This window comes from Mixophyes fleayi, chromosome 6, assembly GCF_038048845.1.
Source record: "Mixophyes fleayi isolate aMixFle1 chromosome 6, aMixFle1.hap1, whole genome shotgun sequence".
NCBI lineage: Eukaryota > Metazoa > Chordata > Amphibia > Anura > Limnodynastidae > Mixophyes > Mixophyes fleayi.
In genome coordinates this window covers 210047856-210173652 of record NC_134407.1, presented here as the reverse complement: position 1 = coordinate 210173652, position 125797 = coordinate 210047856, and the positions used below count along the sequence as shown (strand labels likewise).

Sequence of the window (125797 nt, the reverse complement as noted above, 5' to 3'; positions counted from 1 at the left end):
CCCACTCTCCTTTCCTCCGCCCCACCTCTACGCTCAGGGTATATATATATATATATATATATATATTGATATGCAGCTGGTACCATGTATGATATTGGATTTACTGAACGCTAGCTCATATCTTTTCTGATGTCATACAACTACTTGAGCCCAGTACTCTGACTGAGGTCAGTCAGGGTATGTGTTCTTCTAGCCTGTCCACGCGATGCCAGGACAAGGGGAGTGGGGTCCATCCCCCTCTCCACCCTGGCACCACTAAGTCTGGCCTAGTTGTTAATTGTTAAGTTTCCCCACAGAAAAAAAAAATTCTAGGTGACCTGCTCCAGGGTCTGGCTCCCCATCCAAGCTGAAATCGGCTCCAGGGGAAAGGATGTCCAGATCCCAGGGCAGCAGACTCTCTCAAGCCTCCAGTGTGGAGCTTTGCCCCCTGAGCCTCCCATTTGTATAGCAGAAGCACCATTACAAGCCCCTCCAGTGCTTCTTTACTGTGGCTGCCAGCTGGTGCTACAGGGGCCCTGCTGCGACCCCTTCACAGAACCACCATGGATGGGGTACAGTGTTTCGGGACCAGTACGCTCTGATCCCCACTAGGCCATCAGGGAGAGTAAAGCTATCCAGTATTTTATTATTAGGTAATTTTTTAAATAAAAACACAAAGTATGTTCATACATTTTATTACTGTAGTTGCACAGTCATACCAGCTAAATAAACCTTCCTGTGTTACAACACCAGACATTCAGTAAAACACGCCTAGCAGCCAGGGCCGCCATCAATGGGGTACTGCTGGTACAGCAGTAAGGGGCCTGGACAGACTAGGGGGTCCGAACAGACCCCTCCGTCCAACCAGGCACCCTAGTCTAACTGCCTGACTTCTATCCCTCCGTGATGCGGCAACAACAACAAGGTAAGTTAATTGGGGCATATACTGGGATACGGGGGGAGGGGAGCGGAACATCTACTGTGATGGGGAGGGGGGAGCTGAGGATTTTCTGTGATCAGGGCCTGATTAAGGGTTCCAGCGGCCCTAGGCTAATACACCAGTTGCCGCCCCACTATATATATTTTAGTATTTTACAGAATGAATTGTGTTTTATGTATTAATTCATATTTTACAATTTTGTATATATAGAAGCAACCAATGTTTTAGCCTAGGGCGGCTGGAACCCTTAATCAGGCCCTGACAGTAGTACTGGTGAAACACAGTTCAAGGCATATACAACCATACAGGGTGAGAGGTGAGAGGAGAGGCCAGTCAGGATTAATCTACATTGTCAATATGCCTGACACCCTGCTCTAGCCACATGTATCAGTACTGTCACTTATTATTATTTTTTTTATAAAGTACCAGTAATAAAATAAGGTAGCTAGTCCGTAGTTAACATTGGAGTGTGCTGGATATGTAAGACAGAAGACTTCCAATAGAACATATGACCTGTGTAATGATTAATAAAATACATATTCCACTTACACCCAGTGGCAGATGCAGCAGCCACTGACATATATTGGATACATGAGTGTATCTGGGTTATCCCGTCCACGGGCTCCTTTGCTCCATGTTTTCCTCTCCCTGCAATCTCTGGCAGCGGAGTGCACAGACCCTGGTAAAACCAGCAGAGATACAACATCTGTGACTGCTGCATTCTCCTCATTCCCATCATATAACCAGCTCTCTTCCAGATGAAGGGACTTCTCCTTACTATACATGGCCGCACAATGCACCAGTGATAACACAGACTACAGTTTAGGAGACTTGATTTATTGTAGGAATGTGCTAATGTTTACTTTACACACGTGCTGGTCTTCACAAACATGTCTGCCGCCATAGTGCAGTCTTATTACATTGTAATATCACTTACAGTTCTACATCTAGTGTTATCCTGGGGTAAGAGGTGAGGAGGAAACCAGAAAACTACATTACCCAGATCCCTCTGCACCTCCTGGTACCTGGTATTATCGTCATAATTCAGTTGTTGTTTAACACCAGGAGAGGTATGTTATGTCCATGTAGTGACTCAGTATATAGCTGTACTAATGTACTGAGGGAGTAGTGGTGACAGTGCTGGGAGACCAGGCAGAGGGGAGTCAGGTGAGGATGCAGGGAAGGAGTAGTGGTGACAGTGCTGGTAGACCAGGCAGAGGGGAGTCAGGTGAGGGTGCAGGGAAGGAGTAGTGGTGACAGTGCTGGGAGACAAGGCAGAGGGGAGTCAGGTGAGAGTGCAGGGAAGGAGTAGTGGTGACAGTGCTGGGAGACCAGTCAGAGGGGAGTCAGGTGAGGGTGCAGGGAAGGAGTAGTGGTGACAGTGCTGGGAGACCAGACAGAGGGGAGTCAGGTGAGAGTGCAGGGAAGGAGTAGTGGTGACAGTGCTGGGAGACCAGTCAGAGGGGAGTCAGGTGAGGGTGCAGGGAAGGAGTAGTGGTGACAGTGCTGGGAGACCAGGCAGAGGGGAGTCAGGTGAGAGTGCTGGGAAGGAGTAGTGGTGACAGTGCTGGGAGACCAGGCAGAGGGGAGTCAGGTGAGAGTGCTGGGAAGGAGTAGTGGTGACAGTGCTGGGAGACCAGGCAGAGGGGAGTCAGGTGAGAGTGCAGAGAAGGAGTAGAGGTGACAGTGCTGGGAGACCAGGCAGAGGGGAGTCAGGTGAGAGTGCAGGGAAGGAGTAGTAGTGACAGTGCTGGGAGACCAGGCAGAGGGGAGTCAGGTGAGAGTGCAGGGAAGGAGTAGTAGTGACAGTGCTGGGAGACCAGGCAGAGGGGAGTCAGGTGAGAGTGCAGGGAAGAGTAGTGGTGACAGTGCTGGGAGACCAGGCAGAGGAGAGTCAGGTGAGAGTGCAGGGAAGGAGTAGTGGTGACAGTGCTGGGAGACCAGGCAGAGGGGAGTCAGGTGAGAGTGCAGGGAAGGAGTAGTGGTGACAGTGCTGGGAGACCAGGCAGAGGGGAGTCAGGTGAGAGTGCAGGGAAGGAGTAGTGGTGACAGTGCTGGGAGACCAGGCAGAGAGGAGTCAGGTGAGAGTGCAGGGAAGGAGTAGTGGTGACAGTGCTGGGAGACCAGGCAGAGGGGAGTCAGATGAGAGTGCAGGGAAGGAGTAGTGGTGACAGTGCTGGGAGACCAGGCAGAGGGGAGTCAGGTGAGAGTGCAGGGAAGAGTAGTGGTGACAGTGCTGGGAGACCAGGCAGAGGGGAGTCAGGTGAGAGTGCAGGGAAGGAGTAGTGGTGACAGTGCTGGGAGACCAGACAGAGGGGAGTCAGGTGAGAGTGCAGGGAAGGAGTAGTGGTGACAGTGCTGGGAGACCAGTCAGAGGGGAGTCAGGTGAGGGTGCAGGGAAGGAGTAGTGGTGACAGTGCTGGGAGACCAGGCAGAGGGGAGTCAGGTGAGAGTGCTGGGAAGGAGTAGTGGTGACAGTGCTGGGAGACCAGGCAGAGGGGAGTCAGGTGAGAGTGCTGGGAAGGAGTAGTGGTGACAGTGCTGGGAGACCAGGCAGAGGGGAGTCAGGTGAGAGTGCAGAGAAGGAGTAGAGGTGACAGTGCTGGGAGACCAGGCAGAGGGGAGTCAGGTGAGAGTGCAGGGAAGGAGTAGTAGTGACAGTGCTGGGAGACCAGGCAGAGGGGAGTCAGGTGAGAGTGCAGGGAAGAGTAGTGGTGACAGTGCTGGGAGACCAGGCAGAGTGGAGTCAGGTGAGAGTGCAGGGAAGGAGTAGTGGAGACAGTGCTGGGAGACCAGTCAGAGGGGAGTCAGGTGAGAGTGCAGGTAAGGAGTAGTGGTGACAGTGCTGGGAGACCAGGCAGAGGGGAGTCAGGTGAGAGTGCTGGGAAGGAGTAGTGGAGACAGTGCTGGGAGACCAGGCAGAGGGGAGTCAGGTGAGAGTGCAGAGAAGGAGTAGAGGTGACAGTGCTGGGAGACCAGGCAGAGGGCAGTCAGGTGAGAGTGCAGGGAAGGAGTAGTAGTGACAGTGCTGGGAGACCAGGCAGAGGGGAGTCAGGTGAGAGTGCAGGGAAGGAGTAGCGGTGACAGTGCTGGGAGACCAGGCAGAGGGGGGAGTCAGGTGAGAGTGCAGGGAAGGAGTAGTAGTGACAGTGCTGGGAGACCAGGCAGAGGGGAGTCAGGTGAGAGTGCAGGGAAGGAGTAGTGGAGACGGTGCTGGGAGACCAGGCAGAGGGGAGTCAGGTGAGAGTGCAGGGAGGAGTAGTGGTGACAGTGCTGGGAGACCAGGCAGAGGGGAGTCAGGTGAGGGTGCAGGGAAGGAGTAGTGGTGACAGTGCTGGGAGACCAGGCAGAGTGGAGTCAGGTGAGAGTGCAGGGAAGGAGTAGTGGAGACAGTGCTGGGAGACCAGGCAGAGGAGAGTCAGGTGAGAGTGCAGAGAAGGAGTAGAGGTGACAGTGCTGGGAGACCAGGCAGAGGGGAGTCAGGTGAGAGTGCAGGGAAGGAGTAGTGTAGACAGTGCTGGGAGACCAGGCAGAGGGGAGTCAGGTGAGAGTGCAGGGAGGAGTAGTGGTGACAGTGCTGGGAGACCAGGCAGAGGGGAGTCAGGTGAGGGTGCAGGGAAGGAGTAGTGGAGACAGTGCTGGGAGACCAGGCAGAGGGGAGTCAGGTGAGAGTGCAGGGAAGGAGTAGTGGAGACAGTGCTGGGAGACCAGGCAGAGGGGGGAGTCAAGTGGATATGTAGGGGAGGACATGTGACTGCTCGGTGGACTGCCAATTGAATAGAATGATAGCAAATTAAACTCTTTGCTTATAAGCCCTCACCCCTGGATTATACAGTATGTTACACACCTTTTGTTAAAATACTTTTTCATGGTTTATACATGGAAAAACAGCTGTTTTGTAGATAATTACCATTGAAAATTGTCAATGAACAGCTGCATGTTTCATAAAAAGAAGTTTATCCAAGATGTCCGAAACCCACAAACGAAAATTTTTGCCTACATACTCCTCTATTTTTATTCCCGACTACACAAATGATGTGATGTAGAATGACATCCCTATGCTATGTAATGACTTTCAGAGCTTTTATTAGGAATGAAAATGCAAAAACATTCAATTCAATTACAAGCAAATTGACCTTGATGTTCTTTCACTGTGTGGAATGATGGGGAGCTCGAGAAAAAGCAATTCAGTTTATAAGACCTGCGGTATTGATCATGTGTTAAAACATGCTTACTTCCCTCCTTAAGGTCAAGGCATAACTACACATTAATGAAAACGAAATATGATTGTGTATAAATATTTGGTTTCTTCCCAACGATTTAATTGAGATCTTCACTTGTCCAGTTACTACAACAGTTACACTGCTCTGCACATGACTTGTTGACAGGAAAAGTTAATGCTAGTTAAATTAGCAAACTGTTTAACATCATCATTGTCCTGTTCCTATTTTTTTAGAGAGAATGTAAGATTCTTAGAGATAAGGGGGTTTTAGGTCGCTCAGTGTTATTGAGCAGTGGTTCAATTTAGCTAAAGTAATTTTTGATTGGATGTAAATACAGTGATGGACCAACTGCTGGGGTAGCCTGGTTTAGTTTGTTTCCTTAGGATCCCCCTATGAAATGCGGGAGCTTTTCATGCTCCACACCAGAATCACACAACATTCCAGACATCAACCTTGGCATACACGCAGACCCGCCACATGTCAAAGTGCTCCCGCTCTGCTCAGGAAATCTCGCTCCAAAGCCAACGTTTTCCACTATAAGTTCTACAAGGTATTTGCTCATTCCAGATTCCCCATACCTATCCACTATCTCCTACACTCCCCAATCCCCCCATAGTTCATTCTCCCCAGTAACCAAAGTCTCTGCAAACATCTCATTCTACAGCTTGCCCCTTTCACCTTATTCCCTCACAAAATCTCTGCTTCTTCTCCCCCACTTTATGCCCATCTCACCTCTTGGTTTTTTTTATTACTATCACATATATTCTATCATTACTTAAGTGTTATGCTTAATTAAATATATATATTATAAAACATTCAGGGTGAAGCTTGGAAAGATGGAAGTTGAGGAGGAAAAAACAATCTATGCGACGATTAAACAGGAGGAAATTCCTAGTGATACCACTACAGGTGAGTAATAATGACTAAATACAGAAAATGTTCATACTCTCCTTGTTGTGTCAGTATAATAGTCTCTTATTCTACACCTTCCTCTGTCAATACTTACTAATATTAAAAAAGTATCTGCCCAATGGGGGAGTCAGGAGACATCAGCCCCTATTAGACTCCTGTTCTCCTCCTCACATCATGTCACTGTGTGTTACCAGACAAGAGATCTGACCAGTCTCCTCCACACACTCTCTGGTGTTTCTCATACATCAGGAGCCATCAGCCCCTATTAGACTCCTGTTCTCCTCCTCACATCATGTCACTGTGTGTTACCAGACAAGAGATCTGACCAGTCTCCTCCACACACTCTCTGGTGTTTCTCATACATCAGGAGACATCAGCCCCTATTAGTCTCCTGTTCTCCTCCTCACATCATATCACTGTGTGTTACCAGACAAGAGATCTGACCAGTCTCCTCCACACACTCTCTGGTGTTTCTCATACATCAGGAGACATCAGCCCCTATTAGACTCCTGTTCTCCTCCACACACTCTCTGGTGTATCTCATACATCAGGAGCCATCAGCCCCTATTAGACTCCTGGTCTACTCCTCACATCATGTCACTGTGTGTTACCAGACAAGAGATCTGACCAGTCTCCTCCACACACTCTCTTCAAAGAGATTTTAAGGTCTTCTACATCCTCCTCTGTCATTATAAACTATTGTGACAAATGCAGAAAAAAAACCTGAACGTTTTTAAAGTTCTATATCTTAAACATGTTATGCAAACTCTTTTTAAATTATAATTTTTACTGAGCCCTGAAATTTGGGTTTCCTATGCCAGGGACTTGCACTCATAAATGTGATAGGCTGCAGAGCTTGTTGCAGTTGACAGCACTGAATCTCTGTCCCCATTGGAAGACTGGGAGAGAACTGTTGTGAAGTATAATATGTTCGCTTGTGGATTATACATTCTTCAACTCATTTTGTGGAATACAATTTCTGTAGTGTACCTTGTGGACTATATATTCATATGAGGATGATAATTTCTCCCAATAATTGCAGTTTCTTATTTGCTTGTTACATAATGTGGGGCTGGGAGAGAGTGTCTCAGTGTTTGGTAACAGTAAAATAGTAATTCTGTTACCTTACTCTGGTGATTGTATCCCTGATGGCTTGAAGTATGCTGGTCAGAGAGGAGTTCCTGATGAGGGTGAACACGGGAAGGCAGTTTTCAAACACAGATACAGACGTGGAGAATTCTGAGAACTAATGTCACAATTTATAAAGGCACTGTCCAGTTCCTGCTGGTTCGGACAATACTAAGGAGACTTGGGGAGAGTATTGCCTTAAGGCAGTGGTTCCCAAACTGTGCGCCTATGCTCCCTGGGGTGCCTCGGCGATCTCACAGGGGTGCCTCGGCCAGGGCCAGTGGTAAGCAAGACGGGGGACTACTTAGTAATTATTTTGACTTAGGGTTGCCTTGAAAAATTCATGGAGACCCTAAGGGTGCCTTGAACTGATAAAGTTTGGGATCCACTTTCTTAAGGTATTAATCCAAAAAGTCCAAATGTCCAGGGCTAAGTTATACAATCTATGTGTATGTATATATAGCTGTGGTCAAGTTAGGAGATTTCCAGGAGAGTAAACTATAGCGTGATCATTATCCAAAGCAAAGCCAGGTAAATACGTGGTGTAAGCAAATCAGCAAACAAGGTTTAAGGTTCCAAAGTGTTAAGACAGAAGCAGGTCTAATTTATCCAAAGCAGGTTCAAAGCAAGAAGCCAGTGTCCGGTACATAGGCTGGCTACTAACGCAATCACCTAGCAAAGCCTGTATGGCAGATGGTCCCTCTTATAGTAACTATAGGCGCTTCTCGATGACCTCAGCAGGAAAATTTCAGAATGAATATAAAGCTCTACACTGAACCGCTGTGAGTTGTTGCTAGGCAATGCAGGAAGCCAGACCAGACTTCTGATGAAGGAGAGCCTGGGCAAAACAGGAGAATGCTGAAGACCTGTAACGGTGGGCAAGTCGTGGAAATTTACTTGCCCTAATAGGTAAGGGGCAACATGTCTGGACCGGGGACGGGCATGCCACTGCTATAATCCCTGTCGGCGGTGACGCTCAGAGAAACCATCATAAATAATGTATTCCATCCCTCATTGTCTTCTACAGATGGATCCAGTAATAGAAGTACACGAGAGAGATGTCCCAGTCCTCTGTATTCACAGGATTCTACAGACGAAGATAATAAATTGCACAAAAACAATGCGGTAATTGTAACACATGCAGAATAGCTCTTTGGTTTTTTTTCGGATGGCATACGTACTAATATTGTAATGTAAATAAATTAAAAGCTAAAGCACAACTACTGGATGGGTGGCCAAGCAAACTCCACACACCCTATATGTGGGAGTATGTGGGAACAGACAATGTCCTTGTTAGATGGTGTTGGCTTTGGATGTTACAATAATTATCTGTCCCCACCCAGTCGCACTAAGTTATGGACTACGGAAGTACTGTTTCATGGATAAGATTTTCACACCGATTTTAAATAGTGAAGAAGAATAAAAAGAGATATTTTATTTATAGTTTCCACCATACTAAACTGTAAGTAGAGAGTATACATACAAAGAGAGAGGCGATGGCTATGGTCACCACAGTCCGTGCAGCCCAGATATCACCCTGCTTTCGGGGGGCACCCAGCAGTACAAAGACCAGCAGAATAACACTGAATGCACCTGCACTTGAATCAGCTCAGCTCACAGACCAGTGGGAATTGTAATCATCATCATCATTTATTTATATAGCGCCAACATATTCCGTAGCGCTTTGCAATTGGGGACAAACACAGTAATAAACAAACTGGGTAAAACAAAGAGGAGGGAGGACCCTGCGCACAAGCTTACAATCTATGGGACTATCCTTAGTCAGTCCCTGACTACAACAATCCCTGCCTCCCCCACCTGACTATTATACCGCCCCATTCTGACCTTCATTGGATATTGTTAGGTTCTCTTCCTCCTCTGGGGAAGGGATGTCATTGACTTATCAGAAGGGAACAGTGAAAGAGAGAAAGGTGCTTCTTTAAATGAATGAAATGTGCACAAGTGAATAAAACCATTTGAGACGGCAGCCAAGGACAATTGAGACCAATGTACATGTGCAAACACAAGAAAAATGTTGTCTGGCGCTCAAAAACAAACAATATATAAATATATTATCAAAATGGCACAGCCTTGAGTGAGCCGTCTCCATCAGTTACATATCCATGCCACGGAGATCATTTAATAATAGGAGAGGAGAAGTGGAGGTCGAATAGGGTGTAATTAGCAGGAATATTAACAAAAGTGGGATATTTTCTTCACACCGCAGAATCGGGAGTCTCATGCGGGCTTAATCTTGATTAGTGCTGCCCAGCTTCTATCCCAGTCTATCTTTGTTTTAGTCACCCACATACATAGACTCAGGGGTATATTTGCTAAACTGTGGGTTTGAAAAAGTGGAGATGTTGCCTATAGCAACCAATCAGATTCTGGATATCATTTTGTAGAATGTACTAAATAAATGACAACTAGAATCTGATTGGTTGCTATAGGCAACATCTCCACTTTTTTTAACCCGCCGTTTAGTAAATATTACTTAGTCTCTAGAACACATACCTTATTCCTATAAGCATTATATGCGAGCAGAAAAAAATAGATTTTATGGGTTCAACTAGTTTTGGGATAATAAATAAGGGAAGAAAAATAGAAAAGTGTACTGTTTTTACCATATGATGTCTTAATCAAAAGAACATTTATACCACTGTGGTGACAGTAGAAATTGCTATCTGCCCCTCAAAAATTTGCCATTTGCCATAGAAAATTAAAAAAATGTATTCCTGGCAAAAGGGTCCCTTTACAAAAATGGCTCTGCAGGTAACGGGATATTTCCGGTACTAATAATTCACCTCACTGCTTTACAATATTAATAGTTGCATGCTGGGCTACTGTTACTTAGTCAGGAGTCCATTGCCTGCATGCAGCAAACCAGGATTTTGTTCAATGACTGCTCAACTCAGTTACAGAGTTACCCGGATAATATAGTGACCTGTTAGCCAGTAGCCATATTGGCTATGGTTATTTTATGTCCTAGGGATACAATGCCTTCCAGTACAGTTGCCATTATGCCTATGTATCACATTTTCCCCCTCACTTAAAGTAATGGATGATTCAGTAAGAAATTTCTCAGACATTATTTGAATGTATTCATTTTATTATTCCTTGTGTTCTTTAGGAGGAAAACCTGAATATTGTGATAGTTGATATTGTTCCAGAAGAGGGAGACGAGATAAGTGTGAAGATTAAGGAGGAGGAATTTGCCACAGGTAAGTAATAATCACTATCATCATCATCATCATCATTTTATTTCTTTATTTAGCGCCACTAATTCCGCAGCTCTGTACAGAGAACTCATTCACATCAGTCCCTGCCCCATTGGAGCTTCCAGTCTAAATTCGCTAACATATATACACACACAGACACAGACAGAGAGAGACTAAGGTCAATTTTAATAGCAGCCAATTAACCTACTAGTATGTTTTTGGAATGTGGGAGGAAACCGGAGCACCCGGAGGAATCCCTAATAATCATAATCACTACATACAGAAAAGATTTACATATTACCTGCGTTCTGTCACTACAACTAATGAGGAAAAAGTATCTGCCCAGTGGGGGAGTCGGCCCCTATTAGACCCCTGGGGGTAAATGTATCAAGCTGAGAGTTTTCCGGCGGGTTTGAAAAGTGGAGATGTTGCCTATAGCAACCAATCAGATTCTAACTGTCATTTTGTAGAATGTACTAAATTAATGATAGCTAGAATCTGATTGGCCGGAAAACTCTCAGCTTGATACATTTACCCCGCTCTCTTCCTCACATCACATCAAATAGCGTAAATGCCGATACGTGCTGTATTTTATGTAAAATCACTCTGCACATGCTCAGAACCGGAGCATATGCCAGAGAACGCAGCAACATCCAATTCATCTTTGAGCAGCCTGCAATTTCATGGGTGGAATGGGGAGGGAATTGGTTGTATGCACGTAGCCAATATACAATAACGCAGAGCAAAGCTCGAGTGCACACAGCAACGTCCGACTAATGCTTTGGCCATCTTTAAGGAAGGTACTAGATTTTCAGTTGTATGACGTGCACCAGCTACAGGTCAGGTGTAAGTGCTGATTACTAGTGATGACGGACGTGTATGTACGCTAGAACATGTGTTTGCAATCAGCAGCAACTGTAAAAATGTTATGTTATGTTCAGTAGACATTAACAGCATCCTAATAAATGTATTTGATTTTGTGGGGATGTTAATGCATTGTATGTACAATATACATTGAGAACATACTAATAAATGTATTTTATTGAAAAACAAAATTTAAAAAAAGCTTTTTTTTTTTTTAATGCTTTGTTATTAATACTATATTATTATTTATTATTTCCTGTGCATTCTTTTGTGACTTTATATTCCACATATGTATTGGACGTATCCTGCAATGTATTGTCGGTTAGAGCAGAGCGGACCTAGACCCGTATTCATCAATAGACGTAACTTTACATCTGCTCTTTGTTGAGTACAGACGTGTACGCCTGATGTACGTGTGGTTTTTGTTTTAAAAAACCCACAAATTACGTTTGTCTTGTACTTGTTAATGAATCGGGCCCATCATGTCATTGTGTGCTACCAGCCATGACATCTGACTGTCTCTCCCCACACATTCTCTGGTGTTATTGTTATTATTTTGGCTTTTATATACTACCAGTGTCACATCTCAGGGGCAGAGTTCTTACCATGCAAACTAGGAGGGACCTGGAATGTATCCCAGGTCGCCCCAGCGCAAGGCCTCCATGATACAGGTCGCGTTGTTCCTCTGTTTGGAATAAGGTCCACAGCTAGGCAGGTATACCAGAAAGCAAAGACTATCTTTATTCAAGGCTTATACAACGAGTCTACTCGTATAACATTTATCACATAATAAGGCAACAACATCTATGAATACAAACCTCACTGCTTGAGCTACCCCAGTATTATAAAAGAAAGGGAACCTTATCATAAAACTAGAGGCCTTGTGCAAGTTTCTGGATTCTAGAAAGGTTAGATGTAATCATTTCCTCCAGCGCTATACTCCCAGTTGCCTTAACACAGCAACGTAGCTAAGAGAAGCAGGTCTCCTCGTTTTCAGTGAGCTCATACAGTATATCAGTTACAGGCGCTGGTCCTCTGTAGCTGGATGGGAGTCCAGTAGAAATGTCAGCAATCCAGATCACACTAGCGCTGTTTCTCCCAACTCCCTCTCTGGCTTCTACCTATGGGTGCTTCTTTCTGGGAACAAAGAATTCCAGCCAAGTAGCCAGGCAGTGCCATCTTGGATCAATCCCAGAGACCCTTGCATCCTATCTTAACCCATTATACGCAGCTGACAAGAACCTCATATTTTTGAGAATTCCTGTTGAAATAAAATCTTATCTTGTTACGCTTACAGTTTGTGCACAAACGGAAAGCTGTTGCCAACCCTCCCACCATTGAAATATGTCAACAATAGGGGGGTGGGTGGTAGTGGATGGCTGCACTAGTGCTGTCAGCATGCCCTTAAACACTACCAATACAGTTATTGTTCACATAACAGAGGATTAAACAGTTAGCATAGTGTTCATCAGTCTCCCACAGATAATTAGAAACATCACAGCTAGTCCAAGACATAAACACAAGGTAACACCTGCGGGGAACAGAGAGACACCTGGGGGTAAATGTATCAAGCTGAGAGTTTACCGGTGGTTTTGTAGAATCTACTAAATAAATGATAGCTAGAATCTGATTTGTTATTCAAACCCGCTGGAAAACTCTCAGCTTGATACATTTACCCCTTGGTGTTTGACAATCTAGGACTGTGACAGGTGGGGTTCCATCAGTTTTGTCCTTGCGTCAAGTGGCTGGGATTCCTCAGCCACTTGACATGGCTGGCAGAATTTTCAGTGGAGGTAGAGTTGAAATTGCTGTAATGTGGAAGTTTTCGGCACTGAATAATGAACTGATCAGAGCAGGTTCGCAGAGCATGGAGTTTGCCTTATTCTGTATTTTCACAGGAAGCTTTCTACACATGTGTCGTGAAAAATATTTTGAACTTCTTTTAAAGGAGTAGAGATTGAGAATTTGTATAACTCCCAGGAAAAGGTTCACATGTTATTTACTGAGTTATGACTGTTTTAAGCAATAGTGATTTCACTTTGTTTTTTTTTTTGTTTTTCTTCTTCAGACTTTGAAAGTCATAGTACCATAACTGGTCAGATAACATATCCAGAGGAAAGCCTCTTTTCATGCTCCGAGTGTGGAAAAGGTTTTGCACGGAAAGCAAATCTTCTTGTCCATCAGAAGAGGCACACAGACAATAAACCATTTTCATGTTCTGAATGTGGGAAAGGTTTTACAGTGAGAAAGGAGTTTATTTTGCATCAGAGAACTCACACAGGAGAGAAACCATATCCATGCCCTGAATGTGGGAAATGTTTTGCACGTAAATCAGATGTTCATGCACACCAGAAAATTCATACTAGAGAGAAGCCTTTTTTTTGTTCTGAATGTGGAAAACGTTTTACTACTAATGTGCAGCTTGTTACACATAAAAGAATTCATACTGGAGAGAGACCATTTTCATGTCCTGAATGTGGGAAATGTTTTAGAGTAAAATCCTACTTTGTTCTTCACTGTAGAACCCATACAGGAGAGAAACCTTTTTCATGTGTTGAATGTGGGAAATGTTTTGCCCACAGGTCAAGTCTTGTTATTCATCAACGAATTCATACAGGAGAGAAGAAATTTGTATGTACTGAATGCGGAAAATGTTTTACAACTAGTGCAAGTCTGGTCACACATAAGAAAATTCACACAGGAGAAAAACCATTTTCATGTTGTGAATGTGGACAACAATTTTTAGCAAAAGCAGAATTTGTTGCACATGTGAGAATTCATACAGGGGAGAAACCATTTTCATGTCCTGATTGTGGGAAATACTTTAGGCGGAAATTACACCTTTCTAGACACCAGAGAGTTCACACAGGAGTAAACCCATTTTCATGCCCTGAATGTGGGAAAGGTTTGAGATCAAAATCAGATCTTGTTGCACATCAGAGAATTCACACAGGGGAGACACCATTTTTATGTCCTGATTGTGGAAAAGGTTTTAGGGTGAAATTAAACCTTGTTCGACATCAGAGAATTCACACAGGAGAGAAACCATACTCATGTTCTAAATGTGCAAAATGTTTTACTTATAAGGGTGGTCTTGTTCGACATCAGAAAATACACACTATATAGAAACCTTTTTTATTGTTCTGAACATGAGAATGTTGTACTCTTCATTATGTACGAGATCTCGCCTTAATAGAATAAAATGTATAATTTTTCATGGTTATGCAAAAGATAATTATAAACCATCTTGTCATCAAGTAACAGTATTTGTCATAAACCCGGGGGTGAACCTTTGCTAATTACCCATGCAGTTTGGTGAAGAGTGCCAACTTTGCCCTGATGCAACATTACGGGGCTGAGCTACAGCATTGTTCCCTTGCCCCCAGTACAGTTACACACAGAGAAAAAAATTACACTTATGCAAGTATCTGAATAAAGAATAGTACTGCAAAAATCACAAAGAGCTATAACATCACTTATAATAAAAACGAATTATTAACCTAAGCTTACTCCTAAAACATGGAGGAGAAACACAACACATAGCAATCTTAGAGATCTTACACTCGGTTAGTTATTTGAAGCCTCAGATCTGTTTTTAGTATACTGCCAATTAAACAACTCATGCATCACACCGCTATGGTTGCAAAGACCAACAAGTTTCCCTTGATTCTGGAATGTCAATACACGGAGAATCCTCCTCCCAATGTTTCATACAGCAACAGATCAACAGGAAGTGTAATCCCCAGTCATCCTGTCTCCAGATCTTCTACTTATGCCCTAAAATTTGGTTCATTTCCCCTCTCTGGTTCCCACTTTCTAGATACAGAATGGAGCCTCCAATCAGTTTGGATGAGGGGGCTGTTTAGGGATTGAGTCTCTAACCGCTACCCTGCACTAACTGCTGATCATGACTCTACTAGGTCTGGAGATAAGAAGCTCACACAATGAGGTAGGACTGCAGGGTATAAAGGCTTGTAAAACTTAGTTTAATATAGTAAATGTTTTATTGCTACCTCAAATTAATCCCTGAAAGCCCTGGGATATTGGGTTATGGGGTCCGGCACTTAGTGCTCCCAAGCCTTGGAAGATTTAGTCAGGGAGATATCCCCAAGTGGTTGTAGCTCTTTTGGACACATTTCAGATTAACTATAATAATAATAATAATAATGCAACATATAATTTTGCATGCATGGGACATTTAAGAACCTGGGAAAGTACCAGGCTGACATAACCTTTATCACATGACCCCGGTACCCTGCTGTCCTTACAGTCATAACTCAATAACATCAAAAAGATGGAAAAATTGGTAATTATTTTTATAAAAAACGGGATATCATTTCTAAATATAACTGTGCTTAAAGAATGGGAATCGGTATAGAAAGCAATCAATCTAGTAATATCTTAAACATATTAATAACTTTGGTCAACAGACGTTAGTTATAATTGCTTGTAGAGTGTAATGATGTAGTATAACATTGATTTGTCCCATTACTTGCATGCTTTGTTTTCTGCTGAGAGGGTGTTACGAACGCCCAGCCTGTCCCAGACACAGCAATCTGAACAGCTGGCCGTCACTGGTGTTACCTTAGTCACTTTGCAATAAATACACCTTTTCTGCCACCAGGAAGGATTTATTATGGTGTTCTTACGTTCACCAAGACCACTTATTTAAGTTTCACACTTAAATCACTCACACATGTAGCATGAGCCTCCCTGGGCTTTGTAAGTTCACGAAGAATCATGGAAAACACACTAGATTATATTTATTTAATCTGAAAAATGTTTCCAAGGCTTATTTACAAAAAATAATCACAAAGACATACAATATGTTGCACGAATGAGTTTCAGAAAATAAAATAGGAAATAAAAAACAGAGTCCCTACTTACAAGTTCAGGAATTGGCGTGTTAGGAGTACATATTGAGAAGAATGACACATTACAGTCGTGATGGAACCTCTCAAAGAAATGAACACTGTACTACTGATACAAGGGATTTTAAACCATTTCTTGTTGCCTCTTCACCCCCCACCTAAGGAATTTCATTTTCACCTAAGTTAGATCGATGCCCAAAATGACACAAGGCTTTCGAAGTAAATTATGGATGTCCTGAGACCCGGCATATTCACAGGACCTGAGCTCTCGCCTCTGCTCGTTCGGCCTGGCTAAGTAACTCCTCTGCATACACAAACTAGATTTTATTAGAGATTTTTTTTTAGAGATTTTATCTGTCTCTGGGCCTGGCTACTTTCACAAGACCATTGACACTTGCCTAGGTTAGACTCAGCTCAGTTAACAAAATACACTTTGAAAGGTTACATAAAATATTCACAGTGTTATACATAAATCCAACAGAAAATAACAAGTCATTACATATACTACATTTCGTCCCTTTTTGTATTAGTTTATAAAAGCAGATAAAAAGTAGGCTTTGGGACATTTGAGGTTGTTACGAGAGTTGCTGTTATTACATAGATGCAGTGAATCTTCAATATGGAATACATTTACTTTTGCTCAATGAGCTAGAAAGTCAGGTGCTAAGATATCTGTATATAATAACACCAGCTGTTACAATACTCTGGGGGTTTCTGGCTATAACTCTGTGCCTGCCAATCAAGAGTGGCCCCCTATTAGGAACACATTTTCACAGCTATAACATCTTGCTTGGACTATATGATCAGCCTCCCTCCAGCCCCTGTCATATGGGTATAGGCCTAGGTAGATATCTGTTGTACAATAACAATATTTTAGTTAAAACGCTGCATGAAGGCTACAACAAACATAATAATCATAAAACAAAAGAATCATACAAAGAGTTCACATACCACAAGAGAAACCTACGAGGGGCATGGGTGCTATGGCTGAAGTCTACCCTGCTTGTGTTCTGAGAAAGGATTCCTCAGTCCTCTTCGGAGGAGTGAGGAATATTGAGAACTCCCATTGATATAGGTATGGTTGTGGCTTAATCTGTGCCTATGTGATAGCTAAGTACTATTTATCAATTGTAGCATATGTCACCAGTAGATCAAGAGCTTGTGGGATATATAGTACATCGGACGCTCAACTCCATCACCTCCACAAGACTCAAGACAGTCCCAAGGCAACACGATGAGGCAACAGTTTAAACAGGAAATCTCTTGAAACTGGGACTGCCAGGTTTAGGACTGACCAGCATTTGTGCCAATTTCTTCATTGTCAGGTAAATTAGCTTTTGGCGAGGGTGCTGCATTGAAGCAGAAATTTGTAATAATATCCCCAATAGTGCCCAAAAAAGCTCTCGATTGGCAATGATTTGATGGCCACTTTGGCTACCTTAATCCATGTATTTCCCCCACCTAGTGAGTAGTCCACATACTGCACCTCCTAACTGATATTTGTCTGGTCAAATCAGTACCGCAGCATGTATTCAGGCCAAGACTCTGTCCGTGACTGTCTACATCCTGCAGGTGATACACCCAGGAGCAACTGAAGATAACAATGTAATCTTAAGTAGACCAGTGTGAGATCCTGACATCCCTCCAGGATATAGTCCACTATCTACTTAAAAAAGCCTGGCCATCATGGTAAAATTTCAACATCCAAAAGGGTTGATGAATAATGGCCACTCATGTGCTTCTCTGGTTAGAGGTATCTGCCGTTACCCCTTGCTTAAACCCAGAGGGGGTATATAGTATACTCCTAGCTGATCAAGTATCCTATGTTTTCTGGGTATTACAACTCTGCCTGTTATTTGTATCTAGCAGCAGTACCTTATACCACCAGAGGTGCTGCTGTTCGGTTCCTGAACTTTTCTACATGCCTGAAGGAGTTAATCACCTTGCGTTATGCCTAATTAGAACTGCACCTGTCGCACTGCTTTAAATACCTGCCTCAAGCTGTGCTCTGTGCAGTTCATCCTTGTATACCTGGCTGCTGCTTGTGTTCCCCCTGTTCCAGTTTGATTCTGCTGATATTTGATCTCCTGTTGTGACCTTGGCCTGTTTACCGTTTATGCTTGTCTGCTCGTGACCCCGAACCTTGCCTGAATACTGGATACTGCTTGACCTCCCATTACCTTAGACCTTGGCCTGATTACCGTACTATGCAGGTTTGCTTGTGACATTTACTTTGCCTGGACTCTGTTTGCTTCCTGGACAAGACTTTTGCATCCTGGAATTGGGTAACTCACCCTTCTTATCCCTGCATTCAAACTATATTAGCATTCTGTGGAATCTGTTATTTCTGTGTACCTACAGCCACACCTGTTCATGTTTATGTTGGGAATAATACTTGTTTATGAAAACCTGCATGTTCCTGGAACTGAATCCTTGCTTATATATTTTGCTGGAATAAAGACATTTGTATTATACTTCCGTGGCTGCTTGCTGAGTTTACTAGGAATCGTAACATGATGAACTGCCATACAATCTAGGCCTGCTGATTACACGCCCTCTGCTTAGTCCCGGGATTCCTAGTATTTTTGTATTGAACTCTGTGTTTGGCTATTGAGACCATGTCACTTAATCCACAACTACAAATACTGCAGATGGACATTATTCAGCTCCGCTATCAAATCATACAGGTATCCACTCTACTCCAAGAACTGCTTAAAACCCTTCCTGCTGCTGTGTTAAATAGTTTCAACACTAATTCTGATTTTTAAGCAACAAACTCCTCTGGTGAAAGCATGCAGACCGCAGAGAATCTTCCCCGAACTTTTTCTGACATTGGTGCTGCATCCATGGTAATGCCAGCGGTCCCTACCATTAGGGATTCTAAACGACCAAGCTACCTGCGTCCCCATCTCACTGAGGAGGAACGATGGCGCAGAAGGATTGGTAAACTATGCCTCTACTGTGCCAGTGGCGAACATTTCTTACAAGGCTGTCCGCTCCGCAGACCACAACATCCTATGGAGCAGCCTTCAGTGTGCTCCTCTCCAGACCCTGGATTGTTCTGCACATCATCTCCTGTTGTTTTACTTCAACCTAATCCATTCCCTGGGATAGGGCCTAATTTGCCAGTTCCAGTTGCCGCCTGTCCTGCGGTGCCAGTTCCAGTTGCCACCTGTCCTGCGGTGCCAGTCCCAGCTACCGCCAGCACTGAGTCTCCTGCAATTGTCTCCAGTTCCGAGGTGCCAGCCTCTGTCTCCAGTTCCGAGGTGCCAGCCTCTGTCTCCTGTTCCGAGGTTCCAGCCTCTGCCTCCTGTTCCGAGGTGCCAGCCTCTGCCCTGAGTCCGCTGCCGCTGTGTCCGGTCCTGAGTCCGCTGCCGCTGTGTCTGGTCCTGAGTCCGCTGCCGCTGTGTCCGGTCCTGTGTCCGCTGCCTCCACTCCCGAGTCTTCAGCCGCTGCCTCCACTCCCGAGTCTTCAGCCGCTGCCTCCACTCCCGAGTCTTCAGCCGCTGCCTCCACTCCCGAGTCTTCAGCCGCTGCCTCCACTCCCGAGTCTTCAGCTGCTGCCTCCACTCCCGAGTCTTCAGCCGCTGCCTCCACTCCCGAGTCTTCAGCTCCAGAGGGGGCGCTGCCCTTACAGTCTTCTCCAGAGGGGGCGCTGCCCTTACAGTCTGCTCCAGAGGGGGCGCTGCCCTTACAGTCTGCTTCAGAGTTGCCTGTCCATGCGGTTCAGCCCGAGTTGCCTGTCCATGCGGTTCAGCCCGAGTTGCCTGTCCATGCGGTTCAGCCCGAGTTGCCTGTCCATGCGGTTCAGCCCGAGTTGCCTGTCCATGCGGTTCAGCCCGAGTTACCACTTGGTGTTGTCTGCTCTGAGGCATCTCACAGTGCTGTCTGCTCTGAGGCATCTCACAGTGCTGTCTGCTCTGAGGCATCTCACAGTGCTGTCTGCATTGAGGCATCTCACAGTGCAATCCAGTCGGTGTGCTGTGCCCAGTCCAGGCTTCCCGTCAAGTGTGCCCAACTTGCCGTCCCAGCCGGGGACTCTCCAGAAACTGCTGTACAAGCTGGGAACTCTTCAGAGTCTGCTATTGAGCCTGAACGCCCAAAAGCTTCTTCTGAATCTTCAGACCCTCCTCCAGCCTTCTTTGACGGAGACCTGAAACAATTTGCTTTGGTCCTTCAAGTTTGTATGAAGCAATTTGAAGAATTTCCAGGATATTTCTCTGATCAATTTAACCAAGTTGGTACGATTATCATGAATTTCAGAGGGGAGCCGCAGACTTGGGCTTTTTCCCTTCTTAAATCTGATGATCCCATTACCCACAACACCATGGACTTTGTAAGTGCAGTCTGTCAGAAATATCTTTCATCTCCAGTCAAGTCACCTGATCGGGGTCTCTCTATGCCACCTCAGTCTCCACAAGCATCAACCTTGGTGACTGGCTTTTTGGGCATATCGCCATCTTCTAATAGAATAAAAGGTCCTATCCCGACCCTTGGCTGGGACTCAGACTCTGAAAGTGAATTCATTGAAGATGCTAGAGACTTAGTGGACGAACTTGCCAATTCTTCTTTTGCTTTTGAGGAATTGGGTCTTCTCTGTACTCCTTTGGAGAAGAGCCCAATTGTGTCTTCAGGAAGATCCCAGAAAAAGAAGAGGAGGAAAACCTGAAGGGAGCTTGTATGGAGCGTCTGGAATCCGCTCCTTAAAGGGGGGGCTATGTTACAACTCTGCCTGTTATTTGTATCTAGCAGCAGTACCTTATACCACCAGAGGTGCTGCTGTTCGGTTCCTGAACTTTTCTACATGCCTGAAGGAGTTAATCACCTTGCATTATGCCTAATTAGAACTGCACCTGTCGCACTGCTTTAAATATCTGCCTCAAGCTGTGCACTGTGCAGTTCATCCTTGTATACCTGGCTGCTGCTTGTGTTCCCCCTGTTCCTGTTTGATTTTGCTGATATTTGATCTCCTGTTGTGACCTTGGCCTGTTTACCATTTATGCTTGTCTGCTCGTGACCCCGAACCTTGCCTGAATACTGCTTGACCTCTCGTTACCTTAGACCTTGGCCTGATTACCGGACTATGCAAGTTTGCTTGTGACATTTACTTTGCCTGGACTCTGTTTGCTTCCTGGACAAGACTTTTGCATCCTGGAATTGGGTAACTCACCCTTCTTATCCCTGCATTCAAACTATATTAGCATTCTGTGGAACCTGTTATTTCTGTGTACCTACAGCCACACCTGTTCATGTTTATGTTGGGAGTAATACTTGTTTATGAAAACCTGCACGTTCCTGGAACTGAATCCTTGCTTATATATTTTGCTGAAATAAAGACATTTGTATTATACTTCCGTGGCTGCTTGCTGAGTTTACTAGGAATCGTAACACTGGGCATGCAATAGGTATCAGTAAATTTAATCACATGTAATTTATGTTAAATTGGGTCATCCAGTTCTTTTGGTAACTAGGACAGGGCTCGCAGCCCCGGGGACTGCAGGGTGGTACAATTACCCCAATCATCTAGTGTGTCTGGATGAGACGGCTACTAAACAATAGTCATGGGGCTCTTCAATTTCCTCAACTATGCCATCAGTCTCCCCATCATCTGCTCTCCTTACTGTACCTGCTGCTGTAGAGCTCCCTTGGCACTGTGAGGTCCTTCTTTGCATGGGTACAAAATAGATTGCGGTGGCAGTTGTGTATTTATGCTTTGAGCCTGTTGACATGAAGTTTGTAACTACCCACTTTCTAAGTCTAACACTATTGTTTAGTCCACTAACCCAGGCACTTGCAGTTCTTACATGTGCATTTACTAGGACTAGTACTCTCTTTCCATATTTACAGTCCTCTAATTCTAGTAAGTCTGTCATACTTCCGCTGCTGGTGGTGGCCCGTGAGGTTTTTCAAGTGATTACAGTGTTCCTCCACAAAGTCTATGATGGGAACTTTGTTGTGTATCTTTCACGGATGAAGTCTAGTTGATCTCGTACACCCCGTCTTTATAGTAACTTACATTCATCCTCTTGAAATACTACCATTGTAGATTGGCTCAGTTTTGCTCCCAGGAAGGAGCCCCATCTCTGTGGACAGACTCTCAGTAGATTATATACTTGCTGGCACCTAAAGCGTCTACTTTGGTCTAGAAAACTTATTATAGTAGAACAATTTCCTGAAGCTGGAATGAAGCTGTACACCTGAGGGATAGCAGGACGGGTCGGTACCACTCACTGTGCTTCTGCTAATGGATTTGGCACCCGACATTAAGGTTATTCGTGTTGGGATGTTGACTCAAGCAGGCCAATTTGCCACATACCCATACACCAAACAGGCCACTTGTTTCGAAATGGCCAGTTTTGACGATGCCACCCATTCTCTTTATTTCCATAGAACCTGTTTTAATATCAACAATCCTCGACTTGCTCTACCCTGCTCATTTCCAACCAGCCACCTTAAAATACATTTATTTTTGGTCTGGTAGTTCTGGCATCACCGCAAAATGGATCAAAAGAGCTATCATCATCATCACCATTTATTTATATAGCGCCACTGATTCTGCAGCGCTGAGCTATCTCCTTTCTGTGTAAATTTCACATGACACAGGACTTAAAGCATTATACACCTCTTGTGCTCTACCCGTTATGCTCGGTTGAGTTCACTGCAATGAACACATTCAAACATCTGCAGATGTGTGCCAATATCATCACTGATTCGTATAACATGGGGATGTTGTGGCAAGAGTACAGTAATGGGCAATACTAATACAAGTTAAGCCTGATTTGGGACCCTGTTTCATCCATCAAGGACTGGTTTCTCCCCTACTACCCAATATACCACAGTGTGGGAACTGCAGGGGGGATAAAAAGGGATACCTGGGAGACCTGAGGGAGACTTGTGTGAGAAGAGCTGGTTGGTGATTACGAATCTCAGAAGACAATATCGAGTGATTCGAGAAATTTCTTCTGTACGTTTGTGGAACTATGCCAGTCTAAGCTACGGCATGTACCTGAAAAAAATTGGGTGACATGAGGCTAGACTCTTGCCTTGTTGGTAGGATGAAACATAAAGACTGGTGATCATCTAACCTTGCCCCAGGGATTGGCCGTATGGATGGTGTATATATTTCAGCTGGTTTTATTCCCTTGTTGCTACTTTTATATGATTGTTGTGTAGTGGTTAATTATGCTTTGCAATAACTCTGCTAGTGAAGTGGTGGCTTAATAAACTTTTGTTGTTTTTATGTTTTGCCGGGGTGTGAAAATACTTTCCCACATCCATGATACTAGTGGTGAGTCTATAGCTTTGCGGGAAATCTTTTTTAGGGCCCCCCGTGTCCCTGAGCCTCCCAAGCTACAGCCCAGAATGCCCTGATGGACAGACAGGCGGAGTACAGTGTTCTCCCGCCACCATAATAGTTGGAAGTTATTTACATAAAAGATTTTCATTTGCTAACAAAGTTGGCGTGGTCTCTTATATTATAGCACATAAAGTTTAAGGTTAAGTTCTAAAAGGTCTAACGTTATGTCATCAACTGTTAAGCATTTTATTACCCATCACAACCTCATTTACTAAGGAATTCCACAGTATAGCCGCCCTTACAATAGACCACCACCCGATGCTCATGGCAAAAACACTCCTTTTTCCATTCATAATTGATCACCCCTTGCCTCCTTTGTTTGTGAGAACAAGTATTTGTATTGACATTGAATAAATATATACTTAGACATGACTGGTCATGATGGATTGTAAGCTTGCAGGCAGGACCCTCAAAACAACTGGGTACTAACAGACAAAGTGTTATTACTGTGAATATCCCGATTGTAAAGTATATTAGGTATAACATCTGTTCTCTTAGATGGTAGCAAGTCCAGCAGCATTCCCCTTCTAGTTGGTCTACCATTTGTTAACCGTAGTTCTTGCACGATAGATAAAACACTTCCATTGCCAGATCCACTAGTTTCATTGTCCAAATTTATATTTGGATAGGTAAAATCACCTATAAGGGCCACATTTTTCTTCGCTGACCTTTAAAATATTTTTTAATCTTAGAGGCATATCCAATTAGGTTTCCCGTTCGCGGGAAGGCGCCGGAACGGGCAGAGAAGTCAATCTATGTTACCACAATAACGTGGATTTTCGTGCACCCATAGGGTTGCGTAGGAAACTCTGCGTTATTGCGGTACTGTATTATCGGCAATACTGCGCAGGTTCCGCAGTAACGCACGTTACGTTACTGCGGACCGGAAACCTAATTGAATATGCCCCTTAAAGTACTAAGTCCCCCTATATGGTAGTGCTTAGACCCTAATAGAGAGCATGAATGCTGGATGACCTAGGGGAGGGGATCCCCACCAAAGTCCTGTTATTAGGAAAGGAGATGAGCTGGTCATTTGAATAACACATACATTACAGCAAGCAATACCTGCCATTATGTGAATACATTAAAATTATTTCCCTCAGGCCAGTAAAAGGTGTCTGCTAGTCAGATTAAGCTCTCAATAAGTTTTTGTATACAATAAACTAATAATATTTACATATTAAATGATTTTAAGCAGCTATTATATATAGGCAGCAGTTATGACTGTAGATATTATATAACTCAACATTATAAGACATCCAATTACACAAATGTGCAATGTCTTCATGGTGAATGAGTTGGATCAAGAGGGATAGAGTTCCAGAGGTAGCAATGACCCAGAGAGAATGGTTTAGGCAGTGGAAGCAAATGACACAAAAAGAAGGCAGCGTTGGGAGGAGTGAATATTGATCCTAAGTAGTCAATGGAAAACTATATGTAGATTTCCACAATACAATTTGAAATATTTAACTGATCTGGATGTTAGTTGAGGTTTTGTGTAGAACAGTTCTGTAGAATATAGTGTTATCTGTGAAAAGGTAAACACATTTTGCTGCTATAAAGAACAATATGTAAACAAACACATGTTAAAAAGGCAAAGAGTTTGTACTTTAATTCTACACATTGCAAGTATAGCATTACATTAATATGACACAATCATGATAAAAAAAAATGCACCAGAATGTGATTTGTACAGAGTAAATGATGTAATAACATAATATTCACTATATATTTACATAGCACTCATAATATGCAATAAAATAAGCAACAATTAACGTGGGGGCATAAGAGTAACATTAATATTTAGAGGCCTAGAAGAACATCTCTCACAGGAGTATTTCTCCTTTACCGTACCATGAAAAGCTGAACCATATTCTTTTCCTTTGGGACATTCAACACGGTCATGCACCGCCAAAATCTCAGCTTGTGAAGGTCACAAGTTCACCTACACGTAGCTCCTATTGAATTATGGGTCTAGAAGGGTTTTACAGTTATAACCAGAAACCCTTCACAGTTTCAAACTTGAGAGGACACAAAGGATGCTCTAGACACCAGATCCAAGTCGGCCTCACTATAAGAGCCAAGCTTAGTATTTTATGTTTAATGTGCCCACAAGCCAATAAACAGACACATTTTCAACTTTGTAAGTTTGGATGAATCTTCTGACAAGATCTTGTTTTAGTGTACATTATTTTCAGAATATGGATTTTCATCAGCATGGATTCTCTGATGTCTAACAAGATTGGATTTATTTGTAAAACATTTCCCACAGTTAAAACATGGAAATGGCTTTTCACCTGTGTGAATTCGCTGATGTCTAACAAGGTTTGGTTTTTGTATAAAACATTTCCCACATTCTGAACATTTAAATGGTTTTTCACCTGTATGAACTTTGAGATGCTTAATGAGATCGGATTTATGTGTAAAGCATTTCCCACATTCAGAACATGGAAATGGTTCTTCACCCGTGTGAATTCTCTGATGATTAATGAGGTCTGATTTCTGTGAAAAACATTTCCCGCAATTTGAACAACAGAGTTGTTTTTTCTCTGTGTGGGTTCTCTGATGTTCGACAAGATTTGATCTATTTGTAAAACATTTTCCACAGTCTGAGCATGCAAACGGCTTTTCACCTGTGTGAATTCTCTGATGTCTAACCAGATTTGATTTCTGCACAAAACATTTCCCACATTCAGAGCATATGAATGGCTTTTCCCCTGTGTGAACTTTTAGATGTTTAATAAGAGCTGATTTATGTGCAAAACATTTCTCACATTCAGAGCATGGAAATGGCTCTTCACCAGTGTGAATTTTCTGATGATTAAAAAGATCTGTTTTTTGTGCAAACCATTTATCACAATAAGAACATGGAAATGGCTTTTCCCCAGTGTGAATTCTCCGATGTCCAACAAGATTATATTTATGTTGAAAAGATTTCCCACAATAAGAACACTGAAATGGTCTTTCACCTGTGTGAATTTTCCGATGTTTAAAAAGATTTGATTTCTGGGTAAAACTTTTCCCACATTCAGAACAGGAGAATGGTTTCTCACTTGTATGAGTGTTCTGATGTGCAATAAGACTTGCCTGCTGGGGAAAACACTTATCACACTCAGAACATGCAAACACTTCATCAGAAATGTCACCCTGTGCAGATAAAATGACATGCTTCTCTGAGATTATCCTGCTTGTGTATCCATCTGTTGGAAATAAAAAAATATATACAAATAGTTACCTGGGCTATGTACTACAATATAGAACTTTTATTTATTTATTTTTACACCAATACAGATGCTTCCATACAGGAGGTTAGTTGCAATACAAAACATAATAAAAGGTGGGCATTGTAAAGGATAGAAAACATGGCGATTGTGACAAGTCAGTAGCATAATTACAGAACATGTTCTAGACTTATAATATAAACATAATCTATGTTGTATCTTATTAATGAGAACTCTAGAATTAGAAAACAGTGGGTGATTTCTACAGTGCAACAGTATGTATACGAGCTCCCATGTACATACTACTGGATGTTTATAATCTAACATCCTAAATTTTAGATGCTTGCTAACCACTTGCATGGAGTCCTAAGCTCTGAAGAGAGAACTCTCAAAATAATTTAAGCATTGTTACTATTTCAGACCAAAATAGAGTAACTTGGTAAGTAAGTTGAAGTATGCTATCCTTTTCTCCCTGTTACGTTCCTGCAAGCATAAGGGAGAGATAGAGCAATGCATATTCTGTAAGTTAAGAAGAATGAGGTATGCTCTAGGAAGGGCTTTAACAGCAGTTTTGAGGGGGGAGGAGAGTAAGAGGTAGATCCAGGACTGAAGGTCTCTGGGAGAACACCAAGATTGGAAAGCAGAGTTTGCCCTTGCTCCACTGAGAATAACGGTGCATTCCATGTAAACACTTCTAATTGAAATGGGAAGCACCATTTGTATTTAAAATTATGCTGGTGGAAAAATTTAGTGACTGCTTTCAGGTCTTGTCATTTCGTGGAGGGGGCGAGATCTTGAAAAAATTGTGCATTTAGGAAAGTGGGAACCCAAGCAGGGCTCTATCTATCATACGTTCAGTGTCAGAGGGGATGGAAAAAATATTTGAAGAGGCTGATGAGATAGGCTGGTAAATTCGAGGGGTCGGAGAATTCTGACACATTGATAGATAGATCTCTGTCAACCACCATATGTGACCTTCGAAGCTCATTAGTTTTATTTTCAAGGAAATCTGTCCTAATTCTCAGGGACACTTTTCCTGCTTTAACATTGTCCATAGTTTTTGTTTTTTTTTAAATTCCCATTAGAAGGTAGTTTTGATCTCATTTAACAGGTTGCGTCAAGAGAGGGTACAGTGCTAGACAATGCTGATTGCTCTTGTGATTGTGGTTGAAAAGAAGCTTTCTTACTGGAGTAGTTTTATTGAGAGATATGTGTGGTTTCCAAAGCTTGGCAGGGAATAGAAAGGGTAGGTAAGTGCAAGGGGGGAGGGAGGGGTATTCAGGCACTGAAATCTATCTAGTCAAGTCATGAACCTTCTGGACACATTGTTGTTTAGGCAATACCCATGTTATGTGTGGATAAAGCCTTACCTGCAGTGATATCTGTAGGAAATTCCTCCTCCTTAATCTTCACACTTATGTCATCTTCGTCTTCTGGAACAATATCAACTATCACAACATTCAGGTTTTCCTCCTAAAGAATACACTGATAAAATTAATAAATTCGAATAACATTTCAGATTTTTTTTTTTTCAAACAAATCATTCCATTGCTTATTGAGTAAGTGAGTGGGGCGGGGGTAACAGAGGGTATTGTTTCCCTTAAGATATGAATGTATACACTCACCATACTGAGCTATAAGAACTGTGCTGTTCTCAACATCATAAACAATACAACTATTGGCTGACAGGTACCAATATGTTCTGTTTAACTCTGTAGCTGAATAGAGCAGAGTCCACTGAACATAAACCTGGTGGTCCACGATACTTCCCCTATTTACAATCCCTAAACTGGTTCAACACCACAAAATAAATTCTTAAGTTTCTTCTGTTGCTTCATTGAATGTTTAAACTAGAGATGTTCACTGACCCCCGTGAATTGGTTTTGGATCTGGATTAGCTTCGTGTTTTGGTTTTGGCAAAACCGCCCTCGTGTGTTTTGGTTATGGTTATGGTTTTTTAGAAAAAAAATCCTAAAATATGCTAAAATCACATATTTTTGCTCTTTTTTTGTTCCTACATTATTATTAACCTCAATAACACTAATTTCAAGTCGTTTGCAATCAATTTTGACCACTTCACAGATCACAATATTATTTTCATACACTTTCGGACAAATACTGCAGCGACCTGGCTGGATGGTGAGCGACAGAGCAATGACACAAACACACGGCAGTTCCTAGCACATCTAGGACACATTGGCACAGAGCAGTGGCAGAAAAGAAAAATGTTGCAAGATGGAATTGTCCTTGGGCCCTCCCTCCCACCCACCGTTATGGTGGAGCTTGAAAAAGGAATTAAAAAATTGCGAGATCGGATGATGTAACAATGACGTTTTGCCTCGTTTTCGATTCCTAGGGTGCGCAAAAGTACAGAGCAGGCTCGGCTCGGTACTCGGATTGCCTAAGTTTGGCTGTGTTCGGTTCTCGAGGAACCGAGCCTGAGCATCTGTAGTTTAAACCAATGTCAATGAAGGAAGAGTGGGGGTTTCCAGTATACCACAGGGAAAGGATGTCACTGGCTTCACTCAAAGGGGAAGTATGTTTAGGGGAAAGGTTCTCAGTACTGCCCCTACGCCCCCCGCTGTTTCTGCCCCCACTAAATCTAGCATTGGATCCTGGAACACAATATGTGGTAAATACTGGAAATAGTATCATGGATTGGGAGGGGCAGACCCTTTAAAGGAAATATAACTGTACTCCAGAATCTTTTCCTTAGTGATACAAACACCATAGCCATAAAGGGACCAACAGATATCCCCCTTTTAAACAAAAAAAAAACTTATCCACCAATCCTTTATATTTTTTTAAAAAAGGTGTTGTATTTGATTTACTTATAATGCATCATTTTTAAGTTTGAGGCTAATGTGTATTATTAATCATGATTATAATATATCTGGTCATGTTTTTATAATTGTTAACAATCAATTTGTGTTTTGATTGGCTCCCATAAGTTTAAATATGATCATGTCACCATAAGTCCCCACCACCTTGATAAAGACTTACCAAAAGGTTAAACAGTTTGGGAGAGGAAGTCTTACTATGTAGGGATGAAGATTTGGTTCTATTATAAGAGCAAGGGAGGGTTGGTCTCCTGTTTGCTAATGAGGCTGCTTTCTGGGGAGTCTTAAGTCTTTGGTTAGAAGTATGATATTAAGGGCTGCTGATGTACTGTTTATAGGTTTACATCTCCAAAAGATCATGGGTGCTTACTGAAACTAAACTCCTTAAATCAAATGACCTTGCTTCCATCTGGGACTCCCCAAAAAACACTGCTCCAATTAAACTCTATCCCCTGCCTTAAATTCTGCCTATCTATATACGGGACACAAGTAAATCCCAGAACAATATCCTCCATTGCTACAAACTGAGACAATCCAGAATTCGCCCCAGGACTTCTCTACTCCTCAGTTTAACACTTGACCCGAATAAGGGAATATTATGACCTTAACATACAACATAACTGGGCTTCTCTAGAGGACATCTACACAAAATCCACCCCCCCCCCCCCGCCTCATTTTACATTTTATATTATAGGAAAAACAAAGCAGAAACAATATTGTTTGTTGTTAAAATATGTTAATTGTTCTTCTATATGCAAACGTTTCTTCAATAAATGCAAAATTCCAAAAAAAAGAAAGAAAAAAGAAAATAATTGTGTCTGAGTATGCAGATTGAACATAATTTGAGGTCTAAGTATGCAGATTGAACATACTTTGGGCATATGCAAAGATTGGGAGAGAGGATGTGAGTTGGTAGCCAATCAGAAAACAGTGGCATCAGTTTTCATTGTTCCAGCAAGAAGTTTGGTTTATAGGTATATGGTGTTTGCTTAGCCACCTCTGTTGTGATATAGTTTTTAATGTATTTATACAATAGAAAGTTAGTACAGTTTTATATTCTTACAAATACGCAGAAAGTTGTGGAGTATAAATAGCCTATCCAATGCCAATACCTTAATGGTTTTGTCCAGTTTTACATCTTCTTCTGTGGAATCATGTGAATAAATAGGACTGGGACATCTCTCTGATGTGCCTCTATTATTAGATCCATCTGTAGGAGACAAATATACACAGGGGCTGAATACATTGCTTATATAGGCCTTTCTCCCTGTGACACTCTCTCCACAATGGGTAATACACTCTTAGGGCTGGGCTTGCCTTTCCACCTTCCCCTTTATTTCCCAAATTGCGCCCCTCAAAACGCAGTAGGAGAGGTTTCTACTGCCACCACTAGGCTCCTTCGCCAGCACCCAGAACTGGTTCCTTCTGGGTAACTCTTGCTGCTAGCCTACCCCTTTGCTGGTACCCCTGACCTCTTTCTTTAGATCAGGGTTACTGTGGATGGTTCCCCCTGGCCTATCACGCTGGGCGGAGCTGCAAGGTAGCGGGCAGAGCGTTGCTGGGTTCCAACCACAGAACAGCCAGATAAAGAGTTAGATTGGGTCTAATCTGTAGGTCACAGGAATTGCCGCAGGTAAGTAGGCGTCAATGCAGGATCTTGAAGCAGTGATGTTTATTAGCTCAAGTGTCCTAATAAGGACAGTTAAACTAGTTTGTGGTTCTAGTGATCTTCAGAAGGTACAGATAGTATAATACTACATTACATTGTAAGACAGAGCTCCTTTTGTACACATGTTGTCAGGGGGTAGCCCAGCCCCCTGATCCGACCAGGCACCAAAACGTCTGACATCACATTAGATGATTTAACATCAGGATATAATCTAATCGTGCATCTAACACAAATTAACTTTCACATCAATCTGATTTCCTCAAATTTGTTGTCTTCATTGTTAGGAGGTTCCCTGTCTCTCTAACAAGACATGCTAATAGGTAACGACCTCCTGTCGGACATTCAGGCCAAAGCAGATGTTTGTCACTTCTGAGATGAAAATAATTAATTAACTAAATTTAGGATTTCCTTTCCTCCATTCTTACACAAACCATTTCCTCCACCATGGCTACTGCATCAGACATCAGTCCATTTCTAATACACAAATATAACACAGTATCAAAATCTGAATATTCGCAATGATATAAATTGGCGCACTGCACTAATAATTTAAATATATTAATAAAATAAGTTATTTATAAGTGATCCAGGCACAGGGCCTCATTGGACAAATCTTGTTGCAAAGCAAGGGGTGCAAACTCATCTCTTTCCTAGCACAACTCAATGTTGAACTATAAAAATAAAGCCATCCGGTATTTGTATGCTACATGCAAAGGCAGCGGCGATGTGGCATTGAGAGATAGTGGAACAAAATGAAGGAACAGAGGCTTGTTTAACGCACAATGATTCTCGACTTCATGGCAGCGGTGTTTTAAACACAGAAGGCTGAAAAGATGATGCGGTGTCCATCCCAACAATTTCCAAAAATAAAGTGATGGCTCCAGATCATATAACAAAAAGCAGAACTGCCGGTACTGTGAGAAAACGCAAAAAAAAAATATATCGGTATTTCAAGCATGTTCATCATAATAAGACTGATGTTGCCTGGGCCGTGCAATTTCCCCAAGCACTTGAAGGATAGGGTCATGTAATCTGAACATTTTCGGAATAGAGGCAACTTTGCACACAACTGAGATAATAAGGACAGAACGCGTTGCTCTGATTCCATGCAAACTACCAGTCAAAGACATGGTTTCCCAAGGTTTCATGCACTGTGCTGCTTGCCAAGGCTTGTTTGCAAGAAAATACCTGTGGTAACACATGAAGACGTTTACGCTAAACCAAAGGTGCAACAAACCCAAACCTGCTAAAAGTCTTTGTGTGGCTTTGCTCAACATGTGTGTTTTTGACAGCAATGGTGGCTTTTGAATGACATTTTTACCTGTGAGGAGACTTCCATCTGGGGTCATGACAGATGCATAATGCAAATGGGACAGCAACTCTTCAACTTGGGCCGGATTAAATGTTGGCAAACACTAGTACATCCGTCAGAATCCTTTAGAAATGGGAACTCTATTGCTACATGCAAGACGAGTACCCCTGTAGAGACGATGGAAGACTTTACCATTCCATCAAACTTTCTGCATACAGTAGATCCCTTGACGCTGGTAGCTGGCTATAACAATGAAACCAGTACATTCAAGACACCCTCTCTGGCACTGAAGATCGGACATGGCTTGCAAAAGATTTCGAGCACTGTGGAATGCCGGGCAATGATAGAGGCCTGCACTGCTGTGGTGGAAAATGCACGCAACTTCAAGAAGATCTATGAGGGAAGATGGAACAAGCTGATCTCATCAGCTGCCTTGAAAACTCTGAAGGAGTCGAAGTGGAACGTGATTCAGCTCTTACCTTTCACTGAACATGTGAAAGAGATGCACTAGTATCTCGATGATAAACAGCAGGCATACTACAGCAATTTATCCACTGAGCCTTCACTTAAAAATTGAGCATTACTTGCAAAGGTCACTCTGGCACAGGTGATCTTATTCAATCGAATGAAAAGTTTCCAAGATGTTGTCGACTACCTTCTCTTCGAGATATACTTCGGATCTCCAAGAAGATGTTGGCCTTGCGATTTTAAAGCTTGCGAAGACACTCTGATGGCAATTTCCACAGACTGACATCTAGGGAAAATGAGGGAGAAAAGTTCCAATCCTGTTGACACCACTAATGCAAAGTGCACTGGAACCTCTTGCAGAGAATCATGAAGAATGAGGAGTGGACACCAAAAAGGTCTATATGTTTTCCAAACCAGCTGCGCTGTTACATTTCAACAATGCAACTCTGATTGCATAGACTTCTTTGCTCAGGGGTGTGGAGCTAAAAATCCTCAAACACTGTCCTTCACAAAGCTTCAAAAGTATGTTGCCAGTCTTTCAAAGGTTCTCAACCTAAACAAGACAGAAATAGATCAATTGGTAGATTTCCTTTGGCACAACATCAGCGTGCACCGGCAGTATTATCGCCTCCTAGAAGGTACACTCCAACTCACTAAAATCAACAAACTAGAGAGGGGAAGACTGGCTGAATTCAAAGACAAGGATTTGGGAGAGATGGAGGCTGCCGGAAGGCCGGAGATCTCGTTTTGAATATATGTTTTTGACTTTGGTCATTTACATGTCTGTTCTATTTTAGAACTGGTCCAGCTACAGAGTGACAAGACAGAGGATGAGAAATCCTCTGAACCAGAGAGACACACAAGTGGGCATGCATTTGGTTGCTAAATAAAGATCCGGATGACAACTGTAAATAAAAACTAAAAATTAGCAATGCTATGCTGTGGTTGACCAGGACTGTTACCTATTTGACAAGCCATGGACACTTATCGGTGTATGCAGGTGGCTTGAACTGTTAGAAGCAATGCTACTGTGCTCTCCACATGGACAAAGAACGCCACTTTCGGTGGGATACACTTCCACAAAACACGCAAGGACCGGTAACGGTAGACAGTCTCTGCTCCTCGCAAACCTTTACTGTAGTTTTCAATTTTTGGCAGTTCAGCAGGAGCCATAATTCCAAGCGAGTCCTGTCTTCATGATCTCACAACCAAATCTCCTCTTTCCGTCTCCATAAATTATTTCCCAGTCTCTGGTTCCCTGGCTCGTGGCCTGCACTCCTTTTTCTGGCTCCACAATGACAGTGACTCCAAAAAGTCTGCAGATAACAGGTTCCCACAATAGATTTCTACAAAGCAGCCTAATCACTGCTGATTCAGTTAGTGATGGCGTCAGTCTGTAGCTTTCTGTAGGTTATCAAGCTCCAGGCTGGCGGGCGATCTGGATGCACAACCCCAGATGCAGTGGCAATAGCCGGTGCTGGGCACACTATTGGAGGAGGATGCATTTGGTCCAGGCTTTGCGGGAGCTGTCTCCCCAGGGGAGCTACAGCGCTTTCAGAGAAATACTACAATGTACATACACAGTATAGCTAACATCACATACATACATAAGGATTACACTGTGCTCAAAATATCAAATTGACCTGGTCTGGTAGGGCTGCAATTAATTGACAAGGTTTCCCTCCTTGATCATACACAATACAGAAAAAAATAATTAATTACCTGCGCGCATACCAGATGAACAAATGAGGATATGGATTATCACTGTTAATGTTCTGTTGTGAAATAAAAAATTAATGCAGACTATAATAACCAAGTAATATAATGCAGATATACCAAGTTATTCCAATGGTATACCAAAAACTTAATATGAAACAATGAGAGTGAAACTAATAATAGATAGCACGTCGTCAATTGTAGATGTATGGTGGTGACCCTCGAAAGGAGTCCTATACGTATTACATATAAAACAATAGAAAACAAAATCAAAAAAAGAAAAAAAAACAGCAACAAAGCTGTGATAGTCCTTGATAAATCTTCTATGTGTACGCTCTTGTGCGCCCGATCATTGTAACGAGACAACAGGATCGGTCTGTATGTGGGAGCCTACAAGGTATACAGCTGGATTTCTCAGCGTGCGTTTCAAAGTGAATCCAGTTTGGCTTCCGAGGTATGGGTGCCTGGTGGTGTCTAAATAACCCCAACGCGTTGCGCCTCCTGTATGAGACTTTCTCAGGGGTGAATATTTGGAACGCACGCTGATAAATCCAGCTGTATACCTTGTCGGCTCTTACATACAGACCTATCCTGTTATCTCGTCACAACGATCGGCCACTTCTATTACACCACACAGTGAGTTGTATTTGTTCCCTTATTATCTCCATTTGCCCGCAAGATATGTTGCACATACATCCTCTGTTGTGATCTCAGATCAAGTTTACCTTGAGAGATTCCTTGGTGTATTATTTCTACTACGATATATGTTACTATTGGAGTGATTCATTGTTTAGTGAATTTATGGTTTTGAAATTGATTTTTAATGGTTCTTATTGTGTTTGAACAGTATTGAATAAATAAATTTGCTTTTAGTCACCCTAGAGCTACATTTATCCGTACATTGGCACGACAAGTCCTTGTGAACCTCCAGTTATTCATCGTCTTGCTGTTTAGACACCAGCTCCTAGTATTGACCAATGCTTTTCCATTGTTTTCATTTATTTGCGGTAACATCATAGTACAAGTTCATACACACTTCCTGCTTATATTGGATCATCGAAAGACAATTTTTCTGACCATCACTCTAAGAAGATTTCCCCACAATCTCCAGTGGAACTTAGACAACTATATTGCGAAGCTCCAGTCTACACTGCTGACCTTCTAAGATATCTACACAGACCTTGTGTTGGACAATTTCATAGCAAGAGCGCAACATAGAAGGATTATCAAGAACTATCACATCTATCTTGCTGGTTTTTTCTTTTTGATTTTTTCATTTTGTTTTCTATATAATACGTACGGGACTCCTTTTGAGGGTCACCACCATACATCTATAATTGACGACGTACTATCTATGATTAGTTTCATTATTAGTTTTATTACGTTTTTGGTACTGCCATTGGAATAACTTGGTATATCTGCAATATATTACTTGGTAATTATAGTCTGCATTAGTTTTTTATTTCACAACAGAACATTAACAGTGATAAAACATATCCTCATTCGGTTCATCTGGTATGAGCGCAGGTAATTAATTCTTTTTTCTGTATACATAAAGAAGGCTTAGCCGTTACTTGAACATGACTGCTACCCACATCTCCTTGACCATGGGAATGGCTGGAGAACAATTGTGGGAAACGAGGTGCAGCAATGGTAAGGCAAGTTTTACCTTTCAATTCACCACATTCCATACTGGACACAAAGGTGTGGTCGATTTGGAGTTGGTCACACCATATAGCTATATTGGCCCCTTTTGCAGTCCAAATAATTACGTCTTCAAGACAAATGTCCTAGTGCAAGGTCTGGGGTTCCAGATGATGGAGATAAGGAATTATTTCTATATCTTTACACTCAAATATTAGAATTATTCTTTAAGTAGAAAGTTCCGTCGTAACATTACATAAAACATGTTACAATCACATATCTTAAATAAGTTTATATATACATTATACAAGTGTAATAAAAATCCCAAAAATGTTTTCTTTGCATTTGTTAGAGTAGTTTGTAGTGATAAAGGAGAGTGTAGAAAGATAGATTGTCGCAGTGACTGAACAAGGACAATGTGAATCTTTTCTGTATTTAGTTATGATTACTCACCTGTGCTGATATCTGATGAACTTTCCTTTTCAAATTTGACATCCCCATGAAACAGTAAGGTGTCTCCAAGGTCTGTGAAAAACGGAGAGTGATGAGATATATGAGAAACACCAGAGTGTGTGGGGGAGACTGGTCAGATCTCTTGTCTGGTAACACAGTGATATGATGTGAGGAGGAGAACAGGAGTCTAATAGGGGCTGATGTCTCCTGATGTATGAGATACCCCAGAGAGTGTGTGGAGGAGACTGGTCAGATCTCTTGTCTGGTAACACACAGTGATATGATGTGAGGAGGAGAACAGGGGTCTAATAGGGGCTGATGTCTCCTGATGTATGAGAAACACCAGAGAGTGTGTGGAGGAGACTGGTCAGATCTCTTGTCTGGTAACACAGTGACATGATGTGAGGAGGAGAACAGGAGTCTAATAGGGGCTGATGGCTCCTGATGTATGAGAAACACCAGAGAGTGTGTGGGGGAAGACTGGTCAGATCTCTTGTCTGGTAACACAGTGACATGATGTGAGGAGGAGAACAGGAGTCTAATAGGGGCTGATGTCTCCTGATGTATGAGATACCCCAGAGAGTGTGTGGAGGAGACTGGTCAGATCTCTTGTCTGGTAACACACAGTGATATGATGTGAGGAGGAGAACAGGGGTCTAATAGGGGCTGATGTCTCCTGATGTATGAGATACCCCAGAGAGTGTGTGGAGGAGACTGGTCAGATCTCTTGTCTGGTAACACACAGTGATATGATGTGAGGAGGAGAACAGGAGTCTAATAGGGGCTGATGTCTCCTGATGTATGAGAAACACCAGAGTGTGTGGAGGAGACTGGTCAGATCTCTTGTCTGGTAACACACAGTGATATGATGTGAGGAGGAGAACAGGAGTCTAATAGGGGCTGATGTCTCCTGATGTATGAGATACCCCAGAGAGTGTGTGGAGGAGACTGGTCAGATCTCTTGTCTGGTAACACACAGTGATATGATGTGAGGAGGAGAACAGGGGTCTAATAGGGGCTGATGTCTCCTGATGTATGAGAAACACCAGAGAGTGTGTGGAGGAGACTGGTCAGATCTCTTGTCTGGTAACACACAGTGATATGATGTGAGGAGGAGAACAGGGGTCTAATAGGGGCTGATGTCTCCTGATGTATGAGAAACACCAGAGAGTGTGTGGAGGAGACTGGTCAGATCTCTTGTCTGGTAACACACAGTGATATGATGTGAGGAGGAGAACAGGAGTCTAATAGGGGCTGATGTCTCCTGATGTATGAGAAACACCAGAGAGTGTGTGGAGGAGACTGGTCAGATCTCTTGTCTGGTAACACACAGTGATATGATGTGAGGAGGAGAACAGGGGTCTAATAGGGGCTGATGTCTCCTGATGTATGAGATACACCACAGAGTGTGTGGAGGAGACTGGTCAGATCTCTTGTCTGGTAACACACAGTGATATGATGTGAGGAGGAGAACAGGGGTCTAATAGGGGCTGATGTCTCCTGATGTATGAGATACACCAGAGAGTGTGTGGATGAGACTGGTCAGATCTCTTGTCTGGTAACACACAGTGATATGATGTGAGGAGGAGAACAGGAGTCTAATAGGGGCTGATGTCTCCTGATGTATGAGAAACACCAGAGAGTGTGTGGAGGAGACTGGTCAGATCTCTTGTCTGGTAACACAGTGACATGATGTGAGGAGGAGAACAGGAGTCTAATAGGGGCTGATGTCTCCTGATGTATGAGAAACACCAGAGTGTGTGGAGGAGACTGGTCAGATCTCTTGTCTGGTAACACACAGTGACATGATGTGAGGAGGAGAACAGGAGTCTAATAGGGGCTGATGTCTCCTGATGTATGAGAAACACCAGAGTGTGTGGAGGAGACTGGTCAGATCTCTTGTCTGGTAACACACAGTGACATGATGTGAGGAGGAGAACAGGGGTCTAATAGGGGCTGATGGCTCCTGATGTATGAGAAACACCAGAGAGTGTGTGGAGGAGACTGGTCAGATCTCTTGTCTGGTAACACAGTGACATGATGTGAGGAGGAGAACAGGAGTCTAATAGGGGCTGATGTCTCCTGCCTCCCCCCACCTAGCATATATATGTTCCTAACTAGTTTGCAATGACTGGGATGGTTGTAGAAAAAGAGACTCTTCCCAGTTAAGCTCCACCACCTCCAGGCTGGAGTCAGTATCTAATTTTGTTTCTTCCTTGATACTCATGTTAGTAACAGGGCAGCCAGTGGTTAACAAGACTGAACAAGGAGAATATGTGACTTTTTTCTTGTATTTATTACTCACCTGCGCTAATATCTGTAGGAAATTCCTCCTCTTTAATCTTTACACACATCACTTCCTCCTCCACATCCACATCTCTCTGAACATTACCCTGAATGTCATGAAAAATAATATTTATAATTAAGCATAACATTGAAGTAACAATAGTCAATGACAGTAAAATAAAATGACTATTTATAAACGTTACTTCTCTTCTACCAGTTCATTGTACCTGGAAATCCTGTGAAGCAATATTGTAACCATCTTGGTTACACTGAATGTTGTCCATTTGTGGTCAGAGTAGAACCGACAGATGGCAGAATTGCGGGACTGGAGATGGGGAAACAAAATCATATATAAAGCATTGTTAAATGTATATTGTTCCTGATAGTTAATATACAGGACATATAAATGGTTAAGACATTCCCAGCTTCACTATTAATTTTGACTATTTATTTTATTCCTATATCACACTTGCCGGGAGAATCCTGAATTCCAGGTAGGCCTCCCAGACCATCTTCCTACCTGCCTAGCCACTTCCTAGTGAAGTGGGCTGGATGGGGGCCTCCATGACGCGCTATTGCACTGTAACAGCGAAGCCACAAACGACTAACTTTGCCGCGACCGTCATCACTAGTAATCAGGACTTGATTAGCCCTGTAGCTGGAGCCAGAGATAGGACGGAATAAACAAGCATCTGAGAGATACCCAGAACTTGATTCAGACGTGGCTGCTTATACTGGAGATTGGCACGTCCTTACTGTACATTGATTATGTCAAACGCCCCTTCCCCGCCCTGAAATCGTAGGCTATAGTAAGTGTCCTTTGCGTTTGAAGAGGACTTGAACGTGGCTGCGTTCCGTAGTGTATGGTCCAGTTTTGGGCAATGCGCAGAGTGATTTTGCAGATGATACGCACAAAATCGATGTTTGCGCCCCTTGATGAATAAAGCCCTTTAAGTGTATTGTCTGGAATTTTCTGCACGTTTTTGATGCTTTTACATGATTGACAACCTACAAAGTGAAGTAAAACTTACTCTTTAATCTTTACACCACAGTGTCTGTTATTATGACTTCTCTGTCAATATTTCATGATTGTACAGCCTAACCTTAGTGCAGAATACAAACATAGTTTGAAAACCAATCCGGGAACTGCTCAAGGGAGGGAAACCTTGTAATCATTAATACACATTAGTGAGAGAGGGGGCAAAATATCCATATTTAACATTAGTGACAAGTAGATGAACACAACCCACCATAGACACAATGATTATACACAGAATTTATAGCTACCAACATTTCAAATTAAAAAAAGAAACAATACAAAAATCAATAGTTAGGTATTTTACTTGCGTTTACAGATATGCATGCCCCTTTAAAGACTTTTGGATGAAAGTATCATAAACCACTAACCATCATATCATAGGAGTCAGCTCTGTGGGTGCTTGAGCACCCCCAAAATTTATGCAGGTGTAGTCACTAACCATATCTATGCCTGGCATTTTACAGTGACATGCAGAGTAGGGTAACGTAAGCACCCCAATCATCATCATTTATTTATATAGCGCCAACATAATCTGTAGCACTTTACAATTGGGGACAAACATAGTAAACTAATAAACAAACTTGGTAAAACAGACAAAGAGGTGAGAAGGCCCTGCTCGCAAGCTTACAATCATTTTAATGAATCTGCTCCAATGCATTATATAATATTCAGGGTGCATGATATAACATGAGAAGCCACATTTAGTTTTGGGATTAACCCATACTTGCCAACTCTCCCTGAATGTCAGGGAGACTCCCTGAAATAGGGGTGATCTCCCTCACTCCCTGAAGAGTCTGGCATTCTCCCTGATGCTGAGCCAGTACAAAATGTGGTTGGCTTCGCCATCTGTGGCATGATGACATAGTTCAGAAATTGTGTCCTATGTTCATGTATTGATGCCTATGGAGGTGGCCATTTTCATGGTGACCAAGATTCAATCAAAGACTGACAGGTAAGACAACATCACTTCAGTAATGGAGACAGAAATGTAAAAGACACTTCAGTCTCTAGAGATTCATTAGCTGCTTTTCTTTAACGCATAGTTGCCTACTGTCCCGGGATGTCCGGGAGACTCCCGCATTTCTGGGAGACCTCCTGCGCTTCTGAGAGAGCAGGGCAACCTCGCCCCCGCAATAGATAAGTGTAGGGGGGGGCACTTAATGACGAAAATATTGCGTTGTCTTAGCCCAGTTTACCTGCTGTAATTGGCCAAAATGATGACAATCGTTTAGGGGTGGGGCCAAAATGATGCGATTCATCAAGCCCCACGCCCACCTCCCCCGGGATCTCCCTGAAGCCACGAGGACAAGTTGGCAAGTATGGAGTAACCTGGGAATGTCTCCAGCTATATACAGTAGAGCCAAAATAAAAAGAAAAGGAGGTGGAAAGAGGGCACATGAATGGTGTATAAACATTCACAAAGTATGTCCCATTGTAATAGTTACATTTACCCACATACCAATAACTGAAATATTCATCACAACCTAACCACATTACAGCAGGAAAATCCCTTCATTTTTAATCATAAAGCAACTTTTGAAATATAAAAGACATAACTAAGTGGGCACATTTTGTATAATGAGGCTGTATAATATGATAGTGAAGTATACAGTATATAATGTACATGATATAATGATTAGAATCTTCAGTGAAAGAATACAGAACAGGACGAAACTACTGTGTGGAACACTAAGGCACTCGCACCTGTCAGTCACAGGGAGAGCCACCTGTGATTGGTCGCACCGCTGTCGGAGTGGGCGGGCCAAGTCCACTGATTGGCCAGATAGTGACTACGGTGCCAGAACGGAGAGCGGATCACACTTACCTCCGCTATGTCATCTCCGTGGAGGAAGGGCCTAGGTCCGTCACAGTGTTATCCCCGGCCGCTTCATCTGCCCCCGCTGCCTCACCCCGCCCCCTAGCAACAGGTAACGTCCCCGACCAGCACCATGGAGACCGCTGCGTCTACCTATTGGCCCGGCCAGCTGTCAGTCCTCTGTTACGTATAATATGAGTAGAGGGAGAACTACTGGCACGTCCTGTAATCTAATACGCCGGAAGTAAGTCATTTCCACTTCCTGCTTCTCGAGGACCTTTTCATTTGTTCACTTCGTTTCCGTTTCCTGAGTTACATTACACTTCTGGGATCTGTTGGATTTGATTTCCTGTTTCCATGGTTACCAAGATTCCATTTACTAGAGGTCGAACTGTACTTAGCAACTATGTTCCCTGTCCAGCAGGTTACACTGGGCAGGATGCGGACAGCACGGTGGCTATGTGGTTAGCCCTTCTGCCTCACAGCGCTGGGGACATTAGTTCAATTCCCGACCTTATCTGTCTGGAGTTTGTATGGGTTTACTCCGGGTGCTCCGGTTTCCTCCCAAACTCCAATAACATACTGGTAGGTTAATCATACTTGCCAACTCTCCCGGAATGTCCGGGAGACTCCCGCATTTTGAGAGAGTCTCCCGGACTCCCGGGCGAGTGTGGCAAAATCCCGGATCTGCCCACTTCCTAGTGAAGTGGGCAGAATTAGGTCACAAACGCCGCGATTCCTGGTGAATCGCGGCGTTTGGCCCCGCCCCCTCTGTCAAATGACGCATTTTGCGTCATGACGTCATGGGGGCGGGTCCAAAATGACACGGATTTTGGAGGCCCGCCCCCCCATGACGCCCACCTCCCCCGCAGGCTCCCGGATACCAACATTGTAAAGTTGGTAAGTATGAGGTTAATTGGCTGCTATCAAAGAGGGGTGAGAATGGCCCCTTGCGGGATGCTGACAGGAAGAAGTGGGGAGGTGGAGTCAGGGGTAGAGACAGAAGGACCAATGGAGTGGAGAATGTGTAGTGGGAGAGGATGGTCCACAGTGGCAGCAGAGACGTACTTTTCATTAACTTTTTTTTTTTTTATAGTCTTAGGGCTAGATTTACTAAGCTGCGGGTTTGAAAAAGTGGGGATGTTGCCTATAGCAACCAATCAGATTCTAGGTTTCATTTATTTAGTACCTTCTACAAAGTGACAGCTAGAATCTGATTGGTTGCTATAGGCAACATCCCCACTTTTTCAGACCCGCAGCTTAGTAAATCTAGCCCTTAGACTTAAAACAGTTTGGATGTACAAACCAAACAGTTTGCATGTCTGTCATATTCCTATGTCATCATACATGGTTCAGTTTGATAAACCTTTATTTGTTTTTTTTTTTTGCATATCATAAGATGGTGTTGGAGATTAAATGAATCCTTACTTAAAATCCCACAATTTAAAGAACTAATATCTTCAAATACAAGAATACTCTGAAACTGAACTCTGGACACCAAACTCTCACCTGTGGAAGCCCACAAATCAGTTATTAGAGGAGCATTAGGAGGCTGCACATCTTAAAAACAGTAAAACTTTAACACTAAACTCCCTACTCCCTACATTAAAACAGCTGGACCATAAACATAAATGTAACCATTCTGAATGTATAGACAGATTTTGGACCTAAGATCAATCAATTTTGGCAGAAAAAAACTGAGAAACTACTTCAATGGCTCAATCAGAAGTTCTAAGAAAAAAGTAACAAGACACACACAATGCTGGCAAATTAAAAGCTAAAAAAAAGCTTCACAAGTCATCATGGCGGTGAGGGGTAAAAGGAAATCTTAGCTATCAACATTTATTTATATAGCGTCAACATATTTCATAGTGCTTTACAATTGGGGACAAACACAGTAATAAACAAACTGGGTAAAACAGACATAGAGGTGAGAGGGCCCTACTTAAGCTTACAATCTATGGGACAATAATGGGAGTTGGATACACGAGGTTAAGTCTACATATTGCATTTCTGTACAGCCAGACTGCAAAGATAAAAAAAAAAAAAAAAAAAAAGGGATTAGCGTCCTATATGATCCAGTCACACAACAATGTTTGTCAGAGGGTTGTTGTCTTGTGTAGATTGTGTAACGGATTCTAATAGGGTAATCTAGTGCGTTTAAGAGGGTGGTTGGGGAATATTATAAGCTTGTCTGAAGGGGGGGGGTTTCAGATAATGCCTGAAAGTTTGTAGACCAGAGAAAAGTCTTATTGTGCAAGGGAGAGAATTCCATAGAGTGGGTGTAGACCAAATAAAGTTCTGTTACCGGGAATGGGAGGATGTAATGAGAGACACAGATCTTCTGCAGAACGGAGTTGTCGAGTTGGGAGATATTTTGAGACAAGTGAGGAGATGTTGATGGCCTTGTAGGTTATCAAAAGTATTTTATATTGGATTCAGTAAAAGACAGGCAAAAAGTGTAGAGACATACAGAGTGGCTCAACAGAGGAATAACAATTTGCAAGGAAAATGAATCTAGATGCTGTGTGCAGAATAGATTGTAGGGGTTTGAGTCTGTTTTGGGGAAGACCAGTAAGAAGGTTGCCAGACTCTCCTTAGCTCTCACTAGTTTATATGGGATTTTTCTGCACACTAGTTGCAGGGGAGTAGATACTGCCTAAACCAGGCTCCTTCACCGGCACCTGTAACCAGGTTTATCCATGCAGCTAGAACATTAAATTTACCAAAGTCTCCAACCCTGATGGCTTCACTATGCCATATTACAAAACATCTGCCCACATTTTAACACCACACTTGGCCACGACCTTCAACTATACGATGAATGAGAGAAATTCCATCCTGCCACCACTCGATCAAATTTATTTGAAATTCTTAAACCTAATAAAGATCCTACCAAATGCGCCAGCCATAGGCCCATTTCCCAGCTAAACATGAACTTCAAGCTTTTTGTGAAACTTTTAGCAAATATATTTGCAGCTCCCCTCTGGGAGATCCTGGAGGGTCGTCCAGGTGCCAACTTTCAGGGGTATGACACCACGAATCAAACCATCATTATGAGGAGTCATAATGATGTAATTTGCAGTGAATGACATTATGACATGCCCACTTCAGTGAGATCTGGGAGGGTTTCCTGCTCAACTGGGAGAGCTCTCCCGAAATTCATAAGTCTCCCGGACAGTCTGGGAGAGTATTCAATTATTAAATAGACTAAAAACTTATGTAACTCATTTGATTGACCCAGATCAAGTCGACTTTGTTCCTATTACACAGGCCCTTGATAATACCAGGAGAACTGTAAACTGTATCTCCTATATTAATTACATTAAAATAACCCTAGATTTTGCTTTAGATGCCTTTGATAAGCTTTTATGGTCATTTATGTTTCAGACCTTAAAAAGCTTTGGATTGTGTGGAAAAGGTTTAACAAGGTATCCAGTCTTTGTATTATAACTCCACATCCACCAGCAATCATAATAGACAAGTCTGCCCCTTATCCTCATTAACATATGCCCTAAATTTTGAGTTGTTTGCCTCCAAGATCAGATCGAACTCAGACATAAATGGGATCCAAAATGACTATAAGCAGTACAAAATTTACAGACAATGTACATCTAACTTTGGCTCGCTCCCTAACCTTTTTAGTAAATTCGAAAAATATGGCTCTTTACCTGGTAACAAAACAAATATTGCAAAATAAAAAGGTGTTAGCTTTCTACCTCCCACTGCAAAATTGTTGGAAATTAATTTTGAATTCCAATAGAGACCCCTAGCAATCCGGTATCTTGGCATTTTAATCACTAAGAACTATTATTATGCCAAGCTACGCCCCCTTAATGTCAAATATCAAATGATACATAAAACACCTGGATTCCCCCTTGTATCTCATGGTTTTGCAGAATCAACACCATAAAAATGTTGGTGTCGTTTTATCTATTTCAGAACTTACCAGTAAGAGTCCCAGCTCCCTTTTCAGGTATCTTCAATCATTATGCCTTGCCAAGTCCACTAAAAATGGAGGATTGGGTCTGCCTATATTTCAAAAATATTACCAACTAAGCCAGTGATGCTAACCTATGACACTCCAGGTGTTGTGAAACTACAAGCTCCAGCACGTTTTGCCAGTAGATAACTAGCTGATAGCTGGCAGAGCATGCTGGGACTTGTAGTTTCACAACACCTGGAGTGTCACAGGTTAGCCATCACTGAACTAAGCTATACTCTTTCTTGGCATGTCGGTCCGGGGTGTAAGAAATGGGTTGACATTGAGTAGGACCTGTTGAAACATCAAGGAATAAGATATTGTCACGGATATATTAGCTCTGAAGGTCTTACCTGCTGGTATTGACACTGCTAAGCTAGGAGGCATGGGGTCTAACACACCTCTGGTCTTCACAGGGACGCCCACAAGGGAGTTTGGGGTTCACTGCAAGAGACGTGCAGGTGGCGGACCTCCCAGGTAGCTACCAGCAAAGTGTTAGGCTAGTAAGCGTTGTCGTGCAGTCTGAGCTCAAACCGTAAGGGCAATACACGTACTGAAGGAGTAGGCAAAACCAGGGTCAGGAATCCAGGGGTCAATACCAGAAGATCAATATAACCAGAGGCAGATCCAAAAGAAGAGTCAGGCAGAACCCGGTCGAAATCCAGGGAGACAGGTACAATGCTAAGAAGCTGAATACCAAGATACTCTGCCACTCTAATGGTGCCAGAGCCTGGTTTAAATACAATAAAGAGCTCTCTCATTAGTGGAGGTGCAATCGGCGGTCAGAACAGCTGACCGCTGACAGGAAAGGGGCTGTTGGCATCTCCGTTGCCAGGCAACAGAGAGGTGGTTGATTTGCGCATGCGCTCGCACTGCTGGTCCAGAAACCAGAAGTAGCACCAGAGAAGGCAGCTGTCCCTGGCACCTACTGTGCAAGCGGGGACGGCGTCTCACAGATATCTACCTTGGCTCCCTAGATTCAGCTTATGTTTCCCCAACTGTTCAATCCACACTGGAGATATGGGACAAACTAAACAGTCAGCTTACCCCTCCCTACTTCCCTCTTATCTGTAGTTTACAATTGTAAAGCGCTACGGCATATGTTTGCGCTATATAAATTGATGATGATAATGTACTTCCATCTATGCACAACCACTGGTTAAAGCCAGAAAAGAAAGATTCCTTCATATTATGATTTTGCCCCCAATTAATGTGCGGATGTGTGAAATATATAATATCCCAAACACTTCAATTCTACTACATCAAGATGAAAAAGTTCATTAAAGCTCAGAAGAAAGCATCCAAACTTAGGAGCTTACCCAGTTCGAAAGAATGTGTACTTACAATCCTGGGAGATGTGGTACTATCTTCCTCCTGTATGTTACAATCTTCTGTCCTTACCCCGAGCTCGAGAAGCCAGTTGATTTGTCTTGGGAACAGGATTTGAGGATTTCTTTGGACCCGTATGATGGTCGCTTTTTCATCAACGCATAGTCAAATACCCAACAAAGCTGTCTTCAGACAAACTGATCTTTAACACGCCCAAATTTTAAATAGCTAAGGATTGGAAGAAACCAGCGTGACCTCAAATGAATGCGGTGTTAAAAGAATTTGGCACGTAGCTTCCATGAAGTGTATAAATAGTCTCCTTCATGATGCTATTAAATTCCTTCACAAAACCTGGTGCTCTGGTATTCACATAACACTACCCCTCCAGGAACAATACTTCTCTGGTAGTTTGAAGTAGGACCTCAATTATTTCCACACATCGGTTTGCTATATTGTGAACTAAAATACAACTCCATTGACTCTTTATCCCCCTCTTATTAATCTGTTTATCCATATACAGATTAAAAGAGACCCCCCCCCCCCAAATAAAAAACAAAACTCAGTTGACACATTTATTACTTCATCTTTTAATGGTGTTACTTTTTACTGTTTGCATACCATTGTAATCATTTTTGTAGTTACAAAACATAAGTCGTAAATGGCTGTATATGTCTTTATACATTATTTTTGTAATTGATTTATGTTTTATGTCAATATTTGTAAGCACTTGTATATGGTCAATTGTTTTTTTCTGATCTTTGTTTACTGTCTCCTGTTTTAAATAAAGAGAATGAAATAAAATCCCACCCAGACCTTTCCACTCACAAAGAATATAAGTCTGGGGGTTACTAAACAGTGCTGATAAGAACATGTACTGTTAGTGATTAGTACAGCTTTAAAGAGGCAACTATGTTGGAAAATGAAATGAACTTAATATTAACAACTATTTGAGAGCTCACTGTTTAAAACCTGCTAATAAGTACATTGGATCACTTTTTTGTCCTCTTAGCATATGCTAATACTGGATTTATATCTGCATAAAACTTGGCTAAAACATATTCAGTTTTCCTGTGAAATGCAAATGTATATTTACATGTTGGCTTAACTTTATTTCTCAATAGATTAACCATGGAAGAGTCCATATACGATTGATAATTGAGTGTACAATTGAATATAAATAAAAAGTAAATAACACCTATCAAGTACTTTGGAAAATATACTCATACCTATTTTAGCCAATTTTACTTTAACTGTGTTACTATATGTATGTGTATATATATATATATATATATATATATATATATATATATATATATATATATATATATATATATAGTGCACTGATAGAGCCAGTGATTTATACACAAATTGTGTTGAATGTAATTATTTAGTATTGTTTTTTGAGTATGTTGTTCCAAATAAAGTTATATTTTATTGGTTGGACACACATGTATTTATGATTAATGGAGTGGGTATGGGAGTAACCTCAGCACAGTAGTTTATTCAAACTTGCCAACTCTCCCGGAATGTCCGGGAGACTCCAGAAATTCGGGTCGGTCTCACGGACTCCCGGGAGAGCTGGCGATTCTCCGCATCTGGCCCATCTGCCCACTTCAATAAAATTAGAGCCGGAATGTACGGGCGGCAGGGGCGGGGCTTCGCGATTTGCGTCATTTTGGCCCCGCCCCAGTGATGTAATGCTTGTTTGGGGTCTTTTTACATAACTAGGGGCAGGGCCAAAATGACGCGAATCGTGAAGCCCGCCCTCTCCACCCATACATATCTCCTGCCCTCCAGGATCTCCCGGACTCGGCCAGTATGAGTTTATTAGATATGTTACTGGACAGATGGTGACCCTAATCACACTTGTCCTTTACCTCTCAACTACAATCACTGAGTGATCACAACCCAGTCGTACAATATTGTGTCCCAGAGTCTGTGTTTACAAAGAGCCATTTCTATCATTCTTCATCCACACATCCCCACCAGTCAAACTCTAGTCATTAGATGCCTGTTATCACTAAGTGCTCCACTTGAGACCTGGATTTCTGGAAGAGGCCAGATCAAAGCTTTTTTTTTGTATATTAATAATTTCTGTATTACAAACATTAAACCATGGGCTCCATAGGGTTGGTATTAATGCTATATGTTTATTTTATACTCGTGGACTGCAGTAGCGGTTGAAACCATGGAAAGCTAAACAATTGGTTTGATGGGATTATGGGACAGCGCAGAAATAACAATCAAGTGTATGTAAATCCATGGGGGACAATGTCACTGATTTTGCTCAGAGATTGTAGTGGAGAAAGGAAGAACGATTGTGATACTAGTCATGAGAGGTAAAACACAGCCGGATCCAGAAATATTGCGCACCGAGTCTGAGTTTGTGGGTAAGAAAAGGAATGAACCAGTGTTTACCTGAGAGTTGTAACCCTAACACTTGAGATCATCATCTACCTGATGAAGAAAGAGGTGAGGGATTCTGGGAATGTCACACTAATATCACTATTATTCCAACCTGCATGTTATTAATTCTTATTGGGACAGATTTAATTAGATGCGAGGTGCCACCAAACATTGCCCCGACGAGTACAGTACTAAACTCTCAGACCATTTATCCTCATATGTCTATGGGACACAAGGGAACATGAGAGTAGAATCTCCGCCACAATGTGTCTCTGCGAACTGTTCCCCTTTGTGTCTGTATTACATGGTTGTGAAGTAGGGCAATGAGGGCGACAACTAGCAGCCATCCCCATGTGTAAACATTTTGGGCAAAATTAAAATCTGTTTCCCCTTCATTATATTCTAATCCAGCTGTGCTGGAGCAGTCTGTGGGAACAACATACAACTGATAGGACTGTAGAATGAAGCCTGCACTGTTTACAAATTAAGACAATACTATTTGAGAGCAAATTTCTGTTTATTTTTATTTTTTTAAATCATTTAACATGTAAAATAGAAATTTAAACTATTTACATCATGGTAGTGTGAGTTTCTTTACAAACAGAAAATAGGAACAGATTTTATCAATTATATCCAGCACATAAAAGCCAAAATAGACAACATTACACGAGTAACTAAAGCGGTGCTAAATGAATGAATAAGAGGCTCATAGACTTCCAGTCTAAATGGTTAAACAGCCAACCAATCGGATCCATCAGAAATAGTTTGAAACATTTCTCACATTTCTGATTAGCGGACTGGTCCACCTATTCAGACTATCCAATATATAAATGCTTAGTGGCGTCTGTCTGTGTGTGTGTGGAAAAAAAACCAAGTTGCAGCGCCACCTGCTGGGCAGAGTTATACACTGACCTACTAAATTCTTAGTGTGTGTGGGGGAAAAAATTCAAAAAGGGCTGAAATTTGGTAGGGCTCAAACTCATTTTCGTGAGGTAATTTTACCTCATGAACACACATGTGTAGAGGCGTGCGTTAGTGTGTGTGTGTGTGTGTGGAAAAAACTATTTCCTCAGAAAGGGCTCATCCAATTGACCTGAAATTTGGTATACTGACATTATTTGACAAAAAAATTAGAATAGTCAAGTCAGTTAACTTCCATCATCCCCCCTTCCCCCCGTGGGAGGGGTAGTAAAGGCTAAATTTACGAGTTGAGGGGTCAAACTCATTTTCGTGAGGTAATTTTACCTCATGAACACACATTAAAAAGGCCGCTTGCGTCGGGAAGTAACGCTCTTCCCCTGAGGAGGCCTGGGCTAGGCCCAAATGCATGACAAGAACCTTTTTAAGACCTTAAGTAGCTTGATTTGACTAGAATGCATGAGTATCATGCACGGGTTAACTTGTGGGGTATATTTACTAAACTGCGGGTTTGAAAAAGAGGAGATGTTGACTATAGCAACCAATCAGATTCTAGTTATCATTTATTTAGTTTACAGAGTCATGATCTTTTCAGCCAATGGTTATGACAGATGAAGAGCACAGATCTGAGAATAAAAATGTAAAATGTGTATAGTGTGTACACAGGAATCAGCTGCTGGTTGGGACTTTATGGTTGGTAAAACAGTTAATGATACCGTATTGGGAGTAGTTTTCTGTAATGTGTACCCAGACTTTCTTACACACTCTAGCCATTTAAACACAAGGCTGCATCCACATTGCTATTTTTAAGCCTATTTACAGCAATTTAAAAATGTTCTTAAAACACACAGGCTACTTCATTTTACATTCAAAAGAAAAAAACCCTTATAGTCTTATTTCTTTGAGATTATTCTCCCTGTAATTGTTGATTATATACTCAATTTTTTGCATAGGAAATTACCTAAATTGCATTGGAACAAGTGTATATAATTTATACACAACTGTGTCATTCTCATGTTGTCAGTGGGGGGTCAAACACACAGCATGAAAGCTAATGGTGCTCTGTGTCTCCTCTAAAACGACAAGTCTGGGAGGGTTGAATATGTCAGTTTTTCTACATTCAAAATGATTTCCTAAGAAACCAGTGAAGGGAGAGGAGTCATTAGATGTGTTGTATAATATAGTCTATCTCAGGGTTTCCCAGACCCAGTCCTCAGGGCTCCCAAACAGTGAAGGTTTTCCGGATCACATGTGACATAATTAGGACCACCTGTGGATCTGTTACAATGTGTCAGTCAGTAATGAATACACCTGTGCTCCAGCAAGGAGATATGGAAAACCTGCACTGTTGGGGAGCCCTGAGGATTGGGTTTGGGAAACCCTGGTCTATCTAATCAACAATACAAGGACGTGATTGTTTTATAGAAATTAGTCTTGGGGGCTAAGGTTGAAAATAATAAAAATAAAAAAAAAAAACATCACAAAGATTGTGACATCTTCACAAAATTCCAGTTATGATGTCTGGCACTAAAGAGGTAGCAAAGAATTGAAGTGTGCAATCGACTCATTATGCTACAATACAAACTACTTTTCATTGGCGTTTGTCCATCCTACTCCTGCAAGACATTGATAGGAGAGACAAATGTGTGGTGCACACACAAGAGAAGGACAAATCTGAAGAGGCAGAGAATCACTCAAAGGCAAAGGCAGGACAAATATTCCTCTGATGTTTAACAAATGTTGATCTAAGTGCAAAACGTTTCCCACACTGAGAACATGAAAATGTTTTCTCACTACTGTGATTTATCTGATGCTCAACAAGGGTTGATTTCCGGGTAAAACATTTCCCACATTCAGAGCAGGAAAATCGTTTTTCTCGAGTGTGACTTCTCTGATGTTCAACAACACTTGATTTCCGTGTAAAACGTTTTCCACAATCGGTACATGAAAATGGCTTTTCCCCAGTATGCGTTTTCTGATGTGAAAATAGATTTGACTGATGTGTAAAACATTTCCCACATTCTGAGCATGAAAATGGCTTCTCACCTGTGTGAATTCTTTGATGTGTAACGAGGTTTGATTTATGTGCAAAACATTTCCAACATTCAGGACATGTAAATGGCTTTTCACCTGTGTGAGTTCTCTGATGCCTAATAAGATCTGCATTCTGCGTAAAGCATTTATTACATTGAGGACATGCAAAAAATTCACCACCTCTATAAACTGTATGTGTCACAATGTCTGTGTTATCGGGGAGACATTCACCATTTATAGAGGGATCACATGCTAGATCTGTGCTGTGAAGTAGTGGATGTATGATTGGGGTAATGTCTTTTTTATCTGTAGCCTCTTTTGTAATGTAATTTTCTCCAATTTCACAATTCTGAGATAAACTAGGCAGGTTGTTCAAGGAATTCCCATTATGGTGTCCATCTGTTGAAAATCACAAAATAAAATATTAGTAACTTTCTATCTACTTTATCTTGTAAGTGGAGAGTTCTATACAAAAGGAAAAAATGAAAGATGTTTTGTCACTAAGGGGGAGATTCAATTCTAGAGAACAACATGGGGTGCACATGATTACCGTTACTACGGTAATTGATGCATAATATTAGCATTAGTACGGTAATTTCAACATTGATTTTTGCTTGAAGCCCCTTGAGCCAAGAGCATATATCCGTGTTAAAATTACCGTCCTAATAGCAATGATGTGCACCCCGCACTGGATGTCCTCTAGATTCCTCAAACTTAATCTCGCTAAAACCGAACTTATTGTCTTTCCCCCCGCTTACTCCCCCTCCCCTTTCGACCTTTCTATCACCGTTCTCAACTCCTCTATTTCCCCTGTTTCTCAACTTCGCTGCCTCGGCGTCACCCTGGACTCCTCTCTCTCCTTTGTCCCTCACATCCTCTCTCTCGCCAAATCCTGCCGCTTCCAGCTGCGCAACATCGCACGCATTCGGCCCTTCCTCACCCAAGATGCCACTAAAGCTCTTGTCCACTCTCTTATTATCTCCCGCTTGGACTACTGTAACCTCCTCCTAACTGGCCTCCCCCGCTCTCATCTCGCTCCGTACTCAATGCTGCCGCTCGGCTCATTTTCCTTTCTCACCGCTCCTCTTCTGTCTCCCCCCTCTACCAATCCCTCCACTGGCTCCCCTTCCCCTACAGAATCGTGTTCAAGCTCCTCACTCTTACTTTTTCATGGCCCTCTCCAACTCCACTGCTCCCTACATCTCCAACCTAATCTCCATTCACGCTCCATCCCGCCCTCTGCGTTCGGCTAACGACCGCCGCCTCTCTTCCCCCTGGTTACCTCCTCCCACGCTCGCATCCAAGACTTCTCCCGCGCTGCCCCCCTCCACTGGAACCACCTTCCCAGCTCCATCAGAACTTCCCCCAACTTGTCCAGCTTCAAACGGGCCTTAAAAACCCACCTCTTCCTTAAAGCCCCCCCAGTCCCCCACCTAATTGACCTCCTCCCAGTCTCCCCCTACCCCCCTCCCACTCCTGCCCTCCCTCCTGACCCCCTCTTACCTCCCTCCTTTTCATTCTCCTCTCCCCCCCTCTCTGCCTCCGTTCTCCCCATTCCCTCCTTCTACCATTGCGTCTCTGTCTGTCCTACCCTCCCCTTAGATTGTACGCTCCTCCGAGCAGGGCCTCCTCTCCTTCTGTTCTCCACCACCTTAACTCTGCTCTCCAGCTTCTTGTCTCTTCCGTGAGGTCCTCCTGCCCTCCTACCCCTCTCTCTACCACGCTGGGGGCTCTCACCTCTCATCTAGCTGTACATTGAGCTTCTGAGTTACTGTGCTTTTTGTTAACTGTATTGTGCTGTCTCACCCTGTACCGTATTTCTGTCTGTTCCTGTACGGCGCTACGGATACCTAGTGGCGCCCTATAAATAAAAATTAATAATAATAAAAATAATAATAATAATAATAATAATAATAATAATAATAACCCAGCAGTAGAATAAGCCCATCCCCCATCAGTCAGTGTGGTTGGAAGATTACCACACACAGGTAGAGATAGTGGTCACCTTCTGACAGCATTTTGTGCCTTACCCAATAGTGATCCGATTGATTTTTATAGGGCCATTCTATGCATTTCCAGCTAATTAATATATCTGGTCAGGAAATTTATAGGTATGAAAAAAAAAAGTATGCTGCTTCACAGGTGATTACCAGGGCACTTCAAGGCCCTGCGAGGCGATTTTCCCTCACGCCCCATTGAAACACACAGGAAAATCTGCAATGTTGGGGTACCCTAGTCCCCAGAAATGTGCTCAGCCGGACATTGTGGTGATATGCAGCAGCAGATCACTTTGAATTCAATCAGCCTCTAAGAGTTCACAAAAACTTGGTTATCAGCATAGGCAATCCAAAATTGCCTAGAAGTAAAATAGCACAGATCTCTGGAGCACTGTAATTAAAAGTGGAAGAGGAGTAGCACAAGAGCAAGTAGAGAGGTAGGAGGAGAAACCAGACAGGGCACTGCCCTTCAGGCTAAAAGAGCTCAATGTTTAATGAGAAGGTAAAGGCAGGCAGCTGACGAGTCTACAAAAATGATTAAAGATTACAGGTATCTGGAGAATGAGAGAGATTTGGTTGATAATTTTTGTTGGATGTCCGTAATATAAGTAGCAAGTTCTCTGGAAAATTGTAGAAATGTTTAACTGCTGGATTAAGGACAGAGATGACAGTGCTAAAGAGGCGCTGAAGAGATTATGGCTGTGCACTCAGACTGTCTGTCTTGGGAGAGAGGCATTTCTGGAGGACAAACTTGTAGTAGAAGAAATCTGGAGAGCAGCTTTTCTCTACCAACTTATGTTTAGCCTGACAGTGTTGTAGCCAACACAATCATAGATGGCAAAGGGTGGAAGGGTTTACGTCAGGGCAGATGCACAGACTTGGCTGTCGTGTACCACAGGTTTTAGAGTATCTAGGAACTGATCTAAGTCAACGGACTTTAATTTTCTATGCACATGAAGAAGCAAATAAATAAATTAAAATATAAATTTTTATGTGGTATTGCTGCTTTAAGTGGAAATTATAACATGTTGCTGTGTATGGTTTTTTTTTTTATGATTAACTTATTATCATAGTCTGTATCTGGGACTGACGACTAAAACTGCAAATATTTACAGTCAAATAATTACACCAACACCAACACCCCCCCCCACATATATCAGAATGTTCTGGTAATATACCAGGCACACCACAGTTCAGGACAATTCATGTCTGTCGTGTTGGTGTCCAATCGGCACTAATAACAAATTAACCCATAGCTGCCTTAATTTAAAATGTCTTGGCTTGTCAACACCGACAGAAAACACAGTGCAGCAGTTGTGGTGGAAAACTCTCCAAAACTGAAGAAGTCCTCAGCATTAGACCCCTTACAGTCTGGCTTGGGTCAGGTTCAAATGTAATGTTTGGCTGTAAATGCATTTTAAAGAAGAAGAATACACACAGTGACATGATGTGAGGAGAACAGGAGTCTAATAGGGGCTGATGTCTCCTGATGTATGAGATACACCAGAGAGTGTGTGGAGGAGACTGGTCAGATCTCTTGTCTGGTAACACACAGTGACATGATGTGAGGAGGAGAACAGGAGTCTAATAGGGGCTGATGTCTCCTGATGTATGAGAAACACCAGAGAGTGTGTGGAGGAGACTGGTCAGATCTCTTGTCTGGTAACACACAGTGACATGATGTGAGGAGGAGAACAGGAGTCTAATAGGAGCTGATGTCTCCTGATGTATGAGATACACCACAGAGTGTGTGGAGGAGACTGGTCAGATCTCTTGTCTGGTAACACACAGTGATATGATGTGAGGAGGAGAACAGGAGTCTAATAGAGGCTGATGGCTCCTGATGTATGAGAAACACCAGAGAGTGTGTGGAGGAGACTGGTCAGATCTCTTGTCTGGTAACACACAGTGACATGATGTGAGGAGGAGAACAGGAGTCTAATAGGAGCTGATGTCTCCTGATGTATGAGATACACCACAGAGTGTGTGAGGAGACTGGTCAGATCTCTTGTCTGGTAACACATAGTGACATGATGTGAGGAGGAGAACAGGAGTCTAATAGGAGCTGATGGCTCCTGATGTATAAGAAACACCAGAGTGTGTGGAGGAGACTGGTCAGATCTCTTGTCTGGTAACACACAGTGACATGATGTGAGGAGGAGAACAGGAGTCTAATAGGGGCTGATGTCTCCTGATGTATGAGAAACACCAGAGAGTGTGTGGAGGAGACTGGTCAGATCTCTTGTCTGGTAACACACAGTGACATGATGTGAGAAGGAGAACAGGGGTCTAATAGGGGCTGATGTCTCCTGATGTATGAGAAACACCAGAGAGTGTGTGGAGGAGACTGGTCAGATCTCTTGTCTGGTAACACACAGTGACATGATGTGAGGAGGAGAACAGGAGTCTAATAGGGGCTGATGTCTCCTGATGTATGAGAAACACCACAGAGTGTATGGGTGGAGAACAGGAGTCTAAGAGGGATGATGATGATGATGATGAAGGGAATGATGTCTCCTGAATCCTACTGGGCAGATACTTTTTCTCCACTCCTTTGTAGTGACAGAAGAGGGTTTAGAGTGAACAAAGAGAATAAGTGAATATTTTTTGTGTGTAGTGATTATTACTCACCAGTGCTGATATCTGTAGGAATTTCCTCTTCCTTACATTGCAGATAAACCCTTGAATACGTCTCTTTTCCACCATTAATTTGAGATATACTGTCCACTGCCTGAATATTCGGGGTTCCATCCTCAAAGACATATATAGAAATAATTAATTTAATGTGTTGTCTGATTTAGCGATCATTTAATAAAGCATAAAAAGCTTTTAATGACACTGAACATTACAGTTCACGTATGTACCACAGTATAGACCAGTGGTTCCCAAACTTTTGCAGTTTGCGGCACCCTTAGAGTCTCCATAATTTTTTCAAGGCACCCCTCCAAAATAGTTACTGAGCAGTCCTGTTTTAGAAGTAGTTGGGTCAAAAAATTGTAATAAGTATTTAGGTCAAGACAGAAATACTTATTTAGTTGTATGCAAAAATGTCCCCTCTGCATCCAGACACTCTGCCCCCTCTGCATCCAGACACTCTGCCCTCTCTCACGCTGCCCCCTCTGCCCTCTCACGCTGTCCCCCTCCTCTGCCCTCTTTCACGCTGCCCCCTCACGCTGTCCCCCTCCTCTGCCCTCTCTCACGCTGTCCCCTCTGCATCCAGACACTCTGCCCTCTCTCACGCTGTCCCCTCTGCATCCAGACACTCTGCCCTCTCTCACGCTGCCCCCTCTGCACTCTCACGCTGTCCCCCTCCTCTGCCTCTCTCACGCTACCCCCTCTGCCTTCTCACGCTGTCCCCCTCCTCTGCCCTCTCTCACGCTGTCCCCCTCCTCTGCCCTCTCTCACGCTGTCCCCCTCCTCTGCCCTCTCTCACACTGTCCTCCTCCACTGCCCTCTCTCACACTGTCCTCCTCCGTCACGCTGTCCCCCTCCACTGCCTCTCACGCTGTCCCCCTCCTCTCTCACGCTGTCCCACTCCACTGCCCCTCTCACGCTGTCCTCCTCCACTGCCCCTCTCACGCTGTCCTCCTCCTCTGTCACGCTGTTCCCCTCCACTGTCCCTCTCACGCTGTCCTCCTCCTCTGTCACGCTGTGTCACTGCGTGAGAGAGGATAATGCCGGCACCGCGCGGACTGGTAAGTTTTTCTGTCGTTTGCTTTTTCTATAGCTGGCCCGCGGCACCCCTGTAACAGCGCCGAGGCGTCCCTGGGAGCCGCGGCGCTCACTTTGGGAACCGCCGGTGTAGACAACTAATTCAATATCAAGCAATTTTTCATTATAAACAGCCAATTCCATCTACCTGATAATTCTGTTCCATACTATGATCGTACACTTTATTAGTCTGAGTGAGAAAACTGGGACATCTCTCCCGTGTATTTCTGGTACTGGATCCGTCTGCAAGAAAAACACACACACATGAACTGAGCTACTAATTATTTTAATGTACACTGAATATCTGTTCGTACTAGAATTATAATTTGCTTTTAGTGAAATTAAGGCATGTCATTATTTATAACTTCCCAATATACATGGTCATTTATTGAGAGGGAAAGTATATCATTGATATACATATAATATTCAAATACAAGTTTGCATTTGTTCCACTACACAATGAATGAAGTCCCAGGTCAGATGTTTTTACCACAGCTCCACTTGCTTAAAAAACATTAAGGGGCATATTCAATTGTTGGCGTTACAGCCAAAAGTAACACGCCCCGTGCACTATTACCGTCATTACGGTACTTTTCTTGCTGGATTTCAACTCGTGGCTCAGGGAGCTGCCAGCTGAAATCCGGCTTACCATTACCGTAATACCGGTAATAGTTTTTCCACGGCGGAAACCGCGGACAAATGAATATGCCCCTAAGTCTAAGAATAATTAAGTGTAATAGAGCAAACTTTACCAACACCGAAGCTAATTGGCCAATCACAGTCCTGAACATTAATAAGCTGCAGTCGGTCAGTTACTCAAGGACACACTGACGATACCACAGAGGATGCATTACAGACAGACATCCTTCACAGCAGAAAGAGCTGGTCACACAAAATCTATCTGCATTATGCTCAACCCTGCGGACAACAGTACACTTACCAGAGCTACACATCACATTATTATTCTATAATATTTACAGTGATAATCTTGCCTTACTGTACTTAACATAGGCAAAGTATACCCCATGTACTGAGATCAACACACAATAATATATTTAACACAAATTGTTTATATAGGAATTCTTGCACTCTATTCTCTAGAATGTCCTTATGATCAAAACATAAAGTCTCCACTTACCCAGTAATAGAAGGGGCCAATGATTCTCTGTCATAACATCCGTGTACAGATCCTTGTGTCCCTCTAAATACTCCCACTCCTCCATGGAGAAATAGACAGTGACATCCTGACACCTTATAGGAACCTGACACACACAATGATACAGTCATCACCCAGACACATCCCCTGGTGTTACTGTATAATGCCCCATTCCCAGCAGTCACCTCTCCAGTCAGCAGCTGAATGATCTTGTTGGTGAGTTCTAGAATCCTCTGGTCATTGTTTCTTTCATGTATCAGTGAGTGAGGTGGAGGTTCCATGATGGGGCTCTGGGTCCTGCTCCATCCTCCTGGTACACGGGGACGGCTGCTGGGTGTCACACGCTCACGGGGCTTCTTAACAGGTATATAATCCTAAATCATTAGGGAAGCAATAAATATCATACATAGCCACAGATCATTATCCCTTAATAATCTGCATAGACCCTTAATGTGATGGTACTGTGAGAACCCCTCACCTCTCCAGTCAGCAGGTAGATTATCTCAAGAGTGAGATTCAATATTACGTCAGTCATGTGACTCCTGTTCTCGCCCATCCTGAAGACATTGAGAATGATCTTAGGGAATCAAGAGAAAAAATAAATCATACTCAAATTAGGACATCCTGCTTTTATACATTGAATTAAACTTTTCTTAAATCTACTTAAACAGAGTATCAGTGCAGACTAAATGTATAGCAAAACAGTATGGCTGTTACAGAAATACTTGCATATTAATAAAATATAGAATAGTCATATGACTGGTAACATCAGGCTGTACCGGAGGACATCAGCTTATATCTAATTAATGACATCACAAATCTAACACCTTTTAACTAGGAACAGCTAAAACTAATCTATAACTACGGATTGATATCACTTTACATCTGAAGCCTGGTAGCAGCTGTCTAAATTTGGGGAGTTATAACATAGTCAATACCTGAAGATTGAAAACAATAAGATGTATCTTACAACTCTGCAATATGACATACCTGTGAACCTCTATCCGTTTCACAGTGTGTTATACTGCTCCATTCCTGCCCTCTCACCTGACTCCCCTCTGCCTTGTCTCCCAGCACTGTCACCACTACTCCTTCCCTGCACTCCCACCTGACTCCCCTCTGCCTGGTCTCCCAGCACTGTCTCCACTACTCCTTCCCTGCACTCTCACCTGACTCCCCTCTGCCTGGTCTCCCAGCACTGTCTCCACTACTCCTTCCCTGCACTCTCACCTGACTCCCCTCTGCCTGGTCTCCCAGCAATGTCTCCACTACTCCTTCCCTGCACTCTCACCTGACTCCCCTCTGCCTGGTCTCCCAGCACTGTCACCACTACTCCTTCCCTGCAACCTCACCTGACTCCCCTCTGCCTGGTCTCCCAGCACTGTCACCACTACTCCTTCCCTGCACCCTCACCTGACTCCCCTCTGCCAGGTCTCCCACCACTGTCCCCACTACTCCTTCCCTGCAACCTCACCTGACTCCCCTCTGCCTGGTCTCCCAGCACTGTCACCACTACTCCTTCCCTGCACTCTTATCTGACTCCCCTCTGCCTGGTCTCCCAGCACTGTCACCACTACTCCTTCCCTGCACTCTCACCTGACTCCCCTCTGCCTGGTCTCCCAGCACTGTCACCACTACTCCTTCCGTGCACCCTCACCTGACCCCCCTCTGTCTGGTCTCCCAGCACTGTCTCCACTACTCCTCCCTGCACTCTCACCTGACTCCATTCTGCCTGGTCTCCCAACACTGTCACCACTACTCCTTCCCTGCACTCTCACCTGACTCCCCCCTGCCTGGTCTCCCAGCACTGTCACCACTACTCCTTCCCTGCAACCTCACCTGACTCCCCTCTGCCTGGTCTCCCAGCACTGTCACCACTACTCCCTCAGTACATTAGTACAGCTATATACTGAGTCACTACATGGACATAACATACCTCTCCTGGTGTTAAACAACAACTGAATTATGACGATAATACCAGGTACCAGGAGGTGCAGAGGGATCTGGGTAATGTAGTTTTCTGGTTTCCTCTTCACCTCTTACCCCAGGATAACACTAGATGTAGAACTGTAAGTGATATTACAATGTAATAAGACTGCACTATGGCGGCAGACATGTTTGTGAAGACCAGCACGTGTGTACAGTAAACATTAGCACATTCCTACAATAAATAAAGTCTTCTAAACTGTAGTCTGTGTTATCACTGGTGCATTGTGCGGCCATGTATAGTAAGGAGAAGTCCCTTCATCTGGAAGAGAGCTGGTTATATGATGGGAATGAGGAGAATGCAGCAGTCACAGATGTTGTATCTCTGCTGGTTTTACCAGGGTCTGTGCACTCCGCTGCCAGAGATTGCAGGGAGAGGAAAACATGGAGCAAAGGAGCCCGTGGACGGGATAACCCAGATACACTCATGTATCCAATATATGTCAGTGGCTGCTGCATCTGCCACTGGATGGAAGTATTATATGTATTTTATTATTCATTACACAGGTCATATGTTAGAAATAAAAGTCTCTGTACCTGATGGTTTTTTTTTTGCCAAAACCAGATTGCCATCAGAATATTCCAGAGGTGTCAGCCTTGATCCCTGTACTTAAATGAGGGAGATAGTGGTTTCAAGGTGCACTATAGATCCCAGTGAGCTCTGGGTGCTAGGGCATGCTGGCTCTTGTAGTTCCACAAATTTCAACATGCCCTGGCAGCCATGGGTAAGATGGTAGTTATAGTACTACACACTCCAGCGTACCCATACACTCTAAGGCGACCAGAGCATGCTGGGATCAGTAGTGCACAATACAAACATGAAAACATATCTTTTATTTTACCTATTAACCCACAGCCACTGAGCATGAGTGTGGCAATAGCTCTAGTGCTTTTAGCACAGGGCTGATTTATCCTGGGGTAAGGGGGGCACAACTCAAATGTCCTTCTAAGGGAAAATGATTTGTAGGATTGTGTGCCAATGTCACTGTTATTAATAGATCATCAAGTTTTGTCATTATATCTGTCACTCAACTAACAACTCCACAAATTTAGTCTCCGGGTGCATTTGCTCTGTTCCTTTCCCATTGTTATATAAACCAGCTTATGGTAGCAAAATATTTTTTTAAATTTTTTTATACAAAGACTTATTTATTATCACAGATAAAGAGTTAGAATAAATAGCGAATGTTAGTAATAAAAGTCTCTGTACCTCATACATGACACATATGGCACCAGGAGAAAACTGTGCAGAGTTTCAAAGATTCATTATTGCAACACCTACCAGGTATGTTTGCTTCATCAGGAACAGATACATCTTCCTTCTGGGTCGGCGATGATTTACAGCAAAGGCCTTGGTTTAGCTTTTAAGATTAGGCAAAAGCTACTGCTTGGTGAGAATAGCTCTTACCTTTGTTACGTTGTCTGGACATCATTACCTCAATCATGAATTCCCATCTCTGTGTACATAATGGATTTTGAGAAATAAATAGACTTAAAGAACGCATACACTTTATTGTGCCTTCCTAACTGCGTTTGTCAGAAGTACTGCTTTATAAATATATATATATATATATATATATATATATATATATATATATATATATATATATATGTGATACACTATGATGGTTTGTCTTTTATGTATTTTTTTGCATGTTTAAATCAGGGATATAAAGAGGAAAAAGAAAATATCACATTCTCATCAAGAGAAGAATACTCATCAGTTCAAAGAGACTATTTTACATTACCGTTGGTATTACACCCCCACCAGAATGTTTCCCTCTTCCTGGCCCTACTGTTGGGCGGGGCTGTGGCCACAGGGGTACTATGCTTCATATTTGGTGGACTTGCCCGACAGTCACCTTCACCTCCTTTTGTGCTACCATCCCCAAGACTTGGACATATTCTCAAAAAAATGAACTTCCCACATCCTGACAGCTGCCAAATCACTCATAGCCCTCAATTGGAAAAACGCCTGACCCGTGTCTCTTTCGGCCCTCAATAAGCAGATTTGGCACGTGGCCACCATGGTGGAGATTACATGCTTCCTCCACGATAGAGGCCATGTCTTCAACAAAGTATGGGCCCTATGGCTAAGTAGGGAACATGCCTTTCCACCTCAACCTACCGCTTCCCCCAGCCTGACCCATGTGCAATGAACATAGCCTCTCCTGACTTGCACCCCTCCCATTGCTCTTAGCTCTTTATACCCTAATTGTCCTCTGAATATTCACACTGCTTAACTTCCTGGTCCCCTCCCAATAATCCCTTGAATACAATATATCACAATTGCTGTTTTGGTTTCACTATGTATGGAACACAGTGTTATTGTTCGGCTTTCTGTATATTCTTTAGTGACCATTGAAAATTAAAAAAAAAATTCTAAAAAAAAGAGACTATTTTATTTGTTGGGTTTAGTATGTGCACTTTGGTATAATTGTGTTAGTATTTATAGTAATTTGAATATGATTTTAGCATCAGGACCATTGTATTTCATTTTTCACAAGTTTTCTGTTTGTTGAGGATGAAGTGTTGACCCACTTTCCATACTGCTCTCATATTCAAGATGTTTACATGGAGACTTGCACTACTTGCCTTGAAGGTGAGCTCCCCAACCTGTGACACTAGCATTTGTTGTTCACAGAATCACAGACCCTGCCTCTAGCAGTGACGTTCCTTATGTTGTTCATGGAACCACAGACCCTGCCTCTAGCAGTGACGTTCCTTATGTTGTTCATGGAACCACAGACCCTGCCTCTAGCAGTGACATTCCTTATGTTGTTCATGGAACCACAGATCCTGCCTCTAGCAGTGACGTTCCTTATGTTGGTCTTAGCTGAGTGACCGGTGTACTTTTTTGACATTTCCAACTGGAGAGCTCAGTATTTCCATCTTGCCAACAAGATTACCAATATGCTGGATGAGACAATCCGCACCCATTGCAAACCTTCCTTTATTATGACTTCTCCCTGAGTCTGCAGGTGATGTGCTGGGGACTGGATTTAGCTACATCTTTCCTGTGATAACAAGAACTCTGTTTTGTATGGTGTCTATCTGGACCCCCAGTAACAGAATATATAGTGATGACATATTTCATATTGTTTACAATCCAACATCGCTGATCCAGAAACTGTATTAGTTGAGCAGTCTTGTAAATAACACTGTGTTCTGAATTCCCCACCACTAGAATGTCTTCCAGATAAGGCCATTCCTTAACCCTTTGCTTTCTCAGTTCTTCTATAAGTGTGACTAACACCTTGGTAAATGTCCTCAGAGATGTCACCAGCCTGAAGGGCAGACAAGTGAACTGAAAGCGTTGGCACAGTACACAGAATCTGAGAAACTTCCTGTGATGAACATCCACAGGGATATGAGAACAGGCGTCCTGAAGATCTATGGATGTGAGAAAATCCCCTTCACCTACGGACATGAGGATGGAATTCACAGACTCCATGAGGAAATGTCTGGTATGGACCAACTTGTTGAGTCTTATAAAATCCAGGATTGTGTGAAAGGTCCCTGGTGCCTTTCTGACCAGGAAGAGTCTGCAATAAAACCCTGTACCTTCCTGATCTGCTGGAACAAGAGAGGTTGCATGAGAGTCTCTCAAACTTTGCAGACTGTTCTTTCAGAGCTACTAATGACACCTTGGTAGATGGAAATCTGGACTGAACCAAAATCTCTGTATTGAGGTACTGATGAAACTCCATCTCGTACCCATATTATAGAATGTTCAACCCCTGACCTCTAATGGAGTGAGTTCACGTGTTCTCTGATTTGACCTCGCTCCGCTTCTTTATTTTTGAAACACAAAAGGATTGCATGGAACAGCCCACATATTCTGTCTGCCATATTGTCTCCCTGGCTTATAACTCCTCACATTCCTGAAGTGCTAATGAGTCGAAAAAGAGTATTTAGACCTTCTATCTTGCGGCACGTGGTTAGTCCTAGTCCCAGGGGACCTCTGTATAACAGTGTCCAATTTACCTCCAAAAAACAGGGATCCTGTAAACGGTAGAATGATCATGCTATATTTTGATTGCGCATCTGCTGCTCAAGAGCCCAAAGATCTCTCCTAGCCGTGGCTGTTGAGGCCATTGTCCTTTCTGAAAAAGCAATGTTATCCAGAGACGATTCACACGACAACTCTATGCATAATCTCAATGCTTTTACCCATGTGCTGTTTACTGGTATTTTCTTGGACATCTGTTTAAAGTGTCTCACCCCATAGGGTCAGCACGGTGGCTAAGTGATTAGCACCTCTGCCTCACAGCGCTGGGTTTATGAGTTCAATTCTCAACCATGGCCTTATCTGTGAGGAGTTTGTATGTTCTCCCCGTGTTTGCGTGGGTTTCCTCCGGGTGCTCCAGTTTCCTCCCACACTCCAAAAACATACTAGTAGGTTAATTGGCTGCTATCAAAAAATTGACCCTAGTCTCTCTATATCTGTCTGTCTGTATGTGTGTATGTTAGGGAATTTAGACTGTAAGCTCCAATGGGGCAGGGACTGATGTGAATGAGTTCTCTGTACAGTGCTGCGGAATCAGTGGCGCTATATAAATAAATGGTGATGATGATAATCTAAGTGCTCTCACCATTGAAGCCATAACCTTTACATTCATATCCTTTACCACCTGGTGCACTGGAAAGACAGATGGATATTGGGATCTCTGTGGGAGGCTGCTCTTGATCCATACACATAGATTTATAAATATGCTTCAGTAAACGTTCCACTTTGTCCAGACTAAACAATCTGGTTGACTCTTTAACTTCAACAAGAGGATATAAAACTAACACACTAGAAACTATAATTCAGGCTGATCACTTTCCAATATCTTTTTCCCTTTCAAAGTTAGTATTAGTTTTGTTTTTCTATGGTTCTTATGGAAAGGTGTAACCAAAAACTGTTATATATGTCATAAAAGTTAGAAAGAGCAGTTTCCTTCAGGTGATGCACTGACAGCCTGTAAGTGCTACTTTATTACTTGGTCACTATTCTCCTGGGAATGAGTCTAATAAAACTACTTTATTATTAATCAATGAAAATCCTTAAAAATAAGGAGACAGTAAATATTAAAACCAATATTGTGCTCTGTGTAATGTGCTTATACCAGATGGGGAGTTAAAACTCTCTTCATGTCACATTGAATTTGTATAATAACAATAGTCCTTACTGAGATATATTTGTATAAAGGTATCTTTATTAACTGTGAATCTCTTTTAATATGAATTATATTACCTAGATGTCTCCTGCTGTTTGTTGTTTCATTCTTTATCCCCAATATATATATATATATATATATATATATATATATATATATATATATATATATATATATATGTATATATGTATATATATATATATATATATATATATATATATATATGTTATTATACTGTTAAAGTAATAATTTAATTTCTTCAGTAAAAGAAACTTTAAGAATAAAATTATATCATTGTTTATTTACAAAAGAACAGCTTGCGCTGTGATAATATCACTATCAATTTCAGTCTCTGAAATCTCTGGTCTTCCACAGACCAGACAGTTACTTTTAGTACCAACAAAAGTAGGTTGTACTACAATTTACAAATGTCATATTACAATTGGCTGAGAAGGTATATAGGCGTATCTTGATCCTTTTGGCTCCCCTGGATCTTACAAGTCTTTGTTCATCACCTCTGATTAGAAACATCTGTTCTTTGAATTAACTCCTTCATTCCTGTTCATATCCCTCTCATCAGCTCACACGCAAAGATCCAAGTGACATAATAAAACCACATCAAATATAAATGATATACTAAAATAAGATAAAACAATGTAAATATTTTCATATTAATAAATTGTCTTCATCCAAAATAAAACCTCTTTAACAATACTCTTATGAAACAAGCAAAAGCTCATGCTTTATATTTAGAGGGATATAATGGCTTAATTGCCTAAGCCTGTTATATTACAGTCATATTCATAAAGCTACTATATTCCTCACTTGTAGCTACGTATCCAGATGTTCAGCTGTGTGTACAGGATTGTGAAGAGCCTATTTTTGTGTTACAAATAATCACATTCTTAAGGTTACTATGTTCCTCATTTGTAGCTACTGGTTTTCTATTTATATGAATATGAAGGCTGCTTTGTCTGAGCCTTTTATATTGTAAATGGTCACATTAGTATAACTCCTGTATTTTTCAGTTGTAATCATTTGCGTGCGTTTACTTATGTGTATGTTGGCATACATATGGGCTTGTTATATACCTTTTTCAGAGATATCTTCTCTAATATGTTTATTAAATGAGTATTCTATTCTGAGAAATCCTCTTTTCTTCCCTTTTTATGTAGACTTTTAAAACAAATTGAGTCCGGTATATTTAACTAGTTTCTTCCTTAGACAATGGAACTTGATCTGTGAACGATACTGCTTTCTACTGTATCTAATTCCATCATGGTCATCACAACATTCTAAAGCTATCTCTATTTAACTCAATAATCATTTTAATCCTCATGTATCATTTTGTGGACAGTGGCAAGAAACCAGAACCGCCAATGTGTGTGTTTTGCTAAACTTGCTTTTTCAAGTTGCCTTCCATAGATTCCTTAATCCTTCTCCCACATATAACTTATAGATATATATATATATATATATATAGCAATTTTGTTAATAGGAAAGAGCACAAAAATCCTATACTCCCTACACAGGACAATTAAACTAAGGGTCTCTATAATCCAGTTGAAGTGACAAGTTGAATTTGCTCATGTTGTTCTGCATCCAGTAGTGACAGAATATACACCCAGTTTACAGCATTGAATGGGGCCATTTTAAGAAACAATCTATATAAGCTTAGAGCATGCCTTCTTAGCTGCTGCTGAATATATTTACATTTCTGGTTAGTGAATGGCTGGCAATCCAGCAAAATGTGCAGCACAAATTGACACATATTCAAACAAAATTGCACCACAAGCTTCATGTATAGCATAATAAACAGGTTATGAAATTGTAATTATTAATGTAAAGAAAGTGATACAATGCTTGCCTCATGGTTGGAGAAATACTTTAATTAGAATTATATTCCATTGTTGAACACACAAATTTCTTCTTAAAAATAAAACAACAATCAATTTATAGTGTTTTATACAGATAGCATTACAACCAGCAAGCAAAGAAAACATGCATATATGAAACTAGAAAGCATGTAATACAACCAGCGTAAAATCAAAGTGAATCAGCGCAGAGGCATCAAGATACATACATTGAATGTGACCAAAAAATGAAAAAAAAAAAAAGAGACAGGAAAGAGAGAAATGAAGCAAGGAGCGAAAAACAAAAGCTAGATCATAGTAGAGTAGATGGGGAGGGAAGAGAGATAGAGGAAAAGATAATGGGAAAAGGACAGACTAAAGAAGAAATCAAGTCAAGTGAAAGGAGAGAGAGCCTGAAAGAACGTGAGCCATGGGTTCCAATCCTTGGTGAAAGATTTAGCTGACTTTTTGAGGATGCTGGTCATGTATACCAAACACTGGACTTGCCACACTTTATTAATAATAGCCTGGAGCGATGGTGGAGATTGCTGTCACCAGTCCAGGTGGCTGCCAACAGAATATGTCTGGCCAGCTTATTCTAAAGTCGAGTCGCCGCGGGCGCCCCCAGGGGCAGGTGAAACAATTTAGGTTCTAAAGGCACATCTATGTGAAGTACTGATTGGATCAGCTGTTTAACCTCAGCCCAAAAACTTGTCAATTTGGGACAAGTCCACCATATGTGGAGAAAATTACCTTCATGGAAGCACCCGCGCCAACAACGATCAGAAGACTCTGGAAGGATTTTATGGATCCGGGAAGGGACGTAGTACCATCGGTACAGCACCTTGTAAACATTATCTTTTATTTTAACACAGATTGAACTGGAGGCAGCGTTCTCATAGATCTCCGACCATTCCTCGCTCAAAAGAGATTCACCAAAGTCACGCTCCCAGGCCAGTTCATGTGAGTCTCTAAGGTCTGAAGTAGGTGGAGCAAGTGCATAGTACAGCATAGAGATGAGACTCTTCGTAGAAGATTGGTGAAAATAAAGATTTTTAAATGTGGTAAGGGGATGGGAGGAAAGACTGTTATAGCTGTGTGATGAAAGTGACGGAGCTGCAGGTATTGATAAAATTTTTTAGAGGGAATATGAATTCGAGATTGAATGTCAGTGAATGAAGGGAACACTGCCGTGGAGGTGAGGTCCTTTAAAAATCGGACTCCACGCGAGATCCATGGAGAGAACACTTTGGGAAAAAAGTCAGAGAAGTTAAATAAAGGTATCAATGGAGAGGGGTAGGGGGAGAGGCCAAATTTCTGAGAAGATGAGTCCCATACCACAAGGCAGTGTGAAATGATCGGATGAAGTAAAGCACCTTTTGGACGACGAGCCCCTGGAAGCCAGAGGAGAGAAGATGGGGAGAGCATACCTAGACTTTCAGCATCAATATCAACCCAGACTCTGGAGGGTGCTAAACTGCACCATAAAACACATTGACCAAGTTGGGCGGAGAGGTAGTAGCGTCAGAAATCAGGAATTCCCAATCCCACTCCCCGCGAAGGCCTCTGTAGCAGCTTAAAACGGACCAGATAAATTTGGACATGTGAAAGTGGAGGAACTTGAAAACATAAAGGGGAACTCGTATGGGGAGTGTCTGAAAGAGATAAAGGAGTCTAGGACGGATATTCATCTTGACCGCATTAATATGACCTATCCAAGAAATATATAATTGTAACCATGCAGTGAGATCTGACTTGATCGAGAATGCGAGGAAAATTATCCTGAAAAAGCTGGTGGAGATGTTTAGAGAGAAATACTCCAATATACTTAATTTTTTGAAGACGCCAGTTGAATGGGACGGAACCTGCCAGTAACTTCTGTCCTATCAGTGTTAATCTTATATCCCGAGAAGTGGCCGTAGAGGTCAAGTTCATCCAAGAGAGGGGGAACGGAAGAAGTCCGGTTAGCAATAGTCAACAGAACGTCATCTGCGTATAATGCTATCCTACGAGAGGAACTACCCACCGGAATACCTGCTATCTGTTGATTAGCCCAGATCCTGACTGCTAGCGGCTCTATAATAAGGGCGAAAATGAGTGGGGAGAGGGGGCAGCCCTGCCGTGTGCCATTGGAAATATTAAAAGGAGACGAGGTCAGACCATTTGCTGAAATTGTGGCCAACGGGGAGCGGCACAGGGCTGAGATGCCAGTTAAAAATTTACCAGAGAACCCCACCGTTCCCAACACCCCGCCCATAAATGACCAGGAAATGCCATCAAACGCTTTCTCAGCGGTCGAGCGACATAAGCAGGGAGGGGAGCTTACCACTGTGAATTGAATTAATCAAGTCAATTACTCTCCTAGTATTGTCGGGGGCTTGGCACCTTGGAATAAAACCCACCTTGTCAGGATGAACAAGGGAAGGAAGAAGGGGGTTTAATCTGGAGGCCATGGGGGAGCCCCGCTGGGAGGAGGAAGGGGAAGAGTCACATTAAAGCCACCACCCATTATCACATAAGCCCGTGCCAACCGCTCAATGCATTTAAAAAGTCTGATAAAAATAACTTCTGCTTCTGGTTAGGGGCATAGACCGAAACCAGAGTTACAGGGGCAGATAGGAGGGTACCTCCCACCAATATGAAGCGGGCCTCCGGATTTACGTAGGTATGAGTTCAAGAAGGGGACCTTGCTGTGGATCAAAATAGCCACTCCCCGCTTCTTGCAGTCTGCCGAGGCAAAGAAAGTCTGAGAAAACTGCTTACCCTGGAGCTGTGAATGGACTCCAGTGAAGTGCGTCTCCTGGAGAAAAACAATATCTGCTTTTTCTCTCCTACAGGCTCCCAATAGCATTGTGCGCTTACGAGGGGTATTGAGTCCATTGACATTGATCAAGAAGATTTTTAGGACCATGGCTCTGGAAGGATGCTAAGTCTCTGCAGCTTGACTAGTAATGGAGTAAAAAAAGGTAAGTAATTAATCCGTCCTTGAGAGAAAAGGAGAGATAAGAAAAGAGGCAAAGAGAGAAAGTCATGAGCAAAAGAAGGGGAAGGAAAAGAAGAGAAAAGCCCAAATGGGTGCGAACCCTGTACGAAAAGAACCCAGAAGGGGTTCAGTACCATAGCGAAGTTCAAATACAAATGGAAATAGACAATATCGAAGGGTGCGTGGTGGGTGGTCCTGTGTAAAGAATGGAATAAGATCAGGAATGTAGACCCACAAAAGAGTCATAACATAGAATTATAGCAATATTAACTAACCAATAAACAGCGTGCGTAAACCAACATATTAGCACTAAAACTTTAGAATTCTATACATTTAGCGGAAAAAGGAAGGGGGGAGAGGAAAGGGGGGTGAATGGGGGGAAGGGGGGGCAGGGATCTCCTCTCCATGGAAAAATCGATGGAGATCATATCAGCAGCAAGTTAAACCAATTTAAGCACAATAGTAGATATATACCATTATAAACATACCAGTGAACTAGTAATATGGAGAAACTAATGTAACTATAGGCAAAAACAACAAGGAGCTCAGGGCTCCAACCAGTGTAGGTAGTCCACCTGTGAAGACAAAACATATGCAAAGCAAATACCAAGTGACAATAACAGACACATCATGGTGGTGTAACGTCTCAGGCTTTGCGACGGGAGGAACGGGACCAGTCTGGCTGCAGGGGTGCTGATTGTTGGGCCTTCTGAGAGCTGGGCTGCGAGGCAGACATCACAGAAAGAATGTCCAATTTAACCAGTAAGTCCTGTCCTTGATCCAGCATTTTGATGAAGTGGGAGGAGTTGGCTGCAAACACCTGAAGTTGGAACGGAAAGCACCAACGATACCGAATACTATGCTGTTGTAAGATCCTAGTAACTGGCTGTAGATCCCTCCGTTTCTGAATCGTGGAGGGAGCGAGGTCCTGATATAGCTGAATATCCATATTCCGTAAGGAGTAACAGGTAGATCTCTAGTAGCAGACAGAATACGGTCCTTTGTGCGAAAATAATGCAAGCCGACAATAATGTCTCGAGGAGGTAGACCATTGGCAGGATGAGCCCTCAGGGCCCTGTGGTCGTGATCCATTAGACAGTCAGTAAGCTCCGGAAGAATCTGTACAAAAAAGCCTTTGAGAAAGGCCTGAAGGTCCTCCGGGGAGACTTCTTCAGCAACATTGCGGATTTGAATATTGTTGAGGTGGGACCGGTTCTCAGAATCCTTCTGCTTCTCCTTCAAGACCTTAACTTCATTACGGAGACGGGAAAGTTCGTTGTTGATCGTAGTTTGAGAGCGGCAAAGGTTGTCTATTTTTGTCTCCAGTGTCACCGTTCTGTTGCCCAGTGAAGTTAGGTCAGTTTTGAAATCGCTGCCAACTTTAGAAAATTCTTGATAGAATGTTTGTTTAACCCCTTCCAAGAGATTGGTCATCACTCCTTGAATCTGAGGGTCCAACTCAACTTCAGGGAGCTGGACGTTTCTATGCGAGTTGAGTGAGAAGAAGGTTTATTCTTTGATACCAAAAAATTTGCAAAAGACCCAGAGGTCACTTTCTCTGGTTTATTAGACATAATGAAGTGACTGAGAACCGTCAGCCTGTTGAGAAGGGTGAGTAAGGCAGGAAAAGGCTGGGGAGAGGAAGGGGGCAAATGGAAAGCCACACACTTACATTGGCTAGTATGAGAAGGGTCTTCTCTGGTCCAGTGTGATTGGAGGAGATCACATACTCAAAATTAACGGCAAGTAACTGAGAGTCAGTGCCAACAATAAGGATCCCACCAGGCTGTAGAACGTAGGTCCTCTGACCCTATTGTAATCGTTCCTCTCTGTGATTGGTGGCGTCTATGTGAATGAAGCAGTGACAGATGGTAGGTAAGCCAGCAATAGAGAAGCGTGGCAACAGCGCTGTCAGATGTAAATCATAGAAGAGGCCACTTATCAGTGATCCAGGCGGGTTGTCAAAACACTCCAGACCGCAGCTTCCCTTGTAGCCAGGCCCAGGTTGGAATATGCAGAGAGACTTTTCAACGTGTCTATGATGACAAGTAAATGCAGGCTGACCACCAAGGCGCACAAACCAACAGGTGAAGACCCTTCAGTGCGATAGGTCGCCCAGCTCTCAGGGGAATTTTAACTTGACTCTCCTTCCAGCAAGCACTCAATCTCTGCTGCTGCCTACATACGTGGGAGCAGATATATGGGGATCCGAATGCAATGGCGCCACCTGCAGGAAACGCCAGGAAGTTAACCAGATGTGTGATGCCGGAAATGAAGCAGAGTAATGGTGACCAAGACTTCCGGTATCGCTGGGATGAGAAAGCTGACAAAGGTGATGTGTCCACAGTCTTCTCCGAAGCGTCACTCATCCGGCCACAGGAATCCCAGGTAAGTGTCTTCAACAGCTTGGAAACCTGAGACCGTTCCAGGGATACTAGGGTCCTGCCACGTCCCCCGCACAGCCACCCACAGCCGAACAAAGAAGGCGGCGAATGTGATAAGCCACCCTGTATTGGAAGCTCCGTTTTAAATTGGCAGCAGTAGCGTGATTCATTTTGCGCCAGAGTGTCTGCCTTACCGGAAGTCCCAGAACCGAGGGTTGCGAGCGTGAGGGAGCCAGCAATAAGGGGGACTCATGAAGATCGATTCAGTAAACGATATTAAAGCACCCCATTGCAGTGGCAATGGACTCCTCTAACTCAATAGCTTGTAGAAAGCAAAATAGAGCTTGGGGACCCGGAATTAACCAGGATATTTTAGTGGAAAGGAGAGAGCTGCTCTAATATGCGACTGCACAGTATGGTGGTTCAATTGTATGATGTTATAAGACGCAGATTTCTGTGAAAACAATTCCCATAATCAGAATATGTAAATGGCTTCCCACTTGTGTCAATTCTCTGATGTTCAACGGGATATTATTTTCATGCAAAATATTTCCCCATATACAAAACAGGAAAATTACTTTTCACCAGCGCGAGTGTTATGGTGCATAGCAAGAGTTGATTTTTCTGCAAGAATTTTCCACATTAACAACATAAAAATGTCTTTTCACCTGTGCGAATTCTTTGATGATTATCAAGAGCATGTTTTTGTGTTCACCATTTCCCACATTCAGGACATAAGAGTGGATTTTCACCTATTTGAATTACTTTTGATTGGTGTGTATTTTCTGATGCTTGATGAGAATGGATTTATCTGAAAAACAGTTCCCACATTCAGAACATGAAAATGGTTTCTCACCTGTGTGAGTTCTGTGATGTTTAACAAGATGTGATTTTTCTGCAAAATGTTTCCCACATTCAGAACACAGAAATGACTTTTCACCTGTGTGAGTTTTATGGTGTTTACGAAGAGCTGATCTTTCTGCAAAGCATTTTCCACATTCCGAACATGAAAATGGCTTTTCACCTGTATGAATCCTTTGATGATTAACAAGAGGTTGTTTCCACGTAAAACATTTCCCACAATCAGGACATGGATATAGTTTTTCACCTGTGTGAATTCTTTGATGATACACAAGATAACGTTTCCGTGTAAAACATTTTCCACATTCTGAACATGGCAATGGCTTTTGTTTGGTGTGTATTTTCTGATGACTGATGAGAACAAATTTATTTGAAAAACATTTCCCACAATCCGGACACGAAAATGGTCTCTCACCTGTGTGAATCTTTTGATGAGAAACAAGATTTTGTTTATGTGTAAAACACTTTCCACATTCAGGACATGGAAATGGTTTCTCACCTGTGTGAATCCTTTGATGACTAACAAGACTTTGTTTCTGTGTAAAACATTTTCCACATTCAGGACATGAAAATGGTTTTTCACCTGTATGAATCCTTTGATGATTAGCAAGAGGTTGTTTCTGCGTAAAACATTTCCCACAATCAGGACATGGATATAGTTTTTCACCTGTATGAATCCTTTGATGATACACAAGATCACGTTTCCTTCTAAAATATTTTCCACACTCAGAACATGGAAATGGATTTTTATCAGTGTGAATTTTCTGATGATTGATGAGAACGGATTTATATGAAAAACATTTCCCACAATCAGAACATGGAAATGGTCTCTCACCTGTGTGACCCATTTGATGAGAAACAAGATGTTGTTTCTGAGTAAAACATTTTCCACATTCAGGACATGGAAACGGCTTACGATCGCTGTGCATTTTCTGATGATTGCTGAGAACAAATCTATTTGAAAAACATTTTCCACAATCAGGACACGAAAATGGTTTCTCACCTGTGTGAATCTTTTGATGAGAAACAAGATTTTGCTTATGTGTAAAACATTTTCCGCATTCAGAACATGGAAATGGTTTCTCACCTGTGTGAATCCTTTGATGACTAACAAGATGTTGTTTCTGTTTAAAACATTTTCCACATTCAGAACATGAAAATGGTTTTTCACCTGTGTGAATTCTTTGATGACTAACAAGAGGTTGTTTCTGCGTAAAACATTTCCCACAATCAGGGCATGGATATAGTTTTTCACCTGTGTGAGTTCCGCGATGTTGAACAAGATGTGATTTTTGTGCAAAATATTTCCCACAGTCAGTACATGGAAATGACTTGTCACCTGTGCAAATCTTTTGATGAGAAAAGAGACCTTCTGTCTGTGCATTATGTATAATAGTATCTGCATTACCAGGAAAACATCTTTCATTCATTTCAGAAGGTTCAGATGATTTATCTGCACTGTCAGTTACTGGTAGGGTAATGGTATTTGCTCTTCGAGAATTTTCCATAACCTCATCTTCCATTTCACAGTCTTGAGATAAAATGGGATGTACGGCTGAGGTATTCCTGCTGTTGTGTCCATCTGTTGGAAGTAAAATATACAATGAATGGTGTCACAAAACAAGTTTTCTAAGTGTGTATCTTCGGGTGTGAGCTTCCATATGAATGTCTGTGTGTAAAATAACTTGAAGTTTAGTACCTGTCTGCAGTAAGTTAGAGCATTAAACATGGGGAAGATATATGTCAGCACCCAGCCTCATCTATAGTGCCAGGTAGCTGTACAGCTGAACAATACAGTTGAGGCCAAGTGCCATCTTTTGTCCTGTTTGCTTACAAGTATTGCTTAATATTGTATTATCTGTAGTGTAGTCAACCTGTAAACAGTCATTTCAATGTATGCAAAAAAAGCATTTTAGCCTCCATCTCTGTAAAGCTGATGATTCTAACATCCCAGCGTTAGTTAGCTCATAGATGTGACTTTAGAACTTCCAAGATACGGAGACCATGAATATTTGGTTGTGAAAACATGTTTTGGCCAAAATATGGATGAACACCTGATACGCTCTTGTTATATACAGTCACACTGATAAGGACAGGCTCAGATAACTGTGTGTTTTTTGTATCCAGTTAGAGCATTAGAACCTTCAGTCAACTGTTAGATGTTATAAATTACAGCTAGTCCACTAGGGAGCTTATCTACCAACCCCTTTAAAGATCACACACTCTGTCCAAATATATGCTATCTTACTCTCAGTGCCCTGTCACTTTAGAAAGCCTACTGTCAATTAGGCATGTAGAGAGCTGTAGAACCTATATTAGGATCTTATTTTAGTGTGCACTTTTACTGTGATCGCCCTGTCATCTAGTGGTCAACTCTGCATATACAGTGCCCCTTCTATATTTATAATTGTAACTTACAGAAAAACTGTTTTCTCCCTTTATTGAAAACTCTAGACCTCCCTATGGGGATGTACCCGATTTGAGCTACCACCCTGACTACCACCCTAAGCATAAACATGCTATTCCCAGATATAAAGTGATGTACTTATTCTCTTCCATGAACCTGTTCAAGACTCTAGGCTAGGCATAATGCCTATAACGCTCTACCTATATTAACTTAGATTAACTGTTTTTTCTGTGGATCTTTGTTGCTTTTCGCCTACATGGCTTGTAGTGGGCGCAATGGGCCCTAAGAAGATTAAATAATCTAAACTGGCTCCCAAGCGCCCCTTCTTCAAGCCCCAAAGGATGGGATCTCCGCCCCACGACACATTCTGGGTTTGCTGGTGCTCAATCGGAGCCTTCTTTCCCTACAAATACACTATCGCAGATTGATCCGGATGCTCCGATCACCTTTAAATCTATGCAATAGTTACTTGCTACCCTAAAGTCTGACCTACTTTCTAAAATGCGATCCTCTCTCAAGGCCAATCAATCTGATGTGGCAAAATTGGGTAGGGAAGGACATGTCATTGATAGACTAAAATTGAGGAGATGGTGATCTCTTGCAAGTACCTCCTTACTTCTCAAAAACAACTAGAGTCCAAAGTATGTATGCTGAAAGACATGTGGGCGGACCTGGTGGATAGGTCCCACCGGAACAACACTAAGATACGGGGGATTCCAAAACAAGTCTCCAATGTTGTCCTTCTGCCTTTTGTCAAGGATCTATTCTGCAAGATTCTACCTGCAGCCTCTGACCAAGACCTGCTCGTAGAACGCACGTACAGGTTACCTAGGGCACGGGCTAGTCTGGATACACTGCCTAGAGATACTCTAATTTTACTACACTTTATTTTATATAAAGGAGCATATCCTGCGAGCAGCACGAGAGGCTGAAGGTTGAGATATTCTTCAAGACCTTCAACTGTTTCCAGACTTCTCATTAGCCGCAGTGGCTAAACGTCGCTCCTTCCAGCCGGTCAAGAAGATTCTGCGAGACAGCATCATCCCTTATCGGTGGGGATTTCCGGTCAAACTGCTGGTTCATAGGAACAATTCTATGCATGTTTTCTATTCGGTGGAGAAGGGGACCAAGATTCTGATAACTTGGAATCTCCTGTCTTATCCACTGGATCCCATGGCCCAGACAATCTGTTCTTCCATCCTGAGTATGGTTAAGTTTCTATCTATTACTGCTCGGGGTTTAAGCTCACCGAATAAACGCAGGATTGCTCTAACTTCCTTTTATAAAGCTGGGGCGGATGTTGTTGCCTTTCAGGAGACACACTTTGCGGCTCGGGCCCCTCCTGTCTTTAAAGACCACCATTACTCTACTTGTTTTACCGTCAATGGTCTCCAGAAACGCAATGGAGTAGCCCTGTTAGTTAGTTTCTGTAGTTCTTTTCAATTTTCCTTAAAAGTCAAGGATAAAAAGGCAGGTTTCTAATAGTAATTGATACTTTGGGTGATAAGAGGGTCGGACTAGTTTCCCTGTATGCACCCAACTACAGGCAGATCCAATTCCTGAAATCTACATTGGCATTAAAAGCATAAAGGGGGTAGTTTGATAGACATGGGAGAGTTTAACCTGGTGGTGAACCAGAGACTAGACAGGTCTACCAGGGACCGCCAGTCATCAACCTGCACCCCACTGGGCCCCTCACTGGCTTTCGGGAGACTCCTAGTGGAGCATGGTATCTACGATGCCTGGCTGTCCCAGATGAGAGGCATTACACATATATCTGTTCTAAACATAACACGTGTTCTAGGATTGATCTTATTCTCTCTGATAAATGGGTATTGCAGAATACGTTTAAAGCTCAGATCTTCCCCATGACGTGGTCTGAACATGCTCCAGTGGTTTGGACCTGGAAGACAGTGTGCCCGGTCCCTCCCCCACGTCAGTGGCATCTACCAACTTATCTATTATCCTCTCTGGAGGCTAAGCTAGCGATTAAGGAGGCCCTCCTTCTGTTTATTCAAACCAATGACCCTAGAGAGACCTTCATTTTCAGCTATTGGTGCACGCTTAAAGTGGTCGTTCCGAGTGGTGGCCATTCAGGTTACTTCATGGATCTAGAAGGCAAATTTGCACCACCAGCAGGAATTGGAGACCAAAATCATGCTTCTGGAATCCCAGAATAAGACCCACCCTTCCAAGTCCCTTAAGTCAGAAATTTCCTAGGTGAGATCAAGTCGATTATAGGTCCAGATGGTGTCAAATGTTCTAACCCCCACGATATAGTTGACATTTTAGCTTCTCTTTATACTGGGTTGTACAATTTGAAAAATGCCGCCGCTACCCACCAGCCAAATATGGCAGATATTTCCTCCTTCCTTGAAGGGCTTCCCCTCACCTCCATTGATTTGGCTACAAGGAAGAAGTTAGATGCCCCCTGGTCTCAAGAGGAGATCCGGTGAATCATTAGTCATCTCCTTAAAGATAAAGCACCAGGTCCTGACGGCTATATAAATAACTTTTTTGTTACATTTAAAGAAGATTTGCTGTTTATACTGGAGCAGTTGTATAATGTGGGTACTACAAGGGGGAATTTTCCGACCGAAATCCGACATAATAGTTATTCCCAAACCGAGCAAGGACTTAAATTATAGGTCAACTGTTTTTTTAAATGCGAATGTTAATTTGTTGTTATTCTGGTGTTGATACACCTAGACCAAGTGGGGTATGTCAAGTGATGACGGGCCACTGACAATTCAAGACACATTTTCAATCTGATAGAACATATCCATAACACAAACGGTGTAATGCTGCTTCTCTCATTAGATGCTGAAAAGGCGTTCGACAGACTCCACTGCTCTTACATGATGAGGATTATTGAACGGTTTGGGTTTAGTGGGGCGATTCTGCAGTATATTTTGGCACCATACACGGGGCCCTGTGCCCGGGTGATCAGTGATGGCTTTCTCTCTGCTAATTTCCCTATCTCAAATAAACCCCTCAAGGATGCCCTCTGTCCCCTCTTATATATCTTTTGGCGATCAAACCACTCACTGTTAGAGTGAGGCTCTCCCAAGAGTGTGGGGGTATAGTTATGGGAGGAGTATCACATAAACTATGTTTGTTTACCGATGAAATCCTGTTGTTTGTCACTGACCCGGAGACCTTGTTGCCGGCCGTCCACAGTATTTTATCTCAGTTTAGCCTCTCTCTATAAGTTTAACACATCCAAGACACAGGCTCTTCCAAATAACAAACCCTTGGAAAGCTTTCAGAGCCTTAAAGGCAAGTTTGCCTAAATGTGGAAATCCACAGATCTCCCCTATTTATGTATTCCAGCGTTGGCTAACCTGTGACACTCCAGGTGTTATGAAACTACAAATCCCAGCATAACGTTCCAGCAATAAGCTGCTATATATTGGCAAAGCATGCTGGGACTTGTAGTTTCACAACACCTGGAGTGTCACAGTTTAGCCAACACTGAGGTATTCAAATAACTCCACACTTGGAGATCATTATTGACAAAAACTTTTCATTGCTCCTGCTACAGCTCTCAGCTCTGACTGTTTCATGGATGTTTGCTCCTCCCAAAACTGCTGTATTTGTTTCGTATGCTCCCGTTGCGATTTGCAGCTAGGTTACAGACTAAATTGACAGCTGTCATGAACACCTATGTGTGGAAGTAGAAATTACCCTGTGTGTATGACTTTAGGGAAATTGCAGGGGGGGTTTAATTTGCCCGATATGTTGAAATACCACGATCCATGATTATTGTCTCAGATGTGTGACTGGTCTCTTGTCGGGTCAGAAGCCCTGGGTGGATGTGGAGAAAGCTTACAACTTAGATTATCCCTTAGCGGATCTGTTTTGGGTCCCTGTAGACTGGAGACCTAAGAGATTAATTGTGAAACAGTTTAGTCATTAACGAATTTCAAATTAATTGAGCCTTTATTTGGAATGTTTTAAGTTGATTGGGGGACAGGACCGTAGTTCATGGAAATGGAACAACTGGATGGACTGCCCACCAGTGTCATCCTAGTAAACAACTGTTGTGAGAGCTGGTGCTGGGCACAGTGTGCAACTGTGACTTCTGCATTATGTATGGGGAAAATCTATATTTTATGGGTTTCGCTCCCCAGGAGAGAGCATAGAGAAACGCCATATGCTGTATGTAACTGCTCTGACTACATGACAGTCAGTCCACATACTGATCTAAGCTCTCTGCTGGGTGACCTACTACCTACATCCCAGTACATGAGGTGGAGGAGCTGAATGAAGGAGCTCACACACTGGGCAGATACTTTGTCCTAATTAGTATGTAGTGACAGAGGAGGGCGCAGAATAAGAGATTGTTGTATGGACAGAACATGGAGAAGAATTGAGTCTGTTCTGTATATAATAGTTATTACTCACCTGTGCTGGTATCTGTAGGAATGTCCTCCGTACCCAGCTCATCACCCCTCACATACGTCTTTTCTCCACCATCAATGTGGGTTACATGAATTCCCTCTCCCTCCTCTCTATCTTCATCCTTAACATGTATCAGGTTTTCATCCTAAATAGCACACACAATAAAATCACATTATAATAATATCTGACTATAAATAACACTCATATCTGATGAAATAGCTATTGTGAAGAAACGCGTCAGAATAAACACTCTTTTTACAATGCAAGGGGTGCAAACTAGTATTCTGTTTTGCACATAAGTTAAATACTGACTGTTTTTTCATGTAACACACAAATATCAACTTTAAATTTCAGTGTACAAATAAGCCATCAAGTATTTGTGTGTTACATGAAAAAACAGTCAGTATTTAACTTATGTGCAAAACAGAATACTAGTTTCCACCCCTTGCATTGTAACATGGTTTTGTCCAGGAGACTGAAATAAGAAGTTTCTTAAGTTAAGATCCTTAATGAATCAGGCCCATTGTTCTTATCCTATTGTACAGATGTTTCCTTTCAGTTATATATTTTTCAAATAATATATTAATTTGTTAGTGTTCCTTGTTATAATATGTATATATCTCTTACATTGATTGTTGTGGTAAATCCTGGCTAGGGCAGAGTATCCGCAGGGAAACAGGAGCCGGTCGGCTAATGTGCGACACAGACACTATAACCGGCTAATCCCTTCCTGCCTTAAATACAGTAAGGAGCCAATCACAATGCACGGCACCAGCCCACCAAATCAGCCACAACAGGCTGATAATTAAACACCAGCTATTGCGCACGTTTCCTGGCTGTCAAACTCCTAGCCGGACGCAGCAGTGATGAGAAGATTGTCCTGGTCGTCCTGGCCATGGTCCGGACGCTGCAGCAGGACGGTAGGCCCAGGAACAGCTGGGACACGGCCACAGACAGATCCAGCCGGGTCGTCACGACTAGAACTGCGGCTCGTGACACTTTAATGTGTCTGAATCATCTTTCATCCCTACAGCCCTTGTCATAATGAGTGATTGTGAATGGTTACATTCCTTTCATTTTCTTAAACATTAATTCTCATTTTATATTTTAATATTTCAAAATATTTTAGATGAAAATAAAGTTTTTAAGACGAATAAATAAAATAATACGTTTTAGATGTATGTGATCATTTCTTCAGTGCACCATGAAATATCAACCCTTCTATTTCGTGACGGTTATATTCCCAGAGGTTTTGCACTAAGAGACCAAGTACATGAATTATTAATGCATTAATTACTTTAAAGAAAAAGAAATCTAAATTATTGGTGCTGTCAGTAAATTGTGAGATTACAACATTTGACTCATTTCTTGTAAGATTTTAAAATGAGAATATTATTGAGTGAGTAATCTGTATGTATTTGAGTTGCAGACGCTGTATATACAAGTTATCTGCCCTGCAGCTGAAGAGACGGTGGACAGAGGACATGGGTATATAACACCATTACTTATACAGAGAGACTGTGACACATACAACAGAAACAGCAGAGACAAGTAGGGAGAATCATAAATTAAGTAGAGTATACGAGAAACATACAAGACCTATGAAATATATTACAGTTTCCATATTCATGAATCCCACAAATATGTCTTTTAGAGATGACTGATGACCACGGTGACATGGATGTCCCCCACCAATATAAAGTCACTAACAGATGGAGTGGGCTGGAGAGAAATGGCTCATACACAATTTATGTGACTGGGTGACACCAATACAGCGTCTTATTAATCTCAAGTAAACTTGTTCCATTTAGACAGAGTCAGGACGGCCCATTTCTTCTTATATCGGAGCCATGTCTTGAACGCCCATAAACTTGTTTATTCTCTCCCTCTATTTACACTTACTCTGGTTGCCAGAGAATCATGAATTCGCTTTGATAGACCTATAGTACTATGTACTAACGCAGGCCTGTCCAACCTGCGGCCCTCCAGATGTTGTGAAACTACAAGTCCCAGCATTCCCTTCTAGCTATCAACTGGTTGTCTACCAGCAAAGCATACTGGGGCTTGTAGTTTCACAACACCTGGAGGGCCGCAGGTTGGACAGGCCTGTACTAACGTGTGAAAGTTTGTATTAGTGTCATCTGTGTCTAATGTTATGGTTGTTATGTTGTAAATACATTGCTCATTTTTTCGCACTCATAAAATGCAAAAACAAAATAAACATAAGAACCTGACATCAGTTTTATTATTAGAACTGCTAATTATATGTACCTGAAATTCATGTGGGATATTTCCCTCTTCCGCTCCATAAAGAGGACTTGGACATCTCTCTGATACATTTCCATTATCGGATCCATCTGTAGGAGGTGAACACACAGGGACTGACCACATGATTTATATAGGATATATCAGAGTATGTGTATATCTAGTTAGGTCTCTTACCCAGTGATGTGAGAGGCCGGTGATTCTCCATCATGACGTCCTTGTACAGATCCTTGTGTCCCTCTAAATACTCCCACTCCTCCATGGAGAAATAGACAGTGACATCCTGACACCTTATAGGAACCTGACACACACAATGATACAGTCATCACCCAGACACATCCCCTGGTGTTACTGTATAATGTCCCATTCCCAGCAGTCACCTCTCCAGTCAGCAGCTGAATGATCTTGTTGGTGAGTTCTAGAATCCTCTGGTCATTGTTTCTCTCATGTATCAGTGAGTGAGGTGGAGGTTCCATGATGGGGCTCTGGGTCCTGCTCCATCCTCCTGACACATGGGAGCTGATGCTGGATGACACATGATTACTGGACTCCTTCCTCACTACTGTGTAATCCTGTGTAATGTGAGAGACAGTAGAAAGTATCACTATACTTGAGGTTCAGTGAAAGTCTGAAACTAGTAGAAGACCTATATGACACCTTGATCTGGGTATTTCTAGAAATGATTTATAGGAGACATGTATGTAGGTGAAGAAAATAATATTCAGTAAAGAAAATACCATAAAATTACTTGTCTGATAGAAACTGTCTGAAATCCTCACTCTACGCTCTTCCTCAACATGACCCCTTGACTCTGTTCCCTCCAAACTTCTCCGCTCCCTCTCCTCCAATGTCTTCACCTTGCTCACCTCTTAAACCTTTCTCTCCCCACTGGTGTCTTCCCCTCCACCTTCAAACATGTTCTCATCACCCCTATTCTCAATAAATCTTTCATTAACCAATCCCCTCTCTCAAACTACCTCCCCATTTCTTTGCTCCCCTTTGCTTTTAAATGTTAACCCCACTCCCGCCACCTGGACACTCCACTCTGCCTCACACCCTTGCCTCTCCTCACCTCCTCACACACTCACCTCCAAAGACTTCTCCTGTGCTGCTCCCCACCATTGTAACTCTTTACCTCCCTGAACCTACAATCCTTTAAATGGTCCTTCAGAACTCACCTCTTCCTGCTCACCTATCCAACCCCCACTTCACCATCTTGTCCACCACCTGGTCTTCCTTTGCCCACTATTTCCAAATTATTCCAGTTGCTCCTACTCTCTCACCTCCGCTCCTTCTAGAATGTAAGCTCTCAGGGGCAGGATCCTCTTTCCCTATTGTCTCATGTTTTCCTACTGTCCATCTTCCTCATATGTCCTTGTCATGTCTTTTACTGTCCCTACAGTTTTATACTCGCACTCACTTATGCTCCTTAGGTGTAACTGTTTCCATGTATTTGTGATCTTGCTCACTGTAGTTATGTGTTATTTATATTGGTACAATTGTCTGGAGCTACAGAACCTGTGGCACCATATAACTAAATAATAATAAATAATAACAGTACATCTGGTGCTATCACTTTCTTTGTTAGTGCCACATCTTCTACCCCGGACAATACTCAATATTAATTCTCTGAGGAGTTCAAGAGACAATAGAGATTTCAGTGTGATATTCCCAGATCCCCTCACCTCTCCAGTCAGCAGAGAGATGATCTCCAGGGTGAGATTAAATATCCTCTCAGTCATGTGACTCCTGTCCTTGTCCATCATGAAGACTCTGGGAATGGGCAGACCGTGGCAGTGAGCTCTGTAGGTAAAACATTGATATAATTTCTTTGTTTTAAATATAGCATAGCCTAACACCTGCAGCTTACTGAACATTTGAATAATTGTAAATAATTGGAATTTAGAAAGCTAAAAAATAGTCTATAACCAGGGACTGATAGTATTAGTATATACCTGTGATCTGATAGCATCTGAATAAATGTGTACTGATAACAGTAGTCATTACATGAAGACTGACAACACTAAGCTACAGTACACATTATAGGACCTCTGCAGTGTACAATGTAGTGTTATAGTACTCCTTCCCTGCACTCTCACCTGACTCCCCTCTGCCTGGTCTCCCAGCACTGTCACCACTACTCCTTCCCTGCACTCTCACCTGACTCCCCTCTGCCTGGTCTCCCAGCACTGTCTCCACTACTCCTTCCCTGCACTCTCACCTGACTCCCCTCTGCCTGGTCTCCCAGCACTGTCACCACTACTCCTTCCCTGCACCCTCACCTGACTCCCCTTTGTCTGGTCTCCCAGCACTGTCTCCACTACTCCTTCCCTGCACCCTCACCTGACTCCCCTCTGTCTGGTCTCCCAGCACTGTCTCCACTACTCCTTCCCTGCACCCTCACCTGACTCCCCTCTGCCTGGTCTCCCAGCACTGTCACCACTACTCCTTCCCTGCAATCTCACCTGACTCCCCTCTGCCTGGTCTCCCAGCCCTGTCTCCACTACTCCTTCCCTGCAATCTCACCTGACTCCCCTCTGTCTGGTCTCCCAGCACTGTCACCACTACTCCTTTCCTGCACTCTCACCTGACTGCCCTCTGCCTGGTCTCCCAGCACTGTCACCACTACTCCTTCCCTGCACCCTCACCTGACTCCCCTCTGCCTGGTCTCCCAGCACTGTCACCACTACTCCTTCCCTGCACTCTCACCTGACTCCCCTCTGTCTGGTCTCCCAGCACTGTCACCACTACTCCTTCCCTGCACCCTCACCTGACTCCCCTCTGTCTGGTCTCCCAGCACTGTCTCCACTACTCCTTCCCAGCACTCTCACCTGACTCCCCTCTGCCTGGTCTCCCAGCACTGTCTCCACTACTCCTTCCCTGCACTCTCACCTGACTCCCCTCTGTCTGGTCTCCCAGCACTGTCACCACTACTCCTTCCCTGCACCCTCACCTGACTCCCCTCTGTCTGGTCTCCCAGCACTGTCTCCACTACTCCTTCCCAGCACTCTCACCTGACTCCCCTCTGCCTGGTCTCCCAGCACTATCTCCACTACTCCTCCCTGCACTCTCACCTGACTCCATTCTGCCTGGTCTCCCAGCACTGTCTCCACTACTCCTTCCCTGCACTCTCACTTGACTCCCCTCTGCCTGGTCTCCCAGCAATGTCTACACTACTCCTTCCCTGCACTCTCATCTGACCCCCTCTGCCTGGTCTCCCACCACTGTCTCCACTACTCCTTCCCTGCACTCTCACCTGACTCCCCTCTGCCTGGTCTCCCAGCACTGTCACCACTACTCCTTCCCTGCACTCTCACCTGACTCCCCTCTGCCTGGTCTCCCAGCACTGTCACCACTACTCCTTCCCTGCACTCTCACCTGACTCCCCTCTCCTGGTCTCCCAGCACTGTCACCACTACTCCTTCCCTGCACTCTCACCTGACTCCCCTCTGCCTGGTCTCCCAGCACTGTCACCACTACTCCTTCCCTGCACTCTCACCTGACTCCCCTCTCCTGGTCTCCCAGCACTGTCACCACTACTCCTTCCCTGCACTCTCACCTGATTCCCCTCTGCCTGGTCTCCCAGCACTGTCTCCACTACTGCTTCCCTGCACTCTCACCTGACTCCCCTCTGCCTGGTCTCCCAGCACTGTCACCACTACTCCTTCCCTGCACTCTCACCTGACTCCCCTCTGCCTGGTCTCCCAGCACTGTCTCCACTACTCCATCCCTGCACTCTCACCTGACTCCCCTCTGCCTGGTCTCCTAGCACTGTCACCACTACTCCTTCCCTGCACTCTCACCTGACTCCCCTCTGCCTGGTCTCCCAGCACTGTCTACACTACTCCTTCCCTGCACTCTCATCTGACTCCCCTCTTCCTGGTCTCCCAGCACTGTCACCACTACTCCTTCCCTGCACTCTCACCTGACTCCCCTCTGCCTGGTCTCCCAGCACTGTCTATACTACTTCTTCCCTGCACTCTCATCCGACCCCCTCTGCCTGGTCTTCCAGCACTGTCTCCACTACTCCATCCCTGCACCCTCACCTGACTCCCCTCTGCCTGGTCTCCCAGCACTGTCTCCACTACTCCTTCCCTGCACCCTCACCTGTCTCCCCTCTGCCTGGTCTCCCAGCACTGTCACCACTACTCCTTCCCTGCACTCTCACCTGACTCCCCTCTGCCTGGTCTCCCAGCACTGTCACCACTACTCCTTCCCTGCACTCTCACCTGACTCCCCTCTGCCTGGTCTCCCAGCACTGTCACCACTACTCCTTCCCTGCACTCTCACCTGACTCCCCTCTGCCTGGTCTCCCAGCACTGTCTCCACTACTCCTTCCCTGCACCCTCACCTGACTCCCCTCTGCCTGGTCTACCAGCACTGTCACCACTACTCCTTCCCTGCACTCCCACCTGACTCCACTCTGCCTGGTCTCCCAGCACTGTCACCACTACTCTTTCCCTGCACCCTCACCTGACTCCCCTCTGCCTGGTCTCCCAGCACTGTCACCACTACTCTTTCCCTGCACCCTCACCTGACTCCCCTCTGCCTGGTCTCCCAGCACTGTCACCACTACTCCTTTCCTGCACTCTCACCTGACTCCCCTCTGCCCGGTCTCCCAGCACTATCTCCACTACTCCTCCCTGCACTCTCACCTGACTCCATTCTGCCTGGTCTCCCAGCACTGTCACCACTACTCCTTCCCTGCACCCTCACCTGACTCCCCTCTGCCTGGTCTCCCAGCACTGTCTCCACTACTCCTTCCCTGCACTCTCACCTGACTCCCCTCTGCCTGGTCTCCCAGCACTGTCTCCACTACTCCTCCCTGCACTCTCACCTGACTCCATTCTGCCTGGTCTCCCAGCACTGTCACCACTACTCCTCCCTGCACTCTCACCTGACTCCCGTCTGCCTGGTCTCCCAGCACTGTCACCACTACTCCTTCCCTGCACTCTCACCTGACTCCCGTCTGCCTGGTCTCCCAGCACTGTCACCACTACTCCTTCCCTGCACTCTCACCTGACTCCCCTCTGCCTGGTCTCCCAGCACTGTCTCCTTACTCCCCTCTGCCTGGTCTCCCAGCACTGTCACCACTACTCCTTCCCTGCACTCTCACCTGACTCCCCTCTGCCTGGTCTCCCAGCACTGTCACCACTACTCCTTCCCTGCACTCTCACCTGACTCCCCTCTGCCTTGTCTCCCAGCACTGTCACCACTACTCCTTCCCTGCACTCTCACCTGACTCCCCTCTGTCTGGTCTCCCAGCACTGTCTCCACTACTCCTTCCCTGCACTCTCACCTGACTCCCCTCTGCCTGGTCTCCCAGCACTGTCACCACTACTCCTTCCCTGCACTCTACCCTGACTCCCCTCTGCCTGGTCTCCCAGCACTGTCTCCACTACTCCTTCCCTGCACTCCCACCTGACTCCCCTCTGCCTGGTCTCCCAGCACTGTCACCACTACTCCTTCCCTGCACTCTCACCTGACTCCCCTTTGCCTGGTCTCCCAGCACTGTCACCACTACTCCTTCCCTGCACTCTCCCCTGACTCCCCTCTGCCTGGTCTCCCAGCACTGTCACCACTACTCCCTCAGTACATTAGTACAGCTATATACTGAGTCACTACATGGACATAACATACCTCTCCTGGTGTTAGACAACAACTGAATTATGACGATAATACCAGGTACCAGGAGGTGCAGAGGGATCTGGGTAATGTAGTTTTCTGGTTTCCTCCTCACCTCTTACCCCAGGATAACACTAGATGTAGAACTGTAAGTGATATTACATGTAATAAGACTGCACTATGGCGGCAGACATGTTTGTGAAGACCAGCACGTGTGTACAGTAAACATTAGCACATTCCTACAATAAATAAAGTCTCCTAATCACTAGTCTGTGTTATCACTGGTGCATTGTGCGGCCATGTATAGTAAGGAGAAGTCCCTTCATCTGGAAGAGAGCTGCTTATATGATGGGAATGAGGAGAATGCAGCAGTCACAGATGTTGTATCTCTGCTGGTTTTACCAGGGTCTGTGCACTCCGCTGCCAGAGATTGCAGGGAGAGGAAAACATGGAGCAAAGGAGCCCGTGGACGGGATAACCCAGATACACTCATGTATCCAATATATGTCAGTGGTTGCTGCATCTGCCACTGGGTGTAAGTGGAATATGTATTTTATTAATCATTACACAGGTCATATGTTAGAAATAAAAGTCTCTGTACCTGATGGTTTGTTTTTTTTTGCCAAATCCGGATTGTCATCAGAATATTCCAGAGGTGTCAGCCTTGATCCCTGTACTTAAATGAGGAAGATAGTGGTTTCAAGGTGCACTATAGGTCCCAGTGGGCTCTGGGTGCCAGGGCATGCTGGCTCTTGTAGTTCTACAAGTTTCAACATGCCCTGGCAGCCATGGGTAAGCTGGCATTTATAGTACTACACACTCCAGCGTACCCATACACTCTAAGGCGACAAGAGCATGCTGGCATCAGTAGTGCACAATACTAAAATGAAAACATATCTTTCATTTTACCTATTAACCCACACTTAGTGCGCATGATTGTGGGAATAGCTCTAGTGCTTTTAGCACAGGGCTGATTTGTCCTGGGGTAAGGGGGGCACAACTCAAATGTCCCTTCTAAGGGAAAATGATTTGTAGGATTGTGTGCCAATGTCACTGTTATTAATAGATCATCAAGATCATCAAGTTTTGTCATTATATCTGTCACTCAACTAACTTTTGGCGTTCCACAAATTTAGTCTCCGGGTGCAATTACTTTGTTCCTTTCCCATAGTTATATAAACCAGCTTATGGTAGCAAAATATGTTTTTAATTTTTTTTATATAAAGACTTATGTATTATCACAGATAAAGAATTAGAGTGAATAGTGAATGTTAGAAATAAAAGTCTCTGTACATCAGACAAATGTACAAAGCTATATATGACACATATATATACATGCCATATAAGCTATATATATGGCACTAGGAGAAAACCGTGCAGAGTTTTAAAGATTCATTATTGCAACACCTACCAGGTATGTTTGCTTCATCAGGCACAGAATACATCTTACTTCTGGGTCGGCGATGATTTACAGCAAAGGCCTTAGTTTAGCTTTTAAGTTTAAGCAAAAGCTACTGCTTGGTGAGAATAGTTATTACCTTTGTTACGTTGTCTGGACATCTTTACCTCAATCATGAATTCCATTCTCTGTGTACATAATGGATTCTGAGAAATAAATAGACTTAAAGAATGCATATACTTTATTGAGTATAAATGGCAGTATATACGGGCAGCACTGTGGCTAAGTGGTTAGCACTTCTGCCTCACAGCACTGGGGTTATGAGGTCAATTCCTGACCATGGCCTTATCTGTCAGGAGTTTGTATGTTCTCCCCGTTTCTGCGTGGGTTTGCTCTGGGTGCTCTGGTTTCCTCCCACACTCCAAAAACATACTGGTAGGTTAATTGGCTGCTATCAAATTGACCCTTGTGTGCGTGTATGCTAGGAATATTAGACTGTAAGCTCCAAGGGGCCAGGGACTGATGTAAGTGAGTTCTCTGTACAGCACAGCAGAATTAGTGGTGCTATATAAATAGATGATGATGATGAGGGGGAGATCCAACCCCCTCTCCACTCCACCCGGGCATCATTAAGTCTGGGCTGGGAAATTTTAAAATTAAATTTCCTACCCAGAGAAAGTACTTCCAGGAGACCTGCTCCAGAGTCTGGCTCCCCCTCCAAGCTGAAATCGGCTCAAGGGGAATGTCCAGATCCCAGTGCAGCAGACTCTCTCAAGCCTCCAGTGTGGCGCTTTGTCTTCTGAGCCTCCCATTTGAATACCAGAAGCACCATTACAAGTCCCTCCAGTGCTTCTTTACTGTGGCTGCCGGCTGGGGCTACAGGGGTCCTGCTGTGGACCCTCCACAGAGCCACCTGACACCACAGTGTTTCGGAACCAGGGCGGCCTGATCCTCACTAGTCCATGAGGAAGAGTGACGCTGTATAATATTTTAGTATTAAATTATTTTTAAATAAAAACACAAAGTATGTTCATACATTTATACCGTAGGTGCACAGCTTATTAAACCTTTCTGTGCTACAACACCAGACATTCAGTAAAACATGCCTAGCAGCCAGGGCCGACATCAGGGGAGTTCTGCCGGTACAGCTGTAAGAGGCCTGGACAGACTGGGCGGCCTGGGCAGACGGAGGGGGTCTGTCTGGGCCCCCTGATCTGTCTGGGCCCCGTAGTGTAATAAGTCTTTGCACACAGATAAGGCCATAGTCGAGAATTGAACTCATGACCTAAGTGCTGACCACTAAGCCACCGTGCTGTGCGCTGTCGCCCTCACCTCGTCCTGGCAGCGCATGGACAGGATAGAAGGACACATACCATGACTGACCTCGGTCAGGCTACTGGGCTCAGGTAGTTGGATGACACAACAAAAGAAATAAGCCAGCATTTGGTAAATCCAATATTATACATGGTACCAGCTGCATGTCAGTATAAATATAGGTCCTAAATTGACCTATAAGCTTCAAACACCATTAAAATGCAGTTAAAATCATATCACCTCCCAGGTATAGGGACTTACATCTAGCAAGGGCTGACATTATAAGCCACACCCAAAAAGGCCTAATATAGGTCTGATAGGCAGCTATTGTGACAACACAAGGCAATTTTTTTAAACAAAATCAGAGAAGACACCCCCTCTGAAGAGGTCACATATTTTGGTGATGAAATGTGTTGGGGTCATACCTGTCTATCAGCCACTTTACGATTGTGCCCCTTGAAACTGATTCTTCTGCATTCTGTTTACCTGGATGAAGGAACAGCCCAAAGACTCCCCACACAGAGAAGGAGCAGAAAGTGGCCAACTATATTGATGCTGACTTAAGGTTTAATCTATGTGAGTTTGTTACCTAATGAAACTACTATTAAAACACTTGAAACGTACTTCACTACTTCTCGTTCTCTCCCTTACTACACACTCAAGCAACATTGAAAGCGTAAGCAGGAGAGGAGTCTGATAGAGACACACAGCGGATATCAGGAAAGGACGCCTGTTAAATGCATTTGAATGCCTGGGTTTGAGCAACATCATGTGAATGCAATTTGTATACTAACTCTGTTATAGAAGGTAAATCACTGTGTGTGCTTCATTTCTTTCTTCCCCTTTTCACCATATATTTTCATAGTAATACTGAATTACAGCCAACATTAAAGACACAATGGGCTAAATTCAGGAACTTCATCAGGAGTTGCTATTATTGGGACTTTTATTTGACTTTTTAATACACACCTAGGACTATTCATTATACCTTGATACAGGGGCTGGCTGGGCTTGGGGGCAGGGGGGCACTGTAATTTGTTGTTCAAAATGTTCTTAATAGGCTGCTGAGTCGAGTCTTGCCCAGGGACTAAAATTTGCCAGCCCTCCCCTGTCTTCATGCCCTCACCCCAGCACACGTAACTTGGACTGAGCATATAAACTGCAGTGTTATCAGTTTCAATATTGGTTACCTAAGATTATCCACCGTTACCTTCATTACTGTAACCAAGTCTGCCATTACGTTGTTTGTGGCGGTCGGGTAAGACTTTCGTATGTATATTTGATTCAGAGTTTGGATACCTCTATACTCCAGCCTCTCTCAGTCTGATAGCCCAAGAACAACCATTCCTTGTGTGCAGAGACAATTGAGTAGGTTCCACAAGGTCTTCCTGGAGGAAGTCCAGGATCTGTGGAATAGTAGCTGCTACTGGATTCAGTCTAGAGCTACACCAGGTAATAAACTTCTATCAAATCCCGTAATAGATATCTGAATAATTCTTCTTCCCCATCTGTAATAAAGTATTGATAACCTGCTCTGACACCCCTTTGTTCTGAACAGATCTGCTCAATCTCTATTCCATCAAAGCCACAAAGCCAGCCTCCCTGAAATTGTAAAACTGGGCCTTGGCATTGTAGATATGACAGAAGAGGCGATGGCTATTCTCTGAGCAGTTCCCAGATTGTAAGGATTGCTATAACATCTATCTTATGTGTTCAGATCTTTCTTAGTGTACGAGTAATCAGCGGTAATGTAGGGAAGACGTACCCCAGCTGGAATTTCCATGGAATAACCAGAGCATCTCCACCTTATGCTTTCGGATCCCTCAGTTGTTCTAGTCGCTATAATGTCCACTTGAGGTAGGCCATCCCTTCTCACCGGTAGTTGGAACACCTCCAGATAGAGGGACCGCTCTCCTGGGCAAATCTGCTTATGGCTGAGGTAGTCTTCTACCACGTTCCATTCTTCTGCTATATATAATGCTGAAAGTGCCTTCAGATTCATTTTAGTCCAAGACATGGGGGTATATTTACTAAACTGCGGGTTTGAAAAAGTGAAGATGTTGCCTATAGCAACCAATCAGATTCTAGCTGTCATTTTGTAGAATGCACTAAATAAATGAAAAATAGAATCTGATTGGTTGCTATAGGCAACACCTCCACTTTTCCAAACCCGCAGTTTAGTAAATCTAGCCCTTGATCTTTGCTACTTCCTTGACCAAGGTTTAAATTCTGGTGCCTCCTGTTCCAGGTGGAACCATATTCTTTTGGAAACACAGTGTTAATTATAAGTATGAAAAGAAAACACAATAAGCTTTCCACTACAATAATTAGTTTAATATACAGTTATACTTAACTTTGTGTAGTAGTCAAAATAAATTGCCTGAGAAAAATCTGAGATACTTCCCTTTCAGATGAGGATGAAGTGTTTTGCAGCTGTGAGACAGCAGCCCGATATTCTGAAGTACATCATCTATGGCTACAGATTATGTCATAATGAACATTTATGTATATACTTCAATTGATTTCTTTCCTTATGGATGTTTTTTTATTTTAGTTGTAATATTTGGCATGTCGGTAACTGCAGAGTCAGAGTAGTAATCTAAACTATATGTGTAGAAAATCATGTGATTGGTCCTGTGGGATTTAAAAACTGGGATCAGCATTGTGTTCCCCGCAGCTTCAGATCGAAACGCGTTAGTAGAAATGGGGATCCTAAACCTGGTGCGCTAGCTGAGCCCAAGCCGTGGAAACATATTGCTAACGTTTGAACATCATACTCTGCAGACAACTTGTCACAGTCTACGTGCCTAGATTCAATCTGAACAGGGTAAAGTCACATCTACATAGGAAATCGGATGACACACAGGAAACTTGGGAGTGTCTGTAACAATGAGATGTTTTTATCCAGTGGAGATCTGGTAATAAAGAAGGGTTGGGCACGATTTATCTATGGTGATAATTCCGACAGGGGCAATTCCTACAAAAAAAAAAGTGAAATAATTAAAATCCGAATGTAAAATAAAGAGACTTACGTTGAACCCGACGCTGGAGATCACCGATGGAAGCACAATGCTGAAAGCAAGCCATTCCGATTGAAGAACTGTTTGGCAGTGCGGGGTGACGTCATCGGATTTTACATTGGGATTTTAATTATTTTGTTGTTTTTTTTGTAGGAATTGCCCCTGTCGGAATTGTGGTAATCGTATAAACGATTACCACCGATAAAGAATATGTTTTTATAAGAACTGAAGCTGTGATATGATGGCTATTTAATTATTCTTCATTGAACCCCCGAGGAATGTTAACCCTATGTTCACAATATCACATTCTCATCAGGAGAAGAATACTCGTCAGTTCAAAGAGACTATTTTATATTAACGTTGGTATTACACTCCCACCAGAATGTTTCCCTCTTCCTTGCCCTACTGTGGGGCGGGGCTGTGGCCATAGGGGTACTATGCTTCATATTTGGTGGACTTGCCCAACAATCACCTTCACCTCCTTTTGTGCTACCATCCCCAAAGCTTGAACAAATTGTCCAAAAAATCAACTTTCCACATCCTGACAACTGTCAAATAACTCAAATCCCTCAATTGGAAAAACACCTCACCCCTGTCTCTTACGGCCCTCAAAAAGCAGATTTGGCACGTGGCTACCATGGTGGAGATTACATACTACCTCCACGATAGAGGCCATGTCTTCAACGAAATATGGGCCCTATGGCTCAGTGGGGAACATGCCTTTCCCTCTCAACCTACCGCTTTCCCCAGCCTGACCCATGTGTGATGACCATAGCCTCTCCTGACTTGCACCCCTCCCATTGCTGTTAGCTCTTTATACCCTAATTGCCCTCTGAATATTCACACTGCTTAACTTCGTGATCCCCCCCCCCCCCCATAATCCCTCATGTTCCTACTGCCTCCTCTTAATATCGCTCTCTAAACCGTAACAACTGGTCACTTTTTGTCTAACGTTTCCCTCAAATACAATATATCACAATTGCTGTTTTGGTTTCACTATGTATGTAACACAGTATCATCATTCTGCTTTCTGTATATTCTTTACTGACCATTGAAAATAAAAACAATTCTACAAAAAAGAGACTATTTTATATGTTGGGTTTAGTATGTGCACTTTGGTATAATTGCGTTAATATTTATAGTAATTTGAATATGATTTCAGCATCAGGACCATTGTATTTTATTTTTCACAAGCCCAGATTTGCACTGTTTTCTGTCTATTGAGGATGAAGTGTTGACCCACTTTCCATACTGCTCTCATATTTAAGATGTTTACATGGAGACTTGTCTCATTTCGTAACCATTTGCCTTGCACTACTTGCCCTTGAAGGTGAGCTCCCCAACCTGTGACACTAGCATTTGTTGTTCATGGAACCACAGACCCTGCCTCTAGCAGTGACGTTCCTTTTGTTGGTCTTAGCTGATTGACTGTCTGGTGTATTTTTTTGCCATTTCCTTATAGGTTCCAATTGGAGATCTCAGTATTTCCATCTTGCCAACAAGATTACCAATATGGTGGATGAGAAATCCCCACCAATCACAAACCTTCCTTTATTATGACTGGTCTCTGAGTCTGCAGGTGATGTGCTGGGGACTGGATCTAGATACACCTTTTCTGTGATAACGAAAACTCTGTTTTGTATGGTGTCTATCTGGACCCCCAATAACAGAATATATAGTGATGGGATAAGATGACTTTTCATCTTGTTTACAATCCAACAACGCTGATCCAGAAACTGTATTACTTGAGCAGTCTTGTAAATAACACTGTGTTCTGATTTCCCCACCACTAGAATGTCTTCCAGATAAGACCATTCCTTAACCCTTTGCTTTCTCAGTTCTGCTATAACTGTGACTAACACCTTGGTAAATGTCCTCAGAGATGTCACCAGCCTGAAGGGCAGACAAGTGAACTGAAAGCGTTGGCACAGTACACAGAATCTGAGAAACTTCCTGTGATGAACATCCACAGGGATATGAGAACAGGCATTCTGAAGATCTATGGATGTGAGAAAATCCCCTTCACCTACGGACATGAGGATGGAATTCACAGACTCCATGAGGAAATGTCTGGTATGGACCAACTTGTTGAGTCTTATCAAATCCAGGATTGTGTGAAAGGTCCCTGGTGCCTTTCTGACCAGGAAGAGTCTGCAATAAAACCCTGTACCTTCCTGATCTGCTGGAACAAGAGAGGTTGCATGAGAGTCTCTCAAACTTTGCAGACTGTTCTTTCAGAGCTACTAATGACACCTTGGTAGATGGAAATCTGGACTGAACAAAAATCTCTGTATTGAGGTACTGATGAAACTCCATCTCGTACCCATATTATAGAATGTTCAACCCCTGACCTCTAATGGAGTGAGTTCACGTGTTCTCTGATTTGACCTCGCTTTGCTTCTTTATTTTTGAAACACAAAAGGATTGCATGGAACAGGCCGACATATTCTGTCTGCCATATTGTCTCTCTGGCTTATAACTCCTCACATTCCTGAAGTACTGATGAGCCAAAAAAGAGTATTTAGACCTTCTATCTTGCAGCACGTGGTTAGTCCTAGTCCCAGAGGACCTCTGTATAACAGTGTCCAATTTACCTCCAAAAACAGGGATCCTGTAAACGGTAGAATGATCATGCTATATTTTGATTGGGCTCTTGAGCAGCAGATGTGCAAACAAAGATCTCTCCTAGCCGTGGCTGTTGAGGCCATTGTCCTTTCTGGAAAAGCAATGTTATACAGAGATGATTCACACGACAACTCTATGCATAATCTCAATGCTTTTACCCATGTGCTGTCTACTGGTATTTTCTGTATAAAGTGTCCCACCGTAGAATCCATAACCACACATAACCTTTACATTCATATCCTTTACCACCTGGTGCACTGGAAAGACAGATGGATATTGGGATCTCTGTGGGAGGCTGCTCTTGATCCATTCTCATAGATTTATAAATATGCTTCAGTAAACGTTCCACTTTGTCCAGACTAAACAATCTGATTGACTCTTTAACTTCAACAAGAGGATATAAAACTAACACAATAGAAACTATAATTCAGGCTGATCGCTTTCCAATAGGTTTTTTTCTTTCAAAGTTAGTATTAGTTTTGTTTTTCTATGGTTCTTATGGAACAGTGTAACCAAAAACTGTTATATATGTCATAAAAGTTAGAAAGAGCAGTTTCCTTCAGGTGATGCACTGACAGCCTGTAAGTGCTACTTTATTACTTGGCCACTATTCTCCTGGGAATGAGTGTAATAAAACTACACTTTATTATTTATCAATGAAAATCCTTAAAAATAAGGAGACAGTAAATATTAAAACCAATATTGTGCTCTGTGTAATGTGCTTATACCAGATGGGGAGTTAAAACTCTCTTCATGTCACATTGAATTTGTATAATAATAATAGTCCTTACTGAGATATATTAGTATAAAGGTATCTTTATTAACTGTGAATCTCTTTTAATATGAATTATATTACCTAGATGTCTCCTCCTGTTTGTTGTTTCATTCTTTATCCCCAATATATATATATATATATATATATATATATATATATGTGTGTTATAGTACTGTTAAAGTAATAATTTAATTTCTTCAGCAAAAGAAACTTTAAGAATAAAATTATATCATTGTTTGTTTACAAAAGAACAGCTTGCGCTGTGATAATATCACTATCAATTTCAGTCTCTGAAATCTCTGGTCTTCCACAGACCAGACAGTTACTTTTAGTACCAACAAAAGTAGGTTGTACTACAATTTACAAATGTCATATTACAATTGGCTGAGACCGTATATAGGCGTATCTTGATCCTTTTGGCTCCCCTGGATCTTACCAGTCTTTGTTCATCACCTCTGATTAGAAATATCTGTTCTTTGAATTAACTCCTTTATTCCTGTTCATATCCCTCTCCAGGGCCCTCTTAAGAACATCTTGGGCCCCTGGGCACAGCAGTGCACCGGGGCCCCTATATATATATAAAAAAAAAAAAGGATTATATATATGGGCCCTGCAGCCCAGGGTGGCCCGTCGGAGGCAGCAAAAAAAAAAAAAAAAACCTGAAAAAAAAGAAGAAAATACTTACCTTGCAGTCAGCTGGCGATCTGGCTCCCTCCATGGTCTCCTCCTCCGTCGCGCTCCGCAATGTGACGTCATCACGCCCGACATGCACTGCGAGCGCGACGGAGGAGGAGACCAGGGAGGGAGCCAGATCGCCAGCTGACTGCAAGGTAAGTATTTTCTTCTTTTTTTTCAGGTTTTTTTTTTTTTTTGCTGCCTCCGACGGGCCCCCCTGGGTTGCAGGGCCCCCGGGCACCTGCCCATTGTGCCCGATGGGAAAGACGGCCCTGTCCCTCTCATCAGCTCACACGCAAAGATCCAAGTGACATAATAAAACCACATCAAATATAAATGATATACTAAAATAAGATAAAACAATGTAAATATTTTCATATTAATAAATTGTCTTAATCCAAAATAAAACCTCTTTAACAATCCTCTTATGACACAAGCAAAAGCTCATGCTTTATATTTAGAGGGATATAAAGGCTTAATTGCCTAAGCCTGTTATATTACAGTTATATTCATAAAGCTACTATATTCCTCACTTGTAGCTACATATCCAGATGTTCAGGTGTGTGAACAGGATTGTGAAGACTTCTTTATCTCTACCTATTTTTGTGTTACAAATAATTAAGGATGAGCGCACTCGGATTCCTGGAATCCGAGCCCCCCCGAACATTGCGGATCCGAGTCAGATCCGAGCACTGTCCGGGTATTCCCGCAGATTCCGAAACTAAAAACGAGGCTCTGAGTCATAATCCCGCTGTCGGATCTTGCGATACTCGGAACCTTTAAATTCCCCGCTTGCCGCAGCCATCTTCACTCGGGCATTGATCAGGGAAGAGGGAGGGTGTGTTAGGTGGTCCTCTGTCCTGCTATTTCTCGTGCTGTGCTCTGTCCTGCTGAGTCCAGTGGTGCATTTTGTCCTGTGCTTTGTTCTGCAAAGTGCATATTTCTTTCAAAAGTATTAAAAATTCTTCCATAAAAAGAAAAAAAAAGAAAAATTCTACAAAAATCCTTTTAAATTAATATAAAAAAAAATCAAAAAAGTCCTTGCTGAGTCCAGTGCTGTGTCCTTGCTGAGTCCAGTGGTGCATCAGTCCAGTGCTCTGTCCTTGCTGAGTCCAGCGGTGCTTTTGTCCTGTGCTTTGTTTTGCTAAGTGCATCTTTATTTTAAAAGTATTAAAAAATCTTCCAAAAAAATTATAATTCGACAAAAATCCTTTTAAAAAAATATAAATTTTTTTCTAAAAAGTCTAAAAAAAAATATTGCAGTCCATTAACATTAATACTGCAATCTATTAAAAATTGTTCACTGTTCTTGCAGTATTTAAAAAATAGTACTGTAATACAACGTGTGCTGCATATAATGGAGTACCAAAATTTGGGGGATAAAGTAGGGAAATACCAAGACCCACTTCCTCCTAATGCTGAAGCTGCTGCCACTAGTCATGACATAGACGATGAAATGCCATCAACGTCGTCTGCCAAGGCCGATGCCCAATCTCCTTGTAGAGGGCATGTAAAATCCAAAAAGCAAAAGTTCACTACAATTAGTAAAAAAAGAAAATTGAAAACATCTGAGGAGAAACGTAAACTTGCCAATATGCCCTGTACGACACGGAGTGGCAAGGAACGGCTTAGGCCCTGGCCCGTGTTCAGCACTAGTGGTTCAGCTTCACCCAAGGATCTAAGCCCTCCTCGTCCCCCCCCTCCAAAAAATTGAAAAGAGTTATGCTGTCAGCAACAACACAGCAAACAACTCTGCCTTCTAAACAGATGACATCACAAATCCCAAAGGCGAGTCCAAGGGTGTTGGTGGTTGCGAAGCCTGACCTTCCTATCACTGTACGGGAAGAGGTGACTCCATCCACCATTTGCAGTACACCCTCTGCATATGCTGGAAGGATGACCCACAGTGTCGCTCCAGATTTGGATAATCAAGGTGTCAAGGAGGCTATTGATGTAGCTGGCGTTGTGGAGGAACTTGATGAGGAGGATGCTGATGTTGTTATTTTAAATGATGCACCAGGGGGGAAAAAAGTGGATGTCCATGGGATGAAAAAGCCCATCGTCATGCCTGGTCAGAAGACCAAGAAATGCACCTCTTCTGTCTGGAGTTATTTTTACCCCAATCCGGATAACAAATGTCTGGCCATATGTAGCTTATGTAAAGCTCAAATAAGCAGGGGTAAGGATCTTGGCCACCTAGGGACATCCTCCCTTATACGTCACCTGAATAACCTTCATAGTTCAGTGGTTAGTTCAGGAACTGGGGCTAGGACCATCATCAGTCCAGGGACACCTAAATCCCTTGGTCCTGTTGGATACACACCACCAACACCCTCCTCGTCAACTTCCTCCACGATCTCCATCAGATTTAGTCCTGCAGGCCATGTCACCAGGCAGACTGAGTCCTCTTCAATACGGGATTCATCTGAGGAATCCTGCAGCGGTACGCCTACTACTGCCGCTGCTGCTGTTGCTGCTGGTAGTCGGTCATCTTCCCAGAGGGGAAGTCGCAAGAACGCTACGTCTTTCACCAAACAGTTGACCGTCCAACAATCGTTTGCCATGAGCACCAAGTACGACACTAGTCATCCTATGGCAAAGTGGATAACTGCGTCAATAACAGCAATGTTGGTGTTAGACGTGCGTCCGGTGTCCACCATCAGTGGAGTTGGATTTAGACGGTTGATAGAGGTATTGTGTCCCCGGTACCAAATCCCGTTGAGATTCCACTTCACTAGGCAGGCGAAACCAAAGATGTACAGAGAAGTACGAACAAGTGTCCTCAGTGCTTAAAAATGCGGTTGTACCCACTGTCCACTTAACCACGGACATGTGGTTCAGGGCAAACGAAGGACTATATGACTGTGACAGCCCACTGGGTAGATGCATCGCCTTCCGCAGCAACAGCAGCAGCTGCATCAGTAGCAGCATCTCCACAACGGCTGCTCGTGCCAAGGCAGGCAACATTGTGTATCACAGCTTTTAATAAGAGGCACAATGCTGACAACCTCTTAGAGAAACTGAGGGAAATCATCTCACAGCGGCTTACCCCACTTAGACTCTCCTGGGGATTTGTGGTGTCAGACAACGCCAGTAACATTGTGCGGGCATTACATATGGGCAATTTCCAGCACGTCCCATGTTTTGCCCACACCGTTAATTTGGTGGTGCAGCATTACCTGAAGAGTGACAGGGGTGTGCAGGAGATGCTTGCGGTGGCCCGCAAAATTGCTGGACACTTTAGGCATTCTGCCAGTGCCTACCGCAGACTCGAGATACATCAAAAAAGTCAGAACCTGCCCTGCCATCACCTCAAACAAGAGGTTGTGACGCGCTGGAACTCCACCCTCTATATGCTGCAGAGGATGGAGGAGCAGCAAAAGGCCATTCAAGCCTATACAGCCACCTACGACATAGGAAAAGGAGTGGGGATGCCCCTGAGTCAAGCGCACTGGAGACTGATTTCCGTGTTGTGCAAGGTTCTGCAGCCGTTTGAACTTGCCACACGAGAAGTCAGTTTCGACACTGCCAGCTTGAGTCAGGTGATTCCCCTGATCAGGCTGTTGCAGAAGCAGCCGGAGAAAGTGATGGAGGAGCTGGTAAACCATTGAGATTCCACCAAGCATGTAGCTCTTGTGGATGTAGCCCTTCGTACGCTTTGCCAGGATGCGAGGGCGGTCACTCTTTTAAAGTCAGAGGAATACATTCTGGCCACCGTGCTCGATCCTCGGTTTAAAGCGTATGTTGTGTCTCTGTTTCCGGCGGACACAAGTCTACAGCGGTGCAAAGACCTGCTGGTCAGGAAATTGTCCTCTGAAGAGGACCGTGACATGCCACCAGCTCCTCCATCAGTTTCTTCCACACCTGTGGTTGCGAGGAAAAAGCTCAGTTTTCCTCAAAGACCCGCTGGCGGGGATGCTGAGAACATCTGGTCCGGACTGAAGGACCTGCCAACCATTGCAGACATGTCTACTCTCGCTACATTTGATGCTGTCACAATTGAAAAAATGGTGGAGGATTACTTTGCTGACACCATCAAAATAGACATGTCAGACAGTCCATATTGTTACTGGCAGGAAAAAAAGGCAGTTTGGAAGCACCTGTACAAACTGGCTCTATTTTACCTGAGTTGTCCCCCCTCCAGTGTTTACTCCGAAAGAGTTTTTAGTGCAGCGGGGAACCTGGTCAGTGAGCGGTGAAGGAGGTTGCTTCCTCAGAACATTGAAAAAATGATGTTCATAAAAATGAATTCTCAAGTCCTCAATCAAGCACAGCAGTGCCCTACAGATAATACAGAGGGACCTGTCGTTGTGAAGTCCAGCGGGGACGAATTGATAATGTGTGAGGATGAGGAAGTACACACTGAAGGGGGCCAGGAATCAGAGGATGAGGACATCTTGCCTCAGTAGAGCCAGTTTAATTCTATTAGTAGTTCCCAAAAAGAGGAACTGCCACTTCGATTTAATACTTTAATTCTATTAGTAGTTCCCAAAAAGAGGAACTGCCACTTCTATTTAATACTTTATTTCTATATGTAGTTCCTAAAGAGAGGAACTGCCCCTTCTATTTAATAATTTTATTGTATATGTAGTTCCCAAAAAGAGGAACTGCCACTTCTATTTAATACTTTAATTCTATATGTAGTTCCTAAAAAGAGGAACTGCCACTTATATTTAATACTTTTATTGTATATGTAGTTCCCAAAAAGAGGAACTGCCACTTCTATTTAATACTTTAATTCTATTAGTAGTTCCCAAAAAGAGGAACTACCACTTCTATTTAATACTTTTATTGTATATGTAGTTCCCAAAAAGAGGAACTGCCACTTCTATTTAATACTTTAATTCTATATGTACTTCCCAAAAAGAGGAACTGCCAGTTCTATTTAATACTTTTATTGTATATGTAGTTCCCAAAAAGAGGATCTGCCACTTCTATTTAATACTTTAATTCTATTAGTAGTTCCCAAAAAGACGAACTGCCACTTCTATTTAATACTTTAATTCTATATGTAGTTCCCAAAAAGAGGAACTGCCACTTCTATTTAATACTTTAATTCTATATGTAGTTCCCAAAAAGAGGAACTGCCACTTCTATTTAATACTTTTATTGTATATGTAGTTCCCAAAAAGAGGAACTGTAGTTCTATTTAATACTTTTATTGTATATGTAGTTCCCAAAAAGAGGAACTGCCAGTTCTATTTAATACTTTTATTGTACATGTAGTTCCCAGAAAGAGGATCTGCCACTTCTATTTAATACTTTAATTCTATTAGTAGTTCCCAAAAAGACGAACTACCACTTCTATTTAATACTTTTATTGTATATGTAGTTCCCAAAAAGAGGAACTGCCACTTCTATTTAATACTTTAATTCTATATGTAGTTCCCAAAAAGAGGAACTGCCAGTTCTATTTAATACTTTTATTTTATATGTAGTTCCCAAAAAGAGGAACTGCCACTTCTATTTAATACTTTAATTCTATTAGTAGTTCCCAAAAAGAGGAACTGCCACTTCTATTTAATACTTTAATTCTATATCTATTCCCAAAAAGAGGAACTGCCATTTATATTACTACGTTCATTATTTGTGTAGTTCAAAAAAGAGGAACTGCCATTTCTATTTATATTTTCTTTCTATATGTAGTTCCCAAAAAGAGGAACTGCAATTTCTATTACTACTTTCTTTCTTTCTTTCTGTATTTCCCAAAAAATATAACTGCAGCCTTAACTGCTATGTTGGTGTTAGACGTACATCCGGTGTCCGCCATCTGTGCAGTGGTATTCAGACCAGTTGAGGGTTTTATATTGTGGCCCCGGTACCAAATTGGGTACCGGGGCCACTACACTACGCAGTCCAGATAGCTGTGCAGTGGAATTGAGAACAGTATATTTTATTTTGTATCGTGGCCCCGGTACCAAATTGGGTACCGGGGCCACTCCACTACGCAGTCCAGAAAGCTACCTCGGTCCAACGATATGGACTAAAAACAATATTGTAAAGTGTGAGTTGTTCCAAATACACTGGAAATTAGTGGAAATGATTGTTATTGAATGTTATTGAGGTTAATAATAGCGTAGGAGTGAAAAACCAACAAAAAACTAGATTTTAGCACTTTTTATGCTTTTTTAATAATAAATCAGAACCCAAAACCATAAATCAGAACCAAAACCTTTTGTCAGGTGTTTTGGCAAAACAAATCAGAACCCAAAACCTCAAGCTAATCAGAACCCAAAACTCAAAACACTAAAAGTGCCCGGTGCACACCCTTACAAATAATCACATTCTTAAGGTTACTATGTTCCTCATTTGTAGCTACTGGTTTTCTATTTATATGAATATGAAGGCTGCTTTGTCTGAGCCTTTTATATTGTAAATGGTCACATTAGTATAACTCCTGTATTTTTACCTTGTAATCAATTGCGTGCGTTTACTTATGTGAAATGTTGGCATACATATGGGCTTGTTATATACCTTTTTCAGAGATATCTTCTCTAATATGTTTATTAAATGAGTATTCTATTCTGAGAAATCCTCTTTTCTTCCCTCTATATCTAGACTTTTAAAACAAATTGAGTCCAGAATATTTAACTAGTCTTGTCCTTCCTTAGACAATGGAACTTGATCTGTGAACGATACTGCTTTCTACTGTATCTAATTCCATCATGGTGATCACAACATTCTAAAGCTATCTCTATTTAACTCAATAATCATTTTAAACCTCATGTATCATTTTGTGGACAGTGGCATAAAACCAAAACCGCCAATGTGTGTTTTGCTAAACTTTCTTTTTCAAGTTGCCTTCCATAGATTCCTTAATCCTTCTCCCACATATAACTTATAGATATATATATCAAACAATTTTGTTAATAGGAAAGAGCACAAAAGTCCTATACTCACTACACAGGACAATTAAACTAAGGGTCTCTATAATCCAATTGAGGATTCAGGTTGAATTTGCTCATGTTGTTCTGCATCCGGTAGTGAAAGAACAGATACCCAGTTTACTGCATTGAATGGGATCATTCTAAGAATCAATCTATATAAGCTTAGATCATACCTTCTTAGGTGCTGCTGAATATATTTACAATTATGTTGGTGAATGGCTGGCAATTCAGCAAATGTTCAGCACAAATTGACACATGTTCAAAGAAAAGAGCAGCACATCTTCATGTATAGTATAATAAACAGGTTATGAAAAGTTAATTAATAATGTAAAAAACTGCTTGCCTCATGGGGGGAGAAATACTTTAATTAGAATTACATTCCATTATTGAATACACAAATTTCTACTTCAAAATAAAACAACAACTTATTAACAATTTATGAATAGGTGTGAATTGTATGATGTTTTTTTTTTAATATTTATTTTTGCAAGGTCAGATAACGTTACAACCAGCAAGCAAAGAAAACATGCATATATGAAACTAGCATCAAGTTACATACATTGAATGTGACCCAAAAATTTTTAAAAAATAGAAAAGAGACAGGAAAGAGAGAAATGAAGCAAGGCGCGAAAAAGAAAAGCTAGCTCATAATAGAGTAGACAGGGAGGGAGATAGAGGAAAAGATAATGGGAAAAGGACAGACTAGAGAAGAAATCAAGTCAAGTGAAAAGAGAGAGAGCCTGAAAGAACGTGAGCCATGGGTTCCAATCCTTGGTGAAAGATTTAGCTGACTTTTTGAGGATGATAGTCATGTATACCAAACGCTGGACTTGCCACACTCTATTAATAATAGCCTGGAGCGATGGTGGAGATTGCTGTCGCCAGTCCAGGTGGCTGCCGACAGAATATGTCTGGCCAGCTTATTCTGATGTTGAGTCGCCACGGGCGCCCCCAGGGGCAGGTGAAACAATTTAGGTTCTAAAGGCACATCTATGTGAAGCACTGATTGGATCAGCTGTTTAACCTCAGCCCAAAAACTTGTCAATTTGGGACAAGTCCACCATATGTGGAGAAAATTACCTTCATGGAAGCACCCGCGCCAACAACGATCAGAAGACTCTGAGAGGATTTTATGGATCCGGGAGGGGACGTAGTACCATCGGTACAGCACCTTGTAAACATTCTCTTTTATTTTAACACAGATTGAACTGGAGGCAGCGTTCTCATAGATCTCTGACCATTCCTCCCTCAAAAGAGATTCACCAAGGTCACGCTCCCAGGCCAGTTCATGTGAGTCTCTAAGGTCTGAAGTAGGTGGAGCAAGTGCATAATACAGCATAGAGATGAGACTCTTCGTAGTAGATTGGTGAAAATAGAGATTTTCAAACGTGGTAAGGGGACGGGAAGAAAGACGTGTTATAGCTGTGTGATGAAAGTGACGGAGCTGCAGGTATTGATAAAAAAAAGTTAGAGGGAATATGAATTTGAGATTGAATGTCAGTGAATGAAGGGAACGCTGCCGTGGAGGTGAGGTCATTTAAAAAATCGGAAACCTTGCGAGATCCATGGAGAGAACACTTTGGGAGAAAGGCACAGGGCAAACTTAGTAAAGTTAAATAAAGGTATCAATGGAGAGGGGTGGTGGGGGGGGGATTTCTGAGAAGATGAGTCCCATACCGCCAGGAAATGATCGGATGAAGTAAAGCACGTTTTGGACGACAAGCCCGTGGAAGCCAGAGGAGAGTAGATGGAGAGAGCATACCTAGACTTTCAGCCTCAATATCAACCCAGGCTCTGGAGGGTGCTGAACTACACCATAAAACACATTGAGCAAGTTGGGTGGAGAGGTAGTAGCGTTGGAAATCAGGGATTCCCAGTCCCCCTCCCCGCAGGGACCTCTGTAGTAGCTTAAAACGGACTCGGGGGCGCTCTAATTTGGACACGTGAAAGTGGAAGAACTTGAAATCATATGGGGGAACTCATATGGGGAGGGTCTAAAAGAGATATAGGAGTCTAGGAAGAATATTCATCTTGACCACATAAATATGACCTATCCAAGAAATATATAATTGTGACCATGTAGTGAGATCTGACTTGATCGAGAATGCAAGAAAAATTAGCCTGAAAAAGCTGGAGATGTTTAGAGAGAAATACTCCAAGATACTTTATTTTTGGAAGACGCCAGTTGAGTGGGAAGAAACCTGCCAGTAACGTTTTGTCAGCAGAAGAAACATAAAAGTCCAGGACTTCTGTCTTATCAGTGTTAATCTTATATCCTGAGAAGTGGCCGTAGAGGTCAAGTGCATCCAAGAAAAGGGGAACAAAAGAAGTCAGGTTAGCAATAGTCAACAGAACATCATCTGCGTATAATGCTATCTTACGAGAGGAACTACCCACCGGAATACCTGCTATCTGTTGATTAGCCCAGATTCTGACTGCTAGCGGCTCTATAATAAGGGCGAAAATGAGTGGGGAGGGGAGTAGCCCTGCCGTGTATCAATGGCAATATTAAAAGGAGACGAGGTCAGACCATTTGCTGAAATTGTGGCCAATGGGGAGTGGTACAGGGCTGAGATGCCAGTTAAAAATTTACCAGAGAACCCCATCGCTCCCAACACCCCGCCCATAAATGACCAGGAAATGCAATCAAACGCTTTCTCGGCATCCAGCGACATAGGCAGGGAGGGGAGCTTACCACTGTGAACTGAATGAATCAAATCAATTACTCTCCTAGTATTGTCGGGGGCTTGACGCCCTGGAATAAAACACACCTGGTCAGGATGAACGAGGGAAGGAAGGAGGGGGTTCAATCTGGAGGCCAGGATTTTAGCATACATTTTAAGATCTACATTAAGGAGAGATATTGGCCTATAACTAGAGCAAAGGGAGGGATCCTTCTCTGGTTTCAGAATAACAATGATATTAGCTCTAGTGGTAGCAGTGTCGAATGTGGCCCCGGCTAAAATTTCATTAAAGAAAGATGTTAAGTGGGGACCCAAAACCGACGCAAACTTTTTATAATATTGTGGAGTAAAATCATCAGGGCCTAGAGCTGAAGAGGCTTTTAGGGATTTAATGGCCGTCAAGACCTCAGTCAAGGTAATGTCCGAATTCAAAGAGGCTTGGTGTGAAGGAGTAATCATGGGGAGAGGGGTGGAGGATAAATACTCATCTAATGTGGACACCGGGTGGACTCTCTGAGGGGGAGGTGGTGGGGGTAGGTTTTAAAGAGAGGAGTAAATGTCCCGAAACGTCTGAACAATCACCGTTGGGTCATATGTGACTGCGACCGTTTGTGAACTATAAATTTTATCAATGTGACCTAGGGCCATCTTCTTACGAAGCTTTCTAGCTAACACAGAATCCGCTTTATCAGCTTTATCATAATACCTCTGTTGGAGTTTTTGCATCGTAATAGCAGCCCTGCGAGAAAGGAGGGTGTTAAGTTGGCCTTTCAATTACGTAATTTAAGTGAGTAGAGAAGGGTCATGGAGGGACTGGTGTTGGGAAAGAAGAGAAGCTATTTTACATTATAGAGATGATACCTCTTCCGTAGCTTTTCTCCTAGAGGCCGCAGTCAAGCTAATCAACTGACCACGGATAGTGGCTTTATGGGCCTGCCAAATAATACCTGGGGGAACATCCGAAGTAGAGTTATCTTGGAAGTAATTGGAGATTTAATTATAAAGGTCTAACACAGTTGACTGGTTGAGCAGGAGGGAGTAATCTAGACGCCAATTACCCCGATGTGATGGTGTTTTAAGGAGGTCTAAAATGAGGAACACCCCCGAATGATCAGTCCAGGAGAAAGGGGTAATGCCCTCCTTAGTCACAAAAGTTGGAAGCATGTGAGATACATGTAACATGTCTATACGGGAGTAATGTTGGTGAGAGGCAAATAAGTGGGTATAATCCCTAGCATCAGAGTTGCAAAGTCGCCAGGAATCATACATGCGGTGGTGAGTGAAAAGTGTGACTAGGGAAGTCGAGTCTGAAGACATGTGGGAGCCCTGCTGGGAGGAGGAAGGGGAAGACCTGTCCAGGGTGGGGTCAAGAGTCACATTAAAGTCACCACCCTTTATCACATGGCCCCGTGCCAACCGCTCAATGCATTTAAAACATCTGATAAAAAAGCTTCTGCTTCTGGTTAGGGGCATAGACCGAAACCAGAGTTACAGGGGCAGATCGGAGGGTACCTCCCACCAATATGGAGCGGCCCTCCGGATCTACGTAGGTATTGGAGTGCAAGAAGGGGACCTTGCTGTGGATCAAAATAGCCACTCCCCGCTTCTTGCAGTCTGCTGAGGCAAAGAAAGTCTGAAAAAACTGCTTACCCTGGAGCTGTGAATGGACTCCAGTGAAGTGCGTCTCCTGGAGAAAAACAATATCCGCTTTTTCTCTCCTACAGGCTCTCAGTAGCATCGTGCCTTTACGAGGGGTATTGAGCACGTTGACATTGATCAACAAGATTTTTAGGACCATGGCTCTGGAAGGATGCTAAGTCTCTGCAGCTTGACTAGTAATGGAGTAAAAAAAGGTAAGTAATTAATCTGTCCTTCAGAGAAAAGGAGAGGTAAGAAAAGAGGCAAAGAAAGAAAGTCATGAGCAAAAGAAGGGGGAAGGAAAAGAAGAGAAAAGCCCAAATGGGCGCAAACCCTGTGCGAAAAGAACCCAGAAGGGGTTCAGTACCATAGCGAAGTTCAAATACAAATGGAAATAAACAATATCGAAAGGTGCGTGGTGGGTGGTCCTGTGTAAAGAATGGAATAAGATCAGGACCGTAGACCCACAAAAAAGAGTCATAAAATAGAATTATAGCAATATTAACTTACAGATTAAACAGCGTGCGTAAACCAACAAATCAGCACTAAAACTTTAGAAATCTATACATTTAGAGGAAAAAGGAAGGAGGGGGGGATGAATGGGAGGAAAGGGGGGGGAGCAGGGATCTCCTCTCCATGGAAAAATCGATGGAGATCATATCAGCAGCAAGTTAAACCAATTTAAACACAATAGTAGATATATACCATTATAAATATACCAGTGAACTAGTAATATGGAGAAACTAATGTAACTATATGCAAAAACAACAAGGAGCTCAGGGCTCCAACCAGTGTAGGTAGTCCACCTGTGAAGACAAAACATATACAAAGCAAATACCAAGTGACATTAACAGACACATCATGGTGGTGTAACGTCTCAGGCTTCGCGATGGGAGGAACGGGACCAGTCTGGCTGCAGGGATGCTGATCGTTGGGCCTTCAGAGAGCTGGGCTGCGAGGCAGACGTCACGGGAAGAATGTCTAATTTAGCCAGTAAATCCTGTCCTTGATCCAGCGTTTTGATGAAGTGGGAGGAGTTGGCTGCAAACACCTGAAGTTGGAACGGAAAGCACCAACGATACCGAATACTATGCGGTCGTACGATCCTAGTAACAGGCTGTACATCCCTCCGTTTCTGAATCGTGGAGGGAGCGAGGTCCTGAAATAGCTGAATATCCATATTCCGGAAGGAGATAACAGGTAGATCTCTAGTAGCAGACAGAATACGGTCCTTTGTGCGAATATAATGCAAGCGGACAATAATGTCTCGAGGAGGTAGACCATTGGCAGGACGAGCCCTCAGGGCCCTGTGGGCATGATCTATTAGACAGTCAGTGTCAGTAAGATCCAGAAGAATCTATAGAAAAAGGCCTTTCAGAAAGGCCTGAAGGTCCGCCAGGGAGACTTCTTCAGCAATATTGCGGATGCGAATATTCTTGCGGCGGGACCGGTTCTCAGAATCCTCCTGCTTCTCCTTCAAGACCTCAACTTCATTACAGACGGGCAAGTTCGTTGTCGATTGTAGTTTGAGAGCAGCAAAGGTCGTCTGTTTTTGTCTCCAGTGTCTCCATTCTGTTGCCCAGTGAAGTTAGATCAGTTTTGAAATCGTTGACAACTTTAGAAAGTTCTTGATAGAATGTTTGTTTAACCCCTTCCAAGAGATTGGTCATCACTCCTTGAATCTGAGGGTCCAACTCAACTTCAGGGAGCTGGACGTTTCTATGTGAGTTGAGTGAGGAGAAGGTGGTTTATTCTTTGATCCAAAAAAATTTGCAGAAGACCCAGAGGTCCCTTTCTTTGGTTTATTAGACATAATGAAGTGACTGAGAACCGTCAGCCTGTTGAGAAGGGTGAGGAAGGCAGGAAAAGGCTGAGGAGAGTAAGGGAGGAAATGGACACTTACATCAGTTAAAATGAGAAGGGTCTTCTCCGGTCCAGTGTGAGTAGAGATCACATACTCGATGTCAATTTAACGGCAAGTAATTGAGAGTCAGTGCCAACAATAAGGATCCCACCAGGCTGTAGAACATAGGTCCTCTGACCCTATTGTAATCGTTCCTCACTGTGATTGGTGGCGTCTATGTGAATGAAGCAGTGACAGATGGTAGGTAAGCCAGCAATAGAGAAGCGTGGCAACAGCGCTGTCAGATGTAAAATGTAGAAGAGGCCACTTATCAGTGATCCATGCGGGTTGTCAAAACACTCCAGACCGCAGCTTCTCTTGTAGCCAGGCCCAGGTTGGAATATACAAAGACACTTCTCAACGAGTCTATGATGACAAGTAGATGCAGGTTGACCACCAAGGCGCACAAACCAACAGATGAAGACCCTTCAGTGCGATAGGTCGCCCAGCTCTCAGGGGAATTTTAACTTGACTGTCTTTTCAGCAGGCACTCAATCTCTGCTGCTGCCTACATACGTGGGAGCAGATATATGGGGATCCGAATGCAATGGCGCCTCCTGCAGGGAACACCAGGAGGTTAACCAGCCGGGTGATGCCGGAAATGAAGCAGAGTAATGATGACCAAGACTTCCGGTATCGCTGGGGTGAGAAAGCTGACAAAGGTGATGTGCCCATAGTCTTCTCCGGAGCGCCGCTCAGCCGGCCAAAGGAACCCCAGGAAAGTGTCTCCAACAGCCTGGAAACCCGAGACTGTTGCAGGGATACTCAGGTCCCGCCACGTCCCCCGCACAGCCGCCCAGAGCCGAGCAAAGAAGGTGGCGAGTGTGATAAGCCAGTCTTCAATTGGCAGCAGTAGCGTGATTCATTCTGTGCCAGAGTGTCTGCCTTACCGGTAGCCCCAGAATCGAGGGTTGCGAGCGTGAGGGAGTCAGCAATAAGGGTCTTGTGAAGCTCGATTCAGTGAGCGATATTAAAGCACCCCATTGCGGTGGCAATAGACTCCTCTAACTCAAAAGCCCGCAGAAAGCAAATAGAGCTTGGGGACCCAGAATTAACCAGGATATTTTAGTGAGGAGGAGAGACCTGTTCCAACATGCGACTTCACAGTATGGCGGTTCAATTGTATGATGTTTTAAGATGCAGATTTCTGTGAAAACAATTCCCATAATCAGAATTTTCATGCAAAATATTTCCCATATTCAAAACAGGAAAATTACTTTTCACCAGCGCGAGTGTTATGGTGCATAGCAAGAGTTGATTTTTCTACAAGCATTTTCCACATTAACCACATAAAAATGTCTTTTCACCTGTGCGAATTCTTTGATGATTATCAAGAGCATGTTTTTGTGTTCACCTTTTCCCACATTGAGGACATAAGAGTGGATTTTCACCTATTTGAATTACTTTTGATTGGTGTGTATTTTCTGATGCTTGATGAGAATGGATTTATCTGAAAAACAGTTCCCACATTCAGAACATGAAAATGGTTTCTCACCTGTGTGAGTTCTGTGATGTTTAACAAGATGTGATCTTTCTGCAAAGCATTTTCCACATTCCGAACATGGAAATGGCTTTTCACCTGTATGAATCCATTGATGATTAACAAGAGGTTGTTTCCGCGTAAAACATTGTCCACATTCAGGACATGAAAATGGTTTTTCACCTGTATGAATCCTTTGATGATTAGCAAGAGGTTGTTTCTGCGTAAAACATTTCCCACAATCAGGACATGGATATAGTTTTTCACCTGTGTGAATCCTTTGATGATACACAAGATCACGTTTCCTTCTAAAATATTTTCCACACTCAGAACATGGAAATGGATTTTTATCAGTGTGAATTTTCTGATGATTGAGGAGATTGGATTTATATGAAAAACATTTCCCACAATCAGAACACGAAAATGGTCTCTCACCTGTGTGACTCATTTGATGAGAAACAAGATTTTGTTTATGTGTAAAACATTTTCCGCATTCAGAACATGGAAATGGTTTCTCACCTGTGTGAGTCCTTTGATGACTAACAAGATGTTGTTTCTGTGTAAAACATTTTCCACATTCAGAACATGAAAATGGTTTCTCACCTGTGTGAATTCTTTGATGACTAACAAGAGGTTGTTTCTGCGTAAAACATTTCCCACAATCAGGGCATGGATATAGTTTTTCACCTGTGTGAGTTCCGTGATGTTGAACAAGATGTGATTTTCGTGCAAAAAATTTCCCACATTCAGTACATGGAAATGACTTTTCACCTGTGCAAGTCTTTTGATGAGAAAAGAGAGCTTCTGTCTGTGCATCATGTATAATAGTATCTGAATTACCAGGAAAACATCTTCCATAGTCAGAAGGTTCAGATGATTTATCTGCACTGTCAGTTACTGGTAGGGTAATGGTATTTGCTCTTCGAGAATTTTCCATAACCTCATCTTCCATTTCACAGTCTTGAGATAAAATGGGATGTACGGCTGAGGTATTCCTGCTGTTGTGTCCATCTATTGGAAGTAAAACATGCAATGAATGGTGTCATAAACAAGTTTTCTAAGTGTGTATCTTGGGGTGTGAGCTTCCATATGAATGTCTATGTGTAAAATAACTTGAAGTGAAGTACCTGCCTGCAGTAAGTTAGAGCATTAAAGGTGGGGAAGATATAGGTCAGCACCCAGCATCATGTATAGTGGGAGGCAGCTGTACAGCTTAACAATACAGTTGAGGCCAAGTGCCATATTTTGTCCTATTTGCTTACAAGTATTGTTTAATATTGTATTATCTATAGTGTAGTCAACCTGTAAACAGTAATTTCAATGTATGCAAAAAAAGAAGAAAAAATACCTTTTTGTTACATTTTAGCCTCCATTTCTGTAAAGCTGATGATTCTAACATCCCAGCGTTATTTAGCTTATAGATGTGACTTTAGAACTTCCAAGATATGAAGACCATGAATATTTGGTTGTGAACATGTTTTGGCCAAAATATGGTTGAACACCTGATACGCTCTTGTTATATACAGTCACACTGGTAAGGACAGGCTCAGACAACTGTGTGTTTTTTGTATCCAGTTAGAGCATTAGAACCTTCAGTCAACTGTTAGATGTTAGAAATTACAGCTAGTCCACTAGGGAGCTTATCTACCAACCCCTTTAAAGATCACACACTCTGTCCAAATATGTGCTATCTTACTCTCAGTGCCCTGTCACTTTAGAGAGCTTACTGTCAATTAGGCATGTAGAGAGCTGTAGAACCTATATTAGGACTTTGCCTTGTCATCTTATTTTAGTGTGCACTTTTACTGTGATCACCCTGTCATCTAGTGGTCAACTCTGCAGAAGTGCCCCTTCTATATTTATAATTATAACTTACAGAAAAACTGTTTTCTCCCTTTATTGAAAACTCTAGACCTCCCTATGGGGATGTACCCGATTTGAGCTACCACGCTGACTACCACCCTAAGCATAAACCTGCTATTCCCAGATATAAAGTGATGTACTTATTCTCTTCCATGAACCTGTTCAAGACTCTAGGCTAGGCATAATGCCTATAACGCTCTACTTATATTAACTTAGATTAACTGTCTTTTCTGTGGATTGTTGTTGCTTTTCGCCTTGTAGTGGACGCTATGGGCCCTAAAAAGATTTAATAATCTAATGCGGGTCCCAAGCGCCCCTTCTTCACGCCCCAAACGATGGGATCTCCGCCCCCCCTCTTCCAAAAGGGGAAGGGAGACATTCTGGGTTTGCTGGTGCTCAATCGGAGCCTTCTTCCCCTACAAATACGCTATCGCAGATTGATTCAGATGCTCCAATCACCTTTAAATCTATGCAATAGTTACTTGCTACCCTAAAGTCTGACCTACTTTCTAAAATACGATCCTCTCTCAAGGCCAAGCAATCTGATGTGGCAAAATTGGGTAGGGAAGGACATGTCATTGATAGACTAAAATTGAGGAGATGGTGATCTCTTGCAAGTACCTCCTTACTTCTCAAGAACAACTACAGTCCGAAGTATGTATGCTGAAAGACATGTGGGCGGACCTGGTGGATAGGTCCCACCAGAACAATATTAAGATACGGTGCATTCCAAAACAAGTCTCCAATGCCGTCCTTTTGCTTTTTGTCAAGAATCTATTCTGCAAGATTCTACCTGCAGCCTCTGACCAAGACCTGCTCGTAGAACGCATGCACAGGTTACCTAGGGCACGGGCTAGTCTGGATACACTGCCTAGAGATACTCTAATTTTACTACACTTTATTTTATATAAAGGAGTGTATCCTGCGAGCAGCACGAGAGGCTGAAGGTCGAGATATTCTTCAAGACCTTCAACTGTTTCTCATTCGCCACAGTGGCTAAACGTCGCTCCTTCCAGCCGGTCAAGAAGATTCTGCGAGACAGCATCATCCCATATCGGTGGGGATTTCCGGTCAAACTGCTGGTTCATAGGAACAATTCTATTCATGTTTTCTATTCGGTGGAGAAGGGGACCAAGATTCTGATAACTTGGAATCTCCTGTCTTGTCCACTGGATCCCAAGTCTCGGGCTTAGATCGAGAGCGACTGGACGAGGCAGGGGAAAACCTGAGTCAGGGCCAGGAATTTCCTTCTGCTTTGTTTCACTGTGCCCTGAACAGCCTGAGTTCCCCAATTATTTTCTTTGAAACTGACCCATTACACATCAGATATCCTACATGAGGGACCTGTTCTGTTCTGTTAGAATGTTCTCAATGTCATTATGTCTCTGACACGTAAGTATAAGATAATGTTTATTTTTATAGTGAACATATTTCTATACTGGTTTGGACATTGGCTGATTGGCTATTTCCTATAAATGCTGTGTTTCTGTTATTGTTGTTTCCCTCCTGCAGGTTCCCGGGACTGATTGCAGCAGGCAGCCTTTGCTTCCTATTTCTTTTTAAATGTTTATTTTGTTTCTATGCTTTTTAGGTTGTATGGAGTTCACTACTCACCATGTGTATACTATGTGTCTAGTCTGCTTCTTTGGGAGCTTCTTAATAATTAGGGTGGGGGTATGGTTTCTATTCTCAAAACGCTCTAGAGTAGCCTGACTCAGGGGTTGTACTATATGTTTTGTTTGGCGGATTAGACGGGTCATTTTAGGTTACATTGGAGTACATTTTTGCTAACATTGTTGTTCTATGGGTATGGTCAATGTTTATCTGTATAATTATTTATATGTATGTTGGTGGTGGCGTTTCATGGCCCAGACAATCTGTTCTTCCATCCTGAGTATGGTTAAGTTTCTATCTATTACTGCTCGGGGTTTAAGCTCACCGAATAAACGCAGGATTGCTCTAACTTCCTTATATAAAGCTGGGGCGGATGTTGTTGCCTTTCAGGAGACACACTTTGCGGCTCGGGCCCCTCCTGTCTTTAAAGACCCCCATTACCCTACTTGTTTTACCGTCAATGGTCCCCACAAACGCAATAGAGTAGCCCTGTTAGTTAGTTTCTGGAGCTCTTTTCAATTTTCCTCAAAAGTCAAGGATAAAAAGGCAGGTTTCTAATAATAATTGATACTTTGGGTGATAAGTGGGTCGGACTAGTCACAGTTTAGCCAACACTGAGGTATTCAAATAACCCCACACTTGGAGATCATTATTGACAAAAACGTTTCATTGCTCCTGCTACAGCTCTCAGCTCTGACTGTTTCATGGATGTTTGCTCCTCCCAGTGATGGGCAAACTTTTTCAGGAGCGGGCCAAATAAAAAAGAAAAACTTTAGGCGGCCAATATAATTTAATAAAAAACTCAAATATTGAAATATATAATAGAAATGTTTTGAATGGGACGGAGGGTGTTATATAGCAGTGTTACCTCTATAAGTGCAGTGATCGTACAGACACACCACTTATTTCAGCAGAATGTTGCAGATCCGTCTTTCTGGTGAGCCACTAACTGACAACACAGCAGCCAATCAAAATCCGCCTTAGTATATGGCCCAGCCCATCTCTTCTCACATGACTTTCAGCCATTAGGGGGCGGGCAGGTGTTTGAGTGATTGACATACGAAGTGTCCTTTTAGGAAGGAGGATGAAGTGTAATGGAGGAAATAGCTGGGAAGGCATAAAAATGAAGTTTCTGATACACAGGGTCGGCCCTAATAATGTTATGCATATTTTAATGACATTTTTTAAAATATTGGCGGGTCGGATAGAACCTCTAAGTGGGCCGGATCTGGCCCGCGGGCCGTAGTTTGCCCATCACTGGCTCCTCCCAAAACTACTGTATTTGTTTCATATGCTCCCGTTGCGATTTGCAGCTAAGCTACAGACTAAATTGACAGCTGTCATGAACACCTATGTGTGGAAGAAGAAATTACCCTGTGTGTATGACTTTAGGGAAATTGCAGGGGGGTTTTACTTTGCCCGATATGTTGAAATACCACGATCCATGATTATTGTCTCAGATGTGTGACTGGTCTCTTGCCGGGTCAGAAGCCCTGGGTGGATGTGGAGAAAGCTTACAACTTAGATTATCCCTTAGCCGATCTGTTTTGGGTCCCTATAGACTGGAGACCTAAGAGATTAATTGTGAAACAGTTTAGTCATTAACGATTCTCAAATTAATTGAGCCTTTATTTGGAATGTTTTAAGTTGATTGGGGACAGGACCGTAGTTCATGGAAATGGAACAACTAGATGGACTGCCCACCAGTGTCATCCTAGTAAACAACTGTTGTGAGAGCTGGTGCTGGGCACAGTGTGCAACTGTGACTTCTGCATTATGTGTGGGGAAAATCTATATTTTATGGGTTTCGCTCCCCAGGAGAGAGCATAGAGAAACGCCATATGCTGTATGTAACTGCTCTGACTACATGACAGTCAGTCCACATACTGATCTAAGCTCTCTGCTGGGTGACCTACTACCTACATCACAGTACATGAGGTGGAGGAGCTGAATGAAGGAGCTCACACACTGGGCAGATACTTTGTCCTAATTAGTATGTAGTGACAGAGGAGGGCGCAGAATAAGAGATTGTTGTATGGACAGAACATGGAGAAGAACTGAGTCTGTTCTGTATATAATGGTTATTACTCACCTGTGCTGGTATCTGTAGGAATGTCCTCCGTACCAAGCTCATCACCCCTCACATACGTCTTCTCTCCACCATCAATGTGGGTTACATGAATTCCCTCTCCCTCCTCTCTATTTTCATCCTTAACATGTATCAGGATTGCATCCTAAATAGCACACACAATAAAATCACATTATAATAATATCTGACTATAAATAATACTAGGGGACACTCATATCTAATGAAATACCTATTGTGAAGAAATGCATCAGAATAAACACTCTTTTTACAATGCAAGGGGTGCAAATTAGCATTCTGTTTTGCACATAAGTTAAATACTAACTGTTTTTTTCATGTAGCACACAAATATCAACTTTAAATTGCAGTGTACAAATAAGCTATCGAGTATTTGTGTGTTACATGAAAAAACAGTCAGTATTTAACTTATGTGCAAAATAGAAAACTAATTTGCACCCCTTGCATTGTAACACGGTTTTGTCCAGGGGACTGAAATAAGAAGTTTCTTAAGTTAAGATCCTTAATGAATCAGGCCCATTGTTCTTATTCTATTGTACAGATGTTTCCTTTCAGTTATATATTTTTCAAATAATAATATATTAGTTAGTGTTCCTTGTTATAATATGTATATATCTCTTACATTGATTGTTGTGGTAAATCCTGGCTTAATTCTGCAAATGATTTCCAATTTAGTGTATTCTGTTTCTTATTTATTATAATATAGATTTCATTCAGATCTTATATACGTTAACTTTTCTACTTCTAGTTTTTAAATCAATACTTTAGGATATTGTAATAAATTTATCATTAGAATTTGTCTATTCTTTATGTTACGGCTAACGACTATTGACATAAACTTTTAGAACAGATGGTAAGAGGTCTTCACCTATAGCCGCTGCCTTTCCCGTAGAGTTAGTCGCACTCACAATCAATCAGAATTAGGGCAGAGTATCCGCAGGGAAACAGGAGCAGGTCGGCTAATGTGTGACACAGACACTATAACCGGCTAATCCCTTCCTGCCTTAAATACAGTAAGGAGCCAATCACAATGCACGGCACCAGCCCACCAAATCAGCCACAACAGGCTGATAATTAAACACCACCAATTGCGCACGTGTCCCAGCTGTCAGACTCCTAGCCGGACGCAGCAGTGATGAGAAGACCGTCCTGGTCGTCCTGGCCATGGTCCGGACGCTGCAGCAGGAAGGGACGCCCAGGAACAGCTGGGACACGGCCACAGACAGATCCAGCCGGGTCGTCACGACTAGAACTGCGGCTCGTGACACTTTAATGTGTCTGAATCATCTTTCATCCCTACAGTCCTTGTCATAATGAGTGATTGTGAATAGTTACATTACTTTCATTTTCATAAACATTAATTCTCATTTTATATTTTAATATTTCAAAAATTTTTAGATAAAAATAAAGTTTTTAATACGAATAAATAAAATAATACGTTTTAGATGTGTGCGATCATTTCTTCAGTGCACCATGAAATATCAACCCTTCTATTTCGTGACGGTTATATTCCCAGAGGTTTTGCATTAAGAGACCAAATACATGAATTATTAATGCATTAATTACTTTAAAGAAAAAGAAATCTAAATTATTGGTGCTGTCAGTAAATTGTGAGATTACAACATTTGAGTCATTTCTTGTAAGATTTTAAAATTAGAATATTATTGAGTGAGTAATCTGTATGTATTTGAGTTGCAGACGCTGTATATACAAGTTATCTGCCCTGCAGCTGAAGAGACGGTGGACAGAGGACATGGGTATATAACACCATTACTTATACAGAGAGACTGTGACACATTAAACAGAAATAGCAGAGACAAGTAGGGAGAATCATAAATTAAGTAGAGTATACGAGAAACATACAAGACCTATGAAATATATTACAGTTTCCATATTCATGAATCCCACAAATATGTCTCTTAGAGATGACTGATGACCACTGTGACATGGATGTCCCCCACCAATATAAAGTCACTAACAGATGGAGTGGGCTGGAGAGAAATGGCTCATACACAATTTATGTGACTGGGTGACACCAATACAGCGTCTTATTAATCTCAAGTAAACTTGTTCCATTTAGACAGAGTCAGGACGGCCCATTTCTTCTTATATCGGAGCCATGTCTTCAACTCCCATAAACTGGTTTATTCTCTCCCTCTATTTACACTTACTCTGGTTGCCAGAGAATCATGAACTCCCTTTGATAGACCTATAGTACTATGTACTAACGTGTGTGAAAGTTTGTATTAGTGTCACCTGTGTCTAATGTTATGGTTGTTATGGTGTAAATACATTGCTCATCTTTTCGCACACATAAAATGCAAAAACAAAATAAACAAAAGAACCTGACATCAGTTTTATTATTAGAACTGCTAATTATATGTACCTGAAATTCATGTGGGATATTTCTCTCTTCCACTCTATAAAGAGGACTTGGACATCTCTCTGATACATTTCCATTATCGGATCCATCTGTAGGAGATGAACACACAGGGACTGACCACATGATTTATATAGGATATATCAGAGGATGTGTATATCTAGTTAGGTCTCTTACCCAGTGATGTGAGGGGCCAGTGATTCTCCATCATGACGTCCTTGTACAGATCCTTGTGTCCCTCTAAATAATCCCACTCCTCCATGGAGAAATAGACAGTGACATCCTGACACCTTATAGGAACCTGACACACACAATGATACAGTCATCACCCAGACACATCCCCTGGTGTTACTGTATAATGTCCCATTCCCAGCAGTCACCTCTCCAGTCAGCAGCTGAATGATCTTGTTGGTGAGTTCTAGAATCCTCTGGTCATTGTTTCTCTCATGTATCAGTGAGTGAGGTGGAGGCTCCATGATGGGGCTCTGAGTCCTGCTCCATCCTCCTGACACCTGGGAGCTGATGCTGGATGACACATGATTACTGGACTCCTTCCTCACTACTGTGTAATCCTGTGTAATGTGAGACAGTAGTAAGTATCACTATAATTGAGGTTCAGTGAAAGTCTGAAACTGGCAGAAGACCTATATGACACCTTGATCTGGGTATTTCTAGAAATGATTTATAGGAGACATGTATGTAGGTGAAGAAAATAATATCCAGTAAAGAAAATACCATAAAATTACTTGTCTGATAGAAACTGTCTGAAATCCTCACTCTACTCTCTTCCTCAACCTGACCCCTTGACTCTGTTCCCTCCAAACTCCTCCGCTCCCTCTCCTCCAATGTCTTCACCTTGCTCACCTCTTAAACCTTTCTCTCCCCACTGGTGTCTTCCCCTTAACCAATCTCCTCTCTCAAACTACCTCCCCATTTCTTTGCTATCCTTTGCTTCTAAATTTTGACCCCACTCCTGCCACCTGGCCACTCCACTCTGCCTCGGACTTATGCCTCTCCTCACACACTCACCTCCAAGACTTCTCCTGTGCTGCTCCCCACCATTGTAACTCTTTACCTCCCAGAGCCTACAGTCCTTTAAACGCCCCTTCAAAACTCACCTCTTAATGCTCAGCTATTCAACCCCCACTCGACCATCTTGTCCACCATCTCCAATTTATTCCAGTTGCTCCTACTCTCTCACCTCCGCTCCTTCTAGAATGTAAGCTCTTATGGGCAGGATCCTCTCTCCCTATTGTCTCATGTCTGTCTACTGTCCATCTTCCTCATATGTCCTTGTCATGTCTTCTACTGTCCCTACAGTTTTATACTCGCACTCACGGATGCTCCTTTGGTGTAACTGTCTCCATGTATTTGTGATCCTGCTCACTGTAGTTATGTTATCTATATTGGTACAATTGTCTGAAGCTACGGAATCTGTGGCACCATATAACTAAATAATAATAAGAAGAATTAATGATAAATAACAGTACATCTGGTGCTATCATTTTCTTTGTTAGCACCACATCATCTACAGTGCAGCACGGTAGCTCAGTGGTTAGCACTTCTGCCTCACAGCACTGGGGTCATGAGTTCAATTCCCGACCATGGCCTTATCTGTGAGGAGTTTGTATGTTCTTCCCTTGTTTGCGTTGGTTTCCTCCGGGTGCTCCAGTTTCCGCCCACATTCCAAATTCATACTGGTAGGTTAATTGGCTGCTATCAAATTGACCTTAGTCTGTGTGTGTCTGTGTTAGGGAATTTAGACTGTAAGTCCCAATGAGGCAGGGAGTGATGTGAGTGAGTGGCGCTACATAAATAAATGGTAATAATAATAATAATCTAACCCTGGACAATACTCAACATTAATTCTCTGAGGATTTCAAGAGACAATAGAGATATCAGTGTGACATTCCCAGATCCCCTCACCTCTCCAGTCAGCAGAGAGATGATCTCCAGGGTGAGATTAAATATCCTCTCAGTCACGTGACTCCTGTCCTTGTCCATCATGAAGACTCTGGGAATGGGCAGACCTTGGCAGTGAGCTCTGTAGGTAGAAACAGATATCATCTCTTTGTTTAAAACATCCTGGTGGGATGGAATCTTGTATTGAGATAGTAGAAACTATAGGGCTATTAAATCCATTTCTCATCAATATAATCAACCCACAAAGTAACATCAGAATGAATGTTCAGATCATTCCATCAGCTCACGCTACAGTTTATACATTTCGGTTCAAAGGAAAATACCATCACATTCACATAGCAGAGGACCTGCAGAATACAGAAGTATTGAACAATTGTAAAAGTAGTCTATAACCAGGGACTGATAATATTACTATATACCTGTGATCTGATGGCATGTCTAAATGTGTGCAATGATAACAGTAGTCATTACATGAAGACTGACAACACTAAGCTACAGTACACATGATAGGACTTCTGCAGTGTACAATGTACAGTGTGTTATAGTACTCCTTCCCTGCTCTCTCACCTGACTCCCCTCTGCCTGGTCTACCAGCACTGTCACCACTACTCCTTCCCTGCTCTCTCACCTGACTCCCCTCTGCCTGGTCTACCAGCACTGTCACCACTACTCCTTCCCTGCTCTCTCACCTGACTCCCCTCTGCCTGGTCTCCCAGCACTGTCACTACTACTCCTTCCCTGCACTCTCACCTGACTCCCCTCTGCCTGGTCTCCCAGCACTGTCTCCACTACTCCTTCCCTGCACTCTCACCTGACTCCCCTCTGCCTGGTCTCCCAGCACTGTCTCCACTACTCCTTCCCTGCACCCTCATCTGACCCCCCTCTGCCTGGTCTCCCAGCACTGTCTCCACTACTCCTTCCCTGCACTCTCACCTGACTCGCTCTGCCTGGTCTCCCAGCACTGTCACCACTACTCCTTCCCTGCACCCTCACCTGACTCCCCTCTGCCTGGTCTCCAACCACTGTCTCCACTACTCCTTCCCTGCACCCTCACCTGACCCCCCTCTGCCTGGTCTCCCAGCACTGTCTCCACTACTCCTTCCCTGCACTCTCACCTGACTCCCCTCTGCCTGGTCTCCCAGCACTGTCACCACTACTCCTTCCCTGCACTCTCACCTGACTCCCCTCTGCCTGGTCTCCCAGCACTGTCACCACTACTCCCTCAGTACATTAGTACAGCTATATACTGAGTCACTACATGGACATAACATACCTCTCCTGGTGTTAGACAACAACTGAATTATGACGATGATACCAGGTACCAGGAGGTGCAGAGGGATCTGGGTAATGTCGTTTTCTAGTTTCCTCTTCACCTCTTACCCCAGGATAACACTAGATGTAGAACTGTAAGTGATATCACGATGTAATAAGACTGCACTATGGCGGCAGACATGTTTGTGAAGACCAGCACGTGTGTACAGTAAACATTAGCACATTCCTACAATAAATAAAGTCTCCTAATCTCTAGTCTGTGTTATCACTGGTGCATTGTGCGGCCATGTATAGTAAGGAGAAGTCCCTTCATCTGGAAGAGAGCTGGTTATATGATGGGAATGAGGAGAATGCAGCAGCCACAGATGTTGTATCTCTGCTGCTTTTACCAGGGTCTGTGCACTCCGCTGCCAGAGATTGCAGGGAGAGGAAAACATGGAGCAAAGGAGCCCGTGGACGGGATAACCCAGATACACTCATGTATCCAATATATGTCAGTGGCTGCTGCATCTGCCACTGGGTGTAAGTGGAATATGTATTTTATTAATCATTACACAGGTCATATGTTAGAAATAAAAGTCTCTGTACCTGATGGTTTGTTTTTTGCCAAAACCAGATTGCCATAAGAATATTCCAGAGGTGTCAGCCTTGATCCCTGTACTTAAGTAAGGAATATAGTGGTTTCAAGATGCACTATAGGTCCCAGTGGGCTCTGGGTGCCAGGGCATGCTGGCTCTTGTAGTTCTACAAGTTTCAACATGCCCTGGCAGCCATGGGCAGTGGCGGATCCAGGGCGATGGCCCCCCCTAGCAGACACTTGCT

The 125797-nt window shown here is 42.9% G+C and overlaps 1 protein-coding gene and 2 pseudogenes across 1 annotated transcript; 1 reads left to right on the top strand and 2 right to left on the bottom strand.

The window, feature by feature from the left end:
- The first annotated feature begins 5365 nt into the window (after positions 1-5365).
- Positions 5366-14411, top strand: LOC142160613 (uncharacterized; annotated as a pseudogene).
- Positions 14412-25092: 10681 nt separating this feature from the next.
- Positions 25093-89528, bottom strand: LOC142160026 (uncharacterized; annotated as a pseudogene).
- LOC142160612 (uncharacterized) lies at positions 71862-125070 on the bottom strand. Its single transcript, XM_075215476.1, has 13 exons — positions 124977-125070; positions 123707-123824; positions 122161-122352; positions 121958-122081; positions 121787-121872; positions 119389-119530; positions 113744-114830; positions 85480-85597; positions 84175-84366; positions 83972-84095; positions 83801-83886; positions 81533-81674; positions 71862-76300 (listed from the first exon to the last, which is right to left on the bottom strand). The coding sequence occupies exons 2-13, from the start codon at positions 123785-123787 to the stop codon at positions 74619-74621; spliced, it is 4056 nt and encodes a 1351-aa protein (XP_075071577.1). The 5' UTR covers positions 123788-123824; positions 124977-125070; the 3' UTR covers positions 71862-74618.
- Between the last annotated feature and the right edge of the window lie 727 nt (positions 125071-125797).

What these genes read in the sequence shown, in the direction of transcription:
- LOC142160612 (XM_075215476.1), bottom strand. Translation starts at nt 123,787, where the DNA reads ATGATGGACAAGGACAGGAGTCACGTGACTGAGAGGATATTTAATCTC. An exon ending in ATATCCCACATGAATTTCAG is followed by an intron (nt 119,531 to 121,786) that starts GTACATATAATT and finishes TGTGCTATTTAG; the next exon opens with GATGCAATCCTGATACATGT. An exon ending in TCCTACAGATACCAGCACAG is followed by an intron (nt 114,831 to 119,388) that starts GTGAGTAATAAC and finishes TACTTCCAATAG; the next exon opens with ATGGACACAACAGCAGGAAT.